Source organism: Cornus florida, unplaced genomic scaffold, assembly GCF_030987335.1.
Source record: "Cornus florida cultivar Cherokee Brave unplaced genomic scaffold, ASM3098733v1 CherokeeBrave_3.0.0_Hap2_Chr05, whole genome shotgun sequence".
Lineage (NCBI taxonomy): Eukaryota > Viridiplantae > Streptophyta > Magnoliopsida > Cornales > Cornaceae > Cornus > Cornus florida.
Window position 1 is genome coordinate 9920161 of NW_026775575.1, and position 144179 is coordinate 10064339.

The window sequence follows — 144179 nt, forward strand, 5'->3', positions numbered from 1 at the left end:
TAAATCTTTAAAAGAAAATGAGAGTTTTGAGTTTAAACTTATTCGAGATCCCTTTTACGTCACGAAGAGTGTTTTAATGAGTAAAGATCGAATATTTGAATGAAAATAACTCAATAAGGGTACCTATTGTGTGACTAAACTTTTTTAATGTATAAAGATTGAATCTTTGAAAGAAAATGTGTGTTTTGAGTTAAACTTATTCGAGTTCCATTCGACATCCCGAAGAGTATTTTAATGAGTAAGTATGAAATCTTTGAATGTAAATACCTCAATCAAGGTACCTGTTATGTAACTAGTCAATTTTGATGTATAAAGATTATATCTTTGAAAGAAAATGAGAGTTTTGAGTTAAACTTATTTGAGATCCCTTGGACGTCAAAAAGAGTGTTTTAAAGGGTAAGAATTGAATCTTTGAATGAAAATAACTGAATAAAGGTTCCTATCATGTCACTAAACCTTTTTAATGTATAAAGATTAAATCTTTGGAAGAAAATCAAAGTTCTGAGCATAACTTATTCGAGTTCCCTTCGACATCTCGAAGAGTGTTTTGATGAGTAAAGATTGAATCATTGATTGGAAATACCTCAATCAAGGTACTTATTATGTCAGTAGACCATTTTGATGTATAAGGATTTAATCTTTGAAATAAAATTAAAGTTTTGAGTTAAACTTATTCGAGATCCCTTTGACGTCACGGAGAGTATTTTGAAGAGTAAAGGTTGAATCTTCGAATGAAACTAACTCAATAAAGGTACCTATCATGTCATTAAACCTTTTTAATATATAAAGGTTGAATCTTTGAAAGAAAATGGGAGTTCTGAGTTAAACTTATTCCAGTTCCCTTCGACGTCCCAAAGAGTGTTTTAATGAGTAAAGATTGAATCTTTTACTAGAAATACATCAATCTAGGTTCCTATTATGTCACTAGACCATTTTAATATATAAAGATTAATTATTTGAAAAAAAAATGATAGTTTTGAGTTAAATTTATTCGAGATCCCTTTCACGTCACGAAAAGTGTTTTAATAAGTAAAGATTGAATTTTTGAATGAAATTACCCCAATCAAGGTACCTATCACGTCACTAGACCATTTTAACATACAAAAGAGTGTTTTAATGAGTAAGGGTTGAGTCTTTGAATGAACATACCACAATAAGGTACCTAATATGTCAGTAGACCTTTTTAGTGTATAAAGATTGAATCTTTGAAAGAAAATCAGAGTTTTGAGCTAAACTTATTTGAGTTACCCATGAAGTGACGAAGAGTCTTTTAATGAGTAAAGATTGAATCTTCACATGAAAATAACTCAATTAAGGTGCCTATTATGTCACTAAACCATTTAAGTTCCCTTTTACGTCCCGAAGAGTGTTTTAATGAGTAAAGATTGAATCTTTAAATGAGAATACCTCAATAATGAACTTATTATGTCACTAGACCTTTTTAGATTATAAAGATTGAATCATTGAAAGAAAAATTAGAGTTTTGAGCTAAACAGTTTTGAGTTACCAATGAAGTCACGAAGAGTCTTTTATCGAGTAAAGATCGAATCTTCGAATGCAAATAATTCAATAAAGGCACCAATTATGTCACTAAACAATTTTAATGTATAAAGATTGAATCTTTGAAAGAAATTTAGAGTTTTAAGTGAAACTTATTCGAGTTCCCTACGAGGTCCCGAAGAGTTTTTTAATGAGTAAAAATTGAATCTTTGACTGAAAATGCCTCAATCAAGGTACCTATTATGTCACAAGACTATTTTAATGTATAAAGATTAAATCTTTGTAAAAAAATGAGAGTTTTGAGTTAAACTTATTCAAGATCCCTTCGACGTCCTGAAGAGTTTTTTAAAGAGTAAAGATTGAATCTTTGAATGGAATTACCTCAATCAAGTTACCTATTATTTTACAAGACCATTTTAATAATCCAAGATTAAATCTTTGAAAGAAAATGAGAGTTTTGAGTTTAAACTTATTTTAGATCCCTTTGACGTCACGAAGAGTGTTTTAATGAGTAAAGATCGAATATTTGAATGAAAATAACTCAATAAAGGTACCTATCATGTCGCTAAATCTTTTTAATGTATAAAGATTGAATCTTTGAAAGAAAATGAGATTTTTGAATTAAACTTATTCGAGTTCCCTTTAACGTCCCGAACAATGTTTTAATGAGTAAAGATTGAATCTTTGTATTGAAATGCCTCAGTCACGGTACCTATTATGTCATTGGACCATTTTAACGTATAAAGATTAAATCTTTGAAAGAATATGAGAGTTTTGAGTTAAACTTATTCGAGATCCCTTTTACGTCATAGAGAGGGTTTTAATGAGTACAGATTGAATCTGTGAATGAAAATAACTCAATAAAGGTACCTATCGTGTCACTAAACCTTTTTTATGTATAAAGATTGAATCTTTGAAAGAAAATGAGTGTTTTGAGTTAAACTTATTCGAGTTCCCTTCGACATCACAAAGAGAGTTTTAATGAGTAAGTACGAAATCTTTGAATGGAAATACCTCAATCAAGGTACCTATTATGTAACAAGACCATTTTGATGTAGAAAGATTAAATCTTTGAAAGAAAATGAGAGTTTTGAGTTAAACTTATTTGAGATCCCTTTGACGTCACGAAGAGTGCTTTAAAGGGTAAAGATTGAATCTTTGAATGAAAATAACTGAATAAAGGTTCCTATCATGTCACTAAACCTTTTTAATGTATAAAGATTGAATCTTTTGAAGAAAATGAAAGTTCTGAGTTAAACTTATTCGAGTTCCCTTCGACGTCCTGAAGAGTGTTTTAATGATTAAAGATTGAATCATTGAATGGAAAATACCTTAATCAAGATACTTATTATGTCACTAGACCATTTTAATATATAAATATTAAGTATTCGAAAGAAAATGAGAGTTATGAGTTAAACTTATTCGAGGTCTCTTTGATGTCACGAAGAGTGTTTTAAAGTGTGAAGATTGAATCTTTGAATGAAATAACTGAGTAAAGGTACCTATCATGTCACTAAACCTTTTTAATGTGTAAAGATTAAATCTTTAAAAGAATAAGAAAGTTCTGAGTTAAATTTATTCGAGTTCCCTTCGACGTCTCGAAGAGTGTTTTAATGAGTAAAGATTGAATCATTGAATGGAAATACCTCAATCAAGGTACTTATTATGTCACTAGACCATTTTAATGTATAAGGATTAAATCTTTGAAAGAAAATTAAAGTTTTGAGTTAAACTTATTCGAGATCCCTTCGACGTCACGGTGAGTGTTTTAAAGAGTAAAGATTGAATCTTTGAATGAAACTAACTCAATAAAGGTACCTATCATGTTATTAAACGTTTTTAATATATAAAGATTGAATCCTTGAAAGAAAATGAGAGTTCTGAGTTAAACTTATTCGTGTTCCCTTCGACGTCCTAAAGAGTGTTTTAATGAGTAAAGATTGAATCTTTTACTAGAAATACATCAATCTAGGTACCTATTATGTCACTAGACCATTTTAATATATTCGAGATCCCTTTCACGTCACGAAAAGTGTTTTAATAAGTAAAGATTCAATTTTTGAATGAAATTACCTCAATCAAGGTACCTATCACGTCACTAGACCATTTTAACGTACAAAAGAGTGTTTTAATGAGTAAGGGTTGAGTCTTTGAATGAACATACCTCAATAAGGTACCTAATATGTCAGTAGACCTTTTTAGTGCATAAAGATTGAATCTTTGAAAGAAAATCAGAGTTTTGAGCTAAACTTATTCGAGTTACGCATGAAGTGACGAAGAGTCTTTTAATGAGTAAAGATTGAATCTTCACATGAAAATAACTCAATAAAGGTACCTATTATGTCACTAAACCATTTTTAATGTATAAAAATTGAACCATGGAAAGAAAATGAGAGTTTTGAGTTAAACTTATTTGAGTTCCCTTCGACGTCCCGAAGAGTGTTTTAATGACTAAAAATTGAATCTTGGATAGAAATGCCTCAATCAAGGTACCTATTATGTCACATGGCCATTTTAATGTATAAAGATTAAATCTTTGAAAGAAAATGAGAGTTTTGAGTTAAACATATTCAGGATCCCATCGACGTCCCGAAGAGTGTTTTAATGAGTAAAGATTAAATCTTTGAATGGAAATACCTCAGTCAAGGTACTTATTATGTCACAAGACCATTTTAATGTATAAAGATTAAATCTTTGAAAGAAAAAGAGAGTTTTGAGTTAAACTAATTCGAGATCCCTTTGACGTCACGAAGAGTGTTTTAATGAGTAAAGATCGAATCTTTGAATAAAATTATCTCAATCAAGGTATCTATTAGATCACTATACCATTTTAACGTATAAAGATTGAATCTCTAAAAGAAAATGAGAGTTCTGAGTTAAGCTTATTCAAGTTCCCTTTTACGTCCCGAAGAGTGTTTTAACAAGTAAAGATTGAATCTTTAAATGAGAATACTTCAATAATGAACCTATTTTGTCCCTAGACCTTTTTAAAGTATAAAGATTGAATCATTGAAAGAAAATCAGAGTTTTGAGCTAAACAGTTTTGAGTTACCCATGAAGTCACGAAGAGTCATTTAACGTGTAAAGATTGAATCTTCGAACGAAAGTAACTCAATAAAGGTACCAATTTTGTCACTAAACAATTTTAATTTATAAATATTGAATCTTTGAAAGAAAATGAGAGTTTTGAGTTAAATTTATTCGAGTTCTCTACGAGGTCTCGAAGAGTGTTTTTATGAGTAAAAATTGAATCTTTGACTGGAAATGCCTCAATCAAGGTAACTATTATGTCACAAGACTATTTTAATGTATAATGATTAAATCTTTGTAAAAAAATGAGAGTTTTGAGTTAAACTTATTCAAGATCCCTTCGACGTTCTGAAAAGTGTTTTAAAGAGTAAAGATTGAATCTGTGAATGGAATTATCTCAATCAAGGTACCTATTATTTTACAAGACCATTTTAGTGTATAAAGATTAAATCTTTGAAAGAAAATGAGAGTTTTGAGTTTAAACTTATTCGAGATCCCTTTGACGTCACGAAAAGTGTTTTAATGAGTAAAGATCCAATATTTGAATGAAAATCACTCAATAAAGGTACCTATCATGTCACTAAACCTTTTTTATGTATTAAGATTGAATTTTAGAAAAAAATGAGAGTTTTGAGTTAAACTTATTCGAGTTCCCATCGACGTCCCGAACAATGTTTTAATGAGTAAAGATTGAATATCTGTATTGAAATGCCTCAGTCACGGTACCTATTATGTCTTTGGACCATTTTAATGTATAAAGATTAAATCTTTGAAAGAAAATAAGAGTTTTGAGTTTAACTCATTCGAGATCCCTTTTACGTCACAGAGACTGTTTTAATGAGCAAAGATTGAATCTGTGAATGAAAATAACTCAATAAAGGTACCTATCGTGTCACTAAACCTTTTTAATGTATAAAGATTAAATCTGTGAAAGAAAATAAGTGTTTTGTGTTAAACTTATTCGAGATCCCTTTGACGTCACGAAGAGTGTTTTAAAGGTTAAAGATTGAATCATTGAATGAAAATAACTGAATAAAGGTTCCTATCATGTCACTAAAACTTTTTAATGTATAAAGGTTGAATCTTTGGAAGAAAATGAAAGTTCTGAGTTAAACTTATTCGAGTTCCCTTCGACATCCCGAAGAGTGTTTTAATGATTAAAGATTGAATCATTGAATGGAAAATACCTAAATCAAGGTACTCATTATGTCACTAGACCATTTTAATGTATAAAGATTAAATCTTTGAAAGAAAATGAGAGTTTTGAGTTAAACTTATTTGAAATCTCTTTGACGTCACGAAGAGTGTTTTAAAATTTAAAGATTGAATCTTTGAATGAAAATAACTGAATAAAGGTACCCATCGTGTCACTAAACCTTTTTAATGTGTAAAGATTGAATCTTTAAAAGAATATGAAAGTTCTGAGTTAAACTTATTCGAGTTCCCTTCGACGTCTCGAAGGGTGTTTTAATGAGTAAAGATTGAATCATTGATTGGAAATACATCAATCAAGGTACTTATTATGTCACTAGTCCATTTTAATGTATAAGGATTTAATCTTTGAAAGAAAATTAAAGTTTTAAGTTAAACTTATTCGAGATCCCTTTGACATCACGGAGTGTGTTTTGAAGAGTAAAGATTGAATCTTTGAATGAAACTAACTAAATAAAGGTACCTATCATGTCATTAAACTTTTTTGAATATATAAAGATTGAATGTTTGAAAGAAAATGAGAGTTCTGAGTTAAACTTATTCGAGTTCCCTTCGACGTCCGAAGGAGTGTTTTAATGAGTAAAGATTGAATCTTTAAATAAAAATAAATCAACCTAGGTACCTATTATGTCACTAGACGATTTTAATATATAAAGATTAAAATTTAGAAAAAAAAAGAAAATCAGAGTTTTGAGTTAAACTTATTCGAATTTCCTTCGATGTCCTGAAGAGTGTTTTAATAAGTAAAAATTGAATCTTTGAATAGAAATACCTCTTTCAAGGTACCTATTCTGTCACAAGACCATTTTAATGTATAAAGATAAAATCTTTGAAAGAAAATGAGAGTTTTGCGTTAAACATATTCAGGATCGCATCGACGTCCCGAAGAGTGTTTTAATGAGTAAAGATTGAATCTTTGAATGAAAATACCTTAATCAAGGTACCTATTATGTCACAAGACTATTTTAATGTATAAAGATTAAATCTTCGAAAGAAAACGAGAGTTTTGAGTGAAACTTATTCGAGATCCCTTTAACGTCACGAAGAGTGTTTTAATGAGTAAAGATTAAATCTTTGAATGAAATTACTTCAATCAAGGTATCTATTATATCGCTAGACCATTTTAACGTATAAAGATTGAATCTCTAAAAGAAAATGAGAGTTCAGAGTTAAACTTATTCAAGTTCCCTTTTACATTATGAAGAGTGTTTTAATGAGTAAAGATTGAATTTTTGAATGAAAATAACTCAATAAAGGTACCTATCATGTCACTAAACCTTTTTAATGTATAAAGATTGAATCATTGATAGAAAATGAGAGTTTTGAGTTAAACTTATTCGAGTTCCCTTCGACGTCCCGAACAATGTTTTAATGAGTAAAGATTGAATCTTTGTATTCAAATGCCTCAGTCACGGTACCTATTATGTCATTGGACCATTTTAACGTATAAAGATTAAATCTTTGAAAGAAAATGAGAGTTTTGAGTTAAACTTATTCGAGTTCCCTTCGATATCCCGAAGAGTGTTTTAATGAGTAAGTATGAAATCTTTGAATGGAAATACCTCAATCAAGGTACCTGTTATGTAACAAGACCATTTTGATGTATAAAGATTAAATCGTTCAAAGAAAATGAGAGTTTTGAGTTAAACTTATTCGAGATCCCTTATACGTCACGAAGACTGTTTTAAAGGGTAAAGATTGAATCTTTGAATGAAAATAACTGAATAAAGGTTCCTATCATCTCACTAAACCTTTTTAATGTATATAAATTGAATCTTTGGAGGAAAATGAAAGTTCTGAGTTAAACTTATTCGAGTTTCCTTCGACGTCTCGAAGAGTGTTTTAATGATTAAAGATTGAATCATTGAATGAAAAATACCTCAATCAAGGTACTTATTATGTTACTAGACCATTTTAATGTATAAAGATAAAATCTTTGAAAGAAAATGAGAGTTTTGAGGTAAACTTATTCGAGATCTCTTTGACGTCACGAAGTGTATTTTAAAGTGGAAAAATTGAATCTTTGAATGAAAATAACTGAATAAAGGTACCAATCGTGTCTCTAAACCTTTTTAATGTGTAAAGATTGAATCTTTAAAAGAATATAAAAGTTGTGAGTTAAACCTATTCGAGTTCCCTTCGACCTCTCGAAGAGTGTTTTAATGAGTAAAGATTGAATTATTTAATGAAAATACCTCAATCAAGGTACTTATTATGTCACTAGACCATTTTAATGTATAAGGATTAAATCTTTGAAAGAAAATTAAAGTTTTAAGTTAAACTTATTCAAGATTCCTTTGACGTCACGGAGAGTGTTTTGAAGAGTAAGGATTGAATCTTTGAATGAAGCTAAGTCAATAAAGGTGCCTATCATGTCATGAAACCTTTTTAATATATAAAGAGTGAATCTTTGAAAGAAAATGAGAGTTTTGAGTGAAACTTTTTTGAGTTCCCTTCGACGTCCCAGAGAGTGTTTTAATGAGTAAAGATTGAATCTTTAAATAAAAATACATCAATCTAGGTACCTATTATGTCACTAGACTATTTTAATATATAAAAATTAAATCTTTGAAAAAAATTGAGAGTTTTGAGTTAAACGTATTCGAAATCCCTTTCACGTCACGAAGAGGGTTTCAATAAGTAAAGATTGAATCTTTGAATGAAATTACCTCAATAATGTACCAAATATGTCGGTAGACCTTTTTAGTGTATAAAGATTGAATCTTTGAAAGAAAATCAGAGTTTTGAGCTAAACTTATTCGAGTTACCCTTGAAGTCACGAAGAGTCTTTTAATGAGTAAAGATTGAATCTTCACATGAAAATAACTCAATAAAGGTACCTATTATGTCACTAAACCTTTTTAATGTATAAAGATTGAATATTTGAAAGAAAATGAGTGTTTTGAGTTAAACTTATTCGAGTTCCCTTCGACATCCCGAAGAGTGTTTTAATGAGTAAGTATGAAATCTTTGAATTGAAATACCTCAATAAAGGTACCTATTATGTAACAAGACCATTTTGATGTATAAAGATTAAATCTTTAAAAGAAAATGAGAGTTTTGAGTTAAACTTATTTGAGATCCCTATGACGTCACGAAGAGTGTTTTAAAGGGTAAAGATTGAATCTTTGAATGAAAATAACTGAATAAAGGTTCCTATCATGTCACTAAACCTTTTTAATGTATAAAGTTTGAATCTTTGGAAGAAAATGAAAGTTCTGAGTTAAACTTATTCGAGTTCCCTTCGTTGTCCCGAAGAATGTTTTAATGATTAAAGATTGAATCATTGAATGGAAAATACCTCAATCAAGATACTTATTATGTCAATAGACCATTTTAATGTATAAAGATTAAATCTATGAAAGAAAATGAGAGTTTTGAGTTAAACTTATTCGAGATCTCTTTGACGTCACCAAGAGTGTTTTAAAGTGAAAAGATTGAATCTTTGAATGAAAGTAACTGAACAAAGGTACCTATCGTGTCACTAAACCTTTTTAATGTGTAAAGATTGAATCTTTAAAAGAATATGAAAGTTCTGAGTTAAGCTTATTCGAGTTCGCTTCGACGTCTCGAAGAGTGTTTTAATGAGTATAGATTGAATCATTGAATGGAAATACCTCAATCAAGGTACTTATTATGTCACTAAACCATTTTAATGTATAAGGATTAAATCTTTGAAAGAAAATTAAAGTTTTGAGTTAAACTTATTCGAGATACCTTTGACGTCACGGAGAGTGTTTTGAAGAGTAAGGGTTGAATCTTCGAATGAAACTAACTCAATAAAGGTACCTATCATGTCATTAAACCTTTTTAATATATAAAGATTCAATCTTTGAAAGATAATGAGTGTTCTGAGTTAAACTTATTCGAGTTCCCTTCGACGTCCTAAAGAGTGTTTTAATGAGTAAAAATTGAATCTTTGAATAGAAATACATCAATCTAGGTACCTATTATGTCACTAGTCCATTTTAATATATAAAGATTAAATCTTTGACAGAAAATGAGAGTTTTGAGTTAAACTTATTTGAGATCCCTTTCACGTCACGAAGAGTGTTTTAATAAGTAAAGATTGAATCTTTGAATGAAATTACCTCAATCAAGGTACCTATCATGTCACTAGACCATTTTGACGTATAAAAGAGTGTTTTAATGAGTAAGGGTTGAGTCTTTGAATGAAAATACCCCAATAAAGTACCAAATATGTCAGTAGACCTTTTTAGTGTATAAAGATTGAATCTTTGAAAGAAAATCTGAGTTTTGAGCTAAACTTATTCGAGTTAGCCATGAAGCCACGAAGAGTCTTTTAATGAGTAAAGATTGAATCTTCACATGAAAATAACTCAATAAAGATACCTATTATGTTACTAAACTATTTTTAATGTATAAAGATTGAATCTTTGAAAGAAAATGAGAGTTTTGAGTTAAACTTATTCGAGTTCTCTTCAATGTCCAGAAGAGTGTTTTAATGAGTAAAAATTGATTCTTTAAATAGAAATACCTCAATCAAGGTACCTATTATGTCACAAGACCATTTTAATGTATAAAGATTAAATATTTGAAAGAAAATGAGAGTTTTGAGTTAAACATATTCAGAATCCCATCAAGGTCCCGAAGAGTGTTTTAATGAGTAAAGATTGAATCTTTGAATGAAAATACCTCAATCAAGGTACCTATTATGTCACAAGACCATTTTAATGTATAAAGATTAAATATTTGAAAGAAAATGAGAGTTTTGAGTTAAACTTATTCGAGATCCTTTTACGTCACGAAGAGTATTTTAATGAGTAAAGATCGAATCTTTGAATGAAATTACCTCAATCAAGGTATCTATTATGTCACTAGACCATTTTAACGTATAAAGATTGAATCTCTGAAATAAAATGAGAGTTCTGAGTTAAACTTATTCAAGTTCCCTTTTACGTCCCAAAGAGTGTTTTAATGAGTAAAGATTGAATTTTTGAATGAGAATACCTCAATATAGTACCAATTATGTCACTAAACAATTTTAATGTACAAAGATTGAATCTTTGAAAGAAAATTAGAGTTTTGAGTTAAACTTATTCGAGTTCCTTACGAGATCCCAAAGAGTGTTTTAATGAGCAAAAATTGAATCTTTGACTGGAAATGCCTCAATCAAAGTACCTATTATGTCACAAGACTATTTTAATGTATAAAGATTAAATCTTTGTAAAAAAATGAGAGTTTTGAGTTAAACTTATTCAAGATCCCTTCGACGTCCCGAAGAATGTTTTAAAGAGTAAAGATTGAATTTTTGAATGGAATTACCTCAATCAAGGTACCTATTATTTTACAAGACCATTTTAATGTATAAAGATTAAATCTTTGAAAGAAAATGAGAGTTTTGAGTTTAAACTTATTCGAGATCCCTTTGAAGTCACGAAGAGTGTTTTAATGAGTAAAGATCGAATATTTGAATGAAAATAACTCAATAAAGGTATCTAACATGACACTAAACCTTTTTAATGTATAAAGATTGAGTCTTTGAAAGAAAATGAGAGTTTTGGGTTAAACTTATTCGAGTTCCCTTTGACGTCCCAAACAATGTTTTGATGAGTAAAGATTGAATCTTTGTACTGAAATGCCTCAGTCACGGTACCTATTATGTCATTGAACCAATTTAATGTACAAGGATTAAATCTTTGAAATAAAATGAGAGTTTTGAGTTAAACTTATTCGAGATACCTTTTACGTCACAGAGAGTGTTTTAATGAGTAAAGATTGAATCTGTGAATGAAAATAACTCAATAAAGGTACCTATCGTGTCACTAAACCTTTTAAATATATAAAGATTGAATTATTGAAAGAAAATGAGTGTTTTGAGTTAAACTTATTCGAGTTCCCTTCGACATCCCGGAGAGTCTTAATCAATGTACCAGTTATGTAACAAGACCATTTTGATGTATAAAGATTAAATCTTTGTAAGAAAATGAGAGTTTTGAGTTAAACTTATTTGAGATCCCTTTGACGTCACGAAGAGTGTTTTAAAGGGTAAAGATTGAATCTTTGAATGAAAATAACTGAATAAAGGTTCCTATCATGTCACTAAACCTTTTTAATGTATAAAGATTGAATCTTTGGAAGAAAATGAAAGTTTTGAGTTAAACTTATTCGAGTTCCTTTCGACGTCTCGAAGAGTGTTTTAATGATTAAAGATTGAATTATTGAATGGAAAATACCTCAATCAAGGTACTTATTGTGTCACTAGACCATTTTAATGTATAAAGATTAAATCTTTGAAAGAAAATGAGAGTTTTGAGTTAAACTTATTCGAGATCTCTTTGACGTCACGAAGAGTGTTTTAAAGTGTAAAGATTGAATCTTTGAATGAAAATAACTGAATAAAGGTACCTATCGTGTCACTAAACCATTTTAATGTGTAAAGATTGAATCCTTAAACGAATATGAAAGTTCTGAGTTAAACTTATTCGAGTTACCTTCGACGTCTCGAAGAGTGTTTTAATGAGTAAAGATTGAATCATTGAATGAAAATACCTCAATCAAGGTACTTATTATGTCACTAGACCATTTTAATGTATAAAGATTAAATCTTTAAAAGAAAATGAGAGTTTTGACTTAAACATATTCAGGATCCCATTGAATCTTTGAAAGAAACTAACTTAATAAAGGTACCTATCATGTCATTAAACCTTTTTAATATATAAAGATTGAATCTTTGAAAGAAAATGAGAGTTTTGAGTTAAACTTATTCGAGTTCCCTTCGACATCCTGTAGAGTGTTTTAATGAGTAAGTATGAAATCTTTGAATGGAAATACCTCAATCAAGGAACCTATTAAGTCACTAGACCATTTTAATATATAAAGATTAAATCTTTGAAAAAAAATGAGAGTTTTGAGTTAAACTTATTCGAGATCCCTTTCACGTCACGAACAGTGTTTTAATAAGTAAAGATTGAATCTTTGAATGAAATTACCTCAATCAAGGTACCTATCATGTCACTAGACCATTTTAACGTATAAAAGAGTGTTTTAATGAGTAAAGGTTGAGTCTTTGAATGAAAATTCCTCAATAATGTACCTAATATGTCAGTGGACCTTTTTAGTGTTTGAAGATTGAATCTTTGAAAGAAAATCTAAGTTTTGAGCTAAACTTATTCGAGTTACCCTTGATGTCACGAAGAGTCTTTTAATGAGTAAAGATTGAATCTTCACTTGAATATAACTCAATAAACGTACCTATTATGTAAATAAACCATTTTTAATGTATAAAAATTGAATTTTTTAAAGAAAATTAGAGTTTTGAGTTAAACTTATTCGAGTTACCTTCGATGTCCCGAAGAGTGTTTTAATAAGTAAAAATTGAATCTTTGAATAGAAATGCCTCAATCAATGTACCTATTATGTCACAAGACCATTTTAATGTATAAAGATTAAATCTTTAAAAGAAAATGAGAGTTTTGACTTAAACATATTCAGGATCCCATCGACGTTCCGAAGAGTGTTTTAATGAGTAAATATTGAATCTTTGAATGGAAATACCTCAATCAAGGTACCTATTATGTCACAAGACCATTTTAATATATAAAGATTAAATCTGTGAAAGAAAATGAGAGTTTTGAGTTAAACTTATTCGAGATCCTTTTGACGTCACGAAGTGTGTTTTAATGAGTGAAGATCGAATCTTTGAATGGAATTACCTCAATCAAGGTATCTATTATGTTACTAGACCATATTAACGTATAAAGATTGAATCTCTGAAAGAAAATGAGAGTTCTGAGTTAAACTTATTCAAGTTCCCTTTTACGTCCCGAAGAGTGTTTTAATGAGTAAAGATTGAATCTTTGAATGAGAATACCTCAATAATCAACCTATTATGTCACTAGACCTTTTTAGAGTATAAAGATTGAATCATTGAAAGAAAATCAGAGTTTTGAGCTAAACGGTTTTGAGTTACCGATGAAGTCACGAAGAGTCTTTTAACGAGTAAAGATTGAATCTTCGAATGAAAATAACTCAATAAAGGTACCAATTATGTCACTAAACAATTTTAATGTATAAAGATTGAATCTTTGAAAGAAAATGAGAGTTTTGAGTTAAACTTATTCGAGTTCACTACGAGGGCCCGAAGAGTGTTTTAATGAGTAAAAATTGAATCTTTGACTGCAAATGCCTCAATCAAGGTACCTATTATGTCACAAGACTATTTTAATGTATAAAGATTAAATATTTGTAAAAAAATGATAGTTTTGAGTTAAACATACTCAAGATCCCTTCGACGTCTCGAAGAATGTTTTAAAAAGTAAAGATTGTATCTTTGAATGGAATTACCTCAATCAAGGTACCTATTATTTTACAAGACCATTATAATGTATAAAGATTAAATCTTTGAAAGAAAATTAGAGTTTTGAGTTTAAACTTATTCGAGATCCCTTTGACGTCACGAAGAGTGTTTTAATGAATAAAGATCGAATATTTGAATGAAAATAACTCAATAAAGGTACCTATCATGTCACTAAACCTTATTAATATATAAAGATTGTATCTTTGAAAGAAAATGAGAGTTTTGAGTTAAACTTATTCGAGTTCCCTTCGACGTCCCGAACAATGTTTTAATGAGTAAAGATTGAATCTTTGTATTGAAATACCTCAGTCACGGTACCTATTATGTCATTGGATCATTTTAATGTATAAAGATTAAATCTTTGAAAGTAAATGAGAATTTTGAGTTAAACTTATTCGAGATCCCTTTTACGTCACAAAGAGTGTTTTAATGAGTAAAGATTGAATCTGTGAATGAAAATAATTCTATAAAGGTACCTATCGTGTCATTAAACCATTTAAATGTTTAAAGATTGAATCTTTGAAAGAAAATGAGTATTTTGAGTTAAACTTATTCAAGTTCCCTTCGACATCCTGAAGAGTGTTTTAAAGAGTAAGTATGAAATCTTTGAATGGAAATACCTCAATCAAGGTACCCGTTATGTAACAAGTCCATTTTGATGTATAAAGATTAAATCTTGGAAAGAAAATGAGAGTTTCGAGTTCAACTTATTGGAGATCGCTTTGACGTCACGAAAAGTGTTTTAATGGGTAAAGATTGAATCTTTGAATGAAAATAACTGAATAAAGGTTCATATCATGTCACTAAACCTTTTTAATGTATAAAGATTGAATCTTTGGAAGAAAAAGAAAGTTCTGAGTTAAACTTATTCGAGTTCATTTCGACGTCCAGAAGAGTGTTTTAATGATTAAAGATTAAATCATTGAATGGAAAATACCAAAATCGAGGTACTTTTTATGTCACTAGACCATTTTAATGTATAAAGATTAAATCGTTGAAAGAAAATGAGAGTTTTGAGTTAAATTTATTCGAGATCTCTTTGACGTCACGAAGAGTGTTTTAAAGTGTAAAGATTGAATCTTTGAATGAAAATAACTAAATAAAGGTACTTATCATGTCACTAAACCTTTTTAATGTGTAAAGATTGAATCTTTAAAAGAATATGAAAGTTCTGAGTTAAACTTATTCGAGTTATCTTCGACGTCTCGAAGAGTATTTTAATGAGTAAAGATTGAATCATTGAATGAAAATACCTCAATCAAAGTACTTATTATGTCACTAGACCATTTTTAATGTATAAGGCTTAAATCTTTGAAAGAAAATTAAAGTTTTGAATTAAACTTATTCGAGATCCCTTTGACGTCACGGAGAGTGTTTTGAAGAGTAAAGATTAAATCTTTGAATGAAACTAACTCAATAAAGGTACCTATCATGTCATTAAACCGTTCTAATATATAAAGATTGAGTCTTTGAAAGAAAATGAGAGATCTGAGTTAAACTTATTCGAGTTCCCTTCGACATCACAAAGAGTGTTTTGATAAGTAAAGATTGTGCCTTTGAATAGAAATATATCAATCTGGGTACCTATTATGTCACAAAACCATTTTAATATATAAAGATTAAATCTTTGAAAAAACATGAGAGTTTTGAGTTAAACTTATTCGAGATCCCTTTCACGTCACGAAGAGTGTTTTATTAAGTAAAAATTGAATCTTTGAATGAAATTACCTCAATCAAGGTACCTATCATGTCACTAGACCATTTTAACGTATAAAAGAGTGTTATAATGAGTAAGGGTTGAATCTTTGAATGAAAATACGTCAATAATGTACCTAATACGTCAATAGACCTTTTTAGTGTATAAAGATTGAATCTTTGAAAGAAAATCAGAGTTTTGAGCTAAACTTATTCGAGTGACCCATGTAGTCACGTGAAAATAACTCAATAAAGGTACCTATTATATCACTAAACCATTTTTAATGTATAAATATTGAATCTTAGAAAGAAAATGAGAGTTTTGAATTAAACTTATTCGAGTTTCCTTCGACGTCCCGAAGAGTGTTTTAATGAGTAAAAATTGAATCTTTGAATAGAAATGCCTCAATCAAGGTACCAATTATGTCACAAGACCATTTTAATTTATAAAGATTAAATCTTTGAAAGAAAATTAGAGTTTTGAGTTAAACAAATTCAAGATCCCATCGACGTCCCGAAGAGTGTTTTAATAAGTAAAGAATGAATCTTTGAATGGAAATACCTCAATCAAGGTACCTATTATGTCACAACACCATTTGATTTTATAAAGATTAAATCTTAGAAAGAAAATGAGAGTTTTGAGTTAAACATATTCAGGATCCCATCGACGTCCCGAAGAGTATTTTAATGAGTAAAGATTGAATCTTTGAATGGAAATACCTTAATCAAGGTACCTATAATGTCACAAGACCATTTTGATGTTTAAAGATTAATTCTTTGAAAGAAAATGAGAGTTTTGAGTTAAACTTATTCGAGATCCCTTTGACGTCACGAAGAGTATTTTAATGAGTAAAGATCGAATCTTTGAATAAAATTACCTCAATCAAGGTATCTATTATGTCACTAGACCATTTTAACCTATAAAAATTGAATCTCTGAAAGAAAATGACAGTTCTGAGTTAAACTTATTCAAGTTCCCTTTTTCGTCCCGAAGAGTGTTTTAATGAGTAAAGATTGAATCTTTGAATGAGAATACCTCAATAATGAACCTATTATGTTACGAGACCTTTTTAGAGTATAAAGATTAAATTATTGAAAGAAAATCGGAGTTTAGAGCTAAACAGTTTTGAGTTACCCATGAAGTCAGGAAGAGTCTTTTAACGAGTGCAGATTGAATCATCGAATGAAAATAACTCAATAAAGGTACCAATTATGTCACTAAACAATTTTAATGTATAAAGATTGAATCTTTGAAATAAAATGATAGTTTTGAGTTAAACGTATGAGAGTTCCCTACGAGGTCCCGAAGAGTGTTTTAATGAGTAAAAATTGAATCTTTGACTGGAAATGCCTCAATCAAGGTACCTATTATGTCACAAAACTATTTTAATGTATAAAGATTAAATCTTTGTAAAAAAATGAGAGTTTTGAGTTAAACTTATTCAAAATCCCTTCGACGACCCGAAGAGTGTTTTAAAGAGTAAAGATGGAATCTTTGAATAGAATTACCTCAATCAAGGTACCTATTATTTTACAAGACCATTTTAATGTATAAAGATTAAATCTTTGAAAGAAAATGAGAATTTTGAGTTAAACTTATTCGAGATCCCTTTGACGTCACGAAGAGTGTTTTAATGAGTAAAGATCGAATCTTTGAATAAAATTACCTCAATGAAGGTATCTATTATGTCACTGGACCATTTTAACCTATAAAAATTGAATCTCTGAAAGAAAATGAGAGTTCTGAGTTAAACTTATTCAAGTTCCCTTTTACGTCCCGAAGAGTGTTTTAATGAGTAAAGATTGAATCTTGGAATGAGAATACCTCAATAATGAACCTATTATGTTACGAGACCTTTTTAGAGAATAAAGATTAAATTATTGAAAGAAAATCGGAGTTTAGAGCTAAACAGTTTTGAGTTACCCATGAAGTCAGGAAGCGTCTTTTAACGAGTGCAGATTGAATCATCGAATGAAAATAACTCAATAAAGGTACCAATTATGTCACTAAACAATTTTAATGTATAAAGATTGAATCTTTGAAATAAAATGATAGTTTTGAGTTAAACGTATGAGAGTTCCCTACGAGGTCCCGAAGAGTGTTTTAATGAGTAAAAATTGAATCTTTGACTGGAAATGCCTCAATCAAGGTACCTATTATGTCACAAAACTATTTTAATGTATAAAGATTAAATCTTTGTAAAAAAAATGAGAGTTTTGAGTTAAACTTATTCAAAATCCCTTCGACGTCCTGAAGAGTGTTTTAAAGAGTAAAGATGGAATCTTTGAATAGAATTACCTCAATCAAGGTACCTATTATTTTACAAGACCATTTTAATGTATAAAGATTAAATCTTTGAAAGAAAATGAGAATTTTGAGTTTAAACTTATTCGAGATCCCTTTGATGTCACGAAGAGTGTTTTAATGAGTAAAGATCTAATACTTGAATGAAAATAACTCAATAAAGGTACCTATCATGTCACTAAACCTTTTTAATGTATAAAAGATTGAATCTTTGAAAGAAAATGAGAGTTTTGAGTTAAACTTATTTGAGTTTTCGTCAACGTCCCGAACAATGTTTTAATGAATAAAGATTGAATCTTTGCATTGAAATGCCTCAGTCGCGGTACCTATTATGTCATTGGACCATTTTAATGTACAAAGATTAAAGAAAATGAGAGTTTTGAGTTAAACTTATTCGAGATCCCTTTTACGTCACAAAGAGTGTTTTAAAGAGTAAAGATTTAATCTGTGAAAGAAAATAACTCAATAAAGGTACCTATCGTGTCACTAAACCTTTTTAATGTATAAAGATTGAATCTTTGAAAGAAATGAGTGTTTTGAGTTAAACTTATTCGAGTTCCCTTCGACATCCCGAAGAGTGTTTTAATGAGTAAGTATGAAATCTTTGAAAGGAAATACCACAATCAAGGTACCTATTATGTAACAAAACCATTTTGATGTATAAAGATTTAATCTTTTAAAAAAAATGAGATTTTTGAGTTAAACTTTTTCGAGATCCCTTTGACGTCACGAAGAGTGTTTTAAAGGGTAAAGATTGAATCTTTGAATGAAAATAACCGAACAAAGGTTCCTATGATGTCACTAAACCTTTTTAATGTAAAAAGATTGAATCTTTGGAAGAAAATGAAAGTTCTGAGTTAAACTTATTCGAGTTCCCTTCGACGTCCCGAAAAGTGTTTTAATAATTAAAGATTGAATCATTGAATCAAGGTATTTATTATGTCACTACACCATTTTAATGTATAAAGATTAAATCTTTGAAAGAAAATGAGAGTTTTGAGTTAAACTTATTCGAGATCTCTTTTACGTCACGAAGAGTGCTTTAAAGTGTAAAGATTGAATCTTTGAATGAAAATAACTGAATAAAGTTACCTATCGTGTCACTAAACCTTTTTAATGTATAAAGATTGAATCTTTAAAAGAATATGAAAGTTCTAATTTAAAACTTTTTCGAGTTCCCTTCGACGTCTCGAAGAGTGTTTTAATGAGTAAAGATTGAATCATTGAATAAAAATACCTCAATCAAGGTACTTACTATATCACTAGACCATTTTAATGTATAAGGATTAAATCTATGAAAGAAAATTAAAGTTTTAAGTTAAACTTATTCGAGATCCCTTTGATGTCACGGAGTGTATTTTGAAGAGTAAAGACTGAATCTTTGAATGAAACTAACTCAATAAAAGTACCTATCTTGTTATTAAACCTTTTTAATATATAAAGATTGAATCTTTGAAAGAAAATGAGAGTTCTGAGTTAAACTTATTCTTGTTCCCTTCGACGTCCCAAAGAGTGTTTTAATGAGTAAAGATTTAATCTTTGAATAGAAATACATCAATCTAGGTACCTATTATGTCACTAGACCATTTTAATATATAAAGATTAAATCTTTGAAAAAAAATGAGAGTTTTGAGTTAAACTTATTCGAGATCTCTTTCATGTCACGAAGAGTGTTTTAATAAGTAAAGATTGAATCTTTAGAAGAAATTACCTTAACCAAGGTACCTATCATGTCACTAGACCATTTTAACGTATAAAAGAGCGTTTTAAAAAGTAAGGATTGAGTCTTTGAACGAAAATACCTCAATAATGTACCTAATATTTCAGTAGATCTTTTTAGTGTACGAAGATTGAATCTTTGAAAGAAAATCAGAGTTTTGAGCTAAACTAATTCGAGTTACCCATGAAGTCACGAAGAGTCTTTTAATATGTAAAGATTGAATCTTCACATGAAAATAACTCAATAAAGGTACCTATTATGTCACTAAACCATTTTAATGTATAAAGATTGAATCTTTTAAAGAAAATGAGAGTTTTGAGTTAAACTTATTCGAGTTCCCTTCGATGTCCCGAAAAGTATTTTAATGAGTAAAAATTAAATCTTTGAATTGAAATGCCTCAATCAAGAAACCTATTACGTCACAAGACCATTTTAATGTATAAAGATTAGATCTTTGAAAGAAAATGAGAGTTTTGAGTTAAACATATTCAGGATCCCATCGACGTCCCAAAGAGTGTTTTAATGAGTAAAGATTGAATCTTTGAATGGAAATACCTCAATCAAGGTACCTATTATGTCACAATACCATTTTAATGTATAAAGATTAAATCTATGAAAGAAAACGTGAGTTTTGAGTTAAACTTATTCGAGATCCCTTTGGCGTCATGAAGAGTGCTTTAATGAGTAAAGATCGAATCTTTGTATGAAATTACCTCAATCAAGGTATCTATTATGTCACTAGACCATTTTAACGTATAAAGATTGAATCTCTGAAAGAAAATGAGAGTTCTGAGTTAAACTTATTCAAGTTCCCTTTTACGTCCCGAAAAGTGTTTTAATGAGTAAAGATTGAATCTTTGAACGGGAATGCCTCAATAATGAACCTATTATGTCACTAGACGTTTTTGGAGTATATAAAGATTGAATCACTGAAAGAAAATCAGAGTTTTGAGCCAAACAATTTTGAGTTACCCATGAAGTCACGAAGAGTCTTTTAACGAGTAAAGATTGAATCTTCAAATGAAAATAACTCAATAAAGGTACCAATTATCTTACTAACCAATTTTAATGTATAAAGATTGATTCTTTGAAAGAAAATGAGAGTTTTGAGTTAAACTTATTCAAGTTCCCTACGAGGTCCCGAAGAGTGTTTTAATGAGTAAAAATTGAATCTTTGACCAGAAATACCTCAATCATGGTACCTATTATGTCACAAGACTATTTTAATGTATAAAGATTAAATCTTTATAAAAAAATGAGAGTTTTGAGTTAAAATTATTCAAGATCCCTTCGACGTCCCGAAGAGTGTTTTAAAGAGTAAAGATTGAATCTTTGAATGGAATTACCTCAATCAAGGTACCTATTATTTTAAAAGACCATTTTAATGTATAAAGATTAAATCTTTGAAAGAACATGAGAGTTTGAGTTTAAACTTATTCGAGATCCCTTTGATGTCACGAAGAGTGTTTTAATGAGTAAAGAACGAATATTTAAATGAAAATAACTCAATAAGGGTACCTATCATGTCACTAAACCTTTTTAAAGTATTAAGGATTGAATATTTAAAAGAAAATGAGAGTTTTGAGTTAAACTTATTCGAGTTTCCGTCGATGTCCCGAACAATGTTTTAATGAGTAAAGATTGAATCTTTGCATTGAAATGCCTCAGTAGCGGTACCTATTATGTCATTGGACCATTTTATTGTATAAAGATTAAATCTTCGAAAGAAAATTAGAGTTTTGAGTTTAAACTTATTCGAGATCCCTTTGACGTCACGAAGAGTGTTTTAATGAGTAAAGATCGAATATTTGAATGAAAATAACCCAATAAAAGTACCTATCATGTCACTAAACCTTTTTAATGTATAAAGATTGAATCTTTGAAAGAAAATGAGAGTTTTGAGTTAAACTTATTCGAGTTCTCTTCGACGTCCCGAACAATGTTTCAATGAGTAAAGATTGAATCTTTGTATTGAAATGGCTCAGTCACAGTACCTATTATGTCATTGGACCATTTTATTGTATAAATATTAAATCTTAGAAAGAAAATCAGAGTTTTGAGTTAAACTTATTCGAGTTCCCTTCAACATCCCGAAGAGTGTTTTAATGAGTAAGTATGAAATCTTTGAATGGAAATACCTTAATCAAGGTACCTGTTATGTAACAAGACCATTTTGATGTATAAAGATTAAATCTTTGAAAGACAAATGAGAATCTTGAGTTAAACTTATTTGAGATCCCTTTGACGTCACGAAGAGTTTTTTAATAGGTAAAGATTTAATCTTTGAATAAAAATAACTGAATAAAGATTCCTATCATGTCACTAAACCTTTTTAATGTATAAAGATTGAATCTTTAGAAGAAAATGAAAGTTCTGAGGTAAACTTATTCGAGTTCCCTTCGACGTCCCGAAGAGTGTTTTAATGATTAAAGATTGAATCATTGAATGGAAAATACCTTAATCAAGGTACTTATTATGCCACTAAACCATTTCAATGTATAAAGACTAAATCTTTGAAAGAAAATGAGAGTTTTGAGTTAAACTTATTCGAGATCTCTTTGAAGTCACGAAGAGTGTTTTAAAGTGTAAATATTGAATCTTTTAATGAAAATAACTGAATAAAGGTACCTATCGTGTCACTAAACCTTTTTAATGCGTAAAGATTGAATCTTTAAAAGAATATGAAAGTTCTGAGTTAAAGTTATTCGAATTTCCTTCGACGTCTCGAAGAGCGTTTTAATAAGTTAAAATTGAATCATCGAATGGAAATACCTCAATCAAAGTACTTATTATGTCACCAGACCATTTTAATGTATAAGGATTAAATCTTTGAAAGAAAATTAAACTTTTGAGTTAAACTTATTCGAGATCCCTTCGACGTCACGGAGAGTGTTTTGAAGAGTAAAGATTGAATCTTTGAATGAAACTAACTCAATAAAGGTACCTATCATGTCATTAAACCTTTTTAATATATAAAGATTGAATCTTTGAAATAAAATGAGAGTTCTGAGTTAAACTTATTCGAGTTCCCTTCGACGTCCCAAAGAGTATTTTAATGAATAAAGATTGAATCTTTGAATAGAAATACATCAATCTAGGTACCTATTATGTCACTAGACCATTTTAATATATAAAGATTAAATCTTTGAAAAAAAATGAGAGTTTTGAGTTAAACTTATTCGAGATCGTTTGACGTCACGAAGAGTGATTTAATAAGTAAAGATTGAATCTTTGAATGAAATTACCTCAATAAAGGTACCTATCATGTCACTAGACCATTTTAACGTATAAAAGAGTGTTTTATTCGAGATCCCTTTGACGTCACGAAGAGTGTTTTAATCTGTAAAAATCGAATCTTTAAATGAAATTACCTCAATCAAGGTATCTATTATGTCACTAGACCATTTTAACGCATAGAGATTGAATCTCTGAAAGAAAATGAGAGTTCTGATTTAAAGTTATTCAAGTTCCCTTTTAGGTCCCGAAGAGTGTTGTAATGAGTAAAGATTGAATCTTTGAATGAGAATACCTCAATAATGAACCTATTATGTTAGTAGATCTTTTTAGAGTATGAAGATTGAATCATTGAAAGAAAATCAGAGTTTTGAGCTAAACAGTTTTGAGTTACCCATGAAGTCACGAAGAGTCTTTTAACGAATAAAGATTGAATCTTCGAATGAAAATAACTCAATAAAGGTACCAATTATGTCACTAAACAATTTTAATGTATAAAGATTGAATCTTTGAAAGAAAATGAGAGTTTTGAGTTAAACTTATTCGAGTTCCCAACGAGGTCCCGAAGAGTGTTTTAATGAGTAAAAATTGAATTTTTGACTGGAAATGCTTCAATCAAGGTACCTATTATGTCACAAGACTATTTTAATGTATAAAGATTAAATCTTTGTAAAAAAATGAGAGTTCTGAGTTAAACTTATTCAAGATCCCTTCGACGTTCCGAAGAGTGTTTTAAAGTGTAAAGATTGAATCTTTGAATGGAATTACCTCAATCAAGGTACCTATTATTTTAGAAGACCATTTTAATGTATAAAGATTAAATGTTTGAAAGAAAATGAGAGTTTTGAATTTAAACTTATTTGAGATCCCTTTGACGTCACGAAGAATGTTTTAATGAGTAAAAATCGGATATTTGAATGAAAGTAACTCAATAAAGGTACCTATCATGTCACTAAACCTTTTTAATGTATAAAAGATTGAATCTTTGAAAGAAAATGAGAGTTTGGGTTAAACTTATTCGAGTTACCTTCGACGTCCCGAACAATGTTTTAAAGAGTAAAGATTGAATCTTTGCATTGAAATGCCTCAGTTACGGTACCTATTATGTCATTGGACCATTTTAATGTATAAAGATTAAATCTTTGAAAGAAAATAAGAGTTTTGAGTTAAACTTATTCGAGATCCCATTTACGTCACAAAGAGTGTTTTAATGAGTAAAGATTGAATCTGTGAATGAAAATAACTCAATAAAGGTACCTATCGTGTCACTAAACCTTTTTAATGTATAAAGATTGAATCTTTGAAAGAAAATGAGTGTTTTGAGTTATACTTATTCGAGTTCCCTTCGACATCCTGAAAAGTGTTTTAATGAGTAAGTATGAAATCTTTAAATGGAAATACCTTAATCAAGGTATTTATTATGTAACAAGACCATTTTGATGTATAAAGATTAAATCTTTGAAAGAAAATGAGAGTTTTGAGTTAAACTTAATGGAGATGCCTTTGACGTCACGAAGAGTGTTTTAAAGGGTAAAGATTGAATCTTTGAATGAAAATAACTGAATAAAGGATAAAGATCGAATCTTTGAATGAAAATAACTTAATAAGGGTAAAGATTGAATCTTTGGAAGAAAATGAAAGTTCTGAGTTAAACTTATTCGAGTTCCCTTTGACGTCCCGAAGAGTGTTTTAATGATTAAAGATTGAATCATTGAATGGAAAATACCTCAATCAAGGTACTTATTATGTCACTAGACCATTTTAATGTATAAAGATTAAATATTTGAAAGAAAATGAGAGTTTTGAATTAAACTTATTCGAGATCTCTTTGACATCACGAAGGGTGTTTTAAAGTATAAAGATTGAATCTTTGAATGAAAATAACTGAATAAAGGTACCTATCGTGTCACCAAACCTTTTTAATGTGTAAAGGTTGAATCTTTAAAAGAATATGAAAGTTCTGAGTTAAACTTATTCGAGTTCCCTTCGACGTCTCGAAGAGTGTTATAATGAGTAAAGATTGAAGCATTAAATTGAAATACCTCAATTAAGGTACTTATTATGTCAGTAGACCACTTTTAATGTATAAGGATTAAATCTTTGAAAGAAAATTAAAGTTTTGAGTTAAACTTATTCGTGATCCCTTCGACGTCACGGAGAGTGTTTTGAAGAGTAAAGATTGAATCTATGAATGAAACTAACTCAACAAAGGTAACTATCATGTCATTAAACCTTTTTAATATATAAAGATTGAATCTTTGAAAGAAAATGAGAGTTCTGAGTTAAACTTATTCGAGTTCCCTTCGACGTCCCAAAGAGTGTTTTAATGACTAAAGATTGCATCTTTGAATAGAAATACATCAATTTAGGTACCTATTATGTTTTCAGACAATTTTAATATATAAAGATTAAATCTTTGAAAAAAATGAGAGTTTTGAGTTAAACTTATTCGAGATCCCTTTCACGTCACGAAGAGTGTTTTAATAAGTAAAGATTGAATCTTTGAATGAAATTACCTCAATAAAGGTATCTATCATGTCACTAGACCATTTTAATGTATAAAAGAGTGTTTTAATGAGTAAGGGTTGAGTTTTTGAATGAAAATACCACAATAATATACCTAATATGTCAGTAGACCTTTTTAGTGAATAAAGATTGAATCTTTGAAAGAAAATCAGAGTCTTTTAATGAGTAAAGATTGAATCTGAACATGAAAATAACTCAATAAAGGTACCTATTATGTCACAAAACCATTTTTAATGTATAAAGATTGAGTCTTTGAAAGAAAATGAGAGTTTTGAGTTAAACTTATTCGAGTTCCCTACGATGTCCCGAAGAGTGTTTTATAGAGTAAAAATTGAATCTTTGAATAGAAATACCTCAATCAAGGTACCTATTATGTCACAAGACCATTTTAATGTATAATGATTAAATCTTTGAAAGAAAATGAGAATTTTGAGTTAAACATATTCAGGATCCCATCGACGTCCAGAAGAATGTTTTAATGAGTAAAGATTGAATCTTTGAATTGAAATACCTCAATCAAGGTACCTATTATGTCACAAGACCATTTTAATGTATAAAGATTAAATATTTGAAAGAAAATGAGAGTTTTGAGTTAAAATTATTCGAGATCCCTTTGACGTCACGAAGAGTGTTTTATTGAGTAAAGATCGAATCATTCAACCTCAATCAAGGTATCTGTTATGTCACTAGACCATTTTAACGTATAAAGATTGAATCTCTGAAAGAAAATAAGAGTTCTGAGTTAAACTTATTCAAGTTCCCTTTTATGTCCCGAAGAGTGTTTTAATGAGTAAAGATTGAATCTTTGAATGAGAATACCTCAATAATGAACCTATTATGTCAGTAGACCTTTTTAGAGTATAAAAATTGAATTATTGAAAGAAAATAAGAGTTTTGAGGTAAACAGTTTTGAGTTACCCAAGAAGTCACGAAGAGTCTTTTAACGGGTAAAGATTGAATCTTCGAATGAAAATAACTCAATAAAGTTTCCAATTATGTCACTAAACAATTTTAATGTATAAAGATTGAATCTTTGAAAGAAAATGAGAGTGTTTTAAAGAGTAAAGATTGAATCTTTGAATGGAATTACCTCAATCAGGGTACCTATTATTTTACAACACCATTTTAATGTATAAAGATTAAATCTTTGAAAGAAAATGAGAGTTTTTAATTTAAACTTATTCGAGATCCTTTTGACGTCACGAAGAGTGTATTAATAAGTAAAGATCGAATAATTGAACGAAAATAACTAAATAAAGGTACCTATCATGTCACTAAACCTTTTTAATGTATAAAAGATTGAATCTTTGAAAGAAAATGAGAGTTTTGAGTTATACTTATTCGAGTTCCCTTCGATGTCCCGGACAATGTTTTAATGAGTTAAGATTGAATCTTTGCATTGAAATGCCCCAGTCATGGTACCTATTATGTCATTGGACCATTTTAATGTATAAAAATTAAATCTTTGAAAGAAAATGAGTGTTTTGAGTTAAACTTATTCGAGATCCATTTTACGTCACAAAGAGTGTTTTAATGAGTAAAGATTGAATCTGTGAATGAAAATAACTCAATAAAGGTACCTATCATGCACTAAACCTTTTTAATGTATAAAGATTGAATCTTTGAAAGAAAATGAGTGTTTTGAGTTAAACTTATTCGAGTTCCCTTCGACATCCCGAAGAGTGTTTTAATGAGTAAGTATGAAGTCTTTGATTGGAAATACCTCAATCAAGGTACCTGTTATGTAACAAGACCATTTTGATGTATAAAGATTAAATCTTTGAAAGAAAATGAGAGTTTTGAGTTAAACTTATTTGAGATCCCTTTGACGTCACGAAGAGTGTTTTAAAGGGTAAAGATTGAATCTTTGAATGAAAATAACTGAATAAAGGTTCCGATCATGCCACTAAACCTTTTTAATGTACAAAGATTGAATCTTTCGAAGAAAATGAAAGTTCTGAGTTAAACTTATTCGAGTTCCCTTCGACGTCCCGAAGAGTGTTTCAATGATTAAAGATTGAATCATTGAGTGGAAAATACCTCAATCAAGGTGCTTATTATGTCACTAGACAATTTTAATGTATAAAGATTAAATCTTTGAAAGAAAATGAGAGTTTTGAGTTAAACTTATTCGAGATCTCTTTGATGTCACAAAGAGTGTTTTAAAGTGGAAAGATTGAATCTTTGAACGAAAATAACTGAATAAAGGTACCTATCGTGTCACTAAACCTTTTTAATGTGTAAAGATTGAATCTTTAAAAGAATATAAAAGTTCTAAGTTAAACTTATTCGAGTTCCCTTCAACGTCCCAAAGAATGCTTTAATGAGTAAAGATTGAATCTTTAAATAGAAATACATCAATCTAGGTACCTATTATATCACTAGACCATTTTAATATATAAAGATTAAATCTTTGAAAAAAAATGAGAGTTTTGGGTTAAACTGATTCGAGATCCCTTTCACGTCACGAAGAGTGTTTTAATAAGTAAATATTGAATCTTTGAATGAAATTGCCTCAATAAAGGTACCTATCATGTCACTGGACCATTTTAACGTATAAAAGAGTGTTTTATTTAGTAAGGGTTGAGTATTTGAATGAAAATACCTTAATAATGCGCCTAATATGTCAGTAGACCATTTTAGTGAATAAAGATTGAATCTTTGAAAGAAAATCAGAGTTTTAATATGTCTCAATCAAGGTACCTATTATGTCACAAGACCATTTTAATGTATAAAGATTAAATCTTTGAAAGAAAATGAGAGTTTTGAGTTGAACATATTCAAGATCCCATCGACATCCCGAAGAGTATTTTAATGAGTAAAGATTGAATCTTTGAATGGAAATACCTCAATCAAGGTACCTATTATGTCACAAAACTATTTTAATGTATAAAGATTAAATTTTTGAAAGAAAATGAGAGTTTTGAGTTAAACTTATTCGAGATCTCTTTGACGTCACGAAGAGTGTTTTAATGAGTAAAGATCGAATCTTTGAATGAAATTACCTCAATCAAGGTATCTATTATGTCACTAGACCATTTTAACGTATAAGATTGAATCTCTGAAAGAAAATGAGAGTTCTGAGTTAAACTTATTCAAGTTCCCTTTTACGTCCCGAAGAGTGTTTTAATAAGTAAAGATTGAATCTTTGAATGAGAGTACCCCAATATTGAACCTATTATGTCACTAGAACTTTTTAGAGTATAAAGATTGAATCATTGAAAGAAAATCAGAGTTTTGAGCTAAACAGTTTTAAGTTACCCATGAAGTCATGAAGAGTCTTTTAACGAGTAAAGATTGAATTTTCGAATGAAAATAACTCAATAAAGGTACCAATTATGTCACTAAACAATTTTAATGTATGAAGATTGAATCTTTGAAAGAAAATGAGAGTTTTTAATTAAACTTAATCGAGTTCCCTACGAGGTCCGGAAGAGTGTTTTAATGAGTAAAAATTGAATGTTTGACTGGAAATGCCTCAATCAAGGTACCTATTATGTCACAAGTCTATTTTAATGTATAAAGATTAAAACTTTGCAAAAAAATGAGAGTTTTCAGTTAAACTAATTCAAGATTCCTTCGACGTCCCGAAGAGTATTTTAAAGAGTAAAGATTGAATCTTTAAATGGAATTACTTCAATCAAGGTACTTATTATTTTACAAGACCATTTTAATGTATAAAGATTAAATATTCGAAAGAAAATGAAAGTTTTTAGTTTAAACTTATTTGAGATCCCTTTGACGTCACGAAGAGTGTTTGAATGAGTAAAGATCGAATATTTGAATGAAAATAACTCAATAATGGTACCTATCATGTCACTAAACCTTTTTAATGTATAAAGATTTAATCTTTGAAAGAAAATGAGAGTTTTGAGTTTAACTTATTTGAGTTCCCTTCGACGTCCCGAACAATGTTTAAATGAGTAAAGATTGAATCTTTGTATTGAAATGCCTCAGTCACGGTACCTATTATGTCATTGGACCATTTTAATGCATAAAGATTAAATCTTTGAAAGAAAATGAGAGTTTTGAGTTAAACTTATTCGAGATCCCTTTTACGTCACAAAGAGTGTTTTAATGAGTAAAGATTGAATCTGTGAATGAAAATAACTCAATAAAGGTACCTATCGTGTCACTAAACCTTTTTAATGTATAAAGATTGAATCTTTGAAAGAAAATGAGTGTTTTGACTTAAACTTATTCGAGTTCCCTTCCACATCCCGAAAAGTGTTTTAATGAGTAAGTATGAAATCTTTGAATGGAAATACCTCAATCAAGGTACCTGTTATGTAACAAGACCATTTTGATGTATAAAGATTAAATCTTTGAAAGAAAATGAGAGTTTTGAGTTAAACTTATTCGAGATCCTTTTGACGTCACGAAGAGTGTTTTAATGGGTAAAGATTGAATCTTTGAATGAAAATAACTAAATAAAGGTTCCTATCATGTCACTAAACCTTTTTAACGTATAAAGATTGAATCTTTGGAAGAAAATGAAAGTTCTGAGTTAAACTTATTCGAGTTCCCTTCGACGTCCTGAAGAATGTTTTAATGATTAAAAATTGAATAATTGATTGGAAAATACCTCAATCAAGGGACTTATTATGTCACTAGACCATTTTAATGTATAAGGATTAAATCTTTCAAAGAAAATTAAAGTTTTGAGTTAAACTTATTCGTGATCCCTTTGACGTCACGGAGAGTGTTTTGAAGAGTAAAGATTGAATCTTTGAATGAAACTAACTCAATAAAAGTACCTATCATGTCATTAAAACTTTTTAATATATAAAGATTCAATCTTTGAAAGAAAATGAGAGTTTTGAGTTAAACTTATTCGAGTTTCATTCAACGTCCCAAAGAGTGTTTGAATGAGTAAAGATTGAATCTTTGAATAGAAATACATTAATCTAGGTACCTATTATGTAACTAGACCAATTTAATATATAAAGATTAAATCTTTGAAAAAAAATGAGAGTTTTGAGTTAAACTTATTTGACATCGTTTTCACGTAACGAAGAGTGTTTTAATAAGTAACGATTGAATCTTTGAATGAAATTACCACAATCAAGGTACCTATCATGTTACTAGACCATTTTAACATATAAAAGAGTGTTTTCATGAGTAAGGGTTGAGTCTTTGAATGAAAATACCTCAATAATGTGCCTAATATGTCAGTAGACCTTTTTAGTGTATAAAGATTGAATCTTTGAAAGAAAATCAGAGTTTTGAGCTAAACTTATTCGAGTTACCCATGAAGTCACGAAGAGCCTTTTAATGAGTAAAGATTGAATCTTCACATGAAAATAACTCAATAAAGGTACCTATTATGTCACTAAACCATTTTTAATGTATAAAGATTGAATCTTTGAAAGAAAATGAGAGTTTTGAGTTAAAATTATTTGAGTTCCCTTCGATGTCCCGAAGAGTGTTTTAATGAGTAAAAATTGAATCTTTGAATAGAAATGCCTCAATCAAGGTACCTATTATGTCACAAGACCATTTTAATGTATAAAGATTAAATCTTTGAAAGGAAATGAGAGTTTTGAGTTAAACATATTCAGGATCCCATCGACGTACCGAAGAGTGTTTTAATGAGTAAAAATTGAATCTTTGAATGGAAATACCTCAATCAAGGTACCTATTATGTAACAAGACCATTTTAATGTATAAAGACTAAATCATAGAAAGAAAATGAGAGTTTTGAGTTAAACTTATTCGAGATCTCTTTGACGTCACGAAGTGTGTTTTAATGAGTAAAGATCGAATCTTTGAATGAAATTACCTCAATCAAGGTATCTATTATGTCACTAGACCATTTTAACGTATAAAGATTGAATCTCGGAAAGAAAATGAGAGTTCTGAGTTAAACTTTTTCAAGTTCCCTTTTACGTCCCGAAGAGTGTTTTAATGAGTAAAGATTGAATCTTTGAATGAGAATACCTCAATAATGAACCTATTATGTCACTAGACCTTTCTTGAGTATAAAGATTGAATCATTGAAAGAAAATCAGAGCTTTGAGCTAAACAGTTTTGAGTTACCCATGAAGTCACGAAGAGTCTTTTAACGACTAAAGATTGAATCTTCGAATTAAAATAACTCAATAAAGGTACCAATTATGTCGCTAAAAAATTTTAATGTATAAAGATTGGATCTTTGAAAGAAAATTAGAGTTTTGAGTTAAACTTATGAGAGTTCCCTACGAGGTCCCGAAGAGTGATTTAATGAGTAAAAATTGAATCTTTGACTGGAAATGCCTCAATCAAGGTACTTATTATGTTACAAGACTATTTTAATGTATGAAGATTAAATCTTTGTAAAAAAATGAGAGTTTGGAGTTAAACTTATTCAAGATCCCTTCGACGTCTTGAAGAGCATTTTAAAGAGTAAAGATTGAATCTTTGAATGAAAATAACTGAATAAAGGTTCCTATCATGTCACTAAACATTTTTAATGTATAAAGATTGAATCTTTCGAAGAAAATGAAAGTTCTGAGTTAAACTTATTCGAGTTCCCTTTGACGTCCCGAAGAGTGTTTTAATTATTAAAATTGAATCACTGAATAGAGAATACCTCAATCAAGGTACTTATTATGTCACTAGACCATTTTAATGTATAAAGATTAAATCTTTGAAAGAAAATGAGAGTTTTGAGTTAAACTTATTCGAGATCTCTTTGACATCACGAAGAGTGTTTTCAAGTATAAAGATTGAATCTTTGAATGAAAATAACTGAATAAAGGTACCTATCGTGTCACTAAACCTTTTTAATGTGTAAAGATTAAATCTTAAAAAGAATATGAAAGTTCTGAGTTAAACTTATTCGAGTTCCCTTCGACGTCTCGAAGAGTGTTTTAATGAGTAATGGTTGAATCATTAAATGGAAATACCTCAATCAAGGTACTTATAATGTCACTAGACCATTTTAATGTATAAGGATTAAATCTTTGAAAGAAAATTAAAGTTTTGAGTTATACTTATTCGAGATCCCTTTGACGTCACGGAGAGTTTTTTGAAGAGTAAAGATTAAATCTTTGAATGAAACTAACTCAATAACGGTACCTATTATGTCATTAAACCTTTTTAATATATAAAGATTGAATCTTTGAAATAAAATGAGAGTTCTGAGTTAAACTTATTCGAGATCGTTTGACGTCACGAAGAGTGATTTAATAAGTAAAAATCGAATCTTTGAATGAAATTACCTCAATCAAGGTATCCATTATGTCACTAGACCATTTTAACGCATAAAGATTGAATCTCTGAAAGAAAATGAGAGTTCTGATTTAAAGTTATTCAAGTTCCCTTTTAGGTCCCGAAGAGTGTTTTAATGAGTAAAGATTGAATATTTGAATGAGAATACCTCAATAATGAACCTATTATGTCAGTAGACCTTTTTAGAGTATAAAGATTGAATCATTGAAAGAAAATCAGAGTTTTGAGCTAAACAGTTTTGAGTTACCCGTGAAGTCACAAAGAGTCTTTTAACAAATAAAGATTGAATCTTCGAATGAAAACAACTCAATAAAGGTACCAATTATGTCACTAAACAATTTTAATGTATAAAGATTGAATCTTTGAAAGAAAATGAGAGTTTTGAGTTTAACTTATTCGAGTTCCCTAAGAGGTCCCGAAGAGTGTTTTAATGAGTAAAAATTGAATCTTTGACTGGAAATGCTTCAATCAAGGTACCTATTATGTCGCAAGACTATTTTAATGTATAAAGATTAAATCTTTGTAAAAAAATGAGAGATTTGAGTTAAACTTATTCAAGATCCCTTCGACGTCCCGAAGAGTGTTTTAAAGAGTAAAGATTGAATCTTTGAATGGAATTACCTCAATCAAGGTACCTATTATTTTAGAAGACCAAAGATTGAATCTTTGAATGGAATTAAATGTTTGAAAGAAAATGAGAGTTTTGAATTTAAACTTATTTGAGATCCCTTTGACGTCACGAAGAATGTTTTAACGAGTAAAAATCAGATATTTGAATGAAAATAACTCAATAAAGGTACCTATCATGTCACTAAACCTTTTTAATGTATAAAAGATTGAATCTTTGAAAGAAAATGAGAGTTTGAGTTAAACTTATTCAAGTTTCCTTCGACGTCCCGAACAATGTTTTAATGAGTAAAGATTGAATCTTTTCATTGAAATGCCTCAGTCACGGTACCTATTATGTCATTGGACCATTTTAATGTATAAAGATTAAATCTTTGAAAGAAAATGAGAGTTTTGAGTTAAACTTATTCGAGATCCCATTTACGTCACAAAGAGTGTTTTAATGAGTAAAGATTGAATCTGTGAATGAAAATAACTCAATAAAGGTACCTATCGTGTCACTAAACCTTTTTAATGTATAAAGATTGAATCTTTGAAAGAAAATGAGTGTTTTGAGTTATACTTATTCGAGTTCCCTTCGACATCCCGAAAAGTGTTTTTAATGAGTAAGTATGAAATCTTTAAATGGAAATACCTTAATCAGGGTATCTATTATGTAACAAGACCATTTTGATGTACAAAGATTAAATCTTTGAAAGAAAATGAGAGTTTTGAGTTAAACTTATTGGAGATGCCTTTTACGTCACGAAGAGTGTTTTAAAGGGTAAAGATTGAATCTTTGAATGAAAATAACTGAATAAAGGGTAAAGATTGAATCTTTGAATAAAAATAACTTAATAAGGGTAAAGATTGAATCTTTGGAAGAAAATGAAAGTTCTGAGTTAAACTTATTCGAGTTCCCTTTGACGTCCCGAAGAGTGTTTTAATGATTAAAGATTGAATCATTGAATGGAAAATACCTCAATCAAGGTACTTATTATGTCACTAGACCATTTTAATGCATAAAGATTAAATATTTGAAAGAAAATGAGAGTTTTAAACTGAACTTATTCGAGATCTCTTTGACATCACGAAGAGTGTTTTAAAATATAAAGATTGAATCTTTGAATGAAAATAACTAAATAAAGGTACCTATCGTGTCACTAAACCTTTTTAATGTGTAAAGGTTGAATCTTTAAAAGAATATGAAAGTTCTGAGTTAAACTTTTTCGAGTTCCGTTCGACGTCTCGAAGAGTGTTTTAATGAGTAAAGATTGAATCATTAAATGGAAATACCTCAATTAAGGTACTTATTATGTCAGTAGACCACTTTTAATGTATAAGGATTAAATCTTTGAAAGAAAATTAAAGTTTTGAGTTAAACTTATTCGAGATCCCTTTGAAGTCACGGAGAGTGTTTTGAAGAGTAAAGATTGAATCTTTGAATGAAACTAACTCAATAAAGGTAACTATCATGTCATTAAACCTTTTTAATATATAAAGATTGAATCTTTGAAATAAAATGAGAGTTCTGAGTTAAACATATTCGAGTTCCCTACGACGTCCCAAAGAGTGTTTTAATGACTAAAGATTGAATCTTTGAATAGAAATACATCAATTTAGGTACCTATTATGTCTTCAGACAATTTTAATATATAAAGATTAAATCTTTGAAAAAAATGAGAGTTTTGAGTTAAACTTATTCGAAATCCCTTTCACGTCACGAAGAGTGTTTTAATAAGTAAAGATTGAATCTTTGAATGAAATTACCTCAATAAAGGTACCTATCATGTCACTAGACCATTTTAACATATAAAAGAGTGTTTTAATGAGTAAGGGTTGAGTCTTTGAATGAAAATACCTCAATAATGTACCTAATATGTCAGTAGACCTTTTTAGTGAATAAAGATTGAATCTTTGAAAGAAAATCAGAGTTTTTAGCTAAACTTATTCGAGTTACCCATGAAGTCACGAAGAGTCTTTTAATGAGTAAAGATTGAATCTTCACATGAAAATAACTCAATAAAGTTACCTATTATGTCACAAAACCATTTTTAATGTATAAAGATTGAATCTTTGAAAGAAAATGAGAGTTTTGAGTTAAACTTATTCGAGTTCCCTACGATGTCCCGAAGAGTGTTTTATAGAGTAAAAATTGAATCTTTGAATAGAAATACCTCAATCAAGGTACCTATTATGTCACAAGACCATTTTAATGTATAATGATAAAATCTTTGAAAGAAAATGAGAATTTGGAGGTAAACATATTCAGGATCCCATCGACGTCCAGAAGCATGTTTTAAGGAGTAAAGATTGAATCTTTGAATTGAAATATCTCAATCAAGGTACCTATTATGTCACAAGACCATTTTAATGTATAAAGATTAAATCTTTGAAAGAAAATGAGAGTTTTGAGTTAAACTTATTCGAGATCCCTTTGACGTCACGAAGAGTGTTTTATTGAGTAAAGATCGAATCTTTGAATGAAATTACCTCAATCAAAGTATCTATTATGTCACTAGACCATTTTAACGTATAAAGATTGAATCTCTGAAAGAAAATAAGAGTTCTGAGTTAAACTTATTCAAGTTCCCTTTTATGTCCTGAAGAGTGTTTTAATGAGTAAAGATTGAATCTTTGAATGAGAATACCTCAATAATGAACCTATTATGTCAGTAAACCTCTTTAGAGTATAAAAATTGAATTATTGAAAGAAAATTAGAGTTTTGAGGTAAACAGTTTTGAGTTACCCATGAAGTCACTAAGAGTCTTTTAATGAATAAAGATTGAATCTACGAATGAAAATAACTCAATAAAGGTACCAATTATGTCACTAAACAATTTTAATGTATAAAGATTAAATCTTTGAGAGAAAATGAGAGTTTTTAGTTGAACTTATTCGAGTTCCCTACGAGGTCCCGAAGAGTGTTTTAAAGAGTAAAGATTGAATCTTTGAATGGAATTACCTCAATCAGGGTACCTATTATTTTACAACACCATTTTAATGTATAAAGATTAAATCTTTGAAAGAAAATGAGAGTTTCTAATTTAAACTTATTCGAGATCCCTTTGACGTCACGAAGAGTGTTTTAATGAGTAAAGATCGAATAATTGAATGAAAATAACTCAATAAAGGTACCTATCATGTCACTAAACTTTTTAATGTATAAAAGATTGAATCTTTGAAAGAAAATGAGAGTTTTGAGTCATACTTATTCGAGTTTCCTTTGATGTCCCGGACAATGTTTTAACGAGTTAAGATTGAATCTTTGCATTGAAATGCCTCAGTCACAGTACCTATTATGTCATTGGACCATTTTAATGTATAAAAATTAAATCTTTGAAAGAAAATGAGAGTTTTGAGTTAAACTTATTCGAGATCCATTTTACGTCACAAAGAGTGTTTTAATGAGTAAAGATTGAATCTGTGAATGAAAATAACTCAATAAAGGTACCTATCATGCACTAAACCTTTTTAATGTATAAAGATTGAATCTTTGAAAGAAAATGAGTATTTTGAGTTAAACTTATTCGAGTTCCCTTCGACATCCCGAAGAGTGTTTTAATGAGTAAGTATGAAGTCTTTGATTGGAAATACCTCAATCAATGTACCTGTTATGTAACAAGACCATTTTGATGTATAAAGATTAAATCTTTGAAAGAAAATGAGAGTTTTGAGTTAAACTTATTGGAGATCCCTTTGACGTCACGAAGAGTGTTTTAAAGGGTAAAGATTGAATCTTTAAATGAAAATAACTGAATAATGGTTCCGATCATGTCACTAAACCTTTTTAATGTATAAAGATTGAATCTTTGGAAGAAAATGAAAGTTCTGAGTTAAACTTATTCAAGTTCCCTTCGACGTCCCGAAGAGTGTTTCAATGATTAAAGATTGAATCATTGAATGGAAAATACCTCAATCAAGGTGCTTATTATGTCACTAGACAATTTTAATGTATAAAGATTAAATATTTGAAAGAAAATTAGAGTTTTGAGTTAAACTTATTCGAGATCTCTTTGATGTCACAAAGAGTGTTTTAAAGTGGATAGATTGAATCTTTGAATGAAAATAACTGAATAAAGGTACCTATCGTGTCACTAAACCTTTTTAATGTGTAAAGATTGAATCTTTAAAAGAATATAAAAGTTCTGAGTTAAACTTATTCGAGTTCCCTTCGACGTCCCCAAGAGTGTTTTAATGAGTAAAGATTGAATCTTTAAATAGAAATACATCAATCTAGGTACCTATTATGTCACTAGACCATTTTAATATATAAAGATTAAATATTTGAAAAAAAAATGCGAGTTTTGAGTTAAACTGATTCGAGATCCCTTTCACGTCACGAAGAGTGTTTTAATAAGTAAAAATTGAATCTTTGAATGAAATTACCTCAATAAAGGTACCTATCATGTCACTGTACCATTTTAACGTATAAAAGAGTGTTTTATTTAGTAAGGGTTGAGTATTTGAATGAAAATACCTTAATAATGTACCTAATATGTCAGTAGACCATTTTAGTGAATAAAGATTGAATCTTTGAAAGAAAATCAGAGTTTTGAGCTAAGCTTATTCGAGTTACCCATGAAGTCACGAAAAGTCTTTTAATGAGTAAAGATTGAATCTTCACATGAAAATAACTCAATAAAGGTACCTATTCTATCACTAAACCATTTTTAATGTATAAAGATTGAATCTTTGAAAGAAAATGAGTGTTTTGAGTTAAACTTATTCGAGTTCCCTTCGATGTCCCGAAGAGTGTTTTAATGAGTAAAAATTGAATCTTTGAATAGAAATGTCTCAATCAAGGTACCTATTATGTCACAAGACCATTTTAATGTATAAAGATTAAATCTTTGAAAGAAAATGAGAGTTTTGAGTTAAACATATTCAAGATCCCATCGACGTCCCGAAGAGTGTTTTAATGAGTAAAGATTGAATCTTTGAATGGAAATACCTAAATCAAGGTACCTATTATGTCACAAAACTATTTTAATGTATAAAGATTACATTTTTGAAAGAAAATGAGAGTTTTGAGTTAAACTTATTCGAGATCTCTTTGACGTCACGAAGAGTGTTTTAATGAGTAAAGATCGAATCTTTGAATGAAATTACCTCAATCAAGGTATCTATTATGTCACTAGACCATTTTAACGTATAAAGAATGAATTTCTGAAAGAAAATGAGAGTTCTGAGTTAAATATTCAAGTTTCCTTTTACGTCCCGAAGAGTGTTTTAATAAGTAAAGATTGAATCTTTGAATGAAATTACCTCAATAAAGGTACCTATCATGTCACTAGACCATTTTAACGTATAAAATAGTGTATTAATGAGTATGGGTTAAGTCTTTGAATGAAAATCCCTCAATAATGTACCTAATATGTCAGTAGACCTTTTAAGTGTATAAAGATTGAATCTGTGAAAGAAGATCAGAGTTTTGAGCTAAACTTATTCGAGTTACCCATGAAGTCACGAAGAGTCTTTTAATGAGTAAAGATTGAATCTTTACATGAAAATAACTCAATAAAGGTACCTATTATGTCACTAAACCATTTTTAATGTATGAAGATTGAATCTTTGAAAGAAAATGAGAGTTTTGAGTTAAAATTATTCGAGTTCCCTTCGATGTCCCGAAGAGTGTTTTATTGAGTAAAAATTGAATCTTTGAATAGAAATGCCTCAATCAAGGTACCTATTATGTCAAAAGACTATTTTAATGTATAAAGATTAAATCTTTAAAAGAAAATGAGAGTTTTGAGTTAAACATATTCAGGATCCCATCGACGTCCCGAAGAGTATTTTAATGAGTAAAGATTGAATCTTTGAATGGAAATACCTCAATCAAGGTACCTATTATGTCACAAGACCATTTTAATGTATAAAGACTAAATCATAGAAAGAAAATGAGAGTTTTGAGTTAAACTTATTCGAGATCTCTTTGACGTCACGAAGTGTGTTTTAATGAGTAAAGATCGAATCTTTGAATGAAATTACCTCAATCAAGGTATCTATTATGTCACTAGACCATTTTAATGTATAAAGATTGAATCTCAGAAAGAAAATGAGAGTTCTGAGTTAAACTTATTCAAGTTCCCTTTTACGTCCCGAAGAGTGTTTTAATGAGTAAAGATTGAATCTTTGAATGAGAATACCTCAATAATGAACCTATTATGTCACTAGACCTTTCTTGAGTATAAAGATTGAATCATTGAAAGAAAATCAGAGTTTTGAGCTAAACAGTTTTGAGTTACCCATGAAGTCACGAAGAGTCTTTTAACGATTAAAGATTGAATCTTCGAATAAAAATAACTGAATAAAGGTACCAATTATGTCACTAAAAAATTTTAATGTATAAAGATTGAATCTTTGAAAGAAAATTAGAGTTTTGAGTTAAACTTATGAGAGTTCCCTACGAGGTCCCGAAGAGTGTTTTAATGAGTAAAAATTGAATCTTTGACTAGAAATGCCTCAATCAAGGTACTTATTATGTCACAAGACTATTTTAATGTATGAAGATTAAATCTTTGTAAAAAAATGAGAGTTTTGAGTTAAACTTATTCAAGATCCCTTCGACGTCTTGAAGAGTATTTTAAAGAGTAAAGATTGAATCTTTGAATGAAAATAACTGAATAAAGGTTCCTATCATGTCACTAAACCTTTTTAATGTATAAAGATTGAATCTTTCGAAGAAAATGAAAGTTCTGAGTTAAACTTATTCGAGTTCCCTTTGACGCCCCGAAGAGTGTTTTAATGATTAAAGATTGAATCATTGAATAGAAAATACCTCAATCAAGGTACTTATTATGTCACTAAACCATTTTAATGTATAAAGATTAAATCTTTGAAAGAAAACGAGAGTTTTGAGTTAAACTTATTCGAGATCTCTTTGACATCACGAAGAGTGTTTTCAAGTATAAAGATTGAATATTTGAATGAAAATAACTTAATAAAGGTACCTATCATGTCACTAAACCTTTTTAATGTGTAAAGATTGAATCTTAAAAAGAATATGAAAGTTCTGAGTTAAACTTATTCGAGTTCCCGTCGACGTCTCGAAGAGTGTTTTAATGAGTAATGGTTGAATCATTAAATGGAAATACCTCAATCAAGGTACTTATAATGTCACTAGACCATTTTAATGTATAAGGATTAAATCTTTGAAAGAAAATTAAAGTTTTGAGTTCTACTTATTCGAGATCCCTTTGACGTCACGGAGAGTTTTTTGAAGAGTAAAGATTGAATCTTTGAATGAAACTAACTCAATAAAGGTACCTATCATGTCATTAAACCTTTTTAATATATAAAGATTGAATCTTTGAAATAAAATGAGAGTTCTAAGTTAAACTTATTCGAGTTCCCTTCGACGTCCCAAAGGGTATTTTAATGAGTAAAGATTGAATCTTTGAATAGAAATACATCAATCTAGGTAACTATTATGTCACTAGACCATTTTAATATATGAAGATTAAATCTTTGAAAAACTTATTCGAGATCGTTTCACGTCACGAAGAGTGATTTAATAAGTAAATATTGAATCTTTGAATTGAATTACCTCAATAAAGGTACCTATCGTGTCACTAGACCATTTTAACGTATAAAAGAGTGTTTTAATGAGTAAGGGTTAAGTCTTTGAATGAACATACCTCAATAATGTACCTAATATGTCAGTAGACCTTTTTTGTTTATAAAGATTGAATCTTTGAAAGAAAATCAGAGTTTTGAGCTAAACTTATTCGAGTTACCTATGAAGTCACGAAGATTCTTTTAATGAGTAAAGATTGAATCTTCACATGAAAATAACTCAATAAAGGCACCTATTATGTCACTAAACCATTTTTAATGTATAAACATTGAATCTTTGAATGAAATTACCTCAATCAAGGTACCTATCGTGTCACTAAACCTTTCTAATGTATAAACATTGAATCTTTGAAAGAAAATGAGTGTTTTGAGTTAAACTTATTCGAGTTCCCTTCGAAATCCCGAAGAGTGTTTTAATAAGTAAGTATGAAATCTTTGAATGGAAATACCTCAATCACGGAACCTATTATGTAACAAGACCATTTTGATGTATAAAGATTAAATCTTTGAAAGAAAATGAGAATTTTGAGTTAAACTTATTCGAGATCCATTTGACGTCACGAAGAGTGTTTTAAAGGGTAAAGATCGAATCTTTGAATGAAAATAACTGAATAAAGGTTCCTATCATGTCACTAAACATTTTTATTGTATAAAGATTGAATCTTTGTAAGAAAATGAAAGTTCTGAGTTAAACTTATTCGAGTTCCCTTCGACGTCCCGAAGAGTGTTTTAATGATTAAAGATTGAATCGTTGAATGGAACATACCTCAATCAAGGTACTTATTATGTCACTACACCATTTTAATGTATAAAGATTAACTCTTTGAAAGAAAATGAGAGTTTTGAGTTAAACTTATTTGAGATCTCTTTGACGTCACAAAGAGTGTTTTAAAGTATAAAGATTGAATCTTTGAATGAAAATAACTGAATAAAGATACCTATCGTGTCACTAAAACTTTTTAATGTGTAAAGATTTAATCTTTAAAAGAATATGAAAGTTTTGATTTAAAACTTTTTCGAGTTCCCTTCGACGTCTCGAAGAGTGTTTTAATGAGTAAAGATCGAATCATTGAGTGGAAATACCTCAATCAAGGTACTTATTATGTCACTAGACCATTTTAAAGTATAAGGATTAAATCTTTGAAAGAAAATTAAAGTTTTGAGTTAAACTTATTCGAGATCGTTTCTCGTCACGAAGAGTGATTTAATAAGTAAAGATTGAATCTTTGAATGAAATTACCTCAATAAAGGTACCTATCATGTCACTAGACCATTTTAACGTATAAAAGAGTGTTTTAATGAGTAAGGGTTAAGTCTTTGAATGAAAATACCTCAATAATGTACCTAATATGTCAGTAGACCTTTTTTGTCTATAAAGATTGAATCTTTGAAAGAAAATCAGAGTTTTGAGCTAAACTTATTCGAGTTACCTATGAAGTCACGAAGAGTCTTTTAATGAGTAAAGATTGAATCTTCACATGAAAATAACTCAATAAAGGCACCTATTATGTCACTAAACCATTTTTAATGTATAAACATTGAATCTTTGAATGAAATTACCTCAATCAAGGTACCTATCGTGTCACTAAACCTTTCTAATGTATAAACATTGAATCTTTGAAAGAAAATGAGTGTTTTGAGTTAAACTTATTCGTGTTCCCTTCGAAATCCCGAAGAGTGTTTTAATAAGTAAGTATGAAATCTTTGAATGGAAATACCTCAATCACGGAACCTATTATGTAACAAGACCATTTTGATGTATAAAGATTTAATCTTTGAAAGAAAATGAGAATTTTGAGTTAAACTTATTCGAGATCCATTTGACGTCACAAAGAGTGTTTTAAAGGGTAAAGATTGAATCTTTGAATGAAAATAACTGAATAAAGGTTCCTATCATGTCACTAAACTTTTTTATTGTATAAAGATTGAATCTTTGGAAGAAAATGAAAGTTCTGAGTTAAACTTATTCGAGTTCCCTTCGACGTCCCGAAGAGTGTTTTAATGATTAAAGATTGAATCATTGAATGGAACATACCTTAATCAAGGTACTTATTAAGTCACTGCACCATTTTAATGTATAAAGATTAAATCTTTGAAAGAAAATGAGAGTTTTGAGTTAAACTTATTCGAGATCTCTTTGACGTCACAAAGAGTGTTTTAAAGTGTAAAGATTGAATCTTTGAATGAAAATAACTGAATAAAGGTACCTATCGTGTCACTAAAACTTTTTCATGTGTAAAGATTTAATCTTTAAAAGAATATGAAAGTTTTGATTTAAAACTTTTTCGAGTTCCCTTCGACGTCTCGAAGAGTGTTTTAATGAGTAAAGATCGAATCATTGAGTGGAAATACCTCAATCAAGGTACTTATTATGTCACTAGACCATTTTAAAGTATAAGGATTAAATCTTTGAAAGAAAATTAAAGTTTTGAGTTAAACTTATTCGAGATCCCTTTGACGTCACGGAGAGTGTTTTAAAGAGTAAAGATTGAATCTTTGAATGAAACTAACTCAATAAAGGTACCTATCATGTCATTAAACCTTTTTAATATATAAAGATTGATTCTTTGAAAGAAAATGAGAGTTCTGAGTTAAAGTTATATGAGTTTCCTTCGACGTCCCAAAGAGTGTTTTAATGAGTAAAGATTGAATGTTCGAGTAGAAATACATCAATCTAGGCACCTATTATGTCACTAGACCATTTTAATATATAAAGATTAATTCTTTGAAAAAAAATGAGAGTTTTGAGTTAAACTTATTCGAGATCCCTTTCAAGTCACAACGAGTGTTTTAATAAGTAAAGATTGAAGCTTTGAATAGAAATACATCAATCGAAGTACCTATTATGTTACTGGACCATTTTTATAAATAAAGATTAAATCTTTGAAAAAAAATGAGAGTTTGAGTTAAACTTATTCGAGATTCCTTTCACATCACGAAGACTGTTTTAATTAGTAAAGATTGAATCTTTGAATGAAATTATTTCAATCAAGGTACCTATAATGTCACTAGACCATTTTAACGTATAAAAGAGTGTTTTAATGAGTAAAGGTTGAGTCTTTGAATGAAAATACCTCAATAATGTACCTAATATGTTAGTAGACCTCTTTAGTGTATAAAGATTGAATCTTTGAGAGATAATCAGAATTTTGAGCTAAACTTATTCGAGTTACCCATGAAGTCTCGAAGAGTATTTTAATGAGTAAAGATTGAATCTTCACATAAAAATAACTCAATAAAGGTACCTATTATGTCACAAAACCATTTTTAATGTATAAAGATTGAATCTTTGAAAGAAAATGAGAGTTTTGAGTTAAACTTATTCGAGTTCCCTTCGATGTCCTGAAGAGTGTTTTAATGAGTAAAAATTGAATCTTTGAATAGAAATGTCTCAATCGAGGTACCTTTTATGTCACAAGACCATTTTAATGTATAAAGATTAAATCTTTGAAAGAAAATGAGAGTTTTGAGTTAAACATATTCAGGATCCCATCGACGTCCCGAAGAGTATTTTAATGAGTAAAGATTGAATCTTTGAATGGAAATACCTTAATCAAGATATCTACTATGTCACAAGACCATTTTAATGTATAAAGAGTATTTTAATGAGTAAAGATTGAATCTTTGAATAGAAATACATCAATCTAGGTACCTATTATGTCACTAGACCATTTTAATATATAAAGATTAAATCTTTGAAAAAAAATGAGAGTTTTGAGTTAAACTTATTCGAGATCGTTTCACGTCACGAAGAGTGATTTAATAAGTAAAGATTGAATCTTTGAATGAAATTACCTCAATAAAGGTACCTATCATGTTACTAGACCATTTTAACGTATAAAAGAGTGTATTAATGAGTATGGGTTAAGTCTTTGAATGAAAATACCTCAATAATGTACCTAATATGTCAGTAGACCTTTTTAGTGTATAAAGATTGAATCTTTGAAAGAAAATCAGAGTTTTGAGCTAAACTTATTCAAGTTACCCATGAAGTCACGAAGAGTCTTTTAATGAGTAAAGATTGAATCTTCACATGAAAATAACTCAATAAAGGTACCTATTATGTCACTAAACCATTTTTAATGTATAAAGATTGAATCTTTGAAAGAAAATGAGAGTTTTGAGTTAAAATTATTCGAGTTCCCTTCGATGTCCCGAAGAGTGTTTTAATGAGTAAAAATTGAATCTTTGAATAGAAATGCCTCAATCAAGGTACCTATTATGTCACAAGACCATTTTAATGTATAAAGATTAAATCTTTGAAAGAAAATGAGAGTTTTGAGTTAAACATATTCAGGATCCCATCGACGTCCCGAAGAGTGTTTTAATGAGTAAAGATTGAATCTTTGAATGGAAATACCTCAGTCAAGGTACCTATTATGTCACAAGACCATTTTAATGTATAAAGACTAAATCATAGAAAGAAAATGAGAGTTTTGAGTTAAACTTATTCAAGATCTCTTTGACGTCACGAAGTGTATTTTAATGAGTAAAGATTGAATCTTTGAATGAAATTACCTCAATCAAGGTATCTATTATGTCACTAGACCATTTTAACGTATAAAGATTGAATCTCGGAAAGAAAATGAGAGTTCTGAGTTAAACTTATTCAAGTTCCCTTTTACGTCCCGAAGAGTGTTTTAATGAGTAAAGATTGAATCTTTGAATGACAATACCTCAATAATGAACCTATTATGTCACTAGACATTTCTTGAGTATAAAGATTGAATCATTGAAAGAAAATCAGAGTTTTGAGCTAAACAGTTTTAAGTTACCCATGAAGTCACGAAGAGTCTTTTAACGACTAAAGATTGAATCTTCGAATCAAAATAACTCAATAAAGGTACCAAATATGTCACTAAAAAATTTTAATGTATAAAGATTGAATCTTTTAAAGAAAATTAGAGTTTTGAGTTAAACTTATGAGAGTTCCCTACGAGGTCCCGAAGAGTGTTTTAAAGAGTAAAAATTGAATCTTTGACTGGAAATGCCTCAATCATGGTACTTATTATGTCACAAGACTATTTTAATGTATGAAGATTAAATCTTTGTAAAAAAATGAGAGTTTTGAGTTAAACTTATTCAAGATCCCTTCGACGTCTTGAAGAGTATTTTAAAGAGTAAAGATTGAATCTTTGAATGAAAATAACTGAATAAAGGTTCCTATCATGTCACTAAACCTTTTTAATGTATAAAGATTGAATCTTTCGAAGAAAATGAAAGTTCTGAGTTAAACTTATTCGAGTTCCCTTTGACGTCCCGAAGAGTGTTTTAACGATTAAAGATTGAATCATTGAATAAAAAATACCTCAATCAAGGTACTTATTATGTCACTAGACCATTTTAATGTATAAAGATTAAATCTTTGAAAGAAAATGAGAGCTTTGAGTTAAACTTATTCGAGATCTCTTTGACATCACGAAGAGTGTTTTCAAGTATAAAGATTGAATCTTTGAATGAAAATAACTGAATAAAGGTACCTATCGTGTCACTAAACCTTTTTAATGTGTAAAGATTGAATCTTAAAAGGAATATGAAAGTTCTGAGTTAAACTTATTCGAGTTCCCTTCGACGTCTCGAAGAGTGTTTTAATGAGTAATGGTTGAATCATTAAATGGAAATACCTCAATCAAGGTACTTATAATGTCACTAGACCATTTTAATGTATAAGGATTAAATCTTTGAAAGAAAATTAAAGTTTTGAGTTATACTTATTCGAGATCCCTTTGACGTCACGGAGAGTTTTTTGAAGAGTAAAGATTGAATCTTTGAATGAAACTAACTCAATAAAGGTACCTATCATGTCATTAAACCTTTTTAACATATAAAGATTGAATCTTTGAAATAAAATGAGAGTTCTGAGTTAAACTTATTCGAGTTCCCTTCGACGTCCCAAAGAGTATTTTAATGAGTAAAGATTGAATCTTTGAATAGAAATACATCAATCTAGGTACCTATTATGTCCCTAGACCATTTTAATATATAAAAATTAAATCTTTGAAAAAAAATGAGAGTTTTGAGTTAAACTTATTCGAGATCGTTTCACGTCACGAAGAGTGATTTCATAAGTAAAGATTGAATCTTTGAATGAAATTACCTCAATAAAGGTACCTATCATGTCACTAGACCATTTTAACGTATAAAAGAGTGTATTAATGAGTATGGGTTAAGTCTTTGAATGAAAATACCTCAATAATGTACCTAATATGTCAGTAGACCTTTTTTGTGTATAAAGATTGAATCTTTGAAAGAAAATCAGAGTTTTGAGCTAAACTTATTCGAGTTACCTATGAAGTCACGAAGAGTCTTTTAATGAGTAAAGATTGAATCTTCACATGAAAATAACTCAATAAAGGCACCTATTGTGTCACTAAACCATTTTTAATGTATAAACATTGAATCTTTGAATGAAATTACCTCAATCAAGGTACCTATCGTGTCACTAAACCTTTCTAATGTATAAACATTGAATCTTTGAAAGAAAATGAGTGTTTTGAGTTAAACTTATTCGAGTTCCCTTCGAAATCCCGAAGTGTGTTTTAATAAGTAAGTATGAAATATTTGAATGGAAATACCTCAATCACGGAACCTATTATGTAACAAGACCATTTTGATGTATAAAGATTAAATCTTTGAAAGAAAATGAGAATTTTGAGTTAAACTTATTCGAGATCCATTTGACGTCACGAAGAGCGTTTTAAAGGGTAAAGATTGAATCTTTGAATGAAAATAACTGAATAAAGGTTCCTATCATGTCACTAAACATTTTTATTGTATAAAGATTGAATCTTTGGAAGAAAATGAAAGTTCTGAGTTAAACTTATTCGAGTTCCCTTCGACGTCCCGAAGAGTGTTTTAATGATTAAAGATTGTATCATTGAATGGAACATACCTCAATCAAGGTACTTATTATGTCACTACACCATTTTAATGTATAAAGATTAAATTTTTGAAAGAAAATGAGAGTTTTGAGTTAAACTTTTTCGAGATCTCTTTGACGTCACAAAGAGTGTTTTAAAGTGTAAAGATTGAATCTTTGAATGAAAATAACTGAATAAAGGTACCTATCGTGTCACTAAAACTTTTTAATGTGTAAAGATTTAATCTTTAAAAGAATATGAAAGTTTTGATTTAAAACTTTTTCCAGTTCCCTTCGACGTCTCGAAGAGTGTTTTAATGAGTAAAGATCGAATCATTGAGTGGAAATACCTCAATCAAGGTACTTATTATGTCACTAGGCCATTTTAAAGTATAAGGATTAAATCTTTGAAAGAAAATTAAAGTTTTTAGTTAAACTTATTCGAGATCCCTTTGACGTCACGGAGAGTGTTTTGAAGAGTAAAGATTGAATCTTTGAATGAAACTAACTCAATAAAGGTACCTATCATGTCATTAAACCTTTTTAATATATGAAGATTGAATCTTTGAAAGAAAATGAGAGTTCTGAGTTAAACTTAAATGAGTTTCCTTCGACGTCCCAAAGAGTGTTTCAATGAGTAAAAATTGAATCTTCGAGTAGAAATACATCAATCTAGGCACCTATTATGTCACTAGACCATTTTAATATATAAAGATTAAATCTTTGAAAAAAAATGAGAGTTTTGAGTTAAACTTATTTGAGATCCCTTTCAAGTCACAACGAGTGTTTTAATAAGTAAAGATTGAATCTTTGAATAGAAATACATCAATCTAAGTACCAATTATGTTACTAGACCATTTTAATAAATAAAGATTAAATCTTTGAAAAAAAATTAGAGTTTGGGTTAAACTTATTCGAGATTCCTTTCACATCACAAAGACTGTTTTAATTAGTAAAGATTGAATCTTTGAATGAAATTATTTCAACCAAGGTACCTATAATGTCACTAGACTATTTTAACGTATAAAAGAGTGTTTTAATAAGTAAGGGTTGAGTCTTTGAATGAAAATACCTCAATAATGTACCTAATATGTCAGTAGACCTTTTTAGTGTATAAAGATTGAATCTTTGAGAGATAATCAGAATTTTGAGCTAAACTTATTCGAGTTACCCATGAAGTCTCGAAGAGTATTTTAATGAGTAAAGATTGAATCTTCACATAAAAATAACTCAATAAAGGTACCTATTATGTCACAAAACCATTTTTAATGTATAAAGATTCAATCTTTGAAAGAAAATGAGAGTTTTGAGTTAAACTTATTCGAGTTCCTTTCAATGTCCTGAAGAGTGTTTTAATGAGTAAAAATTGAATCTTTCAATAGAAATGTCTCAATCAAGGTACCTTTTATGTCAGAAGTCCATTTTAATGTATAAAGATTAAATCTTTGAAAGAACATGAGAGTTTTGAGTTAAACATATTCAGGATCCGATCGACGTCCCGAAGAGTATTTTAATGAGTAAAGATTGAATCTTTGAATGGAAATACCTCAATCAAGATATCTACTATGTCACAAGACCATTTTAATGTATAAAGATTAAATCTTTGAAAGAAAATGAGAGTTTTGAGTTAAACTTATTCGAGATCCCTTTGACGTCACGAAAAGTGTTTTAATCAGTAAAAATCGAATCTTTGAATGAGATTACCTCAATCAAGGTATCTACTATGTCACTAGACCATTTTAACGCATAAAGATTGAATCTCTGAAAGAAAATGAGAGTTTTGATTTAAAGTTATTCAAGTTCCCTTTTAGGTCCCGAAGAGTGTTTTAATGAGTAAAGATTGAATCTTTGAATGAGAATACCTCAATAATGAACCTATTATGTCAGTAGACCTTTTTAGAGTATAAAGATTGAATCATTGAAAGAAAATCAGAGTTTTGAGCTAAACAGTTTTGAGTTACCCATGAAGTCACAAAGAGTCTTTTAACGAATAAAGATTGAATCTTCGAATGAAAATAACTCAATAAAGGTACCAATTATGTCACTAAACAATTTTAATGTATAAAGATTGAATCTTTGAAAGAAAATGAGAGTTTTGAGTTAAACTTATTCGAGTTCCCTACGAGGTCCCGAAGAGTGTTTTAATGAGTAAAAATTGAATCTTTGACTGGAAATGCTTCAATCAAGGTACCTATTATGTCACAAGACTATTTTAATGTATAAAGATTAAATCTTTGTAAAAAAATGAGAGTTTTGAGTTAAACTTATTCAAGATCCCTTCGACGTCCCGAATAGTGTTTTAAAGAGTAAAGATTAAATCTTTGAATGGAATTACCTCAATCAAGGTACCTATTATTTTAGAAGACCATTTTAATGTATAAAGATTAAATGTTTGAAAGAAAATGAGAGTTTTGAATTTAAACTTATTTGAGATCCCTTTGACGTCACGATGAATGTTTTAATGAGTAAAAATCGGATAATTGAATGAAAATAACTCAATAAAGGTACCTATCATGTCACTAAACCTTTTTAATGTATAAAAGATTGAATCTTTGAAAGAAAATGAGAGTTTGAGTTAAACTTATTCGAGTTTCCATTGACGTCCCGAACAATGTTTTAATGAGTAAAGATTGAATCTTTGCATTGAAATGCCTCAGTCACAGTACCTATTATGTCATTGGACCATTTTAATGTATAAAGATTAAATCTTTGAAAGAAAATGAGAGTTTTGAGTTAAACTTATTCGAGATCCCATTTACGTCACAAAGAGTGCTTTAATGAGTAAAGATTGAATCTGTGAATGAAAATAACTCAATAAAGGTATCTATCGTGTTACTAAACCTTTTTAATGTATAAAGATTGAATCTTTGAAAGAAAATGAGTGTTTTGAGTTATACTTATTCGAGTTCCCTTCGACATCCCGAAAAGTGTTTTAATGAGTAAGTATGAAATCTTTAAATGGAAATACCTTAATCAAGGTATCTATTATGTAACAAGACCATTTTGATGAATAAAGATTAAATCTTTGAAAGAAAATGAGAGTTTTGAGTTAAACTTATTGGAGATGCCTTTGACGTCACGAAGAGTGTTTTAAAGGGTAAAGATTGAATCTTTGAATGAAAATAACTGAATAAAGGGTAAAGATTGAATCTTTGAATGAAAATAACTTAATAAGGGTAATGATTGAATCTTTGGAAGAAAATGAAAGTTCTGAGTTAAACTTATTCGAGTTCCCTTTGACGTCCCGAAGAGTGTTTTAATGATTAAAGATTGAATCATTGAATGGAAAATACCTCAATCAAGGTACTTATTATGTCACTAGACCATTTTGATGTATAAAGATTAAATATTTGAAAGAAAATGAGAGTTTTGAATTAAACTTATTCGAGATCTCTTTGACATCACGAAGAGTGTTTTAAAGTATAAAGATTAAATCTTTGAATGAAAATAACTGAATAAAGGTACCTATCATGCCACTAAACCTTTTTAATGTGTAAAGGTTGAATCTTTAAAAGAATATGAAAGTTCTGAGTTAAACTTATTCGAGTTCCCTTCGACGTCTCGAAGAGTGTTTTAATGAGTAAAGATTGAATCATTAAATGAAAATACCTCAATTAAGGTACTTATTATGTCAGTAGACCACTTTTAATGTATAAGGATTAAATCTTTGAAAGAAAATTAAAGTTTTGACTTAAACTTATTCGAGATCCCTTTGACGTCACGGAGAGTGTTTTGAAGAGTAAAGATTGAATCTTTGAATGAAACTAACTCAATAAAGGTAACTATCATGTCACTAAACCTTTTTAATATATAAAGATTGAATCTTTGAAAGAAAATGAGAGTTCTGAGTTAAACTTATTCGAGTTCCCTTCGACGTCCCAAAGAGTGTTTTAATGACTAAAGATTGAATCTTTGAATAGAAATACATCAATTTAGGTACCTATTATGTCTTCAGACAATTTTAATATATAAAGATTAAATCTTTGAAAAAGATAAGAGTTTTGAGTTAAACTTATTCGAGATCCCTTTCACGTCACGAAGAGTGTTTTAATAAGTAAAGATTGAATCTTTGAATGAAATTACCTCAATAAAGGTACCTATCATGTCACTAGACCATTTTAACGTATAAAAGAGTGTTTTAATGAGTTAGGGTTGAGTCTTTGAATGAAAATACCTCAATAATGTACCTAATATGTCAGTAGAACTTTTTAGTGAATAAAGATTGAATCTTTGAAAGAAAATCAGAGTTTTTAGCTAAACTTATTCGACTTACCCATGAAGTCACGAAGAGTCTTTTAATGAGTAAAGATTGAATCTTCACATGAAAATAACTTAATAAAGGTACCTATTATGTCACAAAACCAATTTTAATGTATAAAGATTGATTCTTTGAAAGAAAATGAGAGTTTTGATTTAAACTTATTCGAATTCCCTACGATGTCCCAAAGAGTGTTTTATAGAGTAAAAATTGAATCTTTGAATAGAAATACCTCAATCAAGGTACCTATTATGTCACAAGACCATTTTAATGTATAATGATCAAATCTTTGAAAGAAAATGAGAATTTTGAGTTAAACATATTCAGGATCCCATCGACGTCCAGAAGAATGTTTTAATGAGTAAAGATTGAATCTTTGACTTGAAATACCTCAATCAAGGTACCTATTATGTCACAAGACCATTAAATCTTTGAAAGAAAATGAGAGTTTTGAGTTAAACTTATTCGAGATCCCTTTGACGTCACGAAGAGTGTTTTATTGAGTAAAGATCGAATCTTTGAATGAAATTACCTCAATCAAGGTATCTATTATGTCACTAGACCACTTTAACGTATAAAGATTGAATCTCTGAAAGAAAATAAGAGTTCTGAGTTAAACTTATTCAAGTTCCCTTTTATGTCCGGAAGAGTGTTTTAATGAGTAAAGATTGAATCTTTGAATGAGAATACCTCAATAATGAACCTATTATGTCAGTAGACCTTTTTAGAGTATAATAATTGAATTATTGAAAGAAAATCAGAGTTTTGAGGTAAACAGTTTTGAGTTACCCAAGAAGTCACGAAGAGTCTTTTAACGAGTAAAGATGGAATCTTCGAATGAAAATAACTCAATAAAGGTTCCAATTATGTCACTAAACAATTTTAATGTATAAAGATTAAATCTTTGAAAGAAAATGAGAGTTTTTAGTTGAACTTATTCGAGTTCCCTACGAGGTCCCGAAGAGTGTTTTAATGAGTAAAAATTAAATCTTTGACTGGAAGTGCCTCAATCAAGGTACCTATTATGTCACAAGACTATTTTAATGTATAAAGATTAAATCTTTGTAAAAAAATGAGAGTTTTGAGTTAAACTTATTCACGATCCTTTCGATGTCCCGAAGAGTGTTTTAAAGAGTAAAGATTGAATCTTTGAATGGAATTACCTCAATCAGGGTACTTATTATTTTACAACACCATTTTAATGTATAAAGATTAAATCTTTGAAAGAAAATGAGAGTTTCTAATTTAAACTTATTCGAGATCCCTTTGACGTCACGAAGAGTGTTTTAATGAGTAAAGATCGAATAATTGAATGAAAATAACTCAATAAAGGTACCTATCATGTCACTAAACCTTTTTAATGTATAAAAGATTGAATCTTTGAAAGAAAATGAGAGTTTTGAGTTATACTTATTCGAGTTCCCTTCGATTTCCCGAATAATGTTTTAATGAGTTAAGATTGAATCTTTGCATTGAAATGCCTCAGTCACGGTACCTATTATGTGATTGGACCATTTTAATGTATAAAAATTAAATCTTTGAAAGAAAATGAGAGTTTTGAGTTAAACTTATTTGAGATCCATTTTACGTCACAAAGAGTGTTTTAATGAGTAAAAATTGAATCTGTGAATGAAAATAACTCAATAAAGGTACCTATCGTGTCACTAAACCTTTTTAATGTATAAAGATTGAATTTTTGAAAGAAAATGAGTGTTTTGAGTTAAACTTATTCGAATTCCCTTCGACATCCCGAAGAGTGTTTTAATGAGTAAGTATGAAATCTTTGAATGGAAATACCTCAATCAAGGTCCCTATTATGTAACAAGACCATTTTGATGTATAAAGATTAAATCTTTGAAACAAAATTAGAGTTTTGAGTTAAACTTATTTGAGATCCCTTTGACGTCACGAAGAGTGTTTTAAAGGGTAAGGACTGAATCTTTGAATGAAAATAACTGAATAAAGGTTCCTATCATGTCACTAAACCTTTTTAATGTATAAATATTGAATCTTTGGAAGAAAATGAAAGTTCTGAGTTAAACTTATTCGAGTTCCCTTCAACGTCCCGAAGAGTGTTTGAACGATTAAAGATTGAATCATCGAATGAAAATAACTCAATAAAGGTACCAATTATGTCACTAGACCATTTTAATGTATAAAGATTAAATCTTTAAAAGAAAATTAGATTTTTGAGTTAAACTTATGTGAGTTCCCTACAAGGTCCCGAAGAGTGTTTTAATGAGTAAAAATTGAATCTTTGAGTGGAAATGCCTCAATCAAGGTACTTATTATGTCACAAGACTATTTTAATGTATAAAGATTAAATCTTTGTAAAAAAATGAGAGTTTTGAGTTAAACTTTTTCAAGATCCCTTCGACGTCCCGAAGAGTATTTTAAAGAGTAAAGACTGAATCTTTGAATGGAATTACCTTAATCAAGGTACCTATTATTTTATAAGATAATTTTAATGTATAAAGATTAAATCTTTGAAAGGAAATGAAAGTTTTGAGCTTAAATTTATTCGAGATTCCTTTGACGTCACGAAGAGTGTTTTAATGAGTAAAGATCGAATATTTGAATGAAAATAACTCAATAAAGGTACCTATCATGTCACTAAACCTTTTTAATGTATAAAATATTGAATCTTTGGAAGAAAATGAGAGTTTTGAGTTAAACTTATTCGAGTTCCCTTCGACGTCCCGAACAATATTTTAAGGAGTAAAGATTGAATATTTGTATTGAAATGCCTCAGTCACGGTACCTATTATGTCATTGGTCCATTTTAATGTATAAAGATTAAATCATTGAAAGAAAATGAGAGTTTTGAGTTAAACTTATTCGAGATCCCTTTTACGTCACAGAGAGTATTTTAATGAGTAAAGATTGAATCTGTGAATGAAATTAACTCAATAAAGGTACCTATCGTGTCACTAAACCTTTTTAATGTATAAAGATTGAATCTTTGAAAGAAAATGTGTGTTTTGAGTTAAACTTATCCGAGTTCCCTTCGATATCCCGAAGAGTGTTTTAATAAGTATGTATGAAATCTTTGAATGGAAATACCTCAATCAAGATACCTATTATGTAACAAGACCATTTGGATGTATAAAGATTAAATCTTTGAAAGAAAATGAGAGTTTTGAGTTAAACTTATTTGAGATCCCTTCGACGTCTCGAAGAGTGTTTTAAAGGGTAAAGATTGAATCTTTGAATGAAAATAACTAAAAAAAAGGTTCCTATCATGTCACTAAACCTTTTTAATGTATAAAGATTGAATCTTTGAAAGAAAATGAAAGTTCTGAGTTAAACTTATTCGAGTTCCCTTCGACGTCCCGAAGATTGTTTGAATGATTAAAGATTGAATCATTGAATGGAAAATATCTCAATCAAGGTACTTATTATGTCACTAGACCATTTTAATGTATAAAGATTAAATCTTTGAACGAAAATGAGAGTTTTGAGTGAAACTTATTCGAGATATCTTTGACGTCACGAAAAGTGTTTTATAGTGTAAAGATTGAATCTTTGAATGAAAATAACCGAATAAAGGTACCTATCGTGTCTCTAAACCTTTTTTATGTGTAAAGATTGAATCTTTAAAAGAATATAAAAGTTCTGAGTTAAACTTATTCGAGTTCCCTTCGACATCTGAAAGAGTATTTTAATGAGTAAAGATTGAATCATTGAATGGAAATACCTCAATCAAGGTACTTATTATGTCACTAGACCACTTTAATGTATAAAGATTAAATCTTTGAAAGAAAATTAAAGTTTTGAAATAAACTTATGCGAGATTCCTTTGACGTCACGGAGAGTGTTTTGAAGAGTAAGGATTTAATCTTTGAAAGAAAATGATAGTTTTTAGTTAAACTTATTCGAGTTCCCTGCAACGTCCTAAATAGTGTTTTAATGAGTAAAGATTTAATCTTTAAATAGAAATACATCAATCTAGTTACCCATTATGTCATTAGACCATTTTAATATATAAAGATTAAATCTTTGAAAAAAATGAGAGTTTTGACTTAAACTTATTCGAGATCTCTTTCACATCACGAAGAGTGTTTAAATAACTAAAGATTGAATCTTTGATTGAAATTAACTCAATCAAGGAACCTATCATGTCACTAGACTATTTTAATGTATAAAACAATGTTTAGATGAGTAAGGGTTGAGTCTTTGAATGAAAATACCTCAATAATGTACCTAATTTGTCAGTAGACCTTTTTAGTGTATAAAGATTGAATCTTTGAAAGAAAATCAGAGTTTTGAGCTAAACTTATTCGAGTTACCCATGAAGTCATGAAGAGTATTTTAATGAGTAAAGATTGAATCTTCACATGAAAATCACTCAAAAAAGGTACCTATTATGTCACTAAACCATTTTAATGTATAAAGATTGAATTTTTGAAAGAAAATGAGAGTTTTGAGTTAAACTTTTTTGAGTTCCCTTCGAAGTCCCGAAGAGTGTTTTAATGAGTAAAAATTGAATCTTTGAATAGAAATGCCTCAATCAAGGTACCTATTATGTCACAAGACCATTTTCATGTATAAAGATTAAATCTTTGAAAGAAAATGAGAGTTTTGAGTTAAACATATTCAAGATCCCATCGACGTCCCGAAGAGTGTTTTAATGAGTAAAGATTAAATCTTTGAATGGAAATACCTCAATCAAGGTACCTATTATGTCATAAGACCATTTTAATGTATAAAGATTAAATCTTTGAAAGAAAATGAGAGTTTTGAGTTAAACTAATTCGATATTCCTTTAACGTCACGAAGAGTGTTTTAATGAGTAAAGATCGAATCTTTGAATGAAATTACCTCAATTAAGGTATCTATTATGTCACTAGACCATTTTAACGTATAAAGATTGAATCTCTAAAAGAAAATAAGAGTTCTGAGTTAAACTTATTCAACTTCCCTTTTACGTCCTGAAGAGTGTTTTAATGAGTAAAGATTGAATCTTTGAATGAGAATACCTTAATAATGAACCTATTATGTCACTAGACCTTTTTAGAGTATAAAGATTGAATCATTAAAAGAAAATCAGAGTTTTGAGCTAAATAGTTTTGAGTTACGCATGAAGTCACGAAGAGTCTTTTAACGAGTAAAGATTGAATCTTCGAATGAAAATAACTCTATAAAGGTACCAATTATGTCACTAAATTATTTTAATGTATAAAGATTGAATCTTTAAAAGAAAATTAGAGTTTTGAGTTTAACTTTTGAGAGTTCCCTACGTGGTTCCGAAGAGTGTTTTAATGAGTAAATATTAAATCTTTGACTGGAAATACCTCAATCAAGGTACTTATTATGTCACAAGACTATTTTAATGTATAAAGATTAAATCTTTGTAAAAAAATGAGAGTTTTCAGTTAAACTTATTCAAGGTCCCTTCGACGTCCCGAAGAGTATTTTATAGAGTAAAGATTGAATCTTTGAATGGAATTACCTCAATCAAGGTACCTATTATTTTATAAGACAATTTTAATGTATAAAGATTAAATCTTTGAAAGAAAATGAGAGTTTTGAGTTAAACTAATTCGAGATCCCTTTGACGTCACGAAGAGTGTTTTAATAAGTAAAGATCGAATCTTTGAATGAAATTATCTCAACTAAGGTATCTATTATGTCACAAGACCATTTTAACGTATAAAGATTGAATCTCTAAAAGAAAATGAGAGTTCTGAGTTAAACTTATTCAAGTTCCCTTTTACGTCCCGAAGAGTGTTTTAATGAGTAAAGATTGAATCTTTGAATGAGAATGCCTTAATAATGAACCTATTATGTCACTAGACCTTTTTAGAGTATAAAGATTGAATCATTGAAAGAAAATCAGAGTTTTGAGCTAAACAATTTTGAGTTACCCATGAAGTCACGAAGAGTCTTCTAACGAGTGAAGATTGAATCTTCGAATGAAAATAACTCAATGAAGGTATCAATTATGTCACTAAATTATTTTAATGTATAAAGATTGAATCTTTAATAGAAAATTGGAGTTTTGAGTTAAACTTATGAAAGTTCCCTACGAGGTCCCGAAGAGTGTTTTAAAGAGTATAAAGTGAATCTTTGACTGGAAATTCCTCAATCAAGGTACTTATTATGTCACAAGACTATTTTAATGTATAAAGATTAAATCTTAGTAAAAAAATGAAAGTTTTGAGTTAAACTTATTCTAGATCCCTTCGACGTCCCAAAGGGTATTTTAAAGAGTAAAGATTGAATCTTTGAATGGAATTACCTCAATCAAGGTACCTATTATTTTATCAGACATTTTTAATGTATAAAGATTAAATCTTTGAAAGAAAATGAGAGTTTTGGGTTTAAATTTATTCGAGATCCCTTTGACGTCATGAAGAGTGTTTTAATGAGTAAAGATCGAATATTTAAATGATAATAACTCAATAAAGGTACTTATCATGTCACTAAACCTTTTTAATGTATAAAATATTGAATCTTTGAAAGAAAATGAGTGTTTTGAGTTAAACTTATCCGACTTCCCTTCGACATCCCGAAGAGTGTTTTAATAAGTATGTATGAAATCTTTGAATGGAAATACCTCAATCAAGATACCTATTATGTAACAAGACCATTTGGATATATAAAGATTAAATCTTTGAAAGAAAATGAGAGTTTTGAGTTAAACTTATTTGAGATCCCTTCGATGTCTCGAAGAGTGTTTTAAAGGGTAAAGATTGAATCTTTGAATGAAAATAACTAAAAAAAAGGTTCATATCATGTCACTAAACCTTTTTAATGTATAAAGATTGAATCTTTGAAAGAAAATGAAAGTTCTGAGTTAAACTTATTCGAGTTCCCTTCGACGTCCCGAAGAGTGTTTGAATGATTAAAGATTGAATCATTGAATGGAAAATATCTCAATCAAGGTACTTATTATGTCACTAGACTATTTTAATGTATAAAGATTAAATCTTTGAACGAAAATGAGAGTTTTGAGTGAAACTTATTCGAGATATCTTTGACGTCACGAAAAGTGTTTTATAGTGTAAAGATTGAATCTTTGAATGAAAATAACCGAATAAAGGTACCTATCGTGTCTCTAAACCTTTTTAATGTGTAAAGATTGAATCTTTAAAAGAATATGAAAGTTCTGAGTTAAACTTATTCGAGTTCCCTTCGACATCTGAAAGAGTATTTTAATGAGTAAAGATTGAATCATTGAATGGAAATACCTCAATCAAGGTACTTATTATGTCACTAGACCACTTTAATGTATAAGGATTAAATCTTTGAAAGAAAATTAAAGTTTTGAAATAAACTTATGCGAGATTCCTTTGACGTCACGGAGAGTGTTTTGAAGAGTAAGGATTTAATCTTTGAAAGAAAATGAGAGTTTTTAGTTAAACTTATTCGAGTTTCCTGCAACGTCCTAAATAGTGTTTTAATGAGTAAAGATTTAATCTTTGAATAGAAATACATCAATCTAGGTACCCATTATGTCACTAGGCCATTTTAATATATAAAGATTAAATCTTTGAAAAAAATGAGAGTTTTGACTTAAACTTATTCGACATCCCTTTCACATCATGAAGAGTGTTTAAATAACTAAAGATTGAATCTTTGATTGAAATTAACTCAATCAAGGCACCTATCATGTCACTAGACTATTTTAACGTATAAAACAATGTTTTAATGGGTAAGGGTTGAGTCTTTGAATGAAAATACCTCAATAATGTACCTAATTTGTCAGTAGACCTTTTTAGTGTATAAAGATTGAATCTTTGAAAGAAAATCAGAGTTTTGAGCTAAACTTATTCGAGTTACCCATGAAGTCACGAAGAGTCTTTTAATGAGTAAAGATTGAATCTTCACATGAAAATCACTCAAAAAAGGTACCTATTATGTCACTAAACCATTTTAATGTATAAAGATTGAATTTTTGAAAGAAAATGAGAGTTTTGAGTTAAACTTATTCGAGTTCCCTTCGAAGTCCCGAAGAGTGTTTTAATGAGTAAAAATTGAATCTTTGAATAGAAATGCCTCAATCAAGGTACCTATTATGTCACAAAACCATTTTCATGTATAAAGATTAAATCTTTGAAAGAAAATGAGAGTTTTGAGTTAAACATATTCAGGATCCCATCGACGTCCAGAAGAGTGTTTTAATGAGTAAAGATTGAATCTTTGAATGGAAATACCTCAATCAAGGTACCTATTATGTCACAAGACCATTTTAATGTATAAAGATTAAATCTTTGAAAGAAAATGAGAGTTTTGAGTTAAACTAATTCGAGATTCCTTTAACGTCACGAAGAGTGTTTTAATGAGTAAAGATTGAATCTTTGAATGAAATTACCTCAATTAAGGTATCTATTATGTCACTAGACCATTTTAACGTATAAAGATTGAATCTCTAAAAGAAAATAAGAGTTCTGAGTTAAACTTATTCAAGTTCCCTTTTACGTCCTGAAGAGTGTTTTAATGAGTAAAGATTGAATCTTTGAATGAGAATACCTTAATAATGAACCTATTATGTCACTAGACCTTTTTAGAGTATAAAGATTGAATCATTAAAAGAAAATCAGAGTTTTGAGCTAAATAGTTTTGAGTTACGCATGAAGTCACGAAGAGTCTTTTAACGAGTAAAGATTGAATCTTCGAATGAAAATAACTCTATAAAGGTACCAATTATGTCACTAAATTATTTTAATGTATAAAGATTGAATCTTTAAAAGAAAATTAGAGTTTTGAGTTTAACTTTTGAGAGTTCCCTACGAGGTCCCGAAGAGTGTTTTAATGAGTAAAAATTAAATCTTTGACTGGAAATACCTCAATCAAGGTACTTATTATGTCACAAGACTATTTTAATGTATAAAGATTAAATCTTTGTAAAAAAATGAGAGTTTTCAGTTAAACTTATTCAAGATCCCTTCGACGTCCCGAAGAGTATTTTATAGAGTAAAGATTGAATCTTTGAAAGGAATTACCTCAATCAAGGTACCTATTATTTTATATGACAATTTTAATGTATAAAGATTAAATCTTTGAAAAAATATGAGAGTTTTGAGTTTAAATTTATTCGAGATCCCTTTGACGTCACGAAGAGTGTTTTAATAAGTAAAGATCGAATATTTGAATGAAAATGACTCAATAAAGGTACCTATCATGTCACTAAACCTTTTTAATGTATAAAATATTGAATCTTTGAAAAAAAATGAGAGTTTTGAGTTAAACTTATTCGAGTTCCGTTCGACGTCCCGAACAATGTTTTAAGGAGTAAAGATTGAATATTTGTAATGAAATGCCTCAGTCACGGTACCTATTATGTCATTGCTCCATTTTAATGTATAAAGATTAAATCTTTGAAAGAAAATGAGAGTATTGAGTTAAACTTATTCGAGATCCCTTTTACGTCACACAGAGTGTTTTAATGAGTAAAGATTGAATTTGTGAATGAAAATAACTCAATAAAGGTACCTATCGTGTCACTAAACCTTTTTAATGTATAAAGATTGAATCTTTGAAAGAAAATGAGTGTTTTGAGTTAAACTTATACGAGTTCCCGTCGACATCCCGAAGAGTGTTTTAATGAGTAAGTATGAAATCTTTGAATGGAAATACCTCAATCAAGGTACCTATTATGTAACAAGACCATTTGGATGTATAAAGATTAAATCTTTGAAAGAAAATGGGAGTTTTGAGTTAAACTTATTTGAGATCCCTTTGACGTCACGAAGAGTGTTTTAAAGGGTAAAGATTGAATCTTTGAATGAAAATAACTGAATAAAGGTTCCTATCATGTCACTAAACCTTTTTAATGTATAAAGATTGAATCTTTGGAAGAAAATGAAAGTTCTGAGTTAAACTTATTCGAGTTCCCTTCGACGTCCCGAAGAATGTTTTAGTGATTAAAGATTGAATCATTGAATGGAAAATATCTCAATCAAGGTATTTCTTATGTCACTAGACCATTTTAATGTATAAAGATTAAATCTTTAAAAGAAAATGAGAGTTTTGAGTTAAACTTATTCGAGATCTCTTTGACGTCACGAAAAGTGTTTTATAGTGTAAAGATTGAATCGTTGAATGAAAATAACTGAATAAAGGTACCTATCGTGTCTTTAAACCTTTTTAATGTGTAAAGATTGAATCTTTAAAAGAATTTGAAAGTTCTGAGTTAAACTTATTCGAGTTTCCTTCGACATCTGAAAGAATGTTTTAATGAGTAAAGATTGAATCATTGAATGGAAATACCTCAATCAAGGTATTTATTATGTCACTAGACCATTTTAATGTATAAGGATTAAATCTTTAAAAGAAAATTAAAGTTTTGAGTTAAACTTATTCGAGATCCCTTTGACGTCACGGAGAGTGTTTTGAAGAGTAAGGATTGAATCTTTGAAAGAAAATGAGAGTTCTGAGTTAAACTTATTCGAGTTCCCAACGACGTCCCAAAGAATATTTTAATGAGTAAAGATTGAATCTTTGAATAGAAATACATCAATCTAGGTACCTATTATGTCACTAGACCATTTTAATATATAAAGATTAAATCTTTGAAAAAAATGAGAGTTTTCACTTAAACTTATTCGAGATCCCTTTCACATCACGAAGAGTGTTTAAATAAGTAAAGATTGAATCTTTGAATGAAATTAACTCAATCAAGGTACCTATTATGTCACTAGACTTTTTTAACGTATAATAGAGTGTTTTAATGAGTAAGGGTTGAGTCTTTGAACGGAAATACCTCAATAATGTACCTAATTTGTCAGTAGACCTTTTTAGTGTATAAAGATTGAATCTTTGAAAGAAAATCAAAGTTTTGAGCTAAACTTATTCGAGTTACCCATGAAGTCACGAAGAGTCTTTTAATGAGTAAAGATTGAATCTTCACATGAAAGTAACTCAATAAAGGTACCTATTATGTCACTAAACAATTTTAATGTATAAAGATTGAATTTTTGAAAGAAAATGAGAGTTTTGAGTTAAACTTATTCGAGTTCTCTTCGATGTCCCGAAGAGTGTTTTAATGAGTAAAAATTGAATCTTTGAATAGAAATGCCTCAATCAAGGTACCTATTATATCACAAGACCATTTTAATGTATGAAGATTAAATCTTTGAAACAAAATGAGAGTTTTGAGTTAAATATATTCAGGATCCCATCGACGTCCCGAAGAGTGTTTTAATGAGTAAAGATTGAATCTTTGAATGGAAATACCTCAATCAAGGTACCTATTATTTCACAAGACCATTTTAATGTATAAAGATTAAATCTTTGAAAGAAAATGAGAGTTTTGAGTTAAACTAATTCGAGATCCCTTTGACGTCATGAAGAGTGTTTTAATAAGTAAAGATCGAATCTTTGAATGAAATTACCTCAACTAAGGTATCTATTATGTCACAAGACCATTTTAACGTATAAAGATTGAATCTCTAAAAGAAAATGAGAGTTCTGAGTTAAACTTATTCAAGTTCCCTTTTACGTCCCGAAGAGTGTTTTAAAGAGTAAAGATTGAATCTTTGAACGCTCCCTTTTACGTCCCGAAGAGTGTTTTAATGAGTAAAGATTGAATCTTTGAATGAGAATGCCTTAATAATGAACCTATTATGTCACTAGACCTTTTTAGAGTATAAAGATTGAATCATTGAAAGAAAATCAGAGTTTTGAGCTAAACAATTTTGAGTTACCCATGAAGTCACGAAGAGTCTTTTAACGAGTGAAGATTGAATCTTCGAATGAAAATAACTCAATAAAGGTATCAATTATGTCACTAAATTATTTTAATGTATAAAGATTGAATCTTTAATAGAAAATAGGAGTTTTGAGTTAAACTTATGAAAGTTCCCTACGAGGTCCCGAAGAGTGTTTTAAAGAGTATAAAGTGAATCTTTGACTGGAAATTCCTCAATCAAGGTACTTATTATGTCACAAGACTATTTTAATGTATAAAGATTAAATCTTAGTAAAAAAATGAAAGTTTTGAGTTAAACTTATTCTAGATCCCTTCGACGTCCCAAAGGGAATTTTAAAGAGTAAAGATTGAATCTTTGAATGGAATTACCTCAATCAAGGTACCTATTATTTTATCAGACATTTTTAATGTATAAAGATTAAATCTTTGAAAGAAAATGAGAGTTTTGGGTTTAAATTTATTCGAGATCCCTTTGACGTCATGAAGAGTGTTTTAATGAGTAAAGATCGAATATTTAAATGAAAATAACTCAATAAAGGTACTTATCATGTCACTAAACCTTTTTAATGTATAAAATATTGAATCTTTGAAAGAAAATGAGTGTTTTGAGTTAAACTTATCCGACTTCCCTTCGACATCCCGAAGAGTGTTTTAATAAGTATGTATGAAATCTTTGAATGGAAATACCTCAATCAAGATACCTATTATGTAACAAGACCATTTGGATATATAAAGATTAAATCTTTGAAAGAAAATGAGAGTTTTGAGTTAAACTTATTTGAGATCCCTTCGATGTCTCGAAGAGTGTTTTAAAGGGTAAAGATTGAATCTTTGAATGAAAATAACTAAAAAAATGGTTCATATCATGTCACTAAACCTTTTTAATGTATAAAGATTGAATCTTTGAAAGAAAATGAAAGTTCTGAGTTAAACTTATTCGAGTTCCCTTTGACGTCCCGAAGAGTGTTTGAATGATTAAAGATTGAATCATTGAATGGAAAATATCTCAATCAAGGTACTTATTATGTCACTAGACCATTTTAATGTATAAAGATTAAATCTTTGAACGAAAATGAGAGTTTTGAGTGAAACTTATTCGAGATATCTTTGACGTCACGAAAAGTGTTTTATAGTGTAAAGATTGAATCTTTGAATGAAAATAACCGAATAAAGGTACCTATCGTGTCTCTAAACCTTTTTAATGTGTAAAGATTGAATCTTTAAAAGAATATGAAAGTTCTGAGTTAAACTTATTCGAGTTCCCTTCGACATCTGAAAGAGTATTTTAATGAGTAAAGATTGAATCATTGAATGGAAATACCTCAATCAAGGTACTTATTATGTCACTAGACCACTTTAATGTATAAGGATTAAATCTTTGAAAGAAAATTAAAGTTTTGAAATAAACTTATGCGAGATTCCTTTGACGTCACGGAGAGTGTTTTGAAGAGTAAGGATTTAATCTTTGAAAGAAAATGAGAGTTTTTAGTTAAACTTATTCGAGTTCCCTGCAACGTCCTAAATAGTGTTTTAATGAGTAAAGATTTAATCTTTGAATAGAAATACATCAATCTAGGTACCCATTATGTCACTAGACCATTTTAATATATAAAGATTAAATCTTTGAAAAAAATGAGAGTTTTGACTTAAACTTATTCGACATCCCTTTCACATCACGAAGAGTGTTTAAATAACTAAAGATTGAATCTTTGATTGAAATTAACTCAATCAAGGCACCTATCATGTCACTAGACTATTTTAACGTATAAAACAATGTTTTAATGGGTAAGGGTTGAGCCTTTGAATGAAAATACCTCAATAATGTACCTAATTTGTCAGTAGACCTTTTTAGTGTATAAAGATTGAATCTTTGAAAGAAAATCAGAGTTTTGAGCTAAACTTATTCGAGTTACCCATGAAGTCACGAAGAGTCTTTTAATGAGTAAAGATTGAATCTTCACATGAAAATCACTCAAAAAAGGTACCTATTATGTCACTAAACCATTTTAATGTATAAAGATTGAATTTTTGAAAGAAAATGAGAGTTTTGAGTTAAACTTATTCGAGTTCCCTTCGAAGTCTCGAAGAGTGTTTTAATGAGTAAAAATTGAATCTTTGAATAGAAATGCCTCAATCAAGGTACCTATTATGTCACAAAACCATTTTCATGTATAAAGATTAAATCTTTGAAAGAAAATGAGAGTTTTGAGTTAAACATATTCAGGATCCCATCGACGTCCAGAAGAGTGTTTTAATGAGTAAAGATTGAATCTTTGAATGGAAATACCTCAATCAAGGTACCTATTATGTCACAAGACCATTTTAATGTATAAAGATTAAATCTTTGAAAGAAAATGAGAGTTTTGAGTTAAACTAATTCGAGATTCCTTTAACGTCACGAAGAGTGTTTTAATGAGTAAAGATTGAATCTTTGAATGAAATTACCTCAATTAAGGTATCTATTATGTCACTAGACCATTTTAACGTATAAAGATTGAATCTCAAAAAGAAAATAAGAGTTCTGAGTTAAACTTATTCAAGTTCCCTTTTACGTCCTGAAAAGTGTTTTAATGAGTAAAGATTGAATCTTTGAATGAGAATACCTTAATAATGAACCTATTATGTCACTAGACCTTTTTAGAGTATAAAGATTGAATCATTAAAAGAAAATCAGAGTTTTGAGCTAAATAGTTTTGAGTTACGCATGAAGTCACGAAGAGTCTTTTAACGAGTAAAGATTGAATCTTCGAATGAAAATAACTCTATAAAGGTACCAATTATGTCACTAAATTATTTTAATGTATAAAGATTGAATCTTTAAAAGAAAATTAGAGTTTTGAGTTTAACTTTTGAGAGTTCCCTACGAGGTCCCGAAGAGTGTTTTAATGAGTAAAAATTAAATCTTTGACTGGAAATACCTCAATCAAGGTACTTATTATGTCACAAGACTATTTTAATGTATAAAGATTAAATCTTTGTAAAAAAATGAGAGTTTTCAGTTAAACTTATTCAAGATCCCTTCGACGTCCCGAAGAGTATTTTATAGAGTAAAGATTGAATCTTTGAAAGGAATTACCTCAATCAAGGTACCTATTATTTTATAAGACAATTTTAATGTATAAAGATTAAATCTTTGAAAAAATATGAGAGTTTTGAGTTTAAATTTATTCGAGATCCCTTTGACGTCACGAAGAGTGTTTTAATAAGTAAAGATCGAATATTTGAATGAAAATGACTCAATAAAGGTACCTATCATGTCACTAAACCTTTTTAATGTATAAAATATTGAATCTTTGAAAAAAAATGAGAGTTTTGAGTTAAACTTATTCGAGTTCCGTTCGACGTCCCGAACAATGTTTTAAGGAGTAAAGATTGAATATTTGTAATGAAATGCCTCAGTCACGGTACCTATTATGTCATTGCTTCATTTTAATGTATAAAGATTAAATCTTTGAAAGAAAATGAGAGTATTGAGTTAAACTTATTCGAGATCCCTTTTTACGTCACACAGATTGTTTTAATGAGTAAAGATTGAATCTGTGAATGAAAATAACTCAATAAAGGTACCTATCGTGTCACTAAACCTTTTTAATGTATAAAGATTGAATCTTTGAAAGAAAATGAGTGTTTTGAGTTAAACTTATTCGAGTTCCCGTCGACATCCCGAAGAGTGTTTTAATGAGTAAGTATGAAATCTTTGAATGGAAATACCTCAATCAAGGTACCTATTATGTAACAAGACCATTTGGATGTATAAAGATTAAATCTTTGAAAGAAAATGGGAGTTTTGAGTTAAACTTATTTGAGATCCCTTTGACGTCACGAAGAGTGTTTTAAAGGGTAAAGATTGAATCTTTGAATGAAAATAACTGAATAAAGGTTCCTATCATGTCACTAAACCTTTTAATGTATAAAGATTGAATCTTTTGAAGAAAATGAAAGTTCTGAGTTAAACTTATTCGAGTTCCCTTCGACGTCCCGAAGAATGTTTTAGTGATTAAAGATTGAATCATTGAATGGAAAATATCTCAATCAAGGTATTTCTTATGTCACTAGACCATTTTAATGTATAAAGATTAAATCTTTAAAAGAAAATGAGAGTTTTGAGTTAAACTTATTCGAGATCTCTTTGACGTCACGAAAAGTGTTTTATAGTGTAAAGATTGAATCGTTGAATGAAAATAACTGAATAAAGGTACCTATCGTGTCTTTAAACCTTTTTAATGTGTAAAGATTGAATCTTTAAAAGAATTTGAAAGTTCTGAGTTAAACTTATTCGAGTTTCCTTCGACATCTGAAAGAATGTTTTAATGAGTAAAGATTGAATCATTGAATGGAAATACCTCAATCAAGGTATTTATTATGTCACTAGAACATTTTAATGTATAAGGATTAAATCTTTAAAAGAAAATTAAAGTTTTGAGTTAAACTTATTCGAGATCCCTTTGACGTCACGGAGAGTGTTTTGAAGAGTAAGGATTGAATCTTTGAAAGAAAATGAGAGTTCTGAGTTAAACTTTTTCGAGTTGCCAACGACGTCCCAAAGAATATTTTAATGAGTAAAGATTCAATCTTTGAATAGAAATACATCAATCTAGGTACCTATTATGTCACTAGACCATTTTAATATATAAAGATTAAATCTTTGAAAAAAATGAGAGTTTTGACTTAAACTTATTCGAGATCCCTTTCACATCACGAAGAGTGTTTAAATAAGTAAAGATTGAATCTTTGAATGAAATTAACTCAATCAAGGTACCTATTATGTCACTAGACTTTTTTAACGTATAATAGAGTGTTTTAATGAGTAAGGGTTGAGTCTTTGAATGGAAATACCTCAATAATGTACCTAATTTGTCAGTAGACCTTTTTAGTGTATAAAGATTGAATCTTTGAAAGAAAATCAAAGTTTTGAGCTAAACTTATTCGAGTTACCCATGAAGTCACGAAGAGTCTTTTAATGAGTAAAGATTGAATCTTCACATGAAAATAACTCAATAAGGGTACCTATTATGTCACTAAACAATTTTAATGTATAAAGATTGAATTTTTGAAAGAAAATGAGAGTTTTGAGTTAAACTTATTCAAGTTCTCTTCGATGTCCCGAATAGTGTTTTAATGAGTAAAAATTGAATCTTTGAATAGAAATGCCTTAATCAAGGTACCTATTATATCACAAGACCATTTTAATGTATGAAGATTAAATCTTTGAAACAAAATGAGAGTTTTGAGTTAAATATATTCAGGATCCCATCGACGTCCCGAAGAGTGTTTTAATGAGTAAAGATTGAATCTTTGAATGGAAATCCCTCAATCAAGGTACCTATTATTTCACAAGACCATTTTAATGTATAAAGATTAAATCTTTGAAAGAAAATGAGAGTTTTGAGTTAAACTAATTCGAGATCCCTTTGACGTCACGAAGAGTGTTTTAATAAGTAAAGATCGAATCTTTGAATGAAATTACCTCAACTAAGGTATCTATTATGTCACAAGACCATTTTAACGTATAAAGATTGAATCTCTAAAAGAAAATGAGAGTTCTGAGTTAAACTTATTCAAGTTCCCTTTTACGTCCCGAAGAGTGTTTTAATGAGTAAAGATTGAATCTTTGAACGTTCCCTTTTACGTCCCGAAGAGTGTTTTAATGAGTAAAGATTGAATCTTTGAATGAGAATACCTTAATAATGAACCTATTATGTCACTAGACGGTTTTAGAGTATAAAGATTGAATCATTGAAAGAAAATCAGAGTTTTGAGCTAAACAATTTTGAGTTACCCATGAAGTCACGAAGAGTCTTTTAACGAGTGAAGATTGAATCTTCGAATGAAAATAACTCAATAAAGGTACCAATTATGTCACTAAATTATTTTAATGTATAAAGATAGAATCTTTAATAGAAAATTGGAGTTTTGAGTTAAACTTATGAAAGTTCCCTACGAGGTCCCGAAGAGTGTTTTAAAGAGTATAAAGTGAATCTTTGACTGGAAATTCCTCAATCAAGGTACTTATTATGTCACAAGACTATTTTAATGTATAAAGATTAAATCTTAGTAAAAAAATGAGAGTTTTGAGTTAAACTTATTCTAGATCCCTTCGACGTCCCGAAGGGTATTTTAAAGAGTAAAGATTGAATCTTTGAATGGAATTACCTCAATCAAGGTACCTATTATTTTATCAGACATTTTTAATGTATAAAGATTAAATCTTTGAAAGAAAATGAGAGTTTTGGGTTTAAATTTATTCGAGATCCCTTTGACGTCATGAAGAGTGTTTTAATGAGTAAAGATCGAATATTTAAATGAAGATAACCTAATAAAGGTACCTATCATGTCACTAAACCTTTTTAATGTATAAAATATTGAATCTTTGAAAGAAAATGAGTGTTTTGAGTTAAACTTATCCGAGTTCCCTTCGACATCCCGAAGAGTGTTTTAATAAGTATGTATGAAATCTTTGAATGAAAATACCTCAATCAAGATACCTATTATGTAACAAGACCATTTGGATATATAAAGATTAAATCTTTGAAAGAAAATGAGAGTTTTGAGTTAAACTTATTTGAGATCCCTTCGACGTCTCGAAGAGTGTTTTAAAGGGTAAAGATTGAATCTTTGAATGAAAATAACTAAAAAAAAGGTTCATATCATGTCACTAAACCTTTTTAATGTATAAAGATTGAATCTTTGAAAGAAAATGAAAGTTCTGAGTTAAACTTATTCGAGTTCCCTTCGACGTCCAGAAGAGTGTTTGAATGATTAAAGATTGAATCATTGAATGGAAAATATCTCAATCAAGGTACTTATTATGTCACTAGACCATTTTAATGTATAAAGATTAAATCTTTGAACGAAAATGAGAGTTTTGAGTGAAACTTAATCGAGATATCTTTGACGTCACGAAAAGTGTTTTATAGTGTAAAGATTGAATCTTTGAATGAAAATAACCGAATAAAGGTACCTATCGTGTCTCTAAACCTTTTTAATGTGTAAAGATTGAATCTTTAAAAGAATATGCAAGTTCTGAGTTAAACTTATTCGAGTTCCCTTCGACATCTGAAAGAGTATTTTAATGAGTAAAGATTGAATCATTGAATGGAAATACCTCAATCAAGGTACTTATTATGTCACTAGACCACTTTAATGTATAAAGATTAAATCTTTGAAAGAAAATTAAAGTTTTGAAATAAACTTATGCGAGATTCCTTTGACGTCACGGAGAGTGTTCTGAAGAGTAAGGATTTAATCTTTGAAAGAAAATGAGAGTTTTTAGTTAAACTTATTCGAGTTCCCTACAACGTCCTAAATAGTGTTTTAATGAGTAAAGATTTAATCTTTGAATAGAAATACATCAATCTTGGTACCCATTATGTCACTAGACCATTTTAATATATAAAGATTAAATCTTTGAAAAAAATGAGAGTTTTGACTTAAACTTATTCGACATCCCTTTCACATCACGAAGAGTGTTTAAATAACTAAAGATTGAATCTTTGATTGAAATTAACTCAATCAAGGCACCTATCATGTCACTAGACTATTTTAACGTATAAAACAATGTTTTAATGGGTAAGGGTTGAGTCTTTGAATGAAAATACCTCAATAATGTACCTAATTTGTCAGTAGACCTTTTTAGTGTATAAAGATTGAATCTTTGAAAGAAAATCAGAGTTTTGAGCTAAACTTATTCGAGTTACCCATGAAGTCACGAAGAGTCTTTTAATGAGTAAAGATTGAATCTTCACATGAAAATCACTCAAAAAAGGTACCTATTATGTCACTAAACCATTTTAATGTATAAAGATTGAATTTTTGAAAGAAAATGAGAGTTTTGAGTTAAACTTATTCGAGTTCCCTTCGAAGTCCCGAAGAGTGTTTTAATGAGTAAAAATTGAATCTTTGAATAGAAATGCCTCAATCAAGGTACCTATTATGTCACAAGACCATTTTCATGTATAAAGATTAAATCTTTGAAAGAAAATGAGAGTTTTGAGTTAAACATATTCAGGATCCCATCGACGTCCCGAAGAGTGTTTTAATGAGTAAAGATTGAATCTTTGAATGGAAATACCTCAATCAAGGTACCTATTATGTCACAAGACCATTTTAATGTATAAAGATTAAATCTTTGAAAGAAAATGAGAGTTTTGAGTTAAACTAATTCGAGATTCCTTTAACGTCACGAAGAGTGTTTTAATGAGTAAAGATCGAATCTTTGAATGAAATTACCTCAATTAAGGTATCTATTATGTCACTAGACCATTTTAACGTATAAAGATTGAATCTCTAAAAGAAAATAAGAGTTCTGAGTTAAACTTATTCAAGTTCCCTTTTACGTCCTGAAGAGTGTTTTAATGAGTAAAGATTGAATCTTTGAATGAGAATACCTTAATAATGAACCTATTATGTCACTAGACCTTTTTAGAGTATAAAGATTGAATCATTAAAAGAAAATCAGAGTTTTGAGGTAAATAGTTTTGAGTTACGCATGAAGTCACGAAGAGTCTTTTAACGAGTAAAGATTGAATCTTCGAATGAAAATAACTCTATAAAGGTACCAATTATGTCACTAAATTATTTTAATGTATAAAGATTGAATCTTTAGAAGAAAATTAGAGTTTTGAGTTTAACTTTTGAGAGTTCCCTACGAGGTCCCGAAGAGTGTTTTAATGAGTAAAAATTAAATCTTTGACTGGAAATACCTCAATCAAGGTACTTATTATGTCACAAGACTATTTTAATGTATAAAGATAAAATCTTTGTAAAAAAAATGAGAGTTTTCAGTTAAACTTATTCAAGATCCCTTCGACGTCCCGAAGAGTATTTTATAGAGCAAAGATTGAATCTTTGAAAGGAATTACCTCAATCAAGGTACCTATTATTTTATAAGACAATTTTAATGTATAAAGATTAAATCTTTGAAAAAATATGAGAGTTTTGAGTTTAAATTTATTCGAGATCCCTTTGACGTCACGAAGAGTGTTTTAATAAGTAAAGATCGAATATTTGAATGAAAATGACTCAATAAAGGTACCTATCATGTCACTAAACCTTTTTAATGTATAAAATATTGAATCTTTGAAAAAAAATGAGAGTTTTGAGTTAAACTTATTCGAGTTCCGTTCGACGTCCCGAACAATGCTTTAAGGAGTAAAGATTGAATATTTGTAATGAAATGCCTCAGTCACGGTACCTATTATGTCATTGCTCCATTTTAATGTATAAAAATTAAATCTTTGAAAGAAAATGAGAGTTTTGAGTTAAACTTATTCGAGATCCCTTTTACGTCACACAGAGTGTTTTAATGAGTAAAGATTGAATCTGTGAATGAAAATAACTCAATAAAGGTACCTATCGTGTCACTAAACCTTTTTAATGTATAAAGATTGAATCTTTGAAAGAAAATGAGTGTTTTGAGTTAAACTTATTCGAGTTCCCGTCGACATCCCGAAGAGTGTTTTAATGAGTAAGTATGAAATCTTTGAATGGAAATACCTCAATCAAGGTACCTATTATGTAACAAGACCATTTGGATGTATAAAGATTAAATCTTTGAAAGAAAATGGGAGTTTTGAGTTAAACTTATTTGAGATCCCTTTGACGTCACGAAGAGTGTTTTAAAGGGTAAAGATTGAATCTTTGAATGAAAATAACTGAATAAAGGTTCCTATCATGTCACTAAACCTTTTTCATGTATAAAGATTGAATCTTTGGAAGAAAATGAAAGTTCTGAGTTAAACTTATTCGAGTTCCCTTCGACGTCCCGAAGAATGTTTTAGTGATTAAAGATCGAATCATTGAATGGAAAATATCTCAATCAAGGTATTTCTTATGTCACTAGAACATTTTAATGTATAAAGATTAAATCTTTAAAAGAAAATGAGAGTTTTGAGTTAAACTTATTCGAGATCTCTTTGACGTCACGAAAAGTGTTTTATAGTGTAAAGATTGAATCGTTGAATGAAAATAACTGAATAAAGGTACCTATCGTGTCTTTAAACCTTTTTAATGTGTAAAGATTGAATCTTTAAAAGAATATGAAAGTTCTGAGTTAAACTTATTCGAGTTTCCTTCGACATCTGAAAGAATGTTTTAATGAGTAAAAATTGAATCATTGAATGGAAATACCTCAATCAAGGTATTTATTATGTCACTAGAACATTTTAATGTATAAGGATTAAATCTTTAAACGAAAATTAAAGTTTTGAGTTAAACTTATTCGAGATCCCTTTGACGTCACGGAGAGTGTTTTGAAGAGTAAGGATTGAATCTTTGAAAGAAAATGAGAGTTCTGAGTTAAACTTATTCGAGTTCCCAACGACGTCCCAAAGAATATTTTAATGAGTAAAGATTGAATCTTTGAATAGAAATACATCAATCTAGGTACCTATTATGTCACTAGACCATTTTAATATATAAAGATTAAATCTTTGAAAAAAATGAGAGTTTGACTTAAACTTATTCGAGATCCCTTTCACATCACGAAGAGTGTTTAAATAAGTAAAGATTGAATCTTTGAATGAAATTAACTCAATCAAGGTACCTATTATGTCACTAGACTTTTTTAACGTATAATAGAGTGTTTTAATGAGTAAGGGTTGAGTCTTTGAATGGAAATACCTCAATAGTGTACCTAATTTGTCAGTAGACCTTTTTAGTGTATAAAGATTGAATCTTTGAAAGAAAATCAAAGTTTTGAGCTAAACTTATTCGAGTTACCCATGAAGTCACGAAGAGTCTTTTAATGAGTAAAGATTGAATCTTCACATGAAAATAACTCAATAAAGGTACCTATTATGTCACCAAACAATTTTAATGTATAAGGATTGAATTTTTGAAAGAAAATGAGAGTTTTGAGTTAAACTTATTCGAGTTCTCTTTGATGTCCCGAAGGGTGTTTTAATGAGTAAAAATTGAATCTTTGAATAGAAATGCCTCAATCAAGGTACCTATTATATCACAAGACCATTTTAATGTATGAAGATTAAATCTTTGAAACAAAATGAGAGTTTTGAGTTAAATATATTCAGGATCCCATCGACGTCCCGAAGAGTGTTTTAATGAGTAAAGATTGAATCTTTGAATGGAAATATCTCAATCAAGGTACCTATTATTTCACAAGACCATTTTAATGTATAAAGATTAAATCTTTGAAAGAAAATGAGAGTTTTGAGTTAAACTAATTCGAGATCCCTTTGACGTCACGAAGAGTGTTTTAATAAGTAAAGATCGAATCTTTGAATGAAATTACCTCAACTAAGGTATCTGTTATGTCACAAGACCATTTTAACATATAAAGATTGAATCTCTAAAAGAAAATGAGAGTTCTGAGTTAAACTTATTCAAGTTCCCTTTTACGTCCCGAAGAGTATTTTAATAAGTAAAGATTGAATCTTTGAACGTTCCCTTTTACGTCCCGAAGAGTGTTTTAATGAGTAAAGATTGAATCTTTGAATGAGAATACCTTAATAATGAACCTATTATGTCACTAGACGTTTTTAGAGTATAAAGATTGAATCATTGAAAGAAAATCAGAGTTTTGAGCTAAACAATTTTGAGTTACCCATGAAGTCACGAAGAGTCTTTTAACGAGTTAAGATTGAATCTTCGAATGAAAATAACTCAATAAAGGTACCAATTATGTCACTAAATTATTTTAATGTATAAAGATTGAATCTTTAATAGAAAATTGGAGTTTTGAGTTAAACTTATGAAAGTTCCCTACGAGGTCCCGAAGAGTGTTTTAAAGAGTATAAAGTGAATCTTTGACTGGAAATTCCTCAATCAAGGTACTTATTATGTCACAAGACTATTTTAATGTATAAAGATTAAATCTTAGTAAAAAAATGAGAGTTTTGAGTTAAACTTATTCTAGATCCCTTCGACGTCCCGAAGGGTATTTTAAAGAGTAAAGATTGAATCTTTAAATGGAATTACCTCAATCAAGGTACCTATTATTTTATCAGACATTTTTAATGTATAAAGATTAAATCTTTAAAAGAAAATGAGAGTTTTGGGTTTAAATTTATTCGAGATCCCTTTGACGTCATGAAGAGTGTTTTAATGAGTAAAGATCGAATATTTGAATGAAAATAACTCAATAAAGGTACCTATCATGTCACTAAACCTTTTTAATGTATAAAATATTGAATCTTTGAAAGAAAAGGAGTGTTTTGAGTTAAACTTATTCGAATTCCCTTCGACGTCCCGAACAATGTTTTAAGGAGTAAAGATTGAATATTTGTATTGAAATGCCTCAGTCACGGTACCTTTTATGTCATTTGTCCATTTTAATGTATAAAGATTAAATCTTTGAAACAAAATGAGAGTTTTGAGTTAAACTTATTCGAGATCCCTTTTATGTCACAGAGAGTGTTTTCATGAGTAAAGATTGAATCTGTGAATGAAAATAACTCAATAAAGGTACCTATCGTGTCACTAAACATTTTTAATGTATAAAGATTGAATCTTTGAAAGAAAATGAGTGTTTTGAGTTAAACTTATTCGAGTTCCTGTCGACATCCCGAAGAGTGTTTTAATGAGTAAGTATCAAATCTTTGAATGGAAATACCTCAATCAAGGTACCTATTATGTAACAAGAGCATTTGGATGTATAAAGATTAAATCTTTGAAAGTAAATGAGAGTTTTGAGTTAAACTTATTTGAGATCCCTTTGACGTCACGAAGAGTGTTTTAAAGGGTAAAGATTGAATTTTTAAATGAAAATAACTGAATAAAGGTTCCAACCATGTCACTAAACCTTTTTAATGTATAAAGATTGAATCTTTGGAATAAAATGAAAGTTCTGAGTTAAACTTATTCGAGTTCCCTTCGACGTCCCAAAGAGTGTTTTAATGATTAAAGATTGAATCATTGAATGGAAAATATCTCAATCAATGTACTTATTATGTCACTAGACCATTTTAATGTATAAAGATTAAATCTTTAAAAGAAAATGAGAGTTTTGAGTTAAACTTATTCGAGATCTCTTTGACGTCACGAAAAGTGTTTTATAGTGTAAAGATCGAATCTTTGAATGAAAATAACTGAATAAAGGTACCTATCGTGTCTCTAAACCTTTTTAATGTGTAAAGATTGAATCTTTAAAAGAATATGAAAGTTCTGACTTAAACTTATTCGAGTTCCCTTCGACATCTGGAAGAGTGTTTTAATGAGTAAAGATTGAATCATTGAATGGAAATACCTAAATCAAGGTACTTATTATGTCACTAGACCATTTTAATGTATAAGGATTAAATCTTTGAAAGAAAATTAAAGTTTTGAGTTAAAGTTATTCGAGATCCCTTTGACGTCACGGAGAGTGTTTTGAAGAGTAAGGATTGAATCTTTGAAAGAAAATGAGAGTTCTGAGTTAAACTTACTCGAGTTCCCTGCGACATCCCGAAGAGTGTTTTGATGAGTAAAGATTGAATCTTTGAATAGAAATACATCAATCTAGGCACCTATTATGTCACTAGACCATTTTAATATATAAAGATTAAATCTTTGAAAAAAATGAGAGTTTTGACTTAAACTTATTCGAGATCCCTTTCACATCACGAAGAGTGTTTAAATAAGTAAAGAATGAATCTTTGAATGAAATTAACTCAATCAAGGTACCTATCATGTCACTATAGACCATTTTAATGTATAAAAGAGTGTTTTAATGAGTTAGGATTGAGTCTTTGAATGAAAATACCTCAATAATGTACCTAATTTGTCAGTAGACCTTTTTAGTGTATAAAGATTGAATCTTTGAAAGAAAATTAGAGTTTTGAGCTAAACTTATTCGAGTTACCTATGAAGTCACAAAGTGTCTTTTAATGAGTAAAGATTGAATCTTCACTTGAAAATAACTCAATAAAGGTACCCATTATGTCACTAAAACATTTTAATGTATAAAGATTGAATTTTTGAAAGAAAATAAGAGTTTTGAGTTAAACTTATTCTAGTTCTCTTCGATGTCCCGAAGAGTGTTTTAATGAGTAAAAATTGAATCTTTGAATAGAAATGCCTCAATCAAGGTACCTATTATGTCACAAGACCATTTTAATGTATAAAGATTAAATCTTTGAAAGAAAATGAGAGTTTTGAGTTAAACATATTCAGGATCCATCGACGTCCCGAAGGGTGTTTTAATGAGTAAAGATTGAATCTTTGAATGGAAATACCTCAATCAAGGTACCTATTATGTCACAAGACCATTTTAATGTATAAAGATTAAATCTTTGAAAGAAAATGAGAGTTTTGAGTTAAACTAATTCGAGATCCCTTTGACGCCACGAAGAGTGTTTTAATAAGTAAAAATCGAATCTTTGAATGAAATTACCTCAACTAAGGTATCTATTATGTCACAAGACCATTTTAACGTATAAAGATTGAATCTCTAAAAGAAAATGAGAGTTCTGAGTTAAACTTATTCAAGTTCCCTTTTACGTCCCGAAGAGTGTTTTAATGAGTAAAGATTGAATCTTTGAATGAGAATACCTTAATAATGAACCTATTATGTCACTAGACCTTTTTAGAGTATAAAGATTGAATCATTGAAAGAAAATCAGAGTTTTGAGCTAAACAATTTTGAGTTACCCATGAAGTCACGAAGAGTCTTTTAACGAGTAAAGATTGAATCTTCGAATGAAAATAACTCAATAAAGGTGCCAATTATGTCACTAAATTATTTTAATGTATAAAGATTGAATCTTTAATAGAAAATTAGAGTTTTGAGTTAAACATATGAGAGTTCCCTACGAGGTCCCGAAGAGTGTTTTAATGAGTAAAAATTGAATCTTTGACTGGAAATGCCTCAATCAAGGTACTTATTATGTCACAAGACAGTTTTAATGTATAAAGATTAAATCTTTGTAAAAAAATGAGAGTTTTGAGTTAAACTTATTCAAGATCCCTTCGACGTCCCGAAGAGTATTTTAAAGAGTAAAGATTGAATCTTTGAATGGAATTACCTCAATCAAGGTACCTATTATTTTATAAAACAATTTTAATGTATAAAAATTAAATCTTTGAAAGAAAATGAGAGTTTTGAGTTTAAATTTATTTTAGATCCCTTTTACGTCACGAAGAGTGTTTTAGTGAGTAAAGATTGAATATTTGAATGAAAATGACTCAATAAAGGTACCTATCATGTCACTAAACCTTTTTAATGTATAAAATATTGAATCTTTGAAAGAAGATGAGAGTTTTGAGCTAAACTTATTCGAGTTCCCTTCGACGTTCCGAACAATGTTTTAAGGAGTAAAGATTGAATATTTCAATTGAAATGCCTCGGTCACGGTATCTATTATGTCATTGGTCCATTTTAATGTATAAAGATTAAATCTTTGAAAGAAAATGAGAGTTCTGAGTTAAACTTATTCGAAATCCCTTTTACGTCACAAAGAGTGTTTAGATGAGTAAAGATTGAATCTGTGAATGAAAATAACTCAATAAAGGTACCTATTATGTCACTAAACCTTTTTAATGTATAAAGATTGAATCTTCGAAAGAAAAGGAGTATTTTGAGTTAAACTTATTCGAGTTCCCTTCGACATCCCGAAGAGTGTTTTAATGAGTAAGAATGAAATCTTTGAATGGAAATACCTCAATAAAGGTACCTATTATGTAACAAGACCATTTGAATGTATAAAGATTAAATCTTTGAAAGAAAATGAGAGTTTTGAGTTAAACTTATTTGAGATCCCTTTAACGTCACGAAGAGTGTTTTAAAGGGTAAAGATTGAACCTTTGAATGAAAATAACTGAATAAAGGTTCCTATCAAGTCACTAAACCTTTTTAATGTATAAAGATTGAATCTTTGGAAGAAAATGAAAGTTCTGAGTTAAACTTATTCGAGTTCCCTTCGACGTCCCGAAGAGTGTTCTAATGATTAAAGATTGAATCATTGAATGGAAAATATCTCAATCAATGTACTTATTATGTCACTAGACCATTTTAATGTATAAAGATTAAATCTTTGAAAGAAAATGAGAGTTTTGAGTTAAACTTATTCGAGATCCCTTTGACGTCACGAAAAGTGTTTTATAGTGTAAAGATTGAATCTTTGAATGAAAATAACTGAATAAAGGTACCTATCGTGTCTCTAAACCTTTTTAATGTGTAAAGATTGAATCTTTGAATGAAAATAACTGAATAAAGGTACCTATCGTGTCTCTAAACCTTTTTAATGTGTAAAGATTGAATCTTTAAAAGAATATGAAAGTTCTGAGTTAAACTTATTCGAGTTCCCTTCAACATCTGCAAGAGTGTTTTAATGAGTAAAGATTGAATCATTGAATGGAAATACCTCAATCACGGTACTTATTATGTCACTAGACCATTTTAATGTATAAGCATTAAATCTTTGAAAGAAAATTAAAGTTTTTAGTTAAACTTATTCGAGATCCCTTTGACGTCACGGAGAGTGTTTTGAAGAGTAATGATTGAATCTTTGAAAGAAAATGAGAGTTCTGAGTTAAACTTATTCGAGTTCCCTGCGACGTCCCGAAGAGTGTTTTGATGAGTAAAGATTGAATCTTTGAATAGAAATACATCAGTCTAGGTACCTATTATGTTACTAGACCATTTTAAAATATAAAGATTAAATCTTTGAAAGAAAATGAGGGTTTTGACTTAAACTTATTCGAGATCCATTTCACATCACGAAGAGTGTTTAAATAAGTAAAGATTGAATCTTTGAATGAAATTAACTCAATCAAGGTACCTATCATGTCACTAGACCATTTTAATGTATAAAGATTAAATCTTTGAAAGAAAATGAGAGTTTTGAGTTAAACTAATTCGAGATCCCTTTGACGTCACGGAGAGTGTTTTGAAGAGTAAGGATTTAATCTTTGAAAGAAAATGAGAGTTCTGAGTTAAACTTATTCGAGTTCCCTGCGACGTCCTAAAGAGTGTTTTAATGAGTAAAGATTGAATCTTTGAATAGAAATACAACAGTCTAGGTACCTATTATGTCACTAGACCATTTTAATATATAAAGATTAAATCTTTGAAAGAAAATGAGGGTTTTGAGTTAAACATATTCAGGATCCCATCGACGTCCCGAAGAGTGTTTTAATGAGCAAAGATTGAATCTTTGAATGAAAATACCTCAATCAAGGTACCTATTATATCACAAGACCATTTTAATGTATAAAGATTAAATCTTTAAAAGAAAATGAGAATTTTGAGTTAAACTAATTCGAGATCCCTTGGACGTCACGAAGAGTGTTTTAATGAGTAAAGATCGAATCTTTGTATGAAATTACCTAAATTAAGGTATCTATTATGTCACTAGACCATTTTAACGTATAAAGATTGAATCTCTAAAAGAAAATGAGAGTTCTGAGTTAAACTTATTGAAGTTCCCTTTTACGTCCCGAAGAGTGTTTTAATAAGTAAAGATTGAATCTTTGAATGAGAATACCTTAATAATGAACCTATTATGTCACTAGACCTTTTTAGAGTATAAAGGTTGAATCATTGAAAGAAAATCAAAGTTTTGAGCTAAACTGTTTTGAGTTACCCATGAAGTCACGAAGAGTCTTTTAACGAGTAAAGATTGAATCTTCGAATGAAAATAACTCAATAAAGGTACCAATTTTGTCACTAAATTATTTTAATGTATAAAGATTGAATCTTTAATAGAAAATTAGAGTTTTCAGTTAAACTTATGAGAGGTCCCTATGAGGTCCTGAAGAGTGTTTTAATGAGTAAAAATTGAATCTTTGACTAGAAATGCCTCAATCAAGGTACTTGTTATGTCACATGACTATTTTAATGTATAAAGATTAAATCTTTGTAAAAAAATGAGAGTTTTGAGTTAAACTTATTCAACATCCCTTCGACGTCCCGAAGAGTATTTTAAAGAGTAAAGATTGAATCTTTGAATGGAATTACCTCAATAAAGGTACCTATTATTTTATAAGACAATTTGAATGTATAAAGATTAAATCTTTGAAAGAAAATGAGAGTTTTGAGTTTAACTTTATTTGAGATCCCTTTGACGTCACGAAGAGTGTTTTAATGAGTAAAGATCGAATATTTGGATGAAAATAACTCAATAAAGGTACCTATCATGTCACTAAACCTTTTTAATGTATAAAATATTGATTCTTTGAAAAAAAATGGGAGTTTTGAGTTAAACTTATTCGAGTTCCGTTCGACGTCCCGAACAATGTTTTAAGGAGTAAAGATTGAATATTTTTTTTGAAATGCCTCAGTCACGGTACCTATTTTGTCATTGGTCCATTTTAATGTATAAAGATTAAATCTCTGAAAGAAAATGAGAGTTTTGAGTTAAACTTATTCGAGATCCCTTTTACCTCACAGAGAGTGTTTTAATGAGTAGAGATTAAATCTGTGAATGAAAATAACTCAATAAAGGTACCTATCGTGTCACTAAACCTTTTTAATGTATAAAGATTGAATCTTTGAAAGAAAATGAGTGTTTTGAGTTAAACTTATTCGGGTTCCCTTCGACATCCCGAAGAATGTTTTAATGAGTAAGTATGAAATCTTTGAATGGAAATACCTCAATCAAGGTACCTATTATGTAACTAGACCATTTGAATATATAAAGATTAAATCTTTGAAAGAAAATGAGAGTTTTGAGTTAAACTTATTCGAGATCCCTTTGACGTCACGAAGAGAGTTTTAAAGGGTAAAGATTGAATCTTTGAATGAAAATAACTGAAGAAAGGTTCCTATCATGTCACTAAACCTTTTTAATGTATCAAGATTGAATCTTTGGAAGAAAATGAAAGTTCTGAGTTAAACTTATTCGAGTTCCCTTCGACGTCCCGAAGAGTGTTTTAATGATTAAAGATTGAATCATTGAATGGAAAACATCTCAATCAAGGTACTTATTATGTCACTAGTTCATTTTAATTTATAAAGATTAAATCTTTGAAAGAAAATGAGAGTTTTGAGTTAAACTTATTTGAGATCTCTTTGACGTCACGAAAAGTGTTTTATAGTGTAAAGATTGAATCTTTGAATGAAAATTACTAAATAAAGGTATCTATCATGTCTCTAAACCTTTTTAATTGGTAAAGATTGAATCTTTAAAAGAATATGAAAGTTCTGAGTTAAACTTATTCGAGTTCCCTTCGACATCTGGAAGAGTGTTTTAATGAGTAATGATTGAATCATTGAATGGAAATACCTCAATCAAGGTACTTATTATGTCACTAGGCCATTTTAATGTATAAGGATTTAAATCTTTGAAGGAAAATTAAAGTTTTAAGTTAAACTTATTCGAGATCCCTTTGACGTTACGGAGAGTTTTTTGAAGAGTAAGGATTTAATCTTTGAAAGAAAATGAGAGTTCTGAGTTAAACTTATTCGAGTTCCCTGCGACATCCTAAAGAGTGTTTTAATGAGTAAAGATTGAATCTTTGAATAGAAATACATCAATCTAGGTACCTATTATGTCACTAGACCATTTTAATATATAAAGATTAAATCTTTGAAAAAATGAGAGTTTTGACTTAAACTTATTCTAGATCCCTTTCACATCACGAAGAGTGTTTAAATAAGTAAAGATTGAATCTTTGAATGAAATTAACTCAATCAAGGTACCTATCATGTCACTAGACCATTTTAACGTATAAAAGAGTGTTTTAATGAGTAAGGGTTGAGTCTTTGAATGGAAATACCTCGATAATGTACCTAATTTGTCAGTAGACCTTTTTAGTGTATAAAGATTGAATCTTTGAAAGAAAATCAGAGTTTTGAGCTAAACTCATTCGAGTTACCCATGAAGAGTCTTTTAATAAGTAAAGATTGAATCTTCACATGAAAATAACTCAATAAAGGTACCTATAATGTCACTAAACCATTTTAATGTATAAAGATTGAATTTTTGAAAGAAAATGAGAGTTTTGAGTTAAACTTATTCGAGTTCTCTTCGATGTCCCGAAGAGTGTTTTAATGAGTAAAAATTGAATCTTTGAATAGAATTACCTCAATCAAGGTACCTATTATTTCACAAGACCATTTTAATGTATAAAGATTAAATCTTTGAAAGAAAATGAGAGTTTTGTGTTAAACATATTCAGGATCCCATCGACGTCCCGAAGAGTGTTTTAATGAGTAAAGATTGAATCTTTGAATAGAAATACCTCAATCAAGGTACCTATTATGTCACAAGACCATTTTAATGTATAAAGATTAAATCTTTGAAAGAAAATGAGAATTTTGAGGTAAACATATTCAGGATCCCATCGACGTCCAGAAGCATGTTTTAATGAGTAAAGATTGAATCTTTGAATTGAAATATCTCAATCAAGGTACCTATTATGTCACAAGACCATTTTAATGTATAAAGATTAAATCTTTGAAAGAAAATGAGAGTTTTGAGTTAAACTAATTCGAGATCCCTTTGACGGCACGAAGAGTGTTTTAATGAGTAAAGATCGAATCTTTGAATGAAATTACCTCAATTAAGGTATCTATTATGTCACTAGACCATTTTAACGTATAAAGATTGAATTTCTAAAAGAAAATGAGAGTTCTGAGTTAAACTTATTCAAGTTTCCTTTTACGTCCCGAAGAGTGTTTTAATGAGTAAAGATTGAATCTTTGAATGAGAATACCTTAATAATGAACCTATTATGTCACTAGACCTTTTTAGAGTATAAAGATTGAATCATTGAAAGAAAATCAGAGTTTTGAGCTAAACAGTTTTGAGTTACCCATGAAGTCACGAAGAGTCTTTTAATGAATAAAGATTGAATCTTTGAATGAAAATAACTCAATAAAGGTACCAATTATGTCACTAAACAATTTTAATGTATAAAGATTGAATCTTTGAAAGAAAATGAGAGTTTTGAGTTATACCTATTCGAGTTTCGTACGAGGTCCCGAAGAGTGTTTTAATGAGTAAAAATTGAATCTTTGACTGGAAATGCCTCAATCAAGGTACCTATTATGTCACAAGACTATTTTAATGTATAAAGATGAAATCTTTGTAAAAAAATGAGAGTTTTGAGTTGAACTTATTCAAGATCCCTTCGACGTCCCGAAGAGTGTTTTAAAGAGTAAAGATTGAATCTTTGAATGGAATTACCTCAATCAAGGTACCTATTATTTTACAAGACCATTTTAATGTATAAAGATTAAATCTTTGAAAGAAAATGAGAGTTTTGAGTTTAAACTTTTTCGAGATCCCTTTGACGTCACGAAGAGTATTTTATTGAGTAAATATCGAATATTTGAATGAAAATAACTCAATAAAGGTACCTATCATGTCACTAAACCTTTTTAATGTAAAAAGATTGAATCTTTGAAAGAAAATGTGAGTTTTGAGTTAAACTTATTCGAGTTCCCTTCAATGTCCCGAACAATGTTTTAACTGAATTTGGATTAATCGATAGAATGTTCGATCGATCGAAATGAGTTTCGATCGATTGAAGAATCCTAAGAAAAATGTTTCTTTGAAATTTTTGCCGTCTCTGTGGAAATTTTTCCAAGGTAGAATTTTTTCAAAGGCACAAATTCTTGGAATTTTTCAATGATGCACCAAAGACCTTATCTAGATGCCACAAGAATGAAAAACAAAAGACAGAAAATGGAGGAATAGAGTTTGGAAGCTCTATAGAACTAGGTTTAACATCTCTAGATAACGTTCAAATGATCTCACCAAAATAGCCCAGTTTGAGATCATTTGAACGTCTTCTAGAGATGTTAAACCTAGTTCAAAGTGGGCTACTTTGGCCCACTATCCACCAAAAGGGCGGCTTCCACATCTCTTTGAAAAGCTTGTCCTTCAATGTAGGGCTTCAATCTTTGACCATTTACTTTGAAAATGTTTCCATCTTTTAAGCTCTTAATCTCAACCGCCCCATGAGGAACAACGAAAATGATTTCATATGGGCCTTTCCATTTAGTACGCAACTTTCCAGGAAAGAGTTTAAGCCTAGAGTTGAAAAGTCATGCTTTTTGCCCGGACTCAAAGAACTTCTTCACAATGTGTTTATCATGGAAAGCTTTGGTCCTTTCTTTATAAAGTTTGGCATTGTCATAGGCATTACGTCTCAACTCCTCTAACTCATTCAATTGTAGCAAACGGTTCTCACCGGCCTTATCAAGGTCGAGGTTGAGCTTTTCAATTGCCTACATAGCTTTATATTCTAACTCAACCGAAAGATGGCAAGGCTTCCCATAAACAAGTCTATAAGGAGACATGCCAATGGGGGTCTTATACGCTGTCCGGTATGCCCACAAATCATCATTAAATTTCTTAACCAATCTTTTCGGGTTATGTTCACCGTCTTCTAAATTTTTTTCTAAATCTCCTAATTTGAAACTTCAACTTGCCCACTTGTTTGAGGGTGGTAGGCAGTGGCAACCTTATGAGTGAGGGAGTACTTTAAGAATAGTTGCTTCAAAAATTGGTTGCAAAAGTGTTTTCCTCCATCACTAATCATTGCCCTTGGCATACCAAAACGAGTAAAGATGTTTGATTTAATGAATTGAACTACCACGGAGTGGTCATTCATTTTGGTAGCGTAAGCCTCCACCCACTTGGAAACATAATCAATGGCAATGAGGATGTATTAATAGCCATAGGACATTTAAAAGGGGCCCATGAAATCAATGCCCCAAACATAAAAAATTTCTACAACAAGAATGTTAGTTAAGGGCATCATGTCTATCTTTGACATTGATCCCATCTTTTGGCACCGCTCACACACCTTGCAAAATTTGTAGGCATTTCTATGGATAGTGGGCCAAAATAGCCCACTTTGAAGAACCTTCAAGGCGGTCTTCTTGGCAATAAAATGCCCACCACATGCAAGTGTATGGAAAAATACAAGAACACTAGGAACTTTGCTCTACGGAACACATACCCTTACTATTTGGTCCAGCAATATTGAAACAAAATGGGATCTTCCCAATAGTATTTCCAGATGTTAGCAAAGAAACGGTCCTTTTCTTGCCTTGACCACTTGGTTGGAAGCTTGCCAATTGCAAGGTAGTTCACAATGTCGGCGAACTAAGGCAATTTTCCATTAGAAACTTGAAAGAGTTGCTCATCTGGAAATGAATCATGAATTAGAAGACTTGGAGAAGATTCAACCATTAGTCTTGAAAGATGGTCGGCAACGACATTTTCATAGCCTTTCTTGTCTTTGATTTCAAAATCAAATTCTTGGAGAAGTAAAATCTATCTTATTAGGCGAGGTTTGGTTTCCTTTTTAGTCAAGAGATGCCTAAGAGCAGCATAATCAGAAAACACAATGACCATCGATCCTAAGAGATATGACCTAAATTTGTCAAGGGCATACACTACGGCGAGTAATTCCTTCTCGGTAGTGTAGTAATTCAATTGGGCTTCCGATAAAGTCTTACTTGCATAGCATATGGCACACGGAAGTATTCCCACGCTTTGCCCCAAAATGGAACCCATAGCATAATTGGAAGCATCACACATAATCTCAAATGGTAATGACCAATTTGGAGGTTGCATGATGGGAACAGATGATAATAAATCACGGAGTTTATGAAAAACGTCTAGGCATGCTTGATCAAAGACAAATAGTGTCACCTTGGATAGAAGATTGCACAAGGGTCTAAAAATTTTGCTAAAATCTTTGATGAAACGGCGGTAGAAGCCAGCATGACCTAGAAAGGAGCGGATCTCTCTCACCGTAGAAGGTGGACGCAATTCAGATATAAGCTTAACCTTCACTTTATCAACTTTAATACCCTTTTTAGATATGACATGGCCTAAAACAATCACCACTTGAACCATGAAATGGCTCTTTTCCTAACTAAGAATGAGATTTGTCTCACGACATCTTTTAAGTACGAGTGATAGATTGTGAAGGCATGTATCAAAAGAGGACCCGAAGATCGAGAAATCATCAATAAAAACCTCAAAATACTTTTCCACCATGTCTGAAAAATTGACATCATACACCTTTGGAATGTGGCGGGAGCATTACATAAACCAAATGGCATCCGTCGATGGGCAAATGTGCCTAAGGGACAAGTGATGGTGGTTTTTTCTTGGTCAAGTGGATCAAGGGCTACTTAATTGTAACCCAAATAGCCATCTAGAAAGCAATAGTATTGTTCCCTGATGAGCGCTGAATATTACATATTCGAGCCCCTAAATATACATATGTTAAGACCTAAAGTTATACTTCTATCTATTGTTAGATAGATTTATGTTTAATGTGTGTTTATGGTACTTTCCTAGAGAAACGGTTAAAATCAGGATTTTATGATGAAAAGACTGATATCGAAGCTTACAGAGTCATTGTCGGTCATTTAGAGCAAGCCGAGAGCTTAAATGGTGAAGTTTGGAAGAATTCAGTATCCAAAGCTCGAGCCCAAGTATTGAGGCTTGAAACCTATAAAAAAAAGAAGAAAAATTAATAAGGCATTAAAGCTCGGGCCTTGTACCTTCAAAGCTTGAGGCCTACTCAGTGGTGCTCGAGTTGAACCTCAGGGTGCTCGAGCCTTGACCCTTAAGCTTGAGCACAAGGCGTTGGAATTTGAAGAGTTGATTTAATGGAAAAACCAAGCTCCTAGGGCCTCATGCCAAACCTCAAGGATCGAGCACCATCATCCAAAGCTCAAGCCTTGAGTACCTAAAGCTAGATTTCGGTATATAGAGCTCGAGCCCATGAAGCTTAGATTAAGCAATGTTAAAAGAGATGAATCTTAAAAATATTCTAAGTGTTGAAGGAAAAGACACTTCGGAAAATAGTTGAAGAAATTTGGCTGAGTGTTAAAGTGAATATCGAGCACCATTCCTTGAAGCTCGAGCATTAATCCAATGAAGCTCGAGCCTTATTCCCAAAGCTCGAGCCCGAACCTCAAAGCTCGAGCCTTCCATAACAGATTAGATTTAAGTTACGGGATTATTCTCTTTACAAGTCGTATCTCATTCCAGACGGGCCAGAAGACCTAAAAGCCCACTAGACCTTTATTTTCTTCTATAAAAGAAGGCATAGGCCTTGATAGAAGAAGTTCCTTTTTTCTCGTATTATTCAAAAGGCTAATACTTTGGTGGCGGCTTTAGGGTTTCCATAACCTTAGAAGGTGAAGATCTTGAGAAGAGAAGTGCCGTCCGTGACGATGGAGATGACTACAACAAAGATAATATTGGGCATCGTCATGAGTAGCTAATTCCTCACTTAGGGCACTGATGTAACCCAATCTAGTACTATAGTTTGATTGTTTTTAACTTTGGAATATTTTAATATATATTATGTTTTTGATTACATGACTATGAGCAATTGAGACAACTCAATTGGATTTTGATAAGTGCTCAAATGTGAAGCATTTTAGCACCTAAGTTAGGGTATTTTAGTCCATTCATTTATTTTACTTTCAAGTCTTAGATACTTATTTGTGTTTTTGCTTATTTCAGGTCAATAAAGTTTAAACAGGCTAATAAGAGCCATTTAGCTCAATTTTGGTGCTAAGGAGCAAAGTTGGAAAGAAGACAAGAAAATGCACCAGAGGAGCTTCGATCGATCAAAAGGAATCCCGATCGATCGAAGAAGTATACAATCGATTGAAAGGAGGCAGTGCCAGCTCAGCAAAGTGGATAAGGTAAGAAGATATTTTTGATGCCACGTCAGCTTCGATCGATCGAAACTAAGTGTTGGATCGATTGAGAATCTTCGATCGATCGAAAATGGTGCTGGTAGTGAGCTATTTAATTCCCGAGTACGCCGATCTCTACCTAACTTATGTAGCTGCGAATTTCCTCCAATCATAGGTTATATTTCTGACTTGGTGCCTACTCAAAGTAGAGGGGAATTGATTCATTGAACAATATTGTAAAATATCATCAGAGAAAATATTACCAAATATAGAAATACTTCTCTTTCTAGAACTAGGGTTTTGGGAAGAAAGTAAGGATGAAGATGATGATGCCAACCTCCAAGTTAGCCCTTGAGGGTTCCATGGCCACTACAATGAGTGGCGAAATCTTTCTCTTGGGGCTAGGGAAAGCCCCTAGGCTTGCTTCCTAAACCTAGCTTTTGTGTATTTTTAGGAATTTTAGTTGTAATAGATGTTTTGATAATGAATAAATATAGATCTTTTAATTTTTACTTGATTTGTATGCTAGAATTGATGTTCATGTTTTTGTCTGTAGATTTAATGAAATTGATGCATGTCTATGTGTGTTGATGTTGTTAATCTAGTGATGGTCAAAGCATGGTGCTTAATTGAACACTCTTGTAGTTTATTTGATGGTTCATACTTATTTCTTGATGGATTGTGCCATATCTTTAGTTTAATTAGCTGAATTTTTATGTCACTAGCTTAGTTGTAGTGTAATTGCTTTAATTTCTTAGGTAGGTGGACAATCCATTCTGATTGTTTGATGTTCCATACTTATGAATGCAAAGACGACATTTCTCTAGATATTTGTGTATGCACTAATTATGGTTTAATTGAATGGTTAATGGTCTCATTTGATAGTTTGTGCTACTCACTATAATGATTAGACAATCTATGTTTATTTGCCATCCATGCTTAGTTTTCAATTAGTGGCACACACACACAAGTTACAACTTAAAGTTCCCCATTAATTTACAATTGTTTAGTGTTTGGTGAAGTGAAGCTTATTGGTGAAGTATATATATATATATTCATTGTTGACCTCATTGGTAGTCAAATGGTAATCTTTTATTATACTGTTAATACAATTATATATACGAAATTAGAATTTTGTGCATGTACAGTATGTTTTATTTGTATGCAATCTATTTTAATATTGAATATATATGTACCATATACATGGAATATTAAAGGTTGATTACAGATAAAGGATAATTATTCATCCCTCTCATGGTCCGGTATTATTTATTTTAGTGGGATGTAAATTAATTTATTATTTAATTACATGTGATTTAATTATTTAATTAGTGGCGGTATTTTAAATGGCTGATCTAATAAGGATTAGTTTTCCCTTGCCGAATAAGTTTATTTTATTTTACCTTTTTTAGAATTTTTGTAAGCCCTAAATAGGGTATAGGATAAAGCCTTGTACTATATTCATTAAATTTAAGGTTAAAGTTCTTAAAGAGATCAAGAAAAAAAAATAAATAAATAAATCAAACAAGATAAAGAGCCAACTTTTCCAATAGAGGACTTTAAAAGGATAAGATGATCATGAGATGACTATCAACCAGCCATGAGAGGGGATTAGCACTATTTATGATGCAACATGATTTTTAATTGCATGCTTGTGACGGCCCTAGTTTTTAGGCCAGTGCGTTCTATAATGAACCGAACGTAGATCCGAAAATGAATCCAGAATGCAGAAGTAAAAGATGAAACAACGGTCTCTAGGGATGTAACACGTCTATAAGACACCAATATAACCCTCAATGAGGTCACGAAACCCAAAGAAGACAAATGCAGAAGTGACGTTTCAAAAATAGACAAGAAGAAATCTAGGGGCAAAATGGTCATTTCCAATATAAAAGTGGATGCTACTGAGTACACCACTAGAAAGACAATGAAAAATCAATCAAGATGGACTTAAGAATCGCATTTTTCGGTGTCCGGACGAAGGAGAAACGACAAAACGAAGAAAATGAGCACTTAAGGCTAAAAGGGGTAAGCTGGTAATTATCCATGAATATCTAGGTACAACAGAGCACACCACTGGATAAACGATGAAAAATTAGTCAAGTTCAAAAAAAAAAATTCACTCAATTTGGAGTCCGGATGACAAAGTTATGATCAAATGAAGAAAAAGGGTTAAAAGATGCAACTCAGGACCATCAAACCAATTAGATGATCCATCTAACCGATTAGATGTCAAAACAGAAATCTGGAAATCCCATGGAAGACCATCTAATCGATTAGACGAGGCTGACAGCAAGCAAAAATTTTCTTACTAGAAAATTGAATTTGAAATGAGGTTTTCGTGTCCGAGACGATATTTTTTGGAAAAATGCAAAGAAGAAAACCCCCCCCCCCCCCTAAAATCATGTTTTCTACATGACCATGTGAAAAGAAGTTTTTATTTTTTCAAGTGAAATACCCAAAATGCCCTTAGACCGGATTATGTAATAAAAATACAAAATGAGTTCATAGGAAGCTTAAATCACCAAGGATGAGGTTTTTCTTGAAAACGATCAAGCACATAAATGTAACTCACCTATTAGGACGTTCTATAATGGTCCATGGCTTCCAAATACCACCGATGCAAAATCCGACCCCCCAACGGCCAAAAAGGTAAAAATGGCACACAAAATGTTAAATTTGAAAACCAATATTGACAAATGATTTCAAATTACCGTTAGGCCCATGGCCACACTTCAAACATGATTAACAAGACCCTATAAAAGAATCAAAATGGAATTCTCACACCTGATGCAAACATAGTAACGCAATAACTTGACATTTTTTAACATTTTCATAATATTCCATGAAGTTAAAAATTACATAGGATGCAAAATACATGTCATTGGCCTCCGGCCTCATCTCATACATATTAAATACATTGTAATATACACAATTTGACATATAAGGCTGCAAGTGGCATTTCAAGCCAACCTTTACAATAATTAAAACCTTCAAGTCTACAATCATCCAAGCAATGATGAACATCACGAACCAAGTCTTCGTACCTGAATAAAAACCCCAGTAACTTTGGGGTGAGTAAATAAGTTTACTCGTAGGGAATGGGCATGCATCGACTCAATTTCTTACAGATTTTTACATTAACATGAAACAATTCAAAAGGGTTATGCCACCTAACGTCTATGTCAAAGGTTAGACTCAGGGAGCATCCTAAGCTACCTTAGAATATTTCTAGCATAAATCACATCATGTATGCAACTCCAAATGACATAAGAAGCATGTTAAGCAAGGCAACAAGATATAGATTCTCAAAGTCCTCAACTTGAAATCTAAAACACGAAAACAACTTAAGTGGATCATGCCACCTAACATCTATATTCCAAATGAATCTATATGATCATTCCTAAGCCACACTTGAAAATTTAAAACATAATTCACCATATCGATGCAATTTAACCAACATTGGAACTTCCAATACAACACATAAAGCACAAATTCTCAAAGTTAACATCTTGAACCTAAAAATGGGAAATCAAATAAGGAACAACAAGTTACAACATCATCTAGTTATCAACTTGGAATTGAAATGCGAAATCAAACAAGGTGGATACTCGGACATCACGCCGGATCAGACCAACAACGTGGTTACTTTAGGGTTGCCCATAGGCAACCGCCTTATGTGCGCACTAGACTATAGGAGGACATTCCCCCGTATTAAAACCATGCCGTAGTTGTAGCTAAATAATAACATCCCCAAGTTTTCAAAATCAACAAGTTGTGCAACAACGTATATATCAACATGTATATACAAGATAATCAACTATCTACCACGTACAACCAAATTTGAACACACATACAATACATGTTCAAGTCCACAAACTACCATGGCATGAAAGATGTCAAGAACAAAGTGTGCAACTCATTACATAAGGCAACAATATAATCCATAAGGAAAACATGCTCTCATGAATATAAATATAACAACAATGTTATCATATGTTCAAAACATAACCAAGTGAATATATAACAAGTCCAAATCCATGATTTGAATATAGAAACAACTTCTAAAACACAATTAGATCCATAGAGCCATTAGATAGAATTTAATTAAACAAAAATAATTAAATTCTCTAGATTTCTAATCAATTTCAAATAACCTCAAATTATTATATGTTAAACAACATAGCATGCTCATTACATATAGCAAATCAAAGGAGCAAAATAAGCAAGACATCATCAAGTCGAATTTAATTAATTTAAATTAATTAAATCTCTAATTTTCAAAAATTGTTCAAATGATTCCAAATTAATATGTAACAAGGACTAGGTCATGGTCATACTATATATCAAGTCTAAAATGGAATACAAGCAAAACACCATTAACTAGAATTTAAATAAAATTAAATTCATTAAATCTCTAGATTTGAAAATTCATTTAAATCATCCCAATTTAATATATAACAAGGACTAAGTCATGGTCATACCATATATCAAGTCTAAAATGGAATACAAGCAAAACACAATTAACTAAAATTTAAGTCAAATTTAATTCATTAAATCTCTAGATTTGAAAACTCATTTAAATCATCCCAATTTAATATATAACAAGGATCAAGTCATGGTCATGCCATATATCAAGTCTAAAGTGAGTTATATGCAAGTTACAATAAATCATTTATTTCCCAAATTAACAAAAGACATGCATACAACTTATATTTCATTCAAAAGTAAGTAAAACACTTGGAAAATAAACTATAACACCCCCTAGCTCACAAGAGGATTGTTCCTCTTGAATCCAAGGAAACTCAACATAAAATGGCAAACTCTTCAAGGTTTATGTAGAGGAGGATGAGGGGAACAAAAAGTATTCCAAGCTTTATAGTCAAAGGTGAGTGGAAGGACCTCAAAAATCAAGGTCAAGGCCTAAGCATCAAGCTTCTCTAATGGTGGCTAGGGTTTGTAGTGAGGAAGAGAATGAAACAAAATGATTAAGTGTAAGTGGAGGAAAGAGAAATCCTCCACTCATTATGTGCTCTTACACCATGGTCAACATACACATTTATGGTCAATTGCACAAAAACCCCTCTTTAACAACATAATCCTAAAGTGGCCCAAAAATAATTGCATGACTTAATTTGGAGCATACGCTTGTCACTCATCCAAGCTAACAAGTGGTCCAATCTTAGGTCAACAAATAGGTGAATCTCCACCCTCCACATGTTAAGAGATTAAGCTTCCAAGTGGTTCCACCAAAATGTCAACAAGTGGTTCCATAGGAGTGTGACACTTATCACACTTTCTAAAAATTACAAAAAAGTCCTTTTTAAAAATATCTTCCAAATTAAATTACAAAATGGTCCCTAATACGAAAAATAATTACTTTACATAATTACACTATAACCCCAAAAGTTATGTAGCCATACTCTTTACAAGAAAAGTAAACACTTAGCATGCTTTTTTAAGAAAGTAAAAATATACATAGCATGGAATTTAAATATCGTGAATGCATGCAAAATCAGAATCAAATCCGAACACGAAAAGTAAGGTTGTGCCAACAATGTGACAAATAGGAAAAAGATGAAAAGTGAATAGTGTCAAAAAATGAAAAATGTGAAAATGACGCGGTCCTTAAAGGAAGTTATCAATCTAAAGGAAAGAGTCTCAAAAACCATTTTCGAGTACCTAAGACGACACCAAGTGACAAGAAATCGAACCCAGAAAAGAAATTTCAACGAAAAAAATTCATCCGTAAAAATCTAAGAAAAAGGAAAGGAAGAAAATGACTGGGTCATTATAACCTTTCCACCTTAAAGGGATTTCGTCCCCGAAATCCAACCCTAACAAAACAAAAGGCGAAACCAAGACAACTACAGAGTACATCTCCGAGTATCCCACACAACATGCTATAAAAGCAATCCCAAAACTAAAAGACGACGTACAAACCAATGCCATTCGCACCCACGTGCTCATGACAGGACAACCCCTCAAAAGAAAAGTGACCATACGGCCACACCACAAGTCAAAACTCACACACAGAAACCAAGGTCAAACAAGGAATGGAAGACCACAACCGTAAGCATCCCTCCTAACAAACCATCTTACAGATCTGAAAACAACCACCAAAAGAACTCCAAGATATTCATGAATTAAATCAAGGTACTGAACAAAGATGATGTGCCAATACGAATAGCGACCAGAACTCGCCCACGACGTACTCAAATGTGTGGTAACAATGACAGTGCCTAGTGCCCGCCCACACTTACTCGTCAGTAAGGTAGCATCGACGGCAACTAGCACCCGCCCAAAGCACACAACTTGTACAGTAGCATGACAGTATAAGGCACCAATTCGTAACCTGCCCCCACTAGGTCTACCCATGAAATATCTCGATACAAATGACATTAATGTCAAAAATGACCATTACCAAAAGCACTACGGAGACCAACATTTTGTGAGAGTTGAGATATAGTCCAAAGATATCCAGCCGGACCATCCTGGCCAATCCCAAAACTCTGACAACAATGCCATAGATACCGCTACGCTTAAGGCCTTAAATCCTCAATACAACAAAACCAATAACTTCAACATCTCAAAACACTATTATTAACAACATCAATCATGAATCCAAAGCCTGACAAGCAAAACAAAATCTCCAAAATCCCAGATATCATCCTGAAATAGATCAACTATAAGACTACTCACCGTAATCAAACATCGGATCAAAATCTCCATCACGGATAGCTAGATTCTTGAAATACAAGTCCACAAAGTGGCACACACATCAAAATCCCAACAACCAAGGTCACAAAATGAATCTCTTGAAACCGTTCTTAGCATCACCAAGCTAAATCAAAATTCCTTAATTTCCATCAATCCATAAACAATCACTAAAATAACAATTCCTCAAAACTATGCCTAGCCATAACTAAGACGAGAAGATCCACAAACAAGCCATATTCAACAACTATCCTTCAAAACTCCTCCTAAGAGTCAACCATATCAAGATCTCCAAAACTGAAATAAGTCTCCAAAAGATATTCTCAAAAGAGCATCGAGCTCACCTCATGAATCAAACAAATCCTCAATCACATGAACACAAGTCCCTGTAAATGATCTCACACCAATCAACTCACTTTGAGCATAACAACTCCGTCAACAATCACGGCAAAAACTTCCCAAGGGAAGACACGAAGGAAAGGAACCACCAGTTCTAGGAAGGACAACACCACGACTCCATCTTTGAAATAAAAGACAGCAATGTCAAAAACTTCACCCCCTACATGGGAGTAAGTCAACAAAAATCCTTCAAATCCTCACCAAGGACTCAAGACAACAATGGTGATCCTCACGGACCAACCAACCTGAAAACCGTACACAAGGTGACAAATAGAAGAGACTCACTCCTTGTGAAGTCCCTAACATAAATCAAGTAAAAGGGGAGAAACCCTATCCTCCCATAAATGTCAACATGACGAACACAAAAATGGAGCATTCTTCCCACCTTAGGGAAATAGACGGCTTAAGACAAAACAAATGTGATAACTCCTCTACAAGGAATTTCACAACGAAACCATTGAGGAAACCGGTATACAAACTACGTGCGACTAAGGGAAACAAAAGGGAAAACCAAACATGGAAGTCATGCAAATAACACGGAAATGTAATTACCAAGTAAGTAAATCTACCCACATAGATAAAATCAAAGGTACATGCGGCACGTCTCCACGTAACACAAAAACATATCATTAAAGCATAGTAACAACATGGCATCTCTTAAGCATATAAATACGGCATGCTAATGTCACACAATAAGAAAACAAATGTGGATACATTTCCACCAACTCATGTATCGCATTAACATAAATCATACTACTAACATGGTAGTAAATGAAATTACAGAAAATAAAATGATGCATCAATGAACCCTATAAACATCGTGTCCTAGAGTGTCTAGGTAAAAGGAAGACAAGTCCTAGCTATAATCTGACTCCAAAAACCAATGTGACAACAACCAGTCTCAAAACAAACGTGAGCCCTTACCACACTGGTAGGACTCTAACAATCCATCTCCGAATCTAGAGGTGACACTATAAGTGACACTAACAATGCAATGCTCTCTCTCTACCCAAAACATCAATTAATTGACTTGATCCAAAAGCGTCATCACGTAAGGAGAACTAAAAAAAAATGGCAACTATAGCCATACCAACAACAACCAAATCAATTACTACGACTGATCCCCAAGACAACCATCATCATCATCGATTAAAAGGACAACGCCTATCAAAACAAAACCAACATTAATTCCATCAGAACTGCACTTGTAGCTAGCCAGTACGTTATCATGACAGTGCCATGCACCCCCCCCCCCCCACCCCACAAACGTACTCGCCCATGAAAAATGCAATCCCAGAGGAATCATCCCGAACAACCAAGGATCCTAAGAAGTCCATAACCTCATCATGGCCCAAAACCAACAAATCCAGCACTATGACAATGCCAAATGACTCACCTCACGAGAGCCTAAACAAAAGGTGTCTCTCACCTACCTTAAACCAATGCTAGGTCAACAACACCCTATACTACCACGAAATTGTGACTACAATCACCATCAACCTTAACTCGTGCCTTAATGACTAATCCCATATCATGCCAAATATGCAACACAATTATGCATATACAAATCTAATCTAGCACACATCATATGTCATGCTCTTTACATTAGAATAAAATCATGATAAACAAACGGCATACCACATATACCACATAGGCATGTAACTATGTTATCAAACCAAAACATGTTATCATGAAGCTTATAAACATATAGAGCATGGCAACACAAGCATGATATGCACCCAAAACTCGTCGTCCAAGGTATTCAAACCTAGGAGCTCTGATACCACCTTTGACGGCCCTGGTTTTTAGGCCAGTGCATCTTGCGATGAACAGAACGTACATCCGATAACGAATCTAGAATGCAGAAGCAAAAGATAAAACAACGGTCTCTAGAGATGTAACACGTCTCTAAGACACCAATGTAATGAGGTCACGGAAGCCAAAGAAAACAAATGCGAAAGCGACGTTTAAAAAATAGATAAAATGAATCTAGGGGAAAAATGGTCATTTTCAATATAAAAGTGGGTGCTACCAAGCATACCATTAAAAATACAATGAAAAATTAATCAAGATGGACTCAAGAATCGCATTATTCGGAGTCCGGATGAAGGAGAAATGGCAAGACGAAGAAAATGAGCACTTAAGGCTAAAAGGGGTAAACTGGTAATTATCTATGAATATCTAAGTACAACCAAGTACACCGTTGGATAGACGACGAAAAATTAGTCAAGTTTAAAAAAAAATTCACTCAATTTGGAGTCCGGATGACAAAGTTATGATCAAATGAAGAAAAACGCTCAAAAGATGCAACTCAGGACCATCTAATCGATTAGATGATCCATCTAACTGATTAGATGCCAAAACAGAATGTTGGAAATCCCATAGAAGACCATCTAATCGATTAGATGTCATCTAATCGATTAGATGGTGCTGATAGCAAGCAAAAATTTTCTTTCCAGAAAATTGAATTTGAAATGGGGTTTTCGTGTCCCAGACGACGTTTTTTGAAAAAACACAAAGAAGAAACCCCCGCTAAAATCATGTTTTCTACATGACCATATCAAGAGAAGTTTTTATTTTTTCAAGTGAAATACTCAAAATGCCCTTAAACTAGATTATGCAATAAAAATACAAAATGAGTCCATAGGAAGCTCAAATCACCAAGGATGAGGTTTTTTTTGAAAACGATCATGCATGCAAATGCAACTCACCTATTAGGACGTGCTACAATGGTCCATGGGTTAAAAATACCACCGATGCAAAATCCGACCCCTCAAAGGCCAAAAAGGCAAAAATGCACATGAAATGGTAAATTTGAAAACCAATATTGACAAATGATTTCAAATTACCGTTTGGCCCTTGGCAACACTTCAAACATGATTAATGAGACCCTATAAAAGAATCAAAATGGAATTCTCACACCTGATGCAAACATAGTGACGCAATAACTTCACATTTTTCAACATTTTCATAATATTTCATGAAGTCAAAAATTACATAGGATGCAAAATACATGTCATTAGCATCCGGCCTCATCTCATACATGTTAAATACATTGTAAAAGGTGTACCTATGTACACATTACATATATGGAATCAAATATACACATTTTGACATATAAGGCTACAAGTGGCATTTCAAGCCAACCTTTACAATAATTAAAACCTTCAAGTCTACAATCATCCAAGCAATGATGAACATCACAAACCAAGTCTTCGTACTTGAATAAAGCCCCTAGTAACTTCGGGGTGAGTAAACAAGTTTACTCGTAGGGAATTAGCATGCATCGACTCAATTTCTTACAGATTTTTACGTTAACATGAAACAATTCAAATAGGTCATGCCACCTTACGTCTATGTCAAAGGTTAGACTCAGGGAGCATCCTAAGCTACCTTAGAACATTTTTAGCATAAATCACATCATGTATGCAATTCCAAATGATATAAGAAGCATGTTAAACAAGGCAACAAGATATAGATTCTCAAAGTCCTCAACTTGAAATCTAAAACATGAGACTGACTTAAGTAGATCATGCCACTTAACGTCTATTTTCCAAATGAATCTATATGATCATTCCTAAGCTACACTTGAACATTTAAAATACAATTCACCATATCGATGCAATTTAACTAACATTGGAACTTCCAATACAACACATAAAGCACAAATTCTCAAAGTTAACATCTTGAAACTTAAAATGGGAAATCAAATAAGAAACAACAAGTTACAACATCATCTAGTTATCAACTTAGAATTGAAATGCGAAATCAAACAAGGTGGATACTCAGATATCACGCCAGATCAGACCGACAACGTGGTTACTTTAGGATTACTAGCCCATGGGCAACCGCCTTATGTGCGCACTAGACTATAGGAGGACATTCCCCCGTACTAGAACCATGTCCTAGCCGTAGCAAAATAACGACATTCCTAAGTTTCCAAAATCAACAAGTTGTGCAACAACGTATATATCAACATGTATATACAAGATAATCAACTATCTACTACGCACAACCAAATTTGGACATACATACAATAAATGCTCAAGTCCATAACTACCATGGCATGAAAGATGTCAAGAACAAAGTGTGCAACTCATTACACAAGGCAACAATATAATCCATAAGGAAAACATGCTCTCATGAATACAAATATAACAACAATGTTATCCTATTCTCAAAACATAACTAAGTGAATTTACAACAAGTCCAAATCCATGATTTGAATATAGAAACAATTTTTAAAACACAATTAGATCCATGGGGCCATTAGATAGAATTTAATTAAACAAAAATAATTAAATTCTCTAGATTTCAAATAACCTCAAATTATTATATGTTAAACAACATAGCATGCTCATTACATATATCAAATCAAAGGAGCAAAATAAGCAAGACATCATCATGTTGAATTTAATTAATTTAAATTAATTAAATCTCTAATTTTCAAAAGTTGTTCAAATGATCCCAAATTAATATATAACAATGACTAAGTCATGGACATGTCATATATCAAGTCTAAAATGGAATACAAGCAAAACACCATTAACTAGAATTTAAATCAAATTAAATTCATTAAATCTCTAGATTTGAAAACTTATTTAAATCATCCCAATTTTATATATAACAAGGACTAAGTCATGGTCATACCATATATTAAGTCTAAAATGGAATACAAGCAAAACACCATTAACTAGAATTTAAATTAAATTTAATTCACTAAATCTCTAGATTTTGAAAACTTATTTAAATCATCCTAATTTAATATAACAAGGATCAAGTCATGGTCATGTCATATATCAAGTCTAAAGTGAGTTATATAAGTTACAATAAATCATTTTTTTCCCAAATTAACAAACGACATGCATACAACTTATATTTCATACAAAAGCAAGTAAAACACTTGGAAAATAAACAATAACACCCCTTACCTCACAAGAGGATTGTTCCTCTTGAACCCAAGGCAAATCAACATAAAATGGCAAACCCTTCAAGGGTTATGTTGAGGAGGATGAGGGGAACAAAAAGTATTCCAAGTTTCATGGTCACAGGTAAGTGGAAGGGCCTCAAAAATCAAGGTCAAGGCCTAAGCATCAAGCTTCTCTAATGGTGGCTAGGGTTTGTGGTAAGGAAGATAATGAAACAAAATGATTAAGTGTGAGTGAAGGAAATAGAAATCCTCCACTTACTATGTTCTCTTACACCATGGTCAACATACACATCTATAGTCAATTGCACAAAAACCCCTCTTTAACAACATAATCCTAAAGTGGCCCAAAAATAATTGTAAGACTTAACTTGGAGCATACACTTGTCACTCATCCTAGCTAACAAGTGGTCCAATCTTAGGCCAACAAATGGGTAAATCTCCATCCTCCACATGTCATGAATTAAGCTTCCAAGTGGTTCTACCAAAATGTCAACAAGTGGTTCCATTAGAGTGTGACACTTGTCACACTTTTCAAAAATTACAAAAAGGTCCTTTTTGAAAGTATCTTCAAATTAAATTGCAAAATGGTCCCTAAAATAAAAAATAATTACTTTACATAATTACACTAAAACCCCAAAAGTTAAGAAAATTACCAAAAAGTTATGCATCCATACCCTTTACAAGAAAAGTAAGCACTTAGCATGCTTTTCTAAGAAAGTAAAAATACACATAGTATGAAATTTAAATATCGTGGATGCATGCAAAACAGGAATCAAATCCAAACACGAAAAAGTGAGGTTGTGCCAATAAAGTGACAAACGGGAAAAAGATGAAAAGTATATAGTGTTGAAAAACGAAAAATATGAAAATGACGCGGTCCTTAAAGGAAGTTGTCAATCCAAAGGAAAAAGTTTCAGAAACCATTTTCGAGTACCTGAGACGACACTAAGTGACAAGAAATCAAACCCAGAAAAGAAATTTCAACGAAAAAAATTCATCCATAAAAATCTAAGAAAAGGGAAAGGAAGAAAAATGACCGGGTTATTACAGTGCTTATATTCATGTGATGCTTAAATGCTTGAATGTCATGTTTAATCCATGAATTGCTTTAGTTGTATTTTAGTTAATTTTAAACTACATAAAATTGGAATTAATTATTTTGGTAGTTTTGGGAAAATTAGCATTTTCTAAAATATTTTCAAAATTTTGATTTTCTGAAAATTAAAATTAAATTTTTTTAATTAAATTTTGTGAAAAGTGTAGGATTATCCCATTGTTAAACTCAAAAAATTGAGCTAAGTTGACCCAAATGGTTTAGGCTAATGGGCATAATATATTTTAAAAATGGATTCCAATATTATTTAGATTAAAATTAATTTTTTACATGATGATATTATACATGGGATGTATAAAACTTATAAAAAACTCTCTGATTTTAAAAAATCAAGTGGGAGCGGGATTTAATCTTAAATTCCACAGCCTTCCACTGTCGATCTACTGTAAGATGTAACAAGTATCTCGCCACCAATCTTGGGTGCTCCTCCGGAGGGTATTTGTTTCATTGGTTACTAAATATAGATTTCATATGATAGAACTAGCGATAGGCGGATAGAGACAATCACTACTAGGAAACGGATCTCATTCAATTGCACTACTTCTAGACAATGGTGTACACTTGACTAAGTGGGAGAACGCTCCACTTTAGGGGGAATTTTCACTTAAAGACCAAGGTTAAATCGGTTGTCATATTTCATTTGGCATAAGATGACTAGACAGTGGGATATGGTGAAAATTGTTTCCATCTAATCAAGGTAGTGACATGATCTCTTGGTAGTGGCATGTTCTTATTGTCCCCTGGAAGAAATGAGTGAATACCTACAGGGATTATGATTATCGATGTTTTTATTCCATCAGTGGTTTAGAGAGACCCATTGAGAGATATTATGAAAACTAAAGTTTAATTTTTGTTTCTGAATGTATGCCCTTTTATTTATGCATGAATATCTATATTTCAAATGTCAAATATTATCAATCCACTTGTTTCCATACTTAGGACAACAAATTATCCAGGTCGAACTATGTTAACTAAAAGAGAAATCTTCACATTGTGCTCACTCAAGAATGCCATCCTGCACTTAGCCCTAATGACATCTAGGAGCACAAAGAAATTCATTATAGTGTTGGGGTTGTCAAGGTTAAAGGCAAGAAGCAGGATAAGTCCAAAGGGAATTGTTTCCATTGTGGCGAGGAAGGACACAAGAAAATGAATTGTCCGGTATATCTTGCTCAAAAGCACTCTGAAGATATTTTTCATTCACTTGTTGTTGAGACATGTTATGTGATAGGATCTACAGATAACTGGTGTGTAGATTCTGGAGCCACTAACCGTGTTTGCAATTCATTGCAAAGGTTCCAAGAAACCAGAAAGTTGAGTGATGGGGAGATTTATCTTCAATTTGTTTCACAAGAAAGGGTAGCAACAATATCAGTAAGAGTGATTATTTTAAAAATAAATGGTAGGAGTTTATTATTGGAAGATTGCCTTTATGTACCAGAAAGCAGAAGAAACTTGATTTCTATTTTAGCTCTTTCAAAATCTGGTTTTTCAGTACTATTTGATTAAAAAGTTTTGATAAAGAAAAATGAAAAGTTTATCTGCTCTAGTACATTGGTGGATGGTCTATATCTAATTACTCCTACACCTCATTCCTTGTATGATACTAAAATGATTGATGAATCGAGTGTTTTACCACAAAAAAGAAAGATTCCTTTAAATAATTCTACATATCTTTGGCATTTGCGGTTATGTCATGTTAATCTAAATAGGATCCAAAGACTGGTTAAGGATGGGCCTTTGGGCTTTTTGGTGGTCGAACCATTTCCAGTTTGTGAATCCTATTTGGAGGGTAAAATAACCAAAAGGCCATTTACGGCCAAGAGGCATAGAGCTAAAGAGGTACTAGAGTTGGTGCATACAAATGTATGTGGTCCTATGAACATCAGCGCTAGAGGAGGATATGAGTATTTCATCACTTTCAGAGATGACTACTCTAGGGGTATGGCTATGTTTACCTTATGCATCGCAAGTCTGAGGCTTTTGATAAATTCAGAGAGTTTTAGGCAGAAAGTGAAAGGCAGACAGGTAAAAGCCTAAAAACTCTTTGATCAGATCGATGAGGGAATACCTCTCTAGTGAATTTGAGGATCATTTACGAGAAAATGGGATTATATCCCAAACATCTGCACCAAGCACACCACAACAAAAATGTGTTGCTGAAATAAGGAATAAAACCATACTTGACATGGTAAGATCGATGATCAGTTATTCAAGTCTACTAGTATTCTTTTGGGGATACGCTCTAGAAATGGTGATTTATATTCTGAACTTAGCTCCATCTAAACCAGTTCCTAAAACTCCTAAGGAATTGTGGACCGGGCGTAAGCCTAGTTTACAACATTTACGTATATGGGGGAGTCCTGCACATGTGCGGAGAGGAAAGCTTGAGAACATGAGGACCAAGATCAGATGTTTATCTTTTTGTGGGCTACCCAAAGGGTACAAAGGGTTATTCATTTTATGATCCTAAGGAACAAAAAGTATTCATTAGCACGAATGTTATTTTTCTCAAGGAAGATTATATAATGAATCACCATTCTCGGAGCAGAGTTGTTTTAGAGTAATTGATAGATACATCAATCAATCAAGGAGTGGACATAACAGTTGTGCTTAATGAGACACTGGATACCACAGATCCAGAACCTCTTACTATACCGGAACCTCGACGTAGTGGGAGGGTTATTAGGCCATCTAATAAGTTAACGCTCTTGGGAGAGTCTTACAAGATGATCTCAGAAAAGTAAGATTCCTCCAGCTATGAAGAGGCTATGAATGATTATGACTTGGGACTTTGGCTAGATGTTATGAAGGCTGAGATGGAGTTTATGTACTCTAATCAGGTTTGGGAACTGGTAGAACCACCTACAAATATTAAACCTATACAGTGTAAGTGGGTCTATAAGCAAAAAAGAGGATCAAATGGGAAGGTTGAAACCTTCAAAGCAAGGCTTGTTAAGAAAGGGTTTACTCAAAAAGAGGGTATTGATTATGAGGAGACTTTTTTGCCAGTAGTCATGCTTAAGTCTATTCGTATTCTCTTATCCATTGCAGCTCATCTCGATTATGAGATTTGGCAAATGGATGTCAAGATGGCCTTTTTGAATGGTCATCTTGAGGAAGACATCTATAGATGCAACCAAATGGGTTCATAGCAGAGGGACAAAAGCATATGGTATGGAAGTTAACTACGTCTATTTATGGACTTAAGCAAGCGTAGAACATTCGATTTGATGTAGCAGTCAAATCTTTTGGATTTGATTAGAATCCGGAAGAATCTTGTGTATATAAGAAGAGTGAAGGAAACATAGTGGTGTTTTTACTTTTATATGTTGATGACATACTACTTATTGGTAATGATATAGGAATGTTATCAGTAATAAAAATTTGGTTATCCAATCAATTTGATATGAAGGATTTGGGAGAAGCCAGTTACATTCTAGGGATTAAGCTTTTACGAGATCGTAAAAATAGAATGTTGGGCTTATCTCAGACTGCTTATATTGATAAGATATTGGTCAAGTTTGGTATACATAATTCCAAGAGGGGTTTATTACCTTTCAGGCATAGAATTGCTCTTTCTAAACAACAGTGTCCTAATACACCAAAGGAGGAAAAGCGCATGAAGGAATTTCCTTATGCTTCAGCAATAGGAAGCCTCATGTATGTTATGCTTTGTACTATACCAGGTATCTATTTTGCAGTTAGCATGGTCAGCAGATATCAGTCCAACCCTGGAGAAGAACATTGGATAGTGGTGAAGCACGTCCTTAAATATTTGAGGAGGACCAGGGATTACATGTTAATCTATGGGGGTGATGATTTACTTCCAGTGGGTTACACAGATTATGACTTTCAGTCAAATAGGGATAACAGGAAATCTACCTCAGGATATGTGTTTACACTTAGTGGAGGAGCCATTAGTTGGAAGAGTGTGAAGCAATCTTGTATTATAGACTCCATAATAGAGGCCGAGTATGTAGCAGCTTCAGAGGCAGCTAAACAGGCTGTATGGCTCAAGAATTTCCTCTTAGAGCTTGGAGTGGTACCACTGGCACGATCTCTTATTATCTTATATTGTGATAATAGTGGGGCAATTGCTTAGTCCAAGAAACCGAGGAACCATAAGAAGGGAATGCACATTGAGCGCAAATATCATCTCATTACAGATATAATTCAACGTGGGGACATTGTTGTCACTAAGATTGCATCTGCAAATAACCTTGCAGATCCTTTCACTAAGACTCTGCCTACTAGGATTTTGGATTCTCATGTTGAAGGGATGGGTGTTAGATGTAATGGTAATTGGTTTTAAGTGCAAATGGGAGATTGTTTGGATCATATGCTCTACAATCCAATTATTTATTATTTATTTGATATTTTATTAATAAATATGATATTCATGTATTGGGCTTTACATATATTTGTATGAGATGCATTATTGTCCTCAAGTTGCATTATAGGTGACTTAAATGTGTAAATGAGATTTACACGTGGGAGATTTGGGCTCACCGGTTTCTTGCACCTTGGCATTATTTGCAGTCATTGATAAAAGTTAGGAATTTTAATCTGTAAGACTGTAACACACTTGACCTCTATAAGATAGGATGGTTTGTCTCGACCATTGGGGTAGTTGATTCTAAGGTAATGTGTTAGTGTGCTTGGAGTACATTGAACTGGATCACCATACGATCACACTATACAATGTACTGTCATTATTCTGGTGTGTTTCTTATTTACTAAATTCATAAGCTCTAAATCCCGAAAGATTTAGTGAACTCAAGTTTTAGTACTAGTCACTTTGACTTACCAATGTGTGAGATCTTTTTAAGGTCAATACCACGGTATCTTGGGTGGCTAATGTTGGAGCTCTGGGAATAGAAATGCTCAATATGGAATCCACACTCTTTATAATAGTTAGACTATCCCCTTGATACAATTTAATAAGTTTGATCACTAGAACATGGCCAGGGCATTTTAGTAAAATGTTAACTAAATTATTTATTTTGAAAAATCCTTTCTAAAAGAATTTAATTTAGTGATCATAAAGATTAAGTTGGTTACTCAAGGAATATAAAATATAAGTAAGCCATAGGTGGGACAGTATATATTTTCCTGGGGCTACTTATGGATATTCGGTAGTGGAGGGGCTTATATGTAATTATTTAGTACACAGGGCCTTATCGTAATTTCTAAATCCTAGAGTGCAATTACAATACTATTGTGGTGCTTATTGTAATTGTGGTGCTTATTGTAATTAATTGGATAAGATAGAGTTCTCTATCCAATTGGAGCTAGGATAAGGAAGCCCTCTTGGATCCTCATCTCTAACCCCAGACTTTTTAACCGATTTTCTCAGATCATATATTCTGCGAGATAGTAATACAAAATATCATGTCGTACACTATCCAGAATATAGAGAGTTCGAGAGAAGGTTAGGGTTCCACAAACCTACATTGGGGTTATAGAGGTAAAGACTCATTGGTATTCAAGGCCAAAGGAGAAAGTGTTCATCGGAGTTCAAAGCCAAAAAATAGTGTTATTGTATTCCTTTACAGTATTTCTTTACAGTATTTCTTGATTTGATGAAAAATAATGTAGATATGATCCAGAAAATTTATTTAATGCTTTCGTTGTGCCTTCAGCGCTAACTTTGAACTTCATTTTGACCTCATTTCTTCGTCCGGACTCTGAATCAAGTGATTTTTGAATCTAACTTGATTATTTTTTTCGTTGTCTATCCAATGATGTGCTCGGTAGCACCCATATCTTTTTGAAAATTATCATTTTGCCCCTAAGGCTAAACTTGTCCGTTTTTAAAACACCGCTTCCGCTTTGTTTTCCTTTTGTTTCCCTGGCTTCATGGGAAGTCATGATTGTGTCTTAGGGATCACGTACATCTCCCGAGACTTTGTTTCAGTGTGAATATACCCTTTTGTCCTTAGGGGCTCTAACCATAACTAAGCACATAGGTTTCCAAATTCATCACAAAATAGCGTATGTTTTTTACTTGTAATAATATTTTAAGACATATATCTTATAAATTTTTTTATGCCTAACATATGATTGCAAGCAATAGTAACTATAAAACTCACAAAAGATTAAAGGAATTGCAGTTTAAACTTCCCTACCTTAAAGATAATAAAACCAAACAAGCCCTAGCTAACCCCAAATTTTAGAGTCCCCCCAAATGCTAGCAATTTTGGTATCAAATGGAAGCCCTTGTCAAGTAGAACAACTTTGTCTTCTTGGCCTAAGCTTGAATCAACCAAGAAATGCCCCAAATCCAAGCTTTAAGCATAAAGATGTGTAAATATATAGAGAGAGAGAGAATTATAGAGAGACAAGGAGTTTGGCCAAAAATGGGGGAGAGGAGAGAGGTGATGCAATTGTAAAAATTTGAATTTGTGATTCTCCTTTGCCCATGTGCCCCAATGGTAGACCCCACCTCTCTTTCTAAAGTTACTAATATGTCCATTGTGTGCATTCTATCTACAAGTATACCACCAAAATATCTTTACACATATATACAAATAAATTAATATGACAAAACAAAATAATAAAGTAAATGGAAAACCAGGAAAATTTGCCGAGCATATAATTCCAGTCCTAGCCCTAAAAACTCAAAAATGTCCCCCAAACGATAAAAAATGGCGAACATAATCAAAATACATTTTTGAGAGTCCTAAACTCGTATAAATGTTCCAAGCAATCACTAGACCTAGCATGCAAATCGAGGCGCGGTAAAACAATAATATAAAAATAATTTAAAATACTGAATTTTTTTTGGGACATTACATAAATGGGGTTTATGGTTGAATGAAGGGGGACACAGTTTTTTATCATAAATGAAAGGGTTTGATTGATCAAACTTTGAGGTGCGTTTGATCGGGTTTGATGGTGGTTATGTATGCTTAGTGGTTAGGGTTTCTATTGAAAGGGTTTCATTGTTCTGTGGCACTATGTGTCGTTGTGTGTGTTAAATGTAGAGAGATTGATGTGTTGGAAGGAAAGGGAAAGGAAAGGAAAAGTTAATCAAGAAACTGAAAGGTCTGTGTGTGTGTTATGTGTATGATGATGACACATGTACTATAGAGTTAGAGACAGATTATAAAGAGATAGAGAGAGTGTGTGTGTGATTTGGCTGGAGTTGAGTAATAAATAGGGGTAGTGTTATCTTTTAAGATTATAGATATTTTGTATTAAATTATATTTAAAAAAATAAATAAGGGTAAAAAGGTCAATTCACATGTGTCAGAGCCCAAAAAGTAAATTGGAGTGTAAGTAAAAATTAAAACCAAAATGTTCATCTAGGTAAGATTTGACCTAACCTCAAAGAGTATCAATGTAATTTACCCTAATAATTTTCATTTGTGTGGATTTTTGCTAGTAGCTACGAAAAAAATTAATATAATGTTTTTATTAAGATTTTTTTGCGGTAATTAGGTGTCATCCCAACACAAGCGACCCCCACTGGTTGGTTGGTTTCATAGCGAGACATGGAGATTAAAATCAAACTTCAATGCCACTCATGGGAGGTCAAACTCTGGCCAAACAAATTATCAAATTGTGGACAGCCAAATAACATTCACATTGATCAGACCACTTAACATTCAATATATAATTTGAGAATTGAATCTTATAAATGAAATATATATATATATATATATATATATATATATATATATAAAATAAAAATTTAAGAATTAATTGAGGAAAGTTGGTCATAATTTTTTCTTATAATTCTAAAGTAACATAATTTTAAACATGCTAGTCAAGTCGTTTCGAAATTAATCCACCTTAAGGTTAGTTTTTTTATCCGCTTTGAACTAAATATCTTCCATTTTTACCAACTTTGAATTGATTTTATTTCAATTTTAATTTAAGGTACTAATTTGGTACTCATAAACCCAACCTTAGAAAATTTGCTGAGAAGATCCAAAAATAAATAAAACATGCACATACACAATATTGACATCACTATGATTTCTGCTATAATATACATATATATATATATATATATATATATATATATATATATATATACCAACTGCTGATATGATCCTTGGAAACTATAGAAATCCCACTGCGATTTCAATTTTTTCATTTGAAGGGTAGCAAACTTAATCCAAGAACTGTAGTTAAAACAGCTTTACATGATAGGATAGGATATGGAGGGAGTTATGCAACTACACTTGTAGTATTAAGGGATTCTAGGAATATCATTATAGATAAATTGATAATTATGGGAGACAAAAACTAATGGTGTAAGGATTGTGTACACAAAGCATGGACATGTACGGTAGGGGTGACGTTGACACCTTTTTACTAGTGTCTTATTTTTTTATTCATTTTTTCAAGTTGGACACGCCATTAGATACGGTGGGGACGCCGGAGGACACAGCTGGTACATTGGAGGACACCGCAGTTCTGATTTTTGTTTGAAAGAAAGAGAAGATGAAAAGATATGTGTGTTTTTTTTTGTGGACCGATCGAAGACAACAAACCAAAAGCAACTCTAAATAAAAAAAAATGGAGAGGATGAGAGAGAAACTGGAAGAGAGAGGGAAAATCAACAAAGAGATGATGAAGAACCTGATGATCATGCTCTGGTTGGTGTGGATCAATCGAAGATAGAATGAAAGAAAAAATCTCTTTTAATTTGAGTAAAAATTTGTTTGCATATTCTCTAAAAATAAATCAATAGATAGAGGGAAAGGAAGATAGAAAGTTAAGAGACGGAGGAGATGGCGTCTAGACAAAGGAAAGATAATATGGTTAATCAAGGCCACTGATATAATACATATTTATTGTTTGAACTTTAGTAGAATTTGGATTGGACTTAATTTAAATGGATAATGTTTATTAATGTAAATTAAAAATTAAGAGAAATTAAAATTTTATATATAATAAAAATATATATTATTATTTTGCCGTTTTGCCGTGTCCCATGTCGAAGTCCGTGCTTCATAGGTTAATTTAATTGGTTAATTTACAACTAAATGTTAGATTATATTTTATCTGAAAAACAAATTCAATCCACCAAAATTGTGAGATTAATAACAAATATAATCCAATCCCAAAAATTATTAAAATTTTAATTCAAAATGATCTAAATAATAGAGCCATTGACAACATATCTAGAAAGCCAATCCTTATACTAAACCAAATTGTGAGTGCTATAAATGTATATATATATATATATATATATATATATATATATATATTATCATTTTACAAGAAATGTTCTTTTTATTTTCTATTTTTTGAGGTGTAAAAGGATAAATTTAATGTAACTTAGTTGAGGTTTTCTTTTGCCCTTAATCCTAGAATATATATTCATGAGTTTTTACCCAATTTACTCCTAGATTAAAATAGGCATAATGTTTCAAGGGATTTACAATATCTGCTTTAATTTGCAGGATTTCATTGTTTAAACATTGGTAAAGCACAGCAAAGCGATCCATATTGGTTGGTCATTCAATATGGATCAGAAACTATGTTGCTGATGTTAATGCATTCAGAAAGTAGGAACATTTAGTGTTGAGCAACTTTAGTAATTGTAGGGTTATAGTTAGGGCTGCAAGTTGGGCTAGCCCAACCCTACCCAGTCCCAACCCAATCTTAACTTAAAATTAGGTTGGGTTGGCCAATCCGAATTCTACCCAAAATGGGTTATGTTTATAACCCAGACCGAATATTTTGGACGGATCGGGCGGGTTTCACGGGTTAATTTTATTTATTTATTTTATTTTTTATTTTTTTGTACAATTATGAAAATTACATTTTCCTTTTCATTGTTTGTAAATATCAAAAAAAATTTAAATTTTTTTTTTTTTAATTCATTAATACTTATCATTTTTCTTTTAATAAATACTCAGAAGTGCAAATTGTCATTTAGAGGAGTCCATTCCTATATTAATGGTGGTTTAGAATTAAACCATATCCCTCTGTATACAATTAGGCTTCGTTTAGATTGAGGGGTTTAGAGGGATTTAGAGAGAAAAGAAAGGGAAGGATAGTGATTTATGTGTTTGGATGGAAAGAATATGATAGAAAAGAGCTATTCCTCCAAATCCCTCATATTGTATCCCTCCAAAATTGACAAAATTTGGAGAGATTTGAAACAAATGACAAAAGTAGCCTTGAGAGAGGGGGGCAAGCTTGAAAGTTGAGAGACAGCAGGCTAGCGGCTGAAGCTTGCGAATAGCGAACGGCAAACCCAAACTGGAAAGCGATAGAAACTAATAGATATGGGTTTTGAATTTTTAAACAATCTGAAATGATATGCTGATATGGGTTCTGATATAGGTAATAGGTTTTGAACTTTTGATGTGACGGCCCTGGTTTTTAGGCCAGTGCGTTAGTGATGAACTGAAAGGATGATCCGATAATGAATCCGAAATGCGGAAGCAAAAAAAAAAAAAAAAAAAAAAAAAAACAAGACTCTAAGAAGTCAAAGTGACTTTCCATGACGTCGTGGAACTCAATGAGAACTGATGCGGAAGCAAAAGATCAAAAATATGACAAATAAGCCCCCAAGGGCAGAATTGTCATTTTACACGAAAATGACGTCCTTAGAATGTATATTATTTTCAAGACACATTCATGACTTCCCGTGAAGTCACGGAATTCAAATGAAAGTAACGAAAGCAAAATTACAAGAAAACCGGACAAAAATAGCCCCAAGGGCAAAATGGTCATTTCTGAAGAAATATAAAATCGGGTGCTACCGAGCACACCACTGGGAAGATAGCAAAAAATTAATCAAGTTAGACTCAAGAATCACTTGATTCGGAGTCCGGATCTAATAGAAAAGTCAAAACAAAGTTTTGACGTCGCCGCGGCCGTGAATAGTAACCTGGGCAAAATGCTGAAGTTCGTGTGCCGTTTTGAGGTACTAAACGATATTTTCTGGAAAAACATGAAGAAGAAACCCCCATTAAAATAATTTTTTCAAGTTGACCATGTTAAAAGAAAATTTTATTTTTGACGTTAAATCCCCGAAATGCCCTTACAACAAACTTTTTCAAATAGTGCAAATGCGCACAGGAAAATAGATTTGACGTGGGGTTTTTGGGTCCGAGACGACATTTTCTGGAAAAATGTTGTGAAGAAATCCCCCTTAAAATCATGTTTTCTATGTGACCATGTCAAGACTAGAATTTATTTTTCAAAAGAAATTTCTGAAATGCCCCTAGATCAGTTTAGGCCAAGAGGGTTAAAACAAAAAGCTGCTACATGATTTTTTTTGAAATCTGCCAGAACAAAGAGCGAAAACGGGCTAGTAGATGAATTTTTATGGAAAAACACAAAGAATAAACCCTCCTCAAAATTGAGATTTCTACGTGACCCATGAGAGAATTCAAAAAAAATTACTGTAAAATGCCTAAAATGCTCCTCTATAAAATCTAGTCATGAAGGTCAAAAAGCTGTTACAATTGAAAACAGAAAGCTGAACTTCCCGAGGGATTTCTGATACCAAGATGACATTTTCTAGAAAAACACAAAGAAAACCCCCCTCCTAAAATCACATTTTCTAAGGGACCATGTCAAAAGAAGAAAATAAAACTGATGTGAAAAGTCTAGAATGCCCCTAGATCAGATTATGCAACAAAGTTTCAAAATGAGTTCATAGGAGGCTCATTTCACCAAAGAAGAAGGTTTGCCCGGAAATGACCATGCACGCAAACGTACCTTACCTATTAGGACGTGCTACAATGGTCTATGGTTTAAAAATACCACCGATGCAAAATTTGACCCCCCAACGGCCAAAAGGGCGAAAATGCACATGAATTGGAAAATTTGAAATTTAAAATTTACAAATGATTTCAAATTACCGTTTAGCCCTTGGCCACACTTCATGTATGATTAATGAGACCTAGTGAAGGTGCCGAGACACACTTTACACTACCCAATTTGAAAATGAACCCTTAAAGGCTCGGTTTCTACTATTTTAACCCAAAACTGCAATATGTGAACTAAAATGCAAAAATGAAAACTAAATGGTGTTTGGCCCTTGGCCATACCTCATACATATTAAATGAATGTTAGATAATGAATTTCATACATAAAGCACACTCCGGCTGTGTTACCTAGACTCGTCCTTTCCGACGAGGGTGTCCGTGTCGACATGACACGACACGGACACGGACTCGGGATATGCGTCCGACCTTGTACGGTCAAGATCGGACACGGCCGTTGAAGAAAACCCTAGTTTCAATGGTCGAAAATTACTGGTTTCACTGGTTTCGCCGCGATTTTCAGGGAAGACGTTTTGGAGAAGACGAAGGTTCTTCACGCGTTGGTTTTACATAGAAAGTTACCCTATTTGGCGCGTCTTTTTCACGTTCTAACGCGTAAACAAATTTCGACTGACAGCTGCTTATCATTGAGAAACGTGTGTATATATATATATGTGGTAGTAGTAGTAGTAGTAGTAGTAGTAGTAGTATATATATATATATATATATATATATATATATATAATAATAATAATAATAATAATTGTGGTTAGTGGGTTACCAGCTGTAACCCACTCACCACAATTATTATTATTATTATTATTATTATTATTATATATATATATATATATATATATATATATATATATATATATATATAATAATAATAATAATAATAATAATAATAATAATTGTGGTTAGTGGGTTACCAGCTGTAACCCACTCACCACAATTATGTTGACCGTTTTAACCTAATTAAATAGGTGTAAATTTACATTTTTAATCTTATAATTAAACCATTTGTTGCGTTTTTGCCCCTAAAAACAATCTGAATGTTCTTTTCTTTCTTCTCTCTTGTGTGTGTTGCATTTTTGCCCCTTCAAAAGATCTGAGTGTTCTTTTCTTTCTTCCCTCTTGTGTGTGTGTATACATATATATATATATATATATATATATATATATATCAGTGTGTGTGTGGGGTTTTTGACAAAAATAACCTTATTTATTATTGATAAGGCAGAGACTATCATCTATGGTGGTTAAAGACTCTGGTTGTGCTAGGAAAATGACACTCACGTGCGATCTGCCTGATTCCTTCATACGGCCACCGGCAGAACCTCCAGACTGATGAGCACAGTGCGGCAACTACGTTGCCGCTTGGAATCGGATGATCTTTGAGACTTCGGCTTAGACTTCTTTAGTTTAGGAAACCCTAGACTGAATACGTCTTGATCCATCTATAAGGCCTTATGGGCTGTTTAATTTATGGGTTGGTCCATAGGTTGAGGCTTTGGCCTGTTGTAAATTCTTTCTTTTAATAAAATACATTTACCTTCCAAAAAAAAAAACTATTTATTACTCTTCGTTTATAAGTTAAAACAATTATGTAATTTTGTATTCATAGAAAATATTTTCTCCAGTTTTATTTTATTTTATTTTTTGTTTTTCCCTCTCTGTTTTTTTTAGAGTTTATATTGCCAGCCAGTAGTGCAAGAAACACTGTGATATCGCCCAGGAAACACTGTGGGTCACATTTTGTCCATTAAAATAATAATTTAGACAAGGTTATTTTTGGGCATTAGGCTTTGTACATTATTTTACCATCATCAATACAACAAAATATATACAAATCTGTTACAATAAAATACACAATAGTTTATAACTTTACATGTATATTTATTTATTAATATTAATTCATGTTTTTTAAAAATATAAGGATAATGATCAAAAGATAAAGTCTTATTTCCTTTGACTTTTTAAAGTGGACAAATAATATTTTCTAAAATAATAAAAGGTTTTTTCCATAATTAAATCTCATAAATCCATTAAAAAAAAGGTAAATAAATACTTATGCCTTTTTTATATAACTTCCATATAAAAAATATTGAAAGTAAACTAATTTCACATTAATTACAAATCATGTTTGAGGTTTACAAATATTCTAAAAAATATTATATACATTATATTTAAATTAATTAACTTTTATCCCATATTTAAAGCTCGGTAGCTTACACACTCACTTATTGCTATATAATTTTCTTATTACTCATTAATTATGTTTAAGGGTATAAATATCCTACAAAAAAAAAAAAATTAAATTTATATTACTTAAGTTTCTTTTCTATTTAAATCTCACATACCCAATTATTAGTAAGATAATTAAATAAATAATCACACATTAAATTATTTATTTTATATACAAAAATATTAGAATAAAATTAAGTATTTAACGACAAAAAAATAAAAAAAATAAAAAAAAACTTATATTTAAACATTTAACTATATAATTCAACATATGGAATTAAGAAGGTTACACTTAGTAATTAAACACATTGAATTATATTTGTCCTAATTAAACACATTGAATTAAGAAATCTAAAAATAATATTGTCTAAAATAATAAAACGTTTTTTCCATAATTAAATCCCATAAATCCATTAAAAAAGGTGAATAAATACTTATGCCTTTTTTTTATATAACTTCCATATAAAAAATATTGAGAGTAAACTAATTTCACATTAATTACTAATCATGTTTGAGATTTATAAATATTCTAAAAAATATTATATGCATTATATTTAAATTAATTAACTTTTTATCCCATATTTAAAGCTTGGTAGCTTACACACTCACTTATTGCTATATAATTTTCTTATTACTCATTAATCATGTTTAAGGGTATAAATATCCTACAAAAAAAAAAAAAAAAAATTATATTACTTAAGTTTCTTTTCTGTTTAAATCCCACATACCCAATTATTAGTAAGATAATTATATAAATAATTACACATTAAATTATTTATTTTATTTACAAAAATATTAGAATAAAATTAAGTATTTAACTAAAAAAAAAAAAAAGCTTATATTTAAACATTTAACAATATAATTCAACATATTGAATTATATTTGTCCTAATTAAACACATTGAATTAAGGAGGCTATAATAGTTTAGTAATCCTACATGACTATATAATTAAATACATGAAATTAAGGAGGCTATACTAGTATAGTGATCCTATATAACTATATAATTAAACACATGAAATTAAAAATCTCACACTAGTTTAGTGATCCATATATAACTATATGGTTAAACACATTGAATTAAGGAGGCTAAAATAGTATAGTAATCCTATATGACTATATAATTAAAGACAAGGAATTAAAAATCACACACTAGTATAGTTATTTATATATAACTGTACAATCAAACACATTGAATTAAGGAGACTATACTAGTATAGTGATCCTATATAACTATATAATTAAACACATGGAATTAAAAGTCAACTAACGAGACTATAGTGATCACTGATCAATTGATAACTGTATAATAATTGAACTCACGAGACTATAATAATTAATCATTATTTTACTATTGAGAAGTATATAATAATTCAACTTATGAGAATAATTGCTTACATTATAGGTAAAGAAATAAAATATTTATTATTAAATTACTGTTGCTAATTCTATACACTAATTTTGTGACTTCACATCATCATTTAATTAAGAATAGCTTACATTATCTATAGGTAAAGAATTAAAATATTTATTATTAAATTAATGTTGCGAATTCTATACATTAATTTTGACTTCACATTAATTAAGAATAGCATACATTATTTATAGGTAAAGAATTAAAATATTAATTATTAAATTAATGTTGCTAATTCTATACATTAATTTTGACTTCACATTAATTAAGAATAGTTTACATTATTTATAGGTAAAGAATTAAAATATTAATTATTAAATTAATGTTGCTAATTCTATACATTAATTTTGACTTCACATCATCACAATTTCAACAAGTACGAAATTGTTTGAATTTTAAGTTCTTATGTCAGCCTTGGAAATACCACACCTCCAAAACGCACGCCCTTACAGTAAGCAAGAAGTATAAAATTTTTAGCTTAATATATAATATTAGATTTTATATCAATCAAAAGGCTGGGGGTGATGGCTTAGTCAGTCATTAAATGCTACTGTGGCATTTTGTGGCTCAAAGCAATGCACCATTCTTACACGCCACCTGCACCATTTTCATCTTCTCTGTCTCTTCTTCCTGCACCTGCGCCATTTTCATCTTCACTCTCTGTTTTTTCTGCACCTGCACCATGTTCTCCCACCTGTATATTTTTTATGTTGCTATTCTATGCACTATGATCTCCAAGACTGCAACACAAACAACCCTTTAACAGGAATATATATCTTCTCTCCCTCTCTCTCTCCGTATGATTATACAACTGTATCAACCCATACTTGTATAATCTTTTTTTCAGCACCTCCAATATATAATTTTATTCTTTTAAGTTTTCAGAATTTTTTTTGATAATTTTATTCTTTTAAATTTTATTATGTTCATTATAATTTATAACAATAGGTATATATAATTTCTCTCTCTCTCTCTCTCTCTTTCTCACTCATGGCAGAATTAGTAAGATAGAAAAGAAGAGGAAGAAGTCAGAATCAATTGTCTGCCAGTAGTCAAAAAACCGAAAGCCACCTTTTAGTAACTTGGGAAGGTGCTAGTTAGAATCGTCTCTGCCAAGAATATAGTAACCGTACATACTATTTCCTTTATGCATTCATTGATTATACAACTAAATTAATTGATACAACTGATACTGGAATAAATTTATTCTTTTAAGTTTTGAGAATTTTTTTTGATAATTTATTCTTTTAAGTTTGATTATGTTCATTAAATATATCATGCATTTATATATACATTTGTGCTTTAGAGTTAGGATACAATGTCCTCTCCATCTCAACAATCTGTCAAAGGGAAAGGAAAGACAAACCTACGACCATCAAAAGCTTTGGGGTCAGAATTTGATGACAAACCACTATAGAATCATGTGAAGATTCTTAGCCTACCAGTACGTGGAGGTGGAAACAGTGGTCTTGCACTTACTGCAACAAAAAGGTTATTGGATCCTTTTCAAAAGTCAAGGGTCATTTATTGAAGATTCCTAATCAAGGGGTTGAAGGTTGCAAGTCTATCAGTAATGATGTATTTCAAGCATTAAAGAAGGAACATGGCCATTCTGAAAGCAAAAAAGCTTAAGAAGAATTGAATGTGAGAAAGAAGGAAGATTATTTGTCCTTGCCTGAAGGATCAGATTTGTTGTAATGCAAAAAAAGAAGGGCGACAGCTCCAGGAGTGCTGAAAAATGCATTTAATGTAGCACAAAGAGATGTGGCAGATAAGCAAGCTGCTCGCATGTTCTATGCGTCTGGTTTATCCTTCAACTTGGCAAGGTGCCCTCACTTCAGAAAATATTCACTCATATTAGCCAACAGCAAGTTATCTGGCTATACTCCTCTAACATTCGATAGATTACGAACAACATTGCTAGCCCAAGAGAAAGCACATGTGAATCGCAAGCTCCAACTGATAAAAGATACTTGAAAAAAGAAAGCCATGTCCCATTGTTCTGATGGGTGGTTGGATAGACATCGAAGGCAACTATTAAACATAATGGCTGCATCAGTAGGTGGTGCAATGTTCTTAAAGGCAGTTGATGCAAGTGACAACATAAAAGATGCTGATTATGTAGCAAATCTGTTCAAACCCATGATCCAAGAAGTGGGTTCACAAAATGTTGTTCAAGTGATTACTGATAATGGAAGTAACTTCAAGGATAATTGAAGGTATATATCCGGACTCCATGTCTTGTGCATTGCCTAAATTTAGCTTTAAAAAGTATTTGTGAACCATGTGAAAATTCACCTCAATTTGCTGAATGTAAGTGGATTGCTAATTTGGTGAGTAGTGTACAAAATATAAGAAATTTCATTGTTAACCATGGCATGGTACTTTCAATTTTCAACAATTACTCAGAATTGGGTTTGCTAAGAGTAGCGGAAACATGATTTGCATCAAGCATTATTATGTTAAAACGCATGAGGGAAGTGAAGGATGCACTTGAGAAGATGGTGATGGATCCAAGTTGGAGAATGCATCTAAAATGGGATGGAAAATCAGCAATTGAAATAAAGGCTAGAGAAGTTAAAATTTCCATTGTGAGTGATAGTTGGTGGGCTGATTTGGAATATGTCTTGGATTTTACTGTAATACCCCTAATTTTAAAAAGGATATTCCTGGTATTTAATGGTATTTAATTATTATTTAAGTGCATTTTATTTGATTATGTGTCATTATTTTTTTATTAGGTGCTTAATTGTTTTCTTTTGTGGTGATTTAATTTATTTAAATGATATTTATTTTTAGTTATTTGATTGGAATTACTTGTTAGTGTTTTAATTATTTAATTGGCATTAATGGTTTAAGTGTAATTGGTTTAATTATTCTATATGTGTCTTATTTTATGTGTGTCTTATTTGGTTTAATTGGGTTTACTAATTATTATTTTGTTCAATTAGATTATTTGTTAAGTATTTAATGGTGAATAGGGTAATTAGGTAAATACATCTAACTAGGGTTTTAATTACAGTATAAATTAGGGTTTTATATTATAGCCATCGTAGGTTTCTACGTTAATTGGATGGGCCGTTAGGGTTGTGAGTTGGACTTAAATGAACCTAGGGTTTAGGAAAACTCTATAAGTATAAGGTAGACGTCTGTGTAAGGTTTTTTTAAACAAAGCACACGTTTTGTGGAAGTGGAGAAGGAAAAATGCAGTTTTTCACATTCTGCCAAGGTTTGATCAAAGCTCCGATCCCGCTTCGTCCGTAGTCCGATCAAGCTGAATTTTGAAGGAGAGGTTCACGACTCAGTGACGCACAATCTGAACGGTGGAGGTCAGAGTTTGACCTCGGGAACAGTGATTCGTACTCGTGAACAGTAACTGGGTCGCACAGGTTTTTTTCCATTCTGCCCAGATTTCATCAAACATCTTCATCCGTGGTCCGATCGAGCTGAATTTTGGAGGAGAGGTTCATGACTCAGTGACGCATAAATGGTGGAGATCAGAGTTTAACCTCGGGAACAGTGTTTCGTACCCGTGAACAGTAACCGGGTTTTGGAACTCGCCGGGATTTTTTAAGAAGACGACGTTGAAACTTTGAACAAAAGTTTCTGAGGCAAGATTCTATCCTTACTCATTCCCTTAGGCTTCGTACTCTTTGCACTCTTAAATGATTCCAGGATTAATGAAGATTAAACCAAACTAAAATGATATCTATTTTGCTATGAAATTGGTAGTTACAGTAGTGTTGTATGCTTGTTCAACCTAGACTAAGCATGTTTGTGGATGCATTGTGGTTCTGTGGTTCACGTTTTTCCTTACCACTGCTAGTATAAATTATTGGAAGGATGGGTCTAGGTGATAGCTATCTTAACTTCTCTAATAGCAATTGTTGGAACTTAAATACTAGGAGGATTTGAGTTTAACACTAGATCGGTTTTGTGGAACACTATAATTTGAGCATGTCTACATACATACTATGAATATTGTTTTGATGCTTACATTATCACAGTTAGTATCAACTGTGGAGGTTAGGATTTTGTGATACATACCCTACATATCTGTATGTCATTTGTAAGGTGTAAAATGGAAGTTTTAATTAATTCTGTCTTTATATCAGACTAAAGGGAACAACTTAAATTGGGCATATATATGTTGTTGCTGTGACCCTGTTTATCAATACTTATTTTGTCATTGCTAACATTGAATGTTGGATGTTAGAATTTAGTTGATATGTACTTGATTTATTGGTATTATTGACTACTGGAGGATTGGAAAGTAGGCACCGGTATGGGACGGTGGCATACTAAGGATGGGTTTGGTTTTTAAAACAATACCATTACCCACCTACTTGGAATAAGGATGGGATTAACTAAAAGTTAAGTCCCGTGGATTTGTATTGTCATGGCAACTACTTGTTGAGCGGCAATACCAGGGATTTTGGATGGATTTTATATATGTACTGTTATGGTGCCTCGGTATGAGCTTGAGCCTCAGGACCGATGGCTAGGGAGCGTATATGCATCGGGATGTGTAGCTGGCTACGATGGTTGGAGGTGTACCCTGTTTAGGTATAGGTACATATGCCCACTTCGTGTGCGTTTTAGCATGTTACCTCTATTCAGGTTGAGACCGGCCTGTAGTCCAGTAAGAGTCCTTTAGTGTGACTATATATATATTTACGGACTATTAGCTATTGTTAAATTGTGTTAGGATGTACATGCGTATCGGGCCTCTGTTTGGATTGTAGTAGTATAGAACTTGCGCGTGGGCCTGACCCACTTCTATTTTTCAGGTACACGACAGTTCCAGGCTTAGACGTGTTCGTGCTGAGCAGAGGTCTCTATTCACTCTTCCGACGATGTAGGGCTCTCTCTATAGTTTTATTTCTGGACGTTTATTACATTTGTTCTATCTTCCGTTTGGATGTTTAATAGGGGTCCACTAGAGATGGATTCCCAAGTTGTAAACTGATGGAGTTTTGGAGTTTGGGTTTGATGGATTTTAATAATTATAATATTTTGCGGATTCTATTTTTAGTTCCTTCCAGCTTTAATTTCATTTCTTAATTTATTTTGTATTCCGTGTTCATTATAAAATATTAATTGTTTGATATTCCCTCGGGTTTGGGCCTGGGCCTGATCAACCCGTGTCTCGGATCCGAGGGGTATCACTGTTGGTATTAGAGCACTCCAGGTTCAAGTGTCCCTAGGATGTTTTTGTATTAAGTCTTCCACGTAGCGTTTTCTCTTGAATAGAGCTTAAGTTAGGATTCCTTGTATTCCTTATGGTTCGTATAGAAAGGGTACTGACGTCTGTCTTTTCGTGTTAACAGATGGTTAACGCTAGAAATGGACAGAACATGCAAGGAACTAGGAAGGAAAGGAGAACGGCACGTAGGCAACAATATCTCCTACGGCGTCAGCAAATGGAGGAAGAGCAGCAAAGGCTTGGGTTTCAAGATGACATGGATTAGTTTCAGGAGGAACAGGAGAATGTTCAACAGACTCTGGACCAGGTCAGAGATCCAGAGATTCCTCCTCACCTCAATGACCTCGTTGCTCGGGCTATAGAGGCTGGGGTAACAGCTGCACTTCGGAATCAGCCTCAGGTACAGCCAGCACCTGTACCAGCACCAGTGGTTCAGACGGATTCTTGGGGAAAGGCTAGGAGCTCTTTCACAAAGGGGAGTCCACCTGTGTTCTCAGGCTCAACCGATGCGAGAGCAGCTCACCAGTGGAAATAGGACATTGAGCGTCATCTTCGTTTGGTTCAGTGCACGGAGGTTCAGAAGCAGATGCTTGCTACTTTCAAGCTAGTTGGGGATGCACTACAGTGGTGGGAGTCAGTTACCACCTCAGAGGAGAGGATGACATTGTCTTATAATGAGTTCAGTGCTCGCTTTGATGAGAAATATTTTCCCTATGCAGTTAGGGCAGCTATGAAGACCGAGTTTCTAAGTCTGCAGCAGGGAAACATGACAGTGGCGGAGTATGAGCAGCAGTTCACACGCTTGTCTCTCTTTGCGCCGGAGGAGGTGGATACAAAGGAGAAGAAGCGCAACAGTTTTGTCAAGGGACTGATGTGGTCTATCAAGAGAGCTATTACAGGTAGTCCAGCCTATACTACCTATGCTCAGGTGGTAGACGCCGCTCTATAACAGTATCAGTTGACTGTGGACATCAGACAGGCTCGTGGTGAGAAGCGGGGAGATAAAGACTCTACTAATCAGTCAGCTGAAAAGGGGAATGGCAATGGTCACCGGCAGAATGACAAAGGCAAGTTCCAAGGACAACAGCCTTGGAAGAAGCACAAAGGTGGTTCAGATGCTCACCGGAATGGGGCACCTATTCAGAGGCAACAGAATGGGGGACCACAGGCAGGACAGGGTCAGCCACAGGCTAACCGACAGAGGAGGCCATTTGGTACTTTCCAGGGTAGTTGTTACACTTGTGGAGAGTATGGTCATACCACCAGGTAGTGTCCTAAAGCAGGACAAGGACAGGGACAGAGAAAGTATGTGCAGCAGGGACAGAGGGCGCCAGTGCCTCTACCAGCTCCACAGGTTCCACGGATTCAGGGACAGACACATCTGGCTTTACCGACACCGCCGCAGACTCAGGGACAGACACCACAGTAGTTACACTATGGCAGGGTGTATAACCCCATGCCATAGGATGTTCAGGCACCTCAGACTATTGAGGGTAAGTTTCTTATTCATGGTTTGCATGGACGTGTTTTATTTGATACGGGTGCTACACACTCATTTGTAGCTAGGACTTTTGTTGCTTTGTCTGGGATGAGGACGAGGGTATGCACTAGACCTCAGGGTATTTCTACACCATTGGGTGATACAGCTATTATACATGAGAGTAATGGGCCTGTGACACTAGATATTGGCAGACTCAGATTTCTAGCCAATCTATTGGTCCTGGACATGCACACTTATGATGTGATACTTGGGATGGATTGGTTGTCTCACTACCATGCCCAAGTTGTTTGTTTTGATAGATCTATTATTTTTACCATACTTGGTCAGGATATGTATATAGTAGCTATGCCACATTCTAAAGGGGGCGGTAGCACCTATTTGTTCCATGTGGAGGAAGAAAATGAGGAGGGGATTACTGTGTCATTGGATAACATACCGATTGCACAGGATTTCCCGGATGTATTTCAGGAGATTCCAGGGTTGCCACCTAGTCGCGAGATCGATTTTGTGATAGACTTAGCTCCAGGCACTGCGCCTGTTGCTAGGGCACCCTATAGGATGGCACCGGTAGAGATGAGAGAGCTGAGGGATCAGATTCAGCAGTTACTCAGCCAGGGTTTTATTCGTAGGAGTACATCACCTTGGGGAGCACCGGTTCTGTTTGTAAAGAAGAAGGATGGTTCACTTCGTCTGTGTATAGATTACAGGGAGTTGAACAAGGTTATGATTCGTAACAAGTATCCTTTGCCCAGGATTGATGACTTGTTTGATCAGTTAAGGGGAGCCATATATTTCTCTAAGATTAATCTGCGTTCTGGGTATCATCAGCTGAGGGTCAGGGAGCAGGATGTACCTAAGACAGCATTTCTCACGCGATATGGTTCTTATGAGTTTCGAGTTATGCTGTTTGGGACGACTAATGCACCTGCAGTATTCATGGACTTAATGAATAGAGTCTTCCAGGCTTATTTGGATCAGTTTGTTATTGTCTTTATTGATGACATCTTGATCTATTCTCGGTCGGAGGACGATCATGCTAGACATCTTCGCATAATCTTGCAGACGCTTCGTGAGCACCAGTTATATGCCAAGTTCGAGAAGTGTGAATTTTGGCAGTGGGAGGTGAAATTTCTGGGTCACGTGGTGTCAGAAAAGGGGATAGTAGTGGATCCGGCCAAGGTTTCAGTGGTGGTTGAGTGGGGATAGCCTATATCACCTATTGAGATTCGGAGTTTTCTCGGTCTGGCAGGATATTACAGGAGATTCATCCAGGGGTTCTCCAAGATAGCAAGACCACTCACTCATCTGACCAAGAAGGGTGTACAGTTCGTGTGGGATAAACACTGTCAGCGAGCTTTTGATGAGCTGAAAAGGAAGCTGACTTCTGCACCGGTTCTGGCTACTCCGCAGAGCGGGATAGAGTATCTTGTTTTCACGGATGCTTCGTTGCAGGGTCTTGGATGTGTATTGATGCAGGAGGAGCGACCGATTTCTTATGGATCTCAGAAACTTAAGCCTCATGAGCTTAATTATCCAACACATGATTTGGAGTTGGCAGCAGTGGTCTTTGCCTTGCGTATTTGGAGACATTATCTGTTGGGTGAGTCTTTTAGATTATTCAGTGATCACAAGAGTCTGCAGTACTTGTTCACTCAGCGGGAGCTAAATATGAGACAGCGTAGGTGGTTGGAGTTTGTAAAAGACTATCATTTTTCTATACAGTACTATCCAGGGAAAGCGAATGTAGTGGCGGATGCACTCAGTCGCCTGACCTGTTGGTAATCTTTCTGCTCTATTCACTACTGAGTGGAATGCTTTAAAGAGTGTGGATGAGTTATCGAATGCTTTTATGGCTTGCATGGTGGTTACACCTTCCATCATTCATAAGGTTTTACAAGCACAACTCACCGATCAGCAGGGTGTCGACAAGGTCGCAGAGATAGCTTCTGGAGAGGTTCCATTCTACTATGTTGGGGCTGATGGAGGTTTAAGGTACAAGGGACGGTTAGTGGTACCTTCTGCTGATAATTTGAGGAAGGATGTGATGACTGAGACTCATCACTCTGAGTTCTCTGTTCATCCAGGAGGCAATAAGATGTATCAAGATATGAAGCGGCAGTTTTGGTGGGCAGGTATGAAGAGGGACATTGCTCTTTTTATTTCTCAATGTAGTACTTGTCAGATGGTTAAGATTGATCATCAGAGGTCGCCAGGAGCTCTACAGCCACTACCAATTTCGGAGTGGAAATGGGAGAGCATATCTATGGATTTTGTGGAAGGGTTACCAAATTCTCTCAAGGGGCATAATTCCATATGGGTCATTGTGGATAGGTTGACCAAGTTAGCTCATTTCTTGCCTATTTGAACTGACTACAATTCGGAGCAGTTGGCGAGGCTTTACATTTCAGAGATTGTGAAGCTACATGGCATTCCATTGTCTATTATATCGGACAGGGATTCGAGCTTTGTATCTGGATTTTGGAAGAGTTTTCAGCAGGCTTTAGGTACGGAGTTACACCTTAGTACTGCTTATCATCCTCAGACTGATGGACAGACTGAGAGGGTGAATCAGATTATGGAAGATATGTTTCGGTCGTGTGTTCTGGATTTCAAGGGCCACTGGGAGGAATATTTGCCACTTGTGGAGTTTGCTTATAACAATAGTTTCCAGAAGACTATTGGTATGGCACCATTTGAGGCATTGTACGGTCGACCGTGTCGGTCACCTGTTTGTTGGGTGGAGGTTGGAGAGAATCAATTCTTAGGTCCTGAGTTCATCAAGGATACCTCTGAAAAGATTGCTCTTATTCGAGATCGCATGCGTACTGCCCAAAGTAGGCAAAAGAGCTATGCTGATCGTCGTACTCGGGCTTTGGAGTTTCAGGTTGGGGATCAGGTTCTACTCAAACTGTTTCCTATGAAGGGTGTTATGCGCTTTAGGAAGAAAGGGAAGTTGTCACCGCGATTTGTTGGTCCATTCATGATTACGGATCGCATTGGAGCTGTTTCTTATCGGTTGGCACTTTCGGATACTTTGGATCGCGTCCACAACGTGTTTCATGTTTCCATGTTGCGGAAATTTCTTCGAGATGAGGATCGATATCAGCATATCGATGTTGGGGAGATTGCGTTGCAGCCGGATGCAACTTATTTAGAGCCACCGTGTCGTATTGTCGACCGATGAGATTAGATTCTTCGTAATAAGGTTATTCCTTTGGTTCGTATTCAGTAGAGTCATCACAATGAGTCTGAGTCCACTTGGGAACGAGAGGATGTCATTCGCTCACGGTTTCCTGAAATATTGGAAGAAGGTAAGAGTGAATTCCGAGGACGGAATTCTTTTTGTTAGGGGGAAGAATGTAATACCCCTAATTTTAAAAAGGATATTCCTGGTATTTAATGGTATTTAATTTATTATTTAAGTGCATTTTATTTGATTATGTGTCATTATTTTTTTATTAGGTGCTTAATTGTTTTCTTTTGTGGTGATTTAATTTATTTAAATGATATTTATTTTTAGTTATTTGATTGGAATTACTTGTTAGTGTTTTAATTATTTAATTGACATTAATGGTTTAAGTGTAATTGGTTTAATTATTCTATGTGTGTCTTATTTTATGTGTGTCTTATTTGGTTTAATTGGGTTTACTAATTATTATTTTGTTCAATTAGATTATTTGTTAAGTATTTAATGGAAAATAGGGTAATTAGGTAAATACATCTAACTAGGGTTTTAATTACAGTATAAATTAGGGTTTTATATTATAGCCGTCGTAGGTTTCTACGTTAATTGGATGGGCCGGTTAAGATTGTGAGTTGGACTTAAATGAACCTAGGGTTTAGGAAAACTCTATAAGTATAAGGTAGACGTCTGTGTAGGGTTTTTTTAAACAAAGCACACGTTTTGTGGAAGTGGAGAAGGAAAAATGCAGCTTTTCACATTCTGCCAAGGTTGGATCAAAGCTTCGATCCTGCTTCGTCCGTGGTCCGATCAAGCCGAATTTTAGAGGAGAGGTTCACGACTCAGTGACGCACAATCTGAACGGTGGAGATTAGAGTTTGACCTCGGGAACAGTGATTCGTACTCGTGAACAGTAACTGGGTCGCACAGGTTTTTTTCCATTCTGCCTAGATTTCATCAAACATCCAATCCTGCTTCGTCCGTGGTCCGATCGAGCTGAATTTTGGAGGAGAGGTTCATGACTCAGTGACACACAATCTGAATGGTAGAGATTAGAGTTTGACCTCGAGAACAGTGTTTCGTACCCATGAATAGTAACCGAGTTTTGGAACTCGCCGGGATTTTTTAAGAAGACGACGTTGAAACTTTGAACAAAAGTTTCTGAGGCACGTTTCTATCCTTACTCTTTCCCTTAGGCTTCATACTCTTTGCACTATTAAATGATTCCAGGATTAATGAAGATTAAACCAAACTAAAATGATATCTGTTTTGCTATGAAATTGGTAGTTACAGTAGTGTTGTATGCTTGTTCAACCTAGACTAAGCATGTTTGTGGATGCATTGTGGTTCTGTGGTTCACGTTTTTCCTTACCACTACTAGTATAAATTATTGGAAGGATGGGTCTAGATGATAGCTATCTTAACTTCTGTAATAGCAACTGTTGGAACTTAAATACTAGGATGATTTGAGTTTAACACTAGATCGGTTTTGTGGAACACTATAATTTGAGCATGTCTACATACATACTGTGAATATTGTTTTGATGCTTACATTATCACAGTTAGTATCAACTGTGGAAGTTAGGATTTTGTGATACATACCCTACATATCTGTATGTCATTTGTAAGGTGTTAAATGGAAGTTTTAATTAATTCTGTCTTTATATCAGACTAAAGGGAACAACTTAAATTGGGCATGTATATGTTGTTGCTGTGACCCTGTTTATCAATGCTTATTTTATCACTGCTAACATTGAATGTTGGATGTTGGAATTTAGTTGATATGTACTTGATTTATTGGTATTATTGACTACTGGAGGATTGGAAAGTAGGCACCGGTATGGGACGGTGGCATACTAAGGATGGGTTTGGTTTTTAAAACAATACCATTACCCACCTACTTAGAATAAGGATGGGATTAACTAAAAGTTAAGTCCCGTGGATTTGTATTGTCATGGCAACTACTTGTTGAGCGGCAATACCAGGGATTTTGGATGGATTTTATATATGTACTGTTATGGTGCCTCGGTATGAGCTTGAGCCTCAGGACCGATGGCTAGGGAGCGTATATGCATCGGGATGTGTAGCTGGCTACGATGGTTGGAGGTGTACCCTGTTTAGGTATAGGTACATATGCCCACTTCGTGTGCGTTTTAGCATGTTACCTCTATTCAGGTTGAGACCGGCCTGTAGTCCAGTAAGAGTCCTTTAGTGTGACTATATATATATTTACGGACTATTAGCTATTGTTGAATTGTTTAGGATGTACATGCGTATCGGGCCTCTGTTTGGATTGTAGTAGTATAGAACTTGCGCGTGGGCCTAACCTACTTCTATTTTTTAGGTACACGACAGTTCCAGGCTTAGACGTGTTCGTACTGAGCAGAGGTCTCTATTCACTCTTCCGACGATGTAAGGCTCTCTCTATAGTTTTATTTCTGGACGTTTATTACATTTGTTCTATCTTCCGTTTGGATGTTTAATAGGGGTCCACTAGAGATGGATTCCCAAGTTGTAAACTGATGGAGTTTTGCAGTTTGGGTTTGATGGATTTTAATAATTATAATATTTTGCGGATTCTATTTTTAGTTCCTTCCAGCTTTAATTTCATTTCTTAATTTATTTTGTATTCCGTGTTCATTATAAAATATTAATTGTTTGATATTCCCTCGGGTTTGGACCTGGGCCTGATCAACCCTTGTCTCGGATCCGAGGGGTATCACATTTAGTGAGCCTATTGTTAAATTTCTAAGGTTACCAGACATTGATGCTCCTGTTCTCCATTTGATTTGTGATATGTGGGACACAGTGATTGAGAAAGTTAAATCTAGAATATTTGGACATAAAAAAAAAGATCTGCTCACTGGCCAATCTAATTTCTTTGACGTCATTCACAATATTTTGGAGACAAGATGGAATAAAAGCAATAATCCACTGCATTGTATGGCTTATTCATTGGTTCCTAAATACTACACTGAAGCTTGGATTGGAGGTGGAAGTGATGGAGTTCCACAGCTCTCACCACATGAAGATCAAGAGGTCTCTTTAAATAGAAGCAAATGTTTCAAATGATTGTTTAGCAATCAAGATGATCTTCGAAAAGTTTATATCGAATATGGAGCTTTTTCAAGTGGATCTGGTTACTTTAATGAGCCTCATGTTATTGATGCAAAATTGTATGAGGAACCAATTTCATGGTGGGCTTATCATGGTACTTCAACACTAATGTTACAAGCTTTAGCATTCAAGTTGCTTTCACAGCCCACATCATCATCTTGTTGCGAAAGAAATTGGAGTACATATTCTTTTATTCAAAGCATCCAAAGAAACAGTTTGACTACAAGTAGAGCTGAGGATTTGGTCTACATTGCAACCTCCATCTCTTGTCAAGAAAAAAGAAAGAATACAAGGAAGGGCCAACAAAGTATTGGGACTTGTGTAAGTTCATAAACTTACTTTTAAATTTAAATATCTCCAACAGGACTTTCATAGATATTCTTTTACTACATTTTTAGTTTTTTTTTTACATCACTATTAATTTATTTTGTTTAATAGGTGTTGATAAGTTTGATATTGATGGTAATACTTTTGGGGAACTTGTGGAGCATTCCATCAATGAGCCTGAGTTAGAGCTTATGACATTTGATGAGGAGTTTGAAGGGAGTACTACCTTAGGTAGTGAACCAATTGAAGAATTCCAACAAGGAATGAAGGATTGAAGAAATGAAGCAAAAGATGAACTATATGTACCTTTTGGCTTTTGTTTTTCTTATGTTTATCTCTTTATATGAATTATGATATAACTTTTGCCTTTTGTTTTAAATTTTTAGAATGTTGCCTTGTAAGTTGTTGGTACTTGCTTACTTGGTAGTTGGTGGCACTTAGCAGTTGGTATTGTTGTTATTGCCTATTGGTAATCTGTTAGTGTATGACTTTATGATATGAGTGATATAAATGATATAATTATGGACCTTTTGGTTTAAAGTTTAAAGTCTTTGAGTTCATTATGAAATTCTAAACTCTAAAGTCCTAAGATTCCTAAGTTTCTAACATCTCTGTCTTTAATCTTTATATAGTTCTACTCAACAATTTCGCATTTGTTTATTTTTTTCTATTTTTTCATAAGTTCAATAGTTCATAACAATATGTTAATGTCATTACAACATAAATTTCAAATAATATTTCAACCTTTTCAGGTCAAACTTTTGAAGTGCAGAGTCTGACTGTGGACTTATGGTGTTGTATTTGTATACTGTGTGACTGAAGAGTGAAGGCTGAAATCCGAATCTATGTGGTGTAAGTGTGAGAATTCAGTCATTCAATAAGGTACTTATTTAGTTATTTAACTTATTTAACAACTATGAATTAACATCATCTCTTACTTATCAAAGTTATCTTGTTAGTTGCTGCCCCTTATGCCATGCTTAGTTGCCTATATGATTAAATCTATCAAACTATCACTAATATGATTTTTCATTTTTTAATATTTTGTATGCCGTGTCCAAGTACCCGTGTCTGAATTTTGGACACTTTTATTCCGTGTCCTCGTGTCCTATAATTGAATATATTGGTGGATCCGACCTCTAGATACGTACCCGTGTCCGACACCCGTACCCAAGTCCGGGTAACATAGCACTCCGGTGCAAAATAACATACTAAAATACATGTTTTTTCACATATTCTCATTAAAGGCAAAATACAACCATTATGAGTAAACATGGACTTCAATGAAATTTGGTCCTTGGCCTTATATCATATACATAAAATTAGAATCAAAAAGTGTGTTCAGGCACACATTACAAGTTTAGAATCAAAGATACACATTTGACAAATAAGGCTACAAATGGCATTTGAAGCCAACCTTCACAAAATGGAACTTTCAAGTCCACTAATCGCCCAAGCATAATGAAAATCTCAACCTTGAATCCTGTACATGAAATATACCCCAGTAACTTTGGGGAGAGCAACATAAAGCTACTCGTAGGAAATGAGCATGCATCGACTAACATTTTACAATTGTTTTCACCTTAAGGTGAAACATGTTAAAGGGGCTCATGCCACCTATCGACTATGTCAAAATGAGACTCAGGGAACATCCTAAGCTACCTTAAACCATTTCTAGCATAAATCACATCATTCATGCAATTCAAGTAACATAGAAACACGCTATACAAAGTAACAATATATAGATTCTCAAAGTTATCAACTTGAAATCTAAAATACAAAGATGACAAAAGTGGGTTATGTCTCATAACGTCTACGTTCCAAATAAATTTATAGTATCTTTCCTAAGCTACATTTGAATAATACAATATAATGTGCTTAACAACATCAAGGTTTACATTGATTCATCAAAAATCATAAAAACGTGAATGTACTTAACAACATTAAAAGCATGCTATGATTCATTCAAAACCATAATGCGTAAATGTACTTAACAATATTAAATCGCTAATAACCAAAACCACAAGTCACAATTAAACATTGGTTGTCAACTTAGAATTGAATGCGAAAACAAATAGTGGAAGACTTGGACATCACGTCTCGGACTAAACCAAGCACAAAATGGTTATTCCGGGCATTAACCCGCTGGGAAGACCACCCTAGTGCGCACTATCTCAATGGGGAGAACTCATACCTCCCGCACTAGAGCCAAACTCTAGCCATATCACAGTAAAAATGTCTCAAGACTCCAAAATAAATAAGTTAACAACTTATATACGAAATATATATATCAGTACGAAACTACATTACATGCACAAGTAGGTTGAAACCACACAATACATGCCCTAAATCCACAACTACTATAGGATGACAATGTCGAATCTTCAGAGCGTGATTCGTTACGCGCTATAATAATAACATATGTCGAATCTTCAGTGTGCGATTCGTTACATGCTATAACAATATAATTCAATATTGAAACATAATCGCATAAGTCCATTATAAGTCTAAAATCATGCTTCAAACATAATATCAATGTTAAACACATAAATTAATTAATAATGCAATAGAAACAGAAATTAATTATATAACCTAATTAATTTCTCTAAGTTTCATATCTCAATCAAATGAACCATAATTAACATATGTTAAACAACATAACTTATTCATTACATGAATCAAGTCAAAAGCTTACTTAGGTCATTGGATCAATAGGATGGAATTTAATTAAAACATGATAATTAAATCCCTAAATTCTAAAACAACATCAAACGGTCCCAAATTAACATATGCTAGTATACAAGCCCTAGTCATCACAATTATCAAGTTAAAAACTTAATTTGGCCAATGGAACCATTAAATGGATTTTAGTTAATCATTTTAATTAAAATCTCTAGATTTTTATACTTATCCAAATGCTCTCAAATTAAAGTATGTTAAACAACAAGCTAAGAAATAATTTAAAAGCATATCACAAGTTAATTTCATGCAAGGTACGGCTATGGAAACTAATCTTTCACGAAAGAAAAATATTAAATAAAATGTGAAAATCTTATTCAAATAATACCAATTTAATATATGTTAACAAACATATTAAAGCCTAATTTATCATTATGCCACAATCCAATTCTAAGTTATATACACCTTTGAATTTTAAATCTTATACAAAGAAATAAATATTACTAACTTTCTAGATTTGATACAAGGCATGCAATTAAGTTGTATAATCATGCAAAAAATACCCAATATAACACATACAAAATCCTAAAACATCTCCTACCTCAATTTGAGATGAAAATCTCAAAAGCCACCAAAATGAAACGGCTCTGAATCCGACAATACTTCGGGGTTTTGTCGGGGACAACGCCGTGAACATTAAACTCCAAAGAGGGCCTACAAAATTCCTAACTTGACCTCAAACCTGAACTCAAAATTTGGCCAAAAACGGGTTCTAATAAGGGGGAAAGAAGCGCGTAGTCAAGACAAACACAAAACGCAAAGGCACTATGACTTTCTAACAAAGAGAAAGAGGTTTAAATGAAAGGAGAAGCGTGGCAGCCCCCCTTGGGCAGCCATGGAAGCTTCAGGTCGTGCATGAAGAGAGGGGAAAGTGACTTTTCAATTTTATAACCCCCTATTTATAGTAAAACCCTAAAAGTGCCCCGAAAAGGCCCCGCCGGGTCCGGAAAAGAGGAATTTGAGTAGACGCGCTCAAACGACAAAACTCCGTGAATGAAAAAGATTTAAAATGAGAAAACATAAACAACAGAAGAAACGGCGTCGAAAACCGAGTCCCGAGTAGAGAGTCCCGAACAAGTTCAGCGGCAATTGGGGCCAAAAACCTTGAAACTGGAGAAAAACGACCAGAACAAAATTCTAAGAGTACACGACTTAACGAAATATGAAAATGAATTCCGTACGAGGATCCAGGCTCAAAACGAGGCATTTTTGTAATAACTTTCATTAATTGCACAATGCCCCTCCAAAAAGTGAAAACTACACTAATGCCCCAGAATGAAAATATCTTCAAAAAATATTTTCTTAAAAACCCCTGAAATAAAATATCTTCAAAAGATATTTATGAAAAACACCCCAAAAAAAGAAAAAGATTCTGAAAAATTGTGCATCCATGCTCCTACGGACACCTGGAGCAACCAGAATACTTTCTTACAAAAGTAAAGATATGTATTTCGTGGAAACCACTTAGGATAAAGGTACGTGAAGTCAAAAACTAACTCCGAGCACGAAAAGTGAGGTTATACCAAAAAGTAACAAACGGGGAAAAGACAAAATAAGGAAAAAGACAAAATAGGGAAAATGACGAAAAGTGAATAGTGTCGAAAAACGAAAAATGTGAAAATGACTCGGTCCTTAAAGGAAGTTATTAATCCTAAGAAAAGAGCCTCAAAAATCATTCTACAGCACTCGAGACAACACTAAGTGATGAAAAATTGAACTCTGAAAGGAAAAGAACAACGGAAAAAAAATATCCGTGAAAATCTGAGAAAAGGAAAGGAAGGAAAATGACCTGGTCATTACAATCTACCCTCCTTAAAAGGATTTTGTCCCCGAAATCAGGAATAGACAAAAGAGAACTGAACAAGATCAATGCAAGATCAAACCAAAGGACAAGCCATAAGGTGCTAAAGGACAACTCCAAAAGCTTGAAGGTCATCCGAAGGGAAACGAAAACCAAGAACTGAGAGATAACTCCGCAAAGGAATCGGTATATTAACTCAATGTTAATAACCGAAAGAATCCCACGACAACGGCAAGCCGAATCAAAATAGATGGCTAAGAATTATGTGGCAGTACGAACAATGACCAGAACCCGCCCACACTTACTCGTCAGAATGGTATCATGACAATATAAGGCACTAGTTCATAACATGCCCTCAATAGATCAACTCAGAAAGAAACTTTTCGATACAAATGACATCAATGTCGAAAATGATTATTACCAAAAGCACTATAGGAACTAGGCACCCGCGAGAGTTGGGGTAGCTAATCCCAAAACTCTAACAACAATGTTACTAGCACCGTTACGCTTAAGGCCTGAAGTCCCTAACGCTGGCGTAATAGCGACCCCCACATCTAAAAATGCAATAACAACAGCACTAGTTCCGAATCCACAGCCTGACGAGTCTGTGCCCTCAACACATTGAATTATATTTGTTCTAATTAAACACATTGACTAAAGGAGGCTATAATAGTATAGTAATCCTACATGACTATATAATTAAATACATGAAATTAAGGAGGCTATACTAGTATAGTGATCCTATATAACTATATAATTAAACACATGAAATTAAAAATCTCACGCTAGTTTAGTGATCCATATATAACTATATGGTTAAAAACATTGAATTAAGGAGGCTAAAGTAGTATAGTAATCCTATATGACTATATAATTAAAGACATGGAATTAAAAATCACACACTAGTATAGTTACTTATATATAACTATACAACCAAACACATTGAATTAAGGAGACTATACTAATATAGTGATCCTATATAACTACATAATTAAACACATGGAATTAAAAGTTAACTAAAGAAACTATAGTGATCACTGATCAATTGATAACTGTATAATAATTGAACTCACGAGACTATAATAATTAATCATTATTTTACTATTGAGACTATAGTAATGAATAGATAAGTATATAATAATTGAACTTATGAGAATAATTGCTTACATTATAGGTAAAGAAATAAAATATTTATTATTAAATTACTATTGCTAATTCTATACACTAATTTTGTGACTTCACATTATCATTCAATTAAGAATAACTTACATTATCTATAGGTAAAGAATTAAAATATTTATTATTAAATTAATGTTGCGAATTCTATACATTAATTTTGACTTCACATTAATTAAGAATAGCTTACATTATTTATAGGTAAAGAATTAAAATATTAATTATTAAATTAATGTTGCTAATTCTATACATTAATTTTGACTTCACATTAATTAAGAATAGCTTACATTATTTATAGGTAAAGAATTAAAATATTAATTATTAAATTAATGTTGCTAATTCTATACATTAATTTTGACTTCACATCATCACAGTTTCAACAACTACGAAATTGTTTGAATTTTAAGTTCTTATGTCAGCCTTGGAAATACCACACCTCCAAAACGCAAGCCCTTACAGTAAGCAAGAAGTATAAAAATTTTAACTTAATATATAATATTAGATTTTATATCAATCAAAAAGCTCGGGGTGATGGCTTAGTCAGTCATTAAATGCTACTGTGGCATTTTGTGGCTCAAAGCAATGCACCATTCTTACACGCCACCTGCGCCATTTTCATCTTCTTTGTCTCTTCTTCCTGCACCTGCGCCATTTTCATCTTCACTCTCTATTCTTCCTGCACCTGCGCCATGTTCTCCCACCTGTATATTTTTTATGTTGCAATTCTATGTACTCTGATCTCCAAGACTGCAACACAAACAACCCTTTAACAGGTATATATATCTTCTCTCCCTCTCTCTCTCCGTATGATTATACAACTGTATCAACCCATACTTGTATAATCTTTTTTTATGCACCTCCAATAAATAATTTTATTCTTTTAAGTTTTCAGAATTTTTTTAGATAATTTTATTCTTTTAAATTTTATTATGTTCATTATAATTTATAACAATAGGTATATATAATTTCTCTCTTTCTCTCTCTCTCTCATGGCAGAATTAGTAAGACAGAAAAGAAGAGGAAGAAGTCAGAAACAATTGTCTGCCAGTAGTCAGAAAACCGAAAGCTACCTTTTAGTAACTTCGGATGGCACTAGTTAGAATCAATTGTCTCTGCCACGAATATAGTAACCATACGTACTATTTCCTTTATGCATTCATTGATTATACAACTAAATTAATTGATACAACTGATACTGGCATAAATTTATTCTTTTAAGTTTTGAGATTTTTTTTGATAATTTATTCTTTTAAGTTTGATTATGTTCATTAAATATATCATGCATTTATATATACACTTGTGCTTTAGAGTTAGGATACAATGTCCTCTCCATCTCAACAATCTGTTAAAGGGAAAGGAAAGACAAACCTACGACCATCAAAAGCTTTGGGGTTAGAATTTGACGACAATCCATTATGGAATCATGTGAAGGTTCTTAGCCTACCAGTACGTGGAGGTGGAAAAGAACCTGGTCTTGCAATTACCGCAACAAAAAGGTTACTGGATCCTTTTCAAAAGTGAAGGGTCATTTATTGAAAATTCCTAATCAAGGGGTTGAAGCTTGCAAGTCTATCAGTAATGATGTATTTCAAGCATTAAAGAAGGAACATGGCCATTCTGAAAGCAAAAAAGCTCAAGAAGAATTGAATGTGAGAAATAAGGAAGATTATTTGTCCTTGCCTGAAGGATCAGATTTGTTGCAATGCAAAAAAAGCAGGTCATCAGCTCCAGGAGTGCTGGAAAATGCATTTAATGTAGCACAAAGAGATGTGGAAGATAAGCAAGCTGCTCGCATGTTCTATGCGTCTGGTTTATCCTTCAACTTGGCAAGGTGCCCTCAATTCAGAAAATATTGACTCACATTAGCCAACAGCAAGTTATCTGGCTATACTCCTCCAACATTCGATAGATCACGAACAACATTGCTAGCCCAAGAGAAAGCACATGTGAATCGCAAGCTCCAACCGATAAAAGATACTTGAAAAAAGAAAGCCATGTCCCATTGTTCTGATGGGTGGTCGGATAGACATCGAAGGCCACTATTAAACATAATGGCTGCATCAGTAGGTGGTGCAATATTCTTAAAAGCAGTTGATACAAGTGACAACATAAAAGATGCTGATTATGTAGCAAATCTGTTCAAACCCATGATCCAAGAAACGGGTTCACAAAGTGTTGTTCAAGTGATTACTGATAATGGAAGTAACTTCAAGGATAATTGAAGGTATATATCCTCACATATTTTGGACTCCATGTGTTGTGCATTGCCTAAATTTAGCTTTAAAAAGTATTTGTGAACCATGTGAAAATTCACCTCAATTTGCTTAATGTAAGTGGATTGCTAATTTGGTGAGTAGTGTGCAAAATATAAGAAATTTCACTGTTAACTATGGCATAGTACTTTCAATTTTCAACAATTACTCGGAATTGGGTTTGCTAAGAGTAGTGGAAACAAGATTTGCATTAAGCATTATTATGGCAAAACGCATGAGGGAAGTGAAGGATGCACTTGAGAAGATGGTGATGGATCCAAGTTAGAGAATGATCTAAAATGGGCTTGAAAATCAGCAATTGAAATCAAGACAAGGGAAGTTAAAATTTCCATTGCGAGTGATAGTTGGTGGGCTGATTTAGAATATCTCTTGGATTTTACTGAGCCTACTGTTGAATTTCTAAGGTTAGCAGACACTGATGCTCCTGTTCTCCATTTGATTTATGATATGTGAGACACAATGATTGAGAAAGTTAAATCTAGAATATTTGGACATGAAAAACAAGATCTACTCACTGGCCAATCTAATTTCTTTGACGTCATTCACAATATTTTGGAGACAAGATGGAATAAAAGCAACAATCCACTGCATTGTATGGCTCATTCATTGGTTCCAAAATAATACACTGTAGCTTGGATTGGAGGTGGAAGTGATGGAGTTCCACAGCTCTCACCACATGAAGATCAAGAGGTCTTTTTAAATAGAAGCAAATGTTTCAAACGATTGTTTAGCATTCAAGATGATCTTCGAAAAGTTTGTATCGAATATGGAGCTTTTTCAAGTGGATCTGGTTACTTTAATGAGCCTCATGTTATTGATGCAAAATTGTATGAGGAACCAATTTCATGGTGGGCTAATCATGGTGCTTCAACACCAATGTTACAAGCTTTAGCATTCAAGTTGCTTTCACAGCCCGCATCATCATCTTGTTGCGAAAGAAATTAAAATACATATTCTCTTATTCAAAGCTTCAAAAGAAACAGATTGACTACAAGTAGAGCTGAGGATTTGGTCTTTGTACATTGCAACCTCCGTCTCTTGTCAAGAAAAAAGAAAGAATACAAGGAAGGGCCAACAAAGTATTGGGACTTGTGTAAGTTCATAAACTTACTTTGAAATTTAAATATCTCCAACAAGACTTTCATAGACATTCTTTTACTACATTTTTAGTTTTTTTTACATCACTATTAATTTATTTTGTTTAATAGATGGTGATAAGTTTGATATTGATGGTAATACTCTTGGGGAACTTGTGGAGCATTCCATCAATGAGCCTGAGTTAGAGCTTATGACATTTGATGAAGAGTTTAAAGAGAGTACTACCTTAGGGAGTGAACCAACTGAAGAATTCCAACAAGGATTGAAGAAATGAAGCAAAAGATGAACTATACGTACCTTTTGGCTTTTGTTTTTCTTATGTTTATCTCTTTATATGAATTATGATATAACTTTTGCCTTTTATTTTAAATTTTTGGAATGTTGCCTTGTTCAGTTGTTGGTACTTGCTTACTTGGTAGTTGGTGGCACTTAGCAGTTGGTATTGTTGTTATTGCCTATTAGTAATCTGTTAGTGTATGACTTTATGATATGAATGATATAAATTATAATTATGGACCTTATGGTTTAAAGTTTAAAGTCTTTGAGTTCATTATGAAATTATAAACTCTAAAGTCCTAAGATTCCTAAGTTTCTAACATCTCTGTCTTTAATCTTTATATAGTTCTACTCAACAATTTTGCATTTGTTTATTTTTTTCTATTTTTTCATAAGTTCAATAGCTCATAACAATATGTTAATGTCAATACAACATAAATTTCAAATAATATTTCAGCCTTTTCAGGTTCAAACTTTTGAAGTGCAGAGTCTGACTGTGGACCTGTGGTGTTGTATTTGTATGTTGTGTGACTGAAGAGTGAAGGCTGAAATCCGAATCTATGTGGTGTAAGTGTGAGAATTCAGTCAATTGACTCGATTCAATAAGGTACTTATTTAGTTATTTAACTTATTTAACAATTATGAATTAACATCATCTCTTACTTATCAAAGTTATCTTGTTAGTTGCTGCCCCTTATGCCATGCTTAGTTGCCTATATGATTAAATCTATCAAACTATCACTAATGTGATTTTTCATTTTTTAATATTTTGTATGCCGTGTCCAAGGACCCGTGTCCAAATTTTGGACACTTTTATTCGGTGTCCTCGTGTCCTATAATTGAATATATTGGTGGATCCGACCTCTAGACACGTACCCGTGTCCGACACCCGTACCCGAGTCCGGGTAACATAGCACTCCGGTGCAAAATAACATACTAAAATACATGTTTTTTCACATATTCTCATTAAAGGCAAAATACAACCATTATGATTAAACATGGACTTCAATGAAATTTGGTCCTTGGCCTTATATCATATACATAAAATTAGAATAAAAAAGTGTGCTTAGGCACACATTACAAGTTTAGATTCAAAGATACACATTTGACAATTAAGGCTACAAATGGCATTTCATGCCTACCTTCACAAAATGGAACTTTCAAGTCTACTAATCGCCCAAGCATAATGAAAATCTCAACCTTGATTCCTGTACGTGAAATATACCCCAGTAACTTTGAGGTAGCAACATAAAGCTACTCGTAGGAAATGAGCATGCATCGACCAACATTTTACAATTGTTTTCACCTTAAGGTGAAACATGTTAAAGGGGCTCATGCCACCTACCATTTATGTCAAAATGAGACTCAGGGAACATCCTAAGCTACCTTAAACCATTTCTAGCATAAATCACATCATTCATGCAATTCAAGTAACATAGAAACATGCTATGCAAAGTAACAATATATAGATTCTCAAAGTTATCAACTTGAAATATAAAATATAAAGATGACAAAAGTAAGTCATGCCTCCTAACGTCTACGTTCCAAATGAATTTATAGTATCATTCCTAAGCTACATTTGAATAATACAACATAATGTGCTTAACAACATCAAGGTTTACATTGATTCATCAAAAATCATAAAAACGTGACCGTACTTAACAACATTAAAAGCATTCTATGATTCATTCAAAACCATAATGCGTAAATGTACTTAACAATATTAAATCACCAATAACCAAAACCACAAGTCACAATTAAACATTGGTTGTCAACTTAGAATTGAATGCGAAAACAAGTAGTGGAAGACTTGGACATCACATCTCGGACTAAACCAAGCACAAAATGGTTATTCCGGGCATTAACCCACTGGGAAGACCACCCTAGTGCGCACTATCTCAATGGGGAGAATTCATACCTCTCGCACTAGAGCCAAACTCTAGCCATATCATAGTAACAATGTCTCAAGACTCCAAAATAAATAAGTTAACAACTTATATACGAAATATATATATCAACATGAAACTACATTCCATGCACAAGTAGGTTGAAACCACACAATACATGCCCTAAATCCACAACTACTATATGACAACGTCGAATCTTTAGAGCGCGATTCCTTACGCGCTATAATAACATCACATGTCGAATCTTCAGTGTGTGATTCGTTACACGCTATAACAATATAATTCAATATTGAAACATAATCGCATAAGTCCATTATAAGTCTAAAATCATGCTTCAAACATAATATCAATGTTAAACACATGAATTAATCAATAATGCAATAGAAACGAAAATTAATTATATAACCTAATTAATTTCTCTAAGTTTCATATCTTAATCAAATGAACCCTAATTTACATATGTTAAATAACATAACTTATTCATTACATGAATCAAGTCAAAAGCTTACTTAGGTCATTGGATCAATAGGATAGAATTTAATTAAAACATGATAATTAAAACCCTAAATTCTAAAACAACATCAAACGGTTCCAAATTAACATATGCTAGTATACAAGTTCTAGTCATCACAATTATCAAGTTAAAAACTTAATTAGGCCAATGGAACCATTAAATGGATTTTAATTAATCCTTTTAATTAAAATCTCTTGATTTTTATACTTATCCAAATGCTCTCAAATTAAAGTATGTTAAACAATATGCCAAGACATAATTTAAAAGCATATCACAAGTTAATTTCATGCAAGGTACGGCCAAGGGAATTAATCTTTCACAAAAGAAAAATATTAAATAAAATGTGCAAATCTTATTCAAATAAAATCAATTTAATATATGTTAACAAATATATTAAAGACTAATTTATCATCATCTCACAATCCAATTCTAAGTTATATACACCTTTGAATTTTAAATCTTATACAAATAAATAAATATTACTAATTTTCTAGATTTGATACAAGGCATGCAATTAAGTTGTATAATCATGCAAAACACCTAATACAACACATAAAAAATCCTAAAACATTCCCTACCTCAATTTAAGATGAAAATCTCAATTGCCAGCAAAATGAAACGGCTCCGAATCCGACAATACTTCGGGGTTTTATCGGGGACAACGTCGTGAACATTAAACTCCAGAGAGGACCTACCAAATTCCTCACTTGACCTCAAAACCAAACTCAAAATTTGGCCAAAAACGGATTCTAATAAGGAATAAAGAAGCGCATAGTCAAGACAAACACAAAACGCAAAGGCACTATGACTTTCTAACAAAGGGAAGGAGGTTTAAATGAAAGGAGAAGGGTGGCAGCCCCCCTTGGGCTGCCATGGAAGCTTCAGGTCATGCATGAAGAGAGGAGAAATTGACTTTTCAATTTTATAACCCCCTATTTATAGTAAAACCCTAAAAGTGCTCCGAAAGGGCCTCGCCGGGTCCGGAAAAGTGGAATTTGAGCAGACGCGCCCAAATGGCAAAACTCCATGAATGAAAAAGATTCAAAATAATAAAATATAAATAACGGAAGAAACGGCGTTAAAAACTGAGTCCCGAGCAAAGAGATATGTCCCGAACAAGTTCGACGACAACTGGGCCAAAAACCTTGAAACTGGAGAAAAACGACCAGAACGAAATTCTAAGAGTACACGACTTAACGAAATGTGAAAATCAATCTCGTACGAGGAT